Source organism: Pelophylax lessonae (genome assembly GCF_965119305.1).
Source record: "Pelophylax lessonae genome assembly, chromosome: 6".
NCBI classification, from domain to species: domain Eukaryota; kingdom Metazoa; phylum Chordata; class Amphibia; order Anura; family Ranidae; genus Pelophylax; species Pelophylax lessonae.
The window spans coordinates 321588869-321733047 of record NC_138773.1 but is presented as its reverse complement, the minus strand read 5'-3'; the positions used below and the strand labels follow the sequence as shown (position 1 = coordinate 321733047).

General features: G+C 45.5%; 2 protein-coding genes across 2 annotated transcripts in view; one reads left to right on the top strand and one right to left on the bottom strand.

Annotated features, from left to right (window-relative positions):
* Positions 1-25567: 25567 nt before the first annotated feature.
* On the top strand, positions 25568-77571 carry LOC309557824 (putative protein tag-53). The gene is made up of 8 exons (XM_082260591.1): positions 25568-25699; positions 44683-44938; positions 55154-55233; positions 63407-63485; positions 68313-68353; positions 68440-68560; positions 74728-74914; positions 76739-77571. The coding sequence occupies exons 2-8, from the start codon at positions 44755-44757 to the stop codon at positions 77343-77345; spliced, it is 1299 nt and encodes a 432-aa protein (XP_082116717.1). The 5' UTR covers positions 25568-25699; positions 44683-44754; the 3' UTR covers positions 77346-77571.
* A 20651-nt stretch (positions 77572-98222) lies between these two features.
* EPB41L5 (erythrocyte membrane protein band 4.1 like 5) overlaps positions 98223-144179 on the bottom strand; it is a 123571-nt gene continuing 77614 nt past the window's right edge. The window contains exons 11-26 of the mRNA XM_082262111.1: positions 143226-143295; positions 142932-143101; positions 139661-139767; positions 137485-137506; positions 137241-137289; positions 136318-136433; positions 125729-125889; positions 123706-123803; positions 122150-122278; positions 117957-118018; positions 117754-117846; positions 107058-107145; positions 102195-102287; positions 102039-102080; positions 98470-98603; positions 98223-98370 (exon numbers count right to left, since the gene is read on the bottom strand). Coding sequence (XP_082118237.1) covers positions 98313-98370; positions 98470-98603; positions 102039-102080; positions 102195-102287; positions 107058-107145; positions 117754-117846; positions 117957-118018; positions 122150-122278; positions 123706-123803; positions 125729-125889; positions 136318-136433; positions 137241-137289; positions 137485-137506; positions 139661-139767; positions 142932-143101; positions 143226-143295 — 1492 coding nt within the window. The 3' untranslated portion in view covers positions 98223-98312. The remainder of the gene's footprint in view (positions 98371-98469; positions 98604-102038; positions 102081-102194; positions 102288-107057; positions 107146-117753; positions 117847-117956; positions 118019-122149; positions 122279-123705; positions 123804-125728; positions 125890-136317; positions 136434-137240; positions 137290-137484; positions 137507-139660; positions 139768-142931; positions 143102-143225; positions 143296-144179) is intronic.

Below are 144179 nucleotides of genomic sequence, written 5' to 3'. Positions count from 1 at the left end.
GAGGACTCGAGGGCATACAATGCGATTAGAGGAGAAGCGTTTTAGCCTCAGGCAACGTGGGGGGTTCTTTACTGTTAGGGCTACAAGATTGTGGAATTCTCTACCACAAGAGGTGGTTTCTGCGGGTAGTATGGTGGCTTTCAAAAGACTCTTAGACGTACATCTCAAGGATCAGAACATTCAGGGGTATTAGAGATGATTACAGCCACACACACCTACACAGGTTGAACTGGATGGACTATTGTCTTTATTCAACCTCACCTACTATGTAACTATTTTTGGGTTTTTCTTTGAACCCCAAACTATTTTCCTGTCGGTTGTGGCTGAAAGCTTAGTTGGTCTAGCCGGCCGTGGTTTGGTTTCAAAAGAACCCCTCATTTTCTACTTCTTGATTAGAGTTTGGACACTGCTGATTGGCCTCTCAATTCCTTGGTTATCTTTTTATATCCCTTTCCTCTTTTATACAGTTCAATTACCTTTTACCCGCAGATCCTTTGACAATTCTTTTGCTTTCCCCATGATTCAGAATCCAGAAACATCAGTGCAGCACTGGATGAAAGAAGCAAGGGTCTGTCAGGAGCCCAGAAACTCAATGACCTTTTATACACACACACTAATTACAAGCAAGTGTCAACTTGTGTGCATGTTATCTGGCCAAAATCACCAGGGTATTTAAACTTTTGATTAGGGTCATTTGGGTAGTTTCTTTTGTCATTATGATTTAAAAAGAGTAAACACAGAGTTGGGGGAATGATTTTCGCAATTCTTGGATCAGCCTGTAACAGGTGTCAATATTTTAAAATTTGCTTTCTAACAAGATCATGCTGAGAATTGAACGTTGTGATGATCCTCAATAAATGTTGCTGATCATCAGTTTCTTTGGGCGTAGTTTTGAATAATAACGATGTCCGTGATTTAGCGAATGCCTTATTAAAGGCCTTACACAAGCAAGACTTAGAATATCCTCCCTCCAGAAGGCGTTTTTTTTAAGTCGACAGCAGTCCTTTTGAATTTGATGTCGTTGCTGCAGTTGCGTCGCAATCTGAGGTATTGGGAATAAGGGATAGAGCGAAGTAGTGGTTAGGGGTGAAAGCTGTCCGCTCGAAGTATAGTGTTGCCCGCGGAGGGCTTACAAAGAGGTCACTAACCAAGAGGCCTCCCAGTGCAACTTCTACTGTTGTATCCAAAAAAGTAGTTTTAGATTTATCAAAAGTCATAGTGAAGGTCAAATTATGGTTATTTGAGTTCATAGTGTTAAGGCAGTCAAGTAGTAATTCGATTGAACCATCCCATAACATGAAAATGCCATCTATATATCTTAAACACAACAAAATGTGTTTGGAAAATTTAGAAAATTCCTCAGATAACAAAAATTGTCATTCCCACTCCCCCAAGTACAGATTGGCAAAGGATGGGGCACAGCACGTCCCCATCGCCACTCCCTATACCTGGAGTAATGGTGGCCATACACGCACAGAATTTCGGCCGAAAATGGTCGTTTTAAGAAAGATCGTTCGAAAATCGGGCCGTTAGTGAACACAAGTTTACCAACGATTTCGATCGTGTGCCCGGCTAATGTTGATGGATCCATAGCGAAAACTTTTATCGTTTCTACAAAAGTTGTTACGTGTATGCTAAAATTGAAACGAAAATAATATTCTGACTCCTATTGTGCATGTTATCGAACGATCATTATGATCCTGAAAACGATTATGTAAAAGAGTTTATTCTGTAAGTAAGTGGCCAATTCGCTTTCGACTGACGAATAATCGTTCAGTCTGCAAACGGCCAAAATTCTGTGCGTGTATGGCCAGCATTAGTGGGAACCATCAAACGTGAAGATGTTAATAAACAAAATATTGAGGAAGTCGTGATGCGAAAGCATAAGATGCCACGCGTATAGGGAACGGAGACCTGGACGGACGAGCGGCGACCCACCAGCACGGCTCCCGACAGCTACTGTTTTTGGCGTGTACGGTCCGCACAAGCCCATTGTGCTGATTCATGTGAGTGCAATTCTACTTTGAATGTGAATCAATTAAAGGATAATAGCAGTGTACACTTAGATGCCTCATTATCTTTATTCACATATCATGTCCATGGGATGGTGAGAGATCGATCCAGGAAGTGGCATTTTTTATTGAGGATTCAATGCTGGTTTAATGCTTCAGTGAAGTGAGAGGCCATCTGGTGGCTAAACGGTGGTGGTGTCACTTGCACTTTTATATGGAAACATCTATCAAGCACTTTATTGGATTTTAAACCACGGTTATATTTATATTTTAGTGGACTCTTATGCACTTTACTTTGAATGCACTTTATGGACATTATATATTGCACCTAAGAGGAATATATATTGCACTGTAAGCAAGTCTATTGATTTATATGATGCACATTGTCACTTTATTTGTTTTTATAGCGCTGTATACATATTTGTCTATAGTTCATTTCTCCCGTTAGTGAAGGAGGTTCTATATAGCTGCTGTATTTTCTTTATGTGTCCCAAATTATTGGGTCTTAACACTATACCACTTTATATTTAATTGCGCTGATTTACCTTTTTGCACAATAAACAAAATAAACCTCAGCATCTTAAGGACAAACCCAAACAATTTTTTGGGATGCACATTACTCTGATCAAAAAAACTTTTGATAGCTCCCAATTCCTTGTCATGGGGGATAGAACAGTAAGGGAGCTTCTACATCAATTGTAGCCAAAATTGGGAAATCGTGATGCCTTCAATAGATTGCAGGAAATTAGATCTATTTTTGATGTAAGAGGGCAAGCTGACAACGAATGGTCTTAAAAAGCTGTCTATCAATTTACTCGCATTTTCAGATATATTCTCATTGCCTGAGATTATTGGTCTACCCAGAGGGTCAACCAATGATTTATGTATCTTGGGGAGAGCATAGAAAACCGGCGTACGAGGGTGTGTGGTGTTGAAAAAAGAGTGGGTTTGGGTAGAGATGAGCCCATCACAAAGACCAGCACTCACAAGGGAGTAAAAGTGTGCATTGGATCTCTCATTCTAAGATGATGATACAGTTTTATACCATTCCAGATTATTAAGAATCTTGAAACACATTTTTTTATAGTCTTTGCTATCCATTATAACAGTGTTGCCTCCCTTGTCAGCTGGTTTGATCGTGATGGATTCATCTCCAGCCAACTCACTCAAGGCCAATTTCTGTGTATGGGTAAGATTATGAGTGTTAGAAAAGCTGGAAGGGATAGTTTCAATCTCTTTCGTGAGGCATTGTATGAAGGCTGCCACATGATTATTTGAGTATACTGAGGGAAATTTTTGTGATTTTTTGTTAACCACTTAAGCCCCGGAGGATTTGGCTACTAAAAGACCAGGGGGTTTTTTGCGATTCTTTACTGCGTGACTTTAACGGACAATTGCGCGGTCGTGCGACGCTGTACCTAAACAAATTTGACGTCCTTTTTTTCCCACAAACAGAGCTTTCTTTTGGTGGTATTTGATCACCTGTGCGATTATTTGATCATGCGCTATAAACAAAAAAAGAGCGTCAATTTTGCAAAAATAACAATATTTTTCAAATTTTTTTATATGAAATTCCCCAAAAAAAAATGTAAAAATCTAAATTTTTTAACATTTTCGGCCAATTTGTTTTATGCTACATATGTTTGGTAAAAAAAAAATCGCAAAAAGCGTATTTTGATTGGTTTGCACAAAAGTTATCGCGTTTACTGACAAAGGGAAAGATTTTTGTCATTTTTGGTGTTTTTTTTTTTTAACGCGTAATGGCGGCGATCTGCAATTTTTTTTTCGGTACTGCGACATTGCGGCGGACAGATCGGACCCTTGACTGACATTTTTGACACTTTTGGGGTTACCAGTGACATTACTGCAGTAATCAGTGCAATACATATGCACTGTTACAGCAAAAATGACACTGGCAGGGAAGGGGTTAACTGTATTGGAGAGGGAGGGGTTAAGTGTGTCCTAGGGGCGTGATTCTAACTGTATAGGGACATGGCTCTTGGTGTAAAAAAAAAAAAAAGATCAACGGTCCTACATAGGACTTTCTCCCTTCACCGGAGCGATCGTAGTGTGACCGGCGGACATCGGGTCCGCCGGTCACACGCACTGACTTGTCAGTGAACGAGCCGCGGCTCTCAAGTCAGTGACAGGCGAGTGACGTACCCATAAGTCACTCTGCCTGGCCGGGGCTGACTGCCGCAGTATATAGTCGTGCGGCGGTCGGCAACCTGTTAAAGCGGAGTTTCGGCCACAGAATCTGTTTTTTTTTTTAAAAATACTTCCCAAATAGTGATCCACCACCCTTCATACATCCGCTAATCCGGTTTTACACAGTTTAATAAGTGATTTGCAATCATAAAATCTTACTTTAGAAATTGTTTGCTGAGCGCCGCCATCTTTGTTGTGGTCACCCGAAGCCGCAGTATGAAAATGTATGCCCTGCTTCCTGGTTCTTGCTGGATGGGGCAGATGAATGCAGCGTGAAATCTCGCGCATGCCCAGTACTATGCGATCGGCATAGTAAGGGTTTCCATAGGGACGCCTATCATTGCGTTATTTCCTGTTTGCAAGTAACGCGATGAGAGGAGCGGCCGGCCGCCTACGTCACTGCCCATTGCCTCCTGGGAGTGATGAGTAAGAGCTCCCAGGACGCATTGCAGGACAGGAAGTGACGGTGCGGGCCGCGGCCGCAGAGGGAGGAAGTGGAAGCAAGGTAAGTATATTTTGTTCTGAAACAAGGTAAGTAAAAAAAAAAAAATCGGGAATATCCAATTGTTTTTCAGGTGACACTAAGGAAGCGGATGGCACAAAATCTATTGTGACGATTTTGCGGCTGGAACTCCGCTTTAAGTTGGGACGGAGATTTTGAGTCAGGAAGAACCGGGCTAGATATGTCCGAGAGCAATTGCTCAAGGTCAGTCTGGTCAATGAGATCCCTAGTGTCTCCCTCCTCATATAGGAGGATGAGATCTCTCAGTGCCCTACATTCCTTTATAGTAAGTTGATCCAAATCAACATCAGGGATTGACATCATAAGTGACAATTGAAGAATCATTTTTCGTGCATTAAGGTGAAAGTCTTTGATTAGTGAAAATGTCTCTAAGTCCTGATGCGAGCAAAAGCTGAGACCAAGAGAAAGGACATAAAGTTGATCATGTGATAGCGTAAGAGAAGAAAGGTTCACCACCTTGTTGGGGAAGGAACGTTTCATCAAAGTGTCTACGAAGCCTTGAAGGGACGATTGTGATCTAAAGGGAGTGAAACTGCTTTTTTTTTTTTATTTTTAAAGCCCGTAGCGTGTGAAACACACTCAAAAGACTCCACCCGGTGCATAAAAAAGTGCACACACACAAAGTGAGAACACAAAAAAGCACAGGGTGTGCGACAACGTATGGTCTTCCCTCCGAAGAGGTAGGACCCGAAACCTCGATCCCCCGGGGCGCAAGACTCCTGACAGGGATTTAAGGTACTTGTGGTCAGTCGGTCGAAACCAAACTGACCCCGTTCTTCAGGGGGACTGCCGAAACAGCCCACCCCAAGTACTAAGTGGAGCTCCCACGAAGGGAGACCCCATGAGAGAGGGCGAACTAAGCCAAAAGGCCATATCCACCCCCTCCCAAGACTCAAGGCAGGGCCCGAGGACCCACACCCTCCAGTCGTGCAAATAAAAGAAAACAAAGGTGATAGTGCAGGTGACAAACTCCAAAGAAAAGGACAAACAAACAAAAAAGTGGGGAAGGGGAAGTGGGGAAAGTGCAATGGTGCCATGTGAGGAACCAAGGCAGGCCTTCCAGCCGGAATAAAAAATTCCTCTGGTGCAGTGGCGTACCAAGAGGGGGGGCGGGGGGGCGGCCCGCCCCGGGTGCCACGCACTGGGGGGTGTCAGCCGGTGTTGTGCCCTGCCCGGCGTGTTCCGTATCGCTGTGAAGGCAGCTCCTTCAGTCAGCGCTGCGGGGGGGGCGGAACGGCGGCGGGAATAAGGGGCGGAGCCGCGGCCGGAGAAGGGGAGGGGCCTCGGCGGGAAGAAGGGGCGGAGCCTCAGCCTCGGCAGGAAGAAGGTGAGTTCCGAAGTGTGTGTGCTGGATAGGAGGGGGACGGGGCAGCTGCATATGAGGAATTCATCTTTCCCTAGCTCCCTGTCCCCTTCAGTGCTCTCCACCTGCCTGGTTTTCCCTGCCCACCCCCCAAGTGCTACCTGTCCCCCCCCCCAGTGCTCTCCACCTGCCTGGTTTTCCCTGCCCATCCCTCAAGTGCTACCTGTCCCCCCCCCCAGTGCTGTCCACCTGCCTGGTTTTCCCTGCCCACCCCCCAAGTGCTACCTGTCCCCCCCCCAGTGCTCTCCACCTGCCTGGTTTTCCCTGCCCACCCCTCAAGTGCTACCGGTCCCCCCCCCAGTGCTCTCCACCTGCCTGGTTTTCCCTGCCCATCCCTCAAGTGCTACCTGTCCCCCCCCCCCCCAGTGCTCTCCACCTGCCTGGTTTTCTCTGCCCACCCCCCAAGTGCTACCTGTCCCCCCCCCCCAGTGCTCTCCACCTGCCTGGTTTTCCCTGCCCACCCCTCAAGTGCTACCTGTCCCCCCCCCCCAGTGCTCTCCACCTGCCTGGTTTTCTCTGCCCACCCCCCAAGTGCTACCTGTCCCCCCCCCCCCAGTGCTCTCCACCTGCCTGGTTTTCCCTGCCCATCCCTCAAGTGCTACCTGTCCCCCCCCCCCCCAGTGCTCTCCACCTGCCTGGTTTTCTCTGCCCACCCCCCAAGTGCTACCTGTCCCCCCCCCCCCAGTGCTCTCCACCTGCCTGGTTTTCCCTGCCCACCCCCCAAGTGCTACCTGTCCCACCCCCAGTGCTGTCCACCTGCCTGGTTTTCCCTGCCCACCCCTCAAGTGCTACCTGTCCCCCCCCCCCCAGTGCTCTCCACCTGCCTGGTTTTCCCTGCCCACCCCCCAAGTGCTACCTACCCCCCCCCCAGTGCTGTCCACCTGCCTGGTTTTCCCTGCCCACCCCTCAAGTGCTACCTGTCCCCCCCCCCCCCAGTGCTCTCCACCTGCCTGGTTTTCCCTGCCCACCCCCCAAGTGCTACCTGTCCCCCCCCCCCAGTGCTGTCCACCTGCCTGGTTTTCCCTGCCCACCCCTCAAGTGCTACCTGTCCCCCCCCCCCAGTGCTCTCCACCTGCCTGGTTTTCCCTGCCCATCCCTCAAGTGCTACCTGTCCCCCCCCCCCAGTGCTCTCCACCTGCCTGGTTTTCTCTGCCCACCCCCCAAGTGCTACCTGTCCCCCCCCCCAGTGCTGTCCACTTGCCTGGTTTTCCCTGCCCACCCCTCAAGTGCTACCTGTCCCCTCCCCCAATGCTCTCCACCTGCCTGGTTTTCCCTGCCCATCCCTCAAGTGCTACCTGTCCCCCCCCCCCAGTGCTCTCCACCTGCCTGGTTTTCCCTGCCCACCCCCCAAGTGCTACCTGTCCCCCCCCCCCCAGTGCTGTCCACCTGCCTGGTTTTCCCTGCCCACCCCTCAAGTGCTACCTGTCCCCCCCCCCCAGTGCTCTCCACCTGCCTGGTTTTCCCTGCCCATCCCTCAAGTGCTACCTGTCCCCCCCCCAGTGCTCTCCACCTGCCTGGTTTTCTCTGCCCACCCCCCAAGTGCTACCTGTCCCCCCCCCCCAGTGCTGTCCACTTGCCTGGTTTTCCCTGCCCACCCCTCAAGTGCTACCTGTCCCCCCCCCCCAGTGCTCTCCACCTGCCTGGTTTTCCCTGCCCACCCCCCAAGTGCTACCTGTCCCCCCCCCAGTGCTCTCCACCCCCTGGTTTTCCCTGCCTGCTCCCCAAGTGCTCCCTGTCCCCCCTCCAGTGCTCTCCACCCCCCTGGTTTTCCCTGCCCGCCCCCCAAGTGCTCCCTGTCCCCCCCCCCCCCGTGCTCTCCACCCCCTGCGCCTTCCAACCAACCCTGCAATGCTTTCCAAACCCCCTCTTAATTCTCTCCAGCCCCCCCCCCCCACCGTGCCCTTCAGCTCCTCCAGTGCTCTCTGCTTCCCCTGTGCTCTCTGGCCCCCCTAGTGCTCTTCTATCTTCTATCATGTCCTCAGTCTCTGACTAACTCCTGTATCATGTCTGCAGTCTCTGACCAACTCCTGTATCATGTCCTCAGTCTCTGACCATCTCCTGTATCATGTCTGCAGTCTCTGACCATCTCCTGTATCATGTCCTCAGTCTCTGACCATCTCCTGTATCATGTCCTCAGTCTCTGACCATCTCCTGTATCATGTCTGCAGTCTCTGAGCATCTCTTGTATTATGTCTGCAGTCTCTGACCATCTCCTGTATCATGTCCTCAGTTTCTGACCATCTCTTGTATCATGTCTGCAGTCTCTGAGCATCTTCTGTATCATGTCCTCAGTCTCTGACCATTTCCTGTATCATGTCTGCAGTCTCTGACCATCTCCTGTATCGTGTCCTCAGTCTCTGACCATCTCCTGTATCATGTCTGCAGTCTCTGACCATCTCTTGTATTATGTCTGCAGTCTCTGACCATCTCCTGTATCATGTCTGCAGTCTCTGACCATCTCCTGTATCATGTCCTCAGTCTCTTACCATCTCCTGTATCATGTCCTCAGTCTCTGACCATCTCCTGTATCATGACTGCAGTCTCTGAGCATCTCCTGTATCATGTCTGCAGTCTCTGAGCATCTCCTGTATCATGTCTGCAGTCTCTGACCATCTCCTGTATCATGTCCTCAGTCTCTTACCATCTCCTGTATCATGTCCTCAGTCTCTGACCATCTCCTGTATCATGACTGCAGTCTCTGAGCATCTCCTGTATCATGTCTGCAGTCTCTGAGCATCTCCTGTATCATGTCTGCAGTCTCTGAGCATCTCCTGTATCATGTCTGCAGTCTCTTACCATCTCCTGTATCATGTCCTCAGTCTCTTACCATCTCCTGTATCATGACTGCAGTCTCTGAGCATCTCCTGTATCATGTCTGCAGTCTCTGACCATCTCCTGTATCATGTCTGCAGTCTCTGACCATCTCCTGTATCATGTCCTCAGTCTCTGACCATCTCCTGTATCATGTCTGCAGTCTCTGACCATCTCTTGTATCATGTCTGCAGTCTCTGACCATCTCCTGTATCATGTCTGCAGTCTCTGAGCATCTTCTGTATCATGTCCTCAGTCTCTGACCATCTCCTGTATCATGTCCTCTGTTTCTGACCATCTCCTGTATCATGTCCTCAGTCTCTGACCATCTCCTGTATCATGTCCTCAGTCTCTGACCATCTCCTGTATCATGTCTGCAGTCTCTGACCATCTCCTGTATCATGACTGCAGTCTCTGACCATTTCCTGTATCATGTCTGCAGTCTCTGAGCATCTCCTGTATCATGTCTGCAGTCTCTGACCATCTCTTGTATCATGTCCGCAGTCTATGACCATCTCCTGTATCATGTCTGCAATCTCTGACCATCTCCTGTATCATGTCCTCAGTCTCTGACCATCTCCTGTATCATGTCTGCAGTCTCTGACCATCTCTTGTATCATGTCTGCAGTCTCTGACCATCTCCTGTATCATGTCTGCAGTCTCTGACCATCTCCTGTATTATGTCTGCAGTCTCTGACCATCTCCTGTATCAAGTCTGTAGTCTCTGACCATCTCCTGTACCACGTCTGCAGTCTCTGACCATCTCCTGTACCATGTCTGCAGTCTCTATCTATTTATGCTGAAGGTAGGACTGTGCAGGGGAGGCAGAGAGTGCAAAAGGAGGAACTGCGATTAGAGAGACGGGGGAGGGGGCAGACGGCAAGGGGCACTGTGATGGGGGGCTGTGAAATTTGTGCAATAAATATTCTTGAAAACATTACAAATTTCTGTGGGTGTTTTTACATTTTAAAGTTGGGGGGGGGGGGGGGGTGCCAGATATAGGATCCGCCCCGGGTGCCAAATGCTCTAGGTACGCCACTGCTCTGGTGCAAGCCAAAAGGCCTGTCCCAAGAGGCAGGTGTGAAAAAGTGACCGAGGTGCCGAAAAAACTCACAGCGAGTTGCCCCTCACCAGTGAGAAATTAAGGCACCCCTGGGCTGCCACCCCAGGGGCACATACACTACGGGCTTTTTCTATCTCAGCCCCCAGCCAGACCGAGTGTAGCCTATCCCCACCAGCAGACATCAGAACCTGGACAGCTTAGAGAGAGCTTACCTACAACTGGGGACAGGCCTTTTGCAAGGCCAGATCAAAACCCAGGAGAGAAAGCCCTCCCGTCGCCATCCTGTTCCTCAGCCCATTACATCCAGGAACAGTTCCACCGGCCCCCTGAACCGGCTTTCCTGCCCCCTTCAAACTGGTTAGGACAGTTCAACCCATCCGAATCAGAAGGCGGCGGGCCCCACATGCTTTCCCAGATGACCTGCTGGTGTAGAAACACGTGTAAGTGTAGCGCTTTGTGTGGAAGAATGCTTAGGTGTGGCTCCAGGTTTAAGTGGGGAGGCTCCCAACATTCCTCCCATGGAGACCTGAAAGGGGAAGTCAGAAGACCAAAATTACCTGTCCCACCTTGTGTAGTAGAGAGTAAGGAATCAAATTCTCTATTCTGTCATTTGTTCGATGAGGGACAAGGATGGTTAGAGCTAGTGATCGACCGATATAGTTTTTTTATTGCCCATACCGATACCGATATTTTGGTCATCGCATATCGGTATCGGCCGATACTGGCCGATATTTTCGGACATTTACATTTTTTTTTATTTTTTTATTTTTTTTTACAGGTACTCTTGTGGAGGGATCTGGGGGTCTAAAAGATCCCCAAACCCCTCCTCTGCACTTAAAAGCATTCAAAACGCCAAGTTTGGCTGTTTTGAATGCTGTAATTTTTTTTAAATTTGGCGGCGAGTACCCGGAAAGTGATGTCATGACATCATGTCAGGGACTTAGACGCCGCTGTGCAGCCAACGATCCATCTAGGCGAGTGCGCATGCGCGGGAGCGCGAGTGCATGTGCACGCAGACGTGCCGGCGCAGTGCGCGTGCGTCATGACGCACATTGTACCAACCCAGCCCCCTTTTAAGGACCGCTCACCCTGCCATCCGGTGCTGGATTATCGTCAGCTTCCTGTACCTTTGACCTGAGTTCTGTTCCTGCTTCCTTGTTGTGACCCGGCTTGCCTTCTGACCTGTTGATCTCGCACCTGTGTACCGACCCCCGGCTTGCTCCACGGACCTGTCTCTGCCTGTTTACTTGTGTACCGACCCCGGCTTGCTCCACGGACCTGCTTCTGCCTGATAACCTGTGTACCGACCCCGGCTTGCTCCACAGACCTGCTTCTGCCTGATAACCTGTGTACTGACCCCGGCTTGCTCCACAGACCTGCTTCTGCCTGATAACCTGTGTACCGACCCCGGCTTGCTCCACAGACCTGCTTCTGCCTGATAACCTGTGTACTGACCCCGGCTTGCTGTTACTTGGACTGACCACACGTGTATGACCCCCGGCCTGGCATTCACCACTGCACTGCTTGCTTCCACCGGAGCTTCACGGAAGGAACCCGGATATCCTTCTCAGCCATCCACCTGCACCCCACGAGCATCCAGTGCTACTTGGGTCGCGTCACCTCCTGTCTCACTTCCAGGGGTGATTCGCACCGAGCTGCAAGGGAAGCCCTCTCAGCACTTCGGCCTCCACCTAGTGATTTGACACATCACCTCCGGGTTTTTACATGGAGACCCGATCAGAGCCGAATGGGGCTTTGATCGGGTCTTCTCTTCGGCGGCTGTGCAGGTAGGATGCCCCGGTCTACCGGTGGGATGGGAGACTCGGGCGGCCGCGGAAGGTGGCGGGAGATCCCCTCCCGCTCCTTGTAATGACAGCCGAGCGGCTTCTCAGCCGCATCAGTTTTCATTACAAAACAGGCGAACGTCAGCTATGGATGCCGGTACCGGGGTGATGCCTCTAGCTGAAGGCATCACTCTGGTACAAACACTTTCCCGAAATATCTGCAATATCGGTAACCTCAGGGGCCGATTCCGATATATCGGGGAAAGTGCAGATCGGCCCTCGATATATCGGCTTTGCCGATAATCGGTCGATCTCTAGTTAGAGCACCTTTTACGAAAGGGTTGTTGGTTAGGTCCTGGGGTGGATACCTGAGTAGATGAAGAAAAGACACCATATTTATTAAATTGTTGTGAATTATGTTTTTGTGGCCATTTCTGATCTTGTGTAATCCATCTATAAGCCTTTGTATTGGCAAATGCCCGTCTATCTCTTTCAAACTTTTTATCTTATTTAATCAATATTTGTTTATTGAAGTTTTCCAGGTTCAGTTTTAGTTGTGCTGCATGTTTCACATATCTCTGATGGGTCTTCAAGGGACCCAGAGAGGACACCACTTTATAAATCTCCATATCAAGTTTGTCCATTTGTTGTTTATAATCTGTGATGAGTAAGGACATCATTTTTTTAATACATAAATTAAGGTTTTCTTCCCATTTTTCCCTAAACTCATCAGAGACATGGGGAACATTTGGAAAAATTTGAATTCTTAATCCCTTTGGGTTGTAACCCTCCTGAATCTTTCAAATGTGGCTGAATGCTTTAGGACTAGACTAAACATTGGACTGTATTTAACCACTTGCCTACAGTGCACATTCACCCCCTTCCTGCCCAGGTCAATTTTCAGCTTTCAGCGCTCTCACACTTTGAATGACAATTGCGTGGTCATGCTACACTGTACCCATATGAAATTTTTATCATTTTTTTCACACAAATAGAGGTTTCTATTAGTGGTATTTAATCACCTCTGGGTTTTTTATTTCTTACAAAAAAAAAAGAAAAAAGACAAAAACTTTTCTGTGAGTAAATTTGGAAATAAATAAATGTTTCTCCTTCACTGATGTGTGCTGATGAAGCTGCACTGATGGGCACTGATGAGGTGGCACTTATGGGCACTGATGAGGTGGCACTTATGGGCACTGATGAGGTGGCACTGATGAGGAGGTACTAATATGCCGCACTGATGAGCACTGATAGGTGGCACTGATAGGCGGCACTGATGAGCACTGATGGGAAGCACCATCAGTGCCCACACTCAGTGCCCATAGATGAGCAGGCACTGACGGGCACTGACTGGCAGCACTATGGGTACTGATTGTGGGCATTGATGGCGGGCACTGTGGGCACTGATGGTGGGCAGTTATGGCATTTTATTTCACTCTTGTGTAATCACTTCTCTGTGTCCCCTATGAGAAGGAGCCGCTGATCGGCTCTCCTTGCCTCACACACCGATAGTGTGAGCTGAGGAGAGCCGAATAACGGCACTTCCTCATTTACATGTGACCGGCTGTGATTGGACACAGCTGATCACATGGGTAAAGAGTCATGTCATTGACTCTTTACCGAGATCGGGATCGCGCCGTGTCCTAGCAACACGGAGTGGTCACGATCGCTGCTCCGCTCGCCCCCAGGGGGCACGCGAGAGAGGCTGTTCTGGTGCGTCGTCCCAGGATAATAGCTACACTGCTCTGCCGTCATTTGACGGCGGGCAGGTAGTAAGTGGTTAACCTGATGAAGGGCACCCTTGCCGGTATTGCTGCCAACTAGTTCCTTTTATCTGGGTTCTTCTCTCTGGGATGTTCTTGTTGCCTCTTCTTGTGTGTGAAGGGGGGGGGGGTCCATCGCCCCCAATATTTGTTTCCCATGCTTGGATGGATTCCCGGCACAATTTTGTCATTTTTGTAATTATATATATATATATATATATATATATATATATATATATATATATATATATATACAAAGTATATATATTGTGTGTATATATATATATATATATACAGTCAGGTCAATAAATATTGGGACATGGACACAATTCTAATCTTTTTGGCTCTATACACCACCACAATGGATTTGAAATGAAACAAACACAATGTGCTTTAACTGCAGACTTTCAGCTTTAATTTGAGGGTATTTACATCCAAATCAGATGAAAGGTGTAGGAATTACAGCAGTTTGTATATGTGCCTCCCACTTTTTAAGGGACCAAAAGTAATGGGACAATTGGCTGCTCAGCTGTTCCATGGCCAGGTGTGTGTTATTCCCTCATTATCCCATTTACAAGGAGCAGATAAAGGGTCCAGAGTTAACTTCAAGTGTGCTATTTGATTTGGAATCTGTTGCTGTCAACTCTCAATAGGAGATCCAAAGAGCTGTCACTATCAGTGAAGCAAGCCATCATTAGGCTGAAAAAAACAAACAAACCCATCAGAGAGATAGCAAAAACATTAGGTGTGGCCAAATCAACTGTTTGGAACATCCTTAAAAAGAGAGACTGCACTGGTGAGCTCAGCAACACCAAAAGACCCGGAAGACCACGGAAAACAACTGTGATGGATGACCGAAGAATTATTTCCCTGGTGAAGAAAACGCCCTTCACAACAGTTGGCCAGATCAAGATCACTCTCCAGGAGGTAGGTGTATGTGTGTCAAAGTCAATAATTAAGAGAAGACTTCACCAGAATACAGAGGGTTCACCACAAGATGTAAACCATTGGTGAGCCTCAAAAACAGGAAGGCCAGATTAGAGTTTGCCAAACAACATCTAAAAAAGCCTTCACAGTTCTGGAACAACATCCTATGGACAGATGAGACCAAGATCAACTTGTACCAGAGTGATGGGAAGAGAAGAGTATGGAGAAGGAAAGGAACTGCTCATGATCCAAAGCATACCACCTCATCAGTGAAGCATGGTGGTGGTAGTGTCATGGCCATGTATGGCTGCCAATGGAATTGGTTCTCTTGTATTTATTGATGATGTGACTGCTGACAAAAGCAGCAGGAGGAATTCTGAAGTGTTTCGGGCAATATTATCTGCTCATATTCAGCCAAATGCTTCAGAACTCATTGGACGGCGCTTCACAGTGCAGATGGACAATGACCCGAAGCATACTGCGAAAGCAACCAAAGAGTTTTTTAAGGGAAAGAAGTGGAATGTAATGCAATGGCCAAGTCAATCACCTGACCTGAATCCGATTGAGCATACATTTCACTTGCTGAAGACAAAACTGAAGGGAAAATGCCCCAAGAACAAGCAGGAACTGAAGACAGTTGCAGTAGAGGCCTGGCAGAGCATCACCAGGGATGAAACCCAGCGTCTGGTGATGTCTATACGTTCCAAACTTCAGGCCGTAATTGACTGCAAAGGATTTGCAACCAAGTATTAAAAAGTGAAAGTTTGATTTATGATTGTTAATTTGTCCCATTACTTTTGGTCCCTTAAAAAGTGGGAGGCACATATACAAACTGCTGTAATTCCTACACCGTTCACCTGATTTGGATGTAAAGACCCTCAAATTAAAGCTGAAAGTCTGCAGTTAAAGGTCATCTTGTTTGTTCCATTTCAAATCCATTGTGGTGGTGTATAGAGCCAAAAATATTAGAATTGTGTCGATGTCCCAATATTTATGGACCTGACTGTATATATGTATTTGAATATTGTGAAGAATACTTGGATAAGTTGAAACGAGTTGGGGTTTTGGACAAGAACCAATGGGACTGTACCCTGCTGTGCACTAACATTGTCAAGCCCATGCTGTGATGTGTTACATGGGTTTGATTGTTCATGTGGTTGTTATAACCATTTGTCATTTGAGTCCCTTTTTGTGGGGATGTTTTAACTCATGTCAATAATAAATTTATAACTTTTTATACAACATTGTTCCTATTAATTAGATGATCTTTGGCATCGCTCAAAGTCCCACCTCCTTCCCTTTTGGCCTATCTGGCAATTTTTGTCTATCACATTGCTATAATCTTTTTATATGGACTATAAACTGAAGGACTTATGAAATGGTTATGGAATAAATCATTAGAGTTTCCATTATTTCATATGGGGAAATTCGCTTTGATATGAGTGCTTTGGATTACATGAATAAGTGAGGAACTTTTTATACAACATTGTTCCTATTGATTACATGATTTTTGGCATCGCTCAAAGTCCCACCTCCTTCCCTTTTGGCCTATTTGGCAATTTTTGTCTATCACATTGCTATAATCTTTTTATATGGGCTATAAACTGAAGGACTTATGAAATGGTTATGGAATAAATCATTAGAGTTTCCATTATTTCATATGGGGAAATTCGCTTTGATATGAGTGCTTTGGATTACATGAATAAGTGAGGTATCAGCGCTGCTGGACTGTATAGTCTATACTAAGCGGTAAAGTGCTTTACAATAATATACAGACAAATTAAATAAATAAAGTAAAGTGCTTTCTGCAAAAGTCCTTATATCACAAAACTGATAATATATGACTACATAAAAGTCCTTTCTGTGCTTAAAAGTGCCAGTGCTAGAAATCCAAAATAAGTGAATCAGTCAGTGCTCCCCTCTTGTGTCCCCACTCACCGGAACAATTTGAAAAATAGGCACCTGGTGCTATGAAAGCACTATGGATAATATATGGAATCCTTTTCTTCCTCCTAGTTTAACTGGGTATATGTCATGTGCCAGTAGGTCTTATAATACTCGATGGGGTTATTGCTTCTCCTTATGACTCCCAATGGTAGGTTTCATAGAATTGAGAGAGAGGTTCTCATAGTGTAAAACTGCGTGCTTTATTAAACATGTAGATATAACACACTTACAAGTAAAGTTAAGCATAAAAAATCTCGTGGTGTCTCATGCGTTCCAACCACCGGTAGTGACGTCAGACGTTAGGCCCCTGCTTTACGCGTTTCGCCCCTCCCACTGGGCGTCATCCGAAGCTTGGGTATCCTTTGCACATCTGTTCTTTATACTAAAGTCTCCTCCTACTACGCTCAATCCAACCCACTGCACCCATTCATTATTGTAGTGTGGACGTCACTTCCACCGGAAGTGCCGTTAACTCCATCTTGGTACTCTCATATGGGTTATTTATACTTTATACACTTCCTATATACAATAGCTCACAAAAGTGAGTACACCTCTCACATTTTTGTAAATATTTTATTCTCTTTTCATGTGACAACACTGAAGAAATACACTTTGCTACTGTCAGGGGAAGTGGCGGCTTGTCAATAGGAGGCGCAGGGGCGCTGCCCCCCAAGGCTAGTCATCCGTACATCACCCAAAAAAAAAAAAAAATGTGTTCCTTTAAGTGTGCGCGGGGCGCCAGACACACTGCTGTCTATGGAGAGAGGTGGGGGTTTTGGTAGCATGTGATTTTTTTTCTGGGAAGCTAATTGGCGTCCTTTAGAATGTCCTCGGGGCGCAGAGCCATGCGTCCCGAACACTCCCACTGTATCACTGCCGTCCTGTGATTGGTCTGACGTCATAGGGCGGTGCTTGGGGGTCACTGTCTTCTTCCCTTGCCTGTCTGACCCTCCATGCGGACGGATGTTCACTTGCTACTCTGCTACTGCTGCTGCACAGGACTACAGACAGTGCTACAATAAGCTAGCCAGAGCCAGGAGGACAGCTTTGAGAGTGACTGATAGCGGGAGGGAGCCCAGTGACTTCAACTACTCTGCTGCTACTGACTGAACACAAAAGGTGAGTGGAAGCAAACCCCCATCACCACAGTGGCCAATCCAGGGGGGGGGGGGTATTGGGACAATTGAATCTGAAGGCTCTTTTTTAATGTTAGAGGGGGGGCTCTGTGGGGACCCTGGTGGGAGGGGGGGGTTCTGTGGGGATCCTGGTGGGAGGGGGGCTCTGTGGAGACCCTGATGTGAGGGGGGGGGCTCTGAGGGGACTCTGATGTGAGGGGGGGCTCTGTGGGGACCCTGATGTGAGAGGGGCTCTGTGGGGACCCTGATGTGAGGGGAGGGGGCTCTGTGGGAACCCTGATGTGAGGGGAGGGGGCTCTGTGGGAACCCTGATGTTGGGGGGTGGCTCTGTGGGGACCCTGATGTGAGGGGGGCTCTGTGGGGACCCTGATGTGAGGGGGGGCTCTGTGGGGACCCTGATGTGAGGGGGGCTCTGTGAGGACCCTGATGTGAGGGGGGGGGCTCTGTAGGGACCCTGATGTGAGGGGGACAGGACTCTGTTGGGACCCTGATGTGAAGGGGGACGGAACTCTGTGGGGACCCTGATGTGAGGGGGGACCGGACTCTGTGGGGACCCTGATGTGAGGTAGGGGGACTCTGTGGGGACCCCGATGTGAGGGGGGGACTCTGTGGGGACCCTGATGTAAGGTGGGGGGCTCTCTAAGGACCCTAATGTAACAAGGAGCAACTCTAGGGACCCAAATGTAAGGAGGAGGGCTCTGGGGACATTTTTTTTTACCATGTTTTTTGCCGTGAAGCAATGCCTATTACATTTTTTCTGTTTGCACCCCCCTAAAAAATTTTGAGCACCAGCCGCCACTGGGCAGGGAGGTTACCAGTGCGCCTCCAATGCGCATGCACGTAAGCAGAGGCACTTTCAAGTTAGCGTTCTCTCGTTATTGTTCTTACATTAGCGAATACGTGTGCGCATGCGCGCACGAATTACCATTGGCACCAAACGCCCTATTTAATGCAGCAGCCACACTGAATGTTTGCTGTTTGATCTTCAGCTTTCCTGTGTCTCCTGTGCCCATACCTGCTGTTTCCTGATCATCTGACCCAGCTTACCTTTGACCTTGATTTCCTGCTGCCTGCCCTGACCTCGGCTCGTCTTGATTACGCTTTTGCCTAACCCTGATCTGTTTATCCGCTATTGGACTTGGACCTGCTCTTCACCTGGCTGGGGAATCATGGGGACCGCAACCTGGTGCTAGCATTCAGCCAAATCCATCTCCACCATCAGGAGCCCTGGTGAATACCGGCTAGCACTTAGACTCCACACCTCAGGTGAACCTGTGTCTTCGCTAAAGTGTCCTGTCGGCATCCCCATCCCTGGATTTCGCATAGCATTCTGGGCTCTCTATCAGGTGAGAAATTCTTCTACACGTCAGGCTTTGCTACGATGATCCGGACAGCTACAATGTAAAGTAGTGTGTGTACAGCTTGTATAACAGTGTAAATTTGCTGTCCCCTCAAAATAACTCAACACACATCCATTAATGTCTGCTGGCAACAAAAGTGAGTACACCCCTAACTGAAAATGTCCAAATAGGGCCCAAAGTGTCAATTATTTGTATGGCCACCATTATTTTCCAGCACTGCCTTAACCCTCTTGGGCATGGAGCTCACCAGAGCTTCACAGGTTGCCACTGGAGTCCTCTTCCACTCCTCCATGACGACATCACGGAGCTGGTGGATTTTAGAGACCTTGCGCACCTCCACCTTCTGTTTGAGGATGCCCCACAGATGCTTAATAGGGTTTAGGTCTGGAGACATGCTTGGTCAGTCCATAACCTTTATCCTCAGCTTCTTTAGCAAGGCAGTGGTTGTCTTGGGGGTGTGTTTGGGGTCGTTATCATGTTGGAATACTGCCCTGCAGCCCAGTTTCCGACGGGAGGGGATCATGCTCTGCTTCAGTATGTCACAGTACATGTTGGCATTCATGGTTCCCTCAATGAACTGTAGCTCCCCAGTGCCGGCAGCACTCATGCAGCCCCAGACCATGACACTCCCACCACCATGCTTGACACTAGTCAAGACAAACTTGTCTTTGTACTCCTCACCTGGTTGCCGTCACACACGCTTGACACCATCTGTACCAAATAAGTTTATCTTGGTCTTCTTGGTATCTTGGTTCCAGTAATCCATGTGCTTAGTTTTCTGAAGACAAGCAGACAATTTGCAGGCTTTCTTGTGCATCATCTTTACAAGAGGCTTCCTTCTGGGATGACAGCCATGCAGACTAATTTGATGCAGTGTGCGGCGTATGGTCTGAGCACTGACAGGCTGACCTCCCACCCCTTCAACCTCTGCAGCAACGCTGGAAGCACTCATATGTCTATTTCCCAAAGACAACCTCTGGATATAATGCTGAGCACGTGCACTCACCTTCTTTGGTTGACCATGGCGAGGCCTGTTCTAAATGGAATCTGTCCTGGTAAACCGCTGTATGGTCTTGGCCACCACGCTGCAGCTCAGTTTCAGGGTCTTGTCAATCATCCTATAGCCTAGGCCATCTTTATCCACTTTACCACCGGAGGATTTTGCTGTCTTCCGTCCAGGCCACTTTTTGCGATTCGGCGCTGTGCGACTTTAACTGACAATTGCACGGTCGTGCGACACCGTACCCAAACGAAATTTACGTCCTTTTTTTCCCACAAACATAGCTTTCTTTTGGTGGTATTTGATCACCTGTACGATTTTTACTTTTTGCGCTATAAACAAAAAAAGAGCGTTTATTTTGAAAAAATAACAATATTTTTAACATTTTTTTATATGAAATTCCCCCCCCAAAAAAATGTAAAAACCAATTTTTTTTTAAAATTTTGGCCAATTTGTTTTCTGCTACCTATGTTTGGTAAAAAAAATCACAATAAGCGTATTTTGATTGGTTTGCGCAAAAGTTATTGCGTTTACTAACAAAGGGAAAGATTTCTGTAATTTTTGGTGTTTTTTTTTTAACGCGTAATGGCGGCGATCTGCGATTTTTTTTGCGGGACTGCGACATTGCGGCGGACAGATCGGACCCTTGACTGACATTTTTGACACTTTTGGGGGTACCAGTGACATTACTGCAGTAATCAGTGCTATATATATGCACTGTTACTGTAAAAATGACACTGGCAGGGAAGGGGTTAATTTTATTGGAGAGGGAGGGGTTAATGTATGCCTGGTGCTTACTGACGTGTGGGGGGGAGGGGACTGAGTGAGTCATGGACAGATCGGATGTCCAGCTATGCTGAACAGTCCGATCTGTCACTCCCTGGCGGGTGGATCTCCACACTAGATCCCCGACGATCGGGGCAGAGCAGCGGCGATCGCCGCTGCTCCTCCCCTGGCCCGACTCCCGCTGTGACTGAAAACAGCGGGAGCGAGCCTCCGGCGGCGCGCAAGCGCCGCCCAGAAGGGGGAGTGTCTGACGACGTAGTACTACGTCGTCAGACGATAACGAGCCACTCTGCCGCAGTAATATTACTGTGGGCGGTGGTAAAGTGGTTATAGAGCAACAATTCTTTTTTTAAGATCCTCAGAGAGTTCTTTGACATGAGGCGCCATGTTGAACTTCCAGTGACCAGTAGGAGAGAGTGAGAGTGATAACACCAAATTTAACACATTTTGATTGGTGTGCGCAAAAGTTATTGCGTTTACTAACCAAGGGAAAGATTTTTGTCATTTTTGTTGTTTTTTTTTTTAACGAGTAATGGCAGCGATCTGCAATTTTTTTTTGCGGGGACTGCGACATTGCGGCGGACAGATCGGACCCTTGACTGACATTTTTGACACTTTTGGGGTTACCAGTGACATTACTACAGTAATCAGTGCTATACATATGCACTGTTACTGCAAAATGACACTGGCAGGGAAGGGGTTAACTTTATTTGAGAGGGAGGGGTGGTGTGTGTCCCTAGGGGCGTGATGAGTGATGAGTGTAACAGCACAGATCATACGGTCCTGCTATGTAGGACCGTAGATCTGTGCTGCTACACACACAGCCACATCCAATCACAGTAAGAATCACGCCCCTAGGGACACACTTAACCCCTCCTTCTCAAATAAAGTTAACCCCTTCCCTGCCAGTGTCATTTTTACAGTAACAGTGCATATGTATAGCACTGATTACTGTAGTAATGTCACTGGTACCCCCAAAAGTGTCAAAAATGTCAGTCAAGGGTCCGATCTGTCCGCCGCAATGTCGCAGTCCCGCAAAAAAAAAAACGCAGATCGCCGCCATTACTTGTTAAAAAAAAAAACAATAAAAATGACAAAAATCTTTCCCTTAGTTAGTAAACGCAATAACTTTTGCGCAAACCAATCAAAATACGCTTTTTGCGATTTTTTTTTTTTTACCAAACATATGTAGCATAAAAGGAATTGGCCTAAAATGTTAAAAACTTTTGATTTTTACATTTTTTTTTTTTTTGGGGGAATTTCATATAAATAAAATGTGAAAAATATTGTTATTTTTGCAAAATTGTCGCTATTTTTTTGTTTATAGCGCATGATCAAAAAATCGCACAGGTGATCAAATACCACCAAAAGAAAGCTCTGCTTGTGGGAAAAAAATGACGTCAAACTCGTTTGGGTACAGCATCGCCTGACCGCGCAATTGTCCGTTAAATTCACGCAGTGCCGAATCGCAAAATAGGCCCTGGTCAGGAAGGGGGGTAAATTCTTCCGGGGCTTAAGTGGTTAAAGTTTTTTTTTTTTTAAAAAAACACGGTTGAAAAATTTCTGCGCAAACACCGTGTGATATAAAAAGTTGCAATGACATTTTATTCCCTAGGGTCTCTGCTAAAAAAAATATATAATGTTTGGGGGTTCCGAGTAATTTTTCTAGCAAAAAAATGATGATTTTTACATGTTGGAGTGGAGTGCCAGAAATCCCCAGTATGGAAGTGAATAATAATACCAATCTGTTAAAATTCTTAATACTTGATCCACAGTTATTCCCCAATAAATAAATAAAATTAAAAATAAAAAGATCGATAAATGAATAAATAAGCATCCTCATATTAGTAAATAATAAACATACAGATATACATAATACTTAAAAATCCTTAAAAGATGACCACTAAACATGACTATCAAAAATCATTAATAAAACAATTGATGCCAAGTTCTACATTCAACCCTGCAGGAGCCATGCTTTGAAGCTGATATATCCATTTTGTTTCATTTTGGGAGATAACCCTTTTCATATTAGTACCCCTTCAATGTCTTTCTGCTCTATCTATCCCACAAAAGAACAATTTACTAGGATCTTTATTATGGTATAATCTAAAATGGTTAGATAGACTATGTTGGTGGAAACCTTTTTAGATATTATTACCATGTTCTCGTAGCCTTACTCTAAGTTCTCTGGTGGTCCTACCCACGTATTTTTTTGTTGTTGTTGTTTTTTTTTTGTTTTGTTCTGAGATATATATATATATATATATATATATATATATATATATATATATATATTGTGAGGGATTAGCTCGGTGGCGGGTGTGGATGACCCCTTTTTGGGTTCATTACACAGGGAGATAGCTGAGAAGTGGTTGCAAACAACAGTGTAAGGTTTTATTCTTGCAATTTTCTTCACACAAGTGCAAGCATCAAAACATCAAAAATAAAATAAAACACAAAATAAATCCTTGCCACTGTGGGCGGCTACCTTCACACACAGGAACCTACCTACGGAGTCTCTCCCGAACCTACTGTTGGGCAGACTTTGCTGATCCTACAGCAAACCATCAATAGTCCATTTATTGATCTCTTCACATAGGAATAGTTCAATGTTTCTTCACATAGGAAACATTGATTGTTTTTTCTCTTGACATAGAAAACAATCCAAGACCTCACCTTGAGAAGTCTTCAGTCTTTTTATCCTTCTCAGCGCACATCGCTTTAGGATGCATTCATCTGACTGCTCTCCTATCCCCAGCTCACACAGCTTCAGGAGGCAGCCATCTGTAGACATCCTCTGGACAAATTATAGAGGCCTTAACTTCCTCATTCTGATCAGCTGAAGTCTGTTCAACGTCTTTAGACATTTCTGCTGGCTTCTGCAGCCGACACCCTATAGTAATTGGTGAATTGTCTAAACCAAGCAGAAGTGTATCTCCCATCTGTGACAACACTCACAGATTTACCCGACTTCCTGTCACTATATATATATACATATATATATATATATATATATATATATATATATATATACATATACACACACATATACATACATATATATATATATATATATATATATATATATATATATATATATATGCACCTTTTTCAATTTGCAGAGAGGCTGTACCATTCTGTCTATTGTGATACCGTGGCAGACCCAATACTATATATTTTTTCCTACCTAGAAATTTGAAGGTGGGTTTTTTTTTTGTCAAAATTCATGTGAACATAAAGTAGGGGATTCCAATGACTTTTACAATCTGACTGATAATTTGCCTTTTTGTCCACCATATCAGGTGGTGTGGGTCCCTTTTGTACCCCGTGTGGGTCAAGAACCTATCGGTTGCTGCTGTCCTGCTCTGGGGGTTGTTTCTCCATGGTGCGGTGTGTGGCCAAGGCTCAGCAATTTTGTTTTTAACAAAGTTATGCGTTTTCCTGCTTGGTGCACCTTCTATTGGTCAGTACAACCCTGTGATGTGACCCTACATGATGTCTTGAAAATGTGATCTATGATATATGATGTAAATATGTTGAACATGTAATTGAATTTTGTTCTCTTTCAAACAGACTTAAAGTAAACGGTAGCTTAATACCCCTGACGAAGAGATAAAACCCCCCAAAATTCTCGAAAACGCGTTGGGTTTGCTCCTGCTTGTTTCAGTCATTGGGTTGCTCCTGGTAACGAGTTACATAGAAAATGATTGTACCAACAAGTTTTATAGTGCATTGTTTTTAATATTTATGTACTTTGTATTTTGTGCAATAAAAATTGTTAAATTTTAATGATTTAGTTTTTTCATGCCCTGTAAAATCCCACCCCAGGGGGACAAACCAAACAATTTTTTACCCACGTATTGTAGTCCACACTCACATTCTAACAGATACGTGACGTGTGTGCTACTACACGCGATTAATTTGGAAATTTCATAAGTTGATGAGGTAATATTAGATTTAAAATGGGTTCTTTTATTACCTTCTTTTTTTACCGTTTCTACAAATACTGCATTTTCCACACTTAAAAAAAAATCCTACCTGGTCCAAAAAAGTGAACATTTTTTTGTGAGGATTTGGGATACTTTTGACAAAAGTTTGTATATAAATTGAGTTTTTTTTGGTAAAATCTTTTTGAAAATAGGATCTCTAAGTAGTATAGGCCAATGTGTTTTAAAGACTTTTTCTATTTCTATACTTTTATGTATTCATATATTTATTCATTTTGAGATATAAGGACTTTGGCACAAAACACTTTATTTTATTTATTTAATTTGTCTGTATATTATTGTAAAGCACTTTACTGCTTAGTATAGACTATACAGTCCAGCAGCGCTGATACCTCACTTATTCATCTTTTGAAGGACCGTTACTCTGTAATCAGCAGCAGCCATCAGTTCTTTTCACTTCACTATTTCACTCCTAAGGCGCGGGTGCACACATGTTTAGATATTTGCTTTGGATTACAAGCATGTTTCCGGAAAAAATCTATCTATCTATCTATCTATCTATCTATCTATCTATCTATCTATCTATCTATCTATCTATCTATCCATCAATCTATCTATCATCTATCCATCTATCTACCCATCTATCCATCCATCCATCCATCTCTGTCTATCTGTCTGTCCTTTCATCCATTGATCCATCTCATACTTTGGAAGAAATTACTGAGTTTCTCTCCTGTGCAGTATAACCAATTACAGATCCCACAAATCCAACCCCTGCCACACTTTGCCCATATCAAACATGGCCGCCCATACTACAAGCTGACACCGCCCCTTCCAGGCCATTGGTTGTTTATCTCTCGCCCCTTCTTCAGTAATGGAAGTGGCCTTATAGAGAGCGGCAGTGTGCTGTGTGGTCGCTAGGTGGAGCTGTGCTGTGTGTCTCATTCTCCGCTGTGTCGGCTCTCCGTCCGCTGTGTATAGCGGGGATCTTGGATCGGGGTGCGGCTGATCCCGGAGAGGGGGGGCTCTGACCGGACCCTGTGTGCGGTGCTCGGGGACTGTACGGTGAGTGGAGGAGGGAGGGAGGGGTGTTATTCTGCGGTCCCCCCGGGGGAGATCTACAAACTCCAGACACAGCTGTCCATTCCTGGGGACCCGGGAGGGGGCAAAACTGCGAGATGGGGGGGGGGGGGATTCTTTACAACCCCCCCCCCCCCCTTTCATCATCTTCTTCTATTATTTCTATGCTCGGCTCTATACTGTACAATGTCTGCTCTGTGAGTGTGTGTGTATATATATATAGTACTGATCACTGATATCAATGTATTTATTTATTATTATTATTGTCAAATATTTTACTTTATTCTCAATCTATGCTGACTCCTCTACATGCTTGTCCTATAGAGGAGATAACAGATACATCCGATTACATTGTAACAACTAATCCTAACATTGTATCTCTTCATTATATATTACATAGAACACCAAATCCTCTTCTAGATGTGAGCCAGTCACATCAATCCCTGTACCAGAGGAGCTTACACTCTAATGTCCCCCCCCCCCCCACAGTCACATCAGTCTCTGTACCAGAGGAGCTTACACTCTAATGTCCCCCCCCCCCCACAGTCACATCAATCCCTATACCAGAGGAGCTTACACTCTAATGTCCCCCCCCCAGTCACATCAGTCTCTGTACCAGAGGAGCTTACACTCTAATGTCCCCCCCCCCCACAGTCACATCAATCCCTGTACCAGAGGAGCTTACACTCTAATGTCCCCCCCCCCCACAGTCACATCAATCCCTGTACCAGAGGAGCTTACACTCTAATGTCCCCCCCCCCCCCACAGTCACATCAATCCCTGTACCAGAGGAGCTTACACTCTAATGTCCCCCCCCCCCACAGTCACATCAATCCCTGTACCAGAGGAGCTTACACTCTAATGTCCCCCCCCCCCCCACAGTCACATCAATCCCTGTACCAGAGGAGCTTACACTCTAATGTCCCCCACACAGTCACATCAATCCCTGTACCAGAGGAGCTTACACTCTAATGTCCCCCACACAGTCACATCAATCCCTGTACCAGAGGAGCTTACACTCTAATGTCCCCCCCCCCCCCCACAGTCACATCAATCCCTGTACCAGAGGAGCTTACACTCTAATGTCCCCCCCCCCCCCCACAGTCACATCAATCCCTGTACCAGAGGAGCTTGCACTCTAATGTCCCCCCCCCCCCACAGTCACATCAATCCCTGTACCAGAGGAGCTTACACTCTAATGTCCCCCCCCACAGTCACATCAATCCCTGTACCAGAGGAGCTTACACTCTAATGTCCCCCCCCCCACAGTCACATCAGTCTCTGTACCAGAGGAGCTTACACTCTAATGTCCCCCCCCCCCCACAGTCACATCAATCCCTGTACCAGAGGAGCTTACACTCTAATGTCCCCCCCCCCCCCACAGTCACATCAATCCCTGTACCAGAGGAGCTTACACTCTAATGTCCCCCCCCCACAGTCACATCAATCCCTGTACCAGAGGAGCTTACACTCTAATGTCCCCCCCCCACAGTCCCATCAATCCCTGTACCAGAGGAGCTTACACTCTAATGTCCCCCCCCCCCCCACAGTCACATCAATCCCTGTACCAGAGGAGCTTACACTCTAATGTCCCCCCCCCCCCACAGTCACATCAATCCCTGTACCAGAGGAGCTTACACTCTAATGTCCCCCCCCCCCCCACAGTCACATCAATCCCTGTACCAGAGGAGCTTACACTCTAATGTCCCCCACACAGTCACATCAATCCCTGTACCAGAGGAGCTTACACTCTAATGTCCCCCACACAGTCACATCAATCCCTGTACCAGAGGAGCTTACACTCTAATGTCCCCCCACAGTCACATCAGTCTCTGTACCAGAGGAGCTTACACTCTAATGTCCCCCCACAGTCACACACTATTATTATTATACATTTATATAGCTCTGACATATACCGCAGTGCTGTACAGAGATCCCTGAGCCAATCACATCATTCTCTGTACCAGAGGAGCTTACACTCTAATGTCCCCACAGAGTCGCAGACTATTATTAATAGTGCCGGTTCACACTTATGCGATGAGGGAAGGCTGCGAATTCGCAGCCTGTTCCCGCATCGCAAGCGCACCCCTGGCAGTTCACACTGCCATATGCGATACGCTGGGGGTGTCAATGAAATGTTAACGACACCCCCAGTTTGATCGCATATCGCAGTACGATCTTTACAGTTCGCACAGGATCAGATCGCACAAGTGTGAACCACTGTGCGATCCGATCCTGATGCGGCTGCAAAAAAGGGTCCTGGGCGTCTTTGGTGCGGTGCGAATTTAGCCATACAAAGTGTATGGCTGAACTCGCACCGCACAGCTGATCGCATGTAATGAAGGAGCAGTTCGCTCCGACATTACATGCGATCGCCGCAGCCGCACAAATGTGAACCGGCACTTATACATTTATATAGCTCTGACATATACCGCAGCGCTGTACAGAGATCACTGAGCCAGTCACATCAGTCTCTGTACCACAGGAGCTTACACTCTAATGTCCCCTCACAGTCACACACTATTATTATACATTTCTATAGCCCTGACATATACCGCAGTGCTGTACAGAGATCACTGAGCCAGTCACCAGTAAGTATATAGTACCGATCACTGCTATCAATTCATATATTACTATTTGTCAAATATTTTACTTTGTCTATTCTGACTCCTCAACATTCTTGTAATTGAACACCAAATCCTCTACTGGATGTGAGCCAGTCACATCAGTCTCTGCTTCAGATGAGCTTACACTCTAATGCCCCCTCCCCCCCTCATTTATATAGCTCTGACATATACCGCAGTGCTGTGCAAAGATCACTGAAGATCACTGAGCCAGTCACTTCAGTCTCTGCTTCAGAGGAGCTTACACTCTAATGTCCCCCCACAGTCACATCAGTCTCTTCTTCAGAGGAGCTTACACTCTAATGCCCCCCCCACCCCCATTTATATAGCTCTGACATATACCGCAGTGCTGTGCAAAGATCACTGAGCCAGTCACATCAGTCTCTGCTTCAGAGGAGCTTACACTCTAATGTCCCCCCACAGTCACACGCTATTATACATTTATATAGCTCTGACCTATACCGCAGTGCTGTACAGAGAACACTGAGCCAATCACATCAGTCTTTGTACCAGAGGAGCTTACACTCTAATGTCCCCTCACAGTCATACACTATAATTATTATACATTCATATACTGCAGTGCTGTACAGAGAACACCGGGCCAGTAATATCAGGATACGGCGCTGTTTGAAGTGGTTGGGGAGGGATTGGATTGGTTGATGACCTTTTTTTTGGGTTCCCAATTTTATTTACAAGGAAGTTTCCTGACCACTGCACTCCCCCCTCCCTATCTTTGCCTGGCTCAGCTCCTGTACTGGAATTCTATGTGGCTTAGTGGGTAGTCGTGATGTTTTGTACACATAAAGAATAAATAACATTCTCTAAGTACAGTGAATCATGTGCTGCGCTCTCGTAGTGTCCTCGGTGACGCTCCCATATACTAATAATCGTCTCTTTGTGAGGGTATCAGGTGTTGTCTTCAGGATTGTGCAATCCGTAGAGTATGTGGATGCCTCCGGGTTCTGTGACAAGCATTGTCCCCGCTGTCAATGTAGAATTTGTGTTCATTTTGTTACCTAATGATCAGTTTTTCAGTAGTCCGATGACCTGATTGGTGCTGGTCATTTTGCTGGCCATGTATTATATTGCAGTATGGCTGTGGGAGAGCTGTACTCCTAGGACATGTATTGACCCACATTGGATTAAATTAGAACAAAAGGCAAAATCTTATTATTTTATTTTGGAGTAAGTGAGAGTTATGACCCCCCCCCCCCTGTTTTTTTTTTTTTGCCATCTGTGTCCCATTGGGGAGATTTCCCTTCACTTCCTGTCCCATAGACACAACAGGAAGTTGTAAGAAATCCCTCCAATGTGAGGGAATCTCTGGGTATCACCTCTATTCCTATTTGGTGACAAATTGTTGGATTTTCTTTCACCTTTACCAATAAAGGTATCAGGACACAGAGTACCCATCATGCCCCGCACACCAGCTGAAGTTACAGCAGAATTAGAGCAGTGACATTATTATTATACAGGATTTATATAGCGCTAACAGTTTGTGCAGCACTTTAGAACATGAGGTCAAACAGTACAGTTACAATACAGGAGCAATCAGAGGTTGCTGCTCGATCCTTTCACACAATCCTTTCTTCAACTCCTGCAGCTCTGACAGTGCCATCTTTCATGTACTATGAAGTCAAGGACCTAGATACTCAGATAATATACAATATTGGTAGGGAGAGGGACAGAGGCTGGGGGATTAGTGGGGAAAAGGGCCAGAGAGAGGGGGGGGGGTAGAGGGACAGAGAGGAGGGGATCGGTGAGGAGAGGGACATAGAGAGGGGGGGGGAGGGAGAGAGAGAGAGAGAGAGAGAGGGGATAGGTGGGGAGAGTGACATAGAGGGGGGGGGGATAAGTGAGGAGTGGGACATAGAGGGGGGGGGGGTAGGGGAAGAGAGGGACATGGAGAGGGGGGAGGTAGGGGAAGAGAGGGACATAGAGAGGGAGGGGGGATAAGTGAGGAGAGGGACATAGAGGGGGGGGTAGGAGAAGAGAGGGATATAGAGAGGGGGGATAGGGGAGGAGAGGGACATAGAGAGGGGGGATAGGGGAGGAGAGGGACATAGAGAGGGAGGGGGGATAAGTGAGGAGAGGGACATAGAGAGGGGGGGGGTAGGATAAGAGAGGGACATAGAGAGGGGGGGATAGGGGAGGAGAGGGACATAGAGAGGGGGGGATAGGGGAGGAGAGGGACATAGAGAGGGAGGGGGGATTACTGAGGAGTGGGACATAGAGAGGGGGGGATAGGGGAAGAGAGGGACATAGAGAGGGGGGGAAAGGGGAGGAGAGGGACATAGAGAGGGAGGGGGGATAAGTGAGGAGTGGGACATAGAGAGGGGGGGTAGGGGAAGAGAGGGACATAGAGAGGGGGGGTAGGAGAAGAGAGGGACATAGAGAGGGGGGGATAGGGGAGGAGAGGGACATAGAGAGGGAGGGGGGATAAGTGAGGAGTGGGACATAGAGAGGGGGGGGTAGGGGAAGAGAGGGACATAGAGAGGGGGGGATAGGGGAAGAGAGGGACACAGAGAGGGGGGGGATAGGGGAGGAGAGGGACATAGAGAGGGATTAAAAAAGGGGGGGGGGATAGGCGAGGAGAGGGAATTAAAGGGGGGGGGGTGAGGAGAGGCACATAGAGAGGGGGGAATAAGTGAGGAGAGGGACATAGGGGGGAATAGGGGAGGAGAGGGATAAAAAAGGGGGGTATAGGTGAGGAGAAGGACATAGAGAGGGGGAATAAGTGAGGAGAGGAACATAGAGAGTGGGGGGGGGGTAGTTGAGGAGAGGGACATAGAGGGTGGGGAGAGGGACATATAGAGGGGGAATAGGTGTAGGGCAAGTTAGAGGTAGGGGGGAGGGGTGGTAAGGGGGGGATAGAAGAAGTCAGATAGGTGAGCAGTAGGGACTGAGGGTGAAGGGATAGATGGGTAGAAGGACATAGAGGGATCGAGGCTGGGGGGGTAAGTGGGGAGAGGGACCAAGAAAGGGGAGAGGGACAGAGAGTGGAGGGGTAGGTGAGGAGAGAGACCTTAAGGGGGGGGGGGATAGGTGGGGAGAGGAACAGAGGGCAGAGGAATAGGTGAGGGGAGGGATATGGGGTGAAGCTCAGAGTGGGGGAGGGGGAAGCAGTAGTTGTGCTGCAGTCTTCATGTGCTTTCAAGGAACAGAAGTACTTCTTTTCCACCCCTAGATGTCCCCAGTTTTTCGGTTGGTTGACAGCCACTATCCTTCAATCCACTTCTTCTGAGCCCGGGTTGTCGTGGACCCGCCCCCCCTTTATGATTGGACAGTGAAGAAGAAGCAGCACAGGAATGAGCTCATCTCTCTGGAGTGCTCTGGGTTTGTCCCAGAGACGGTGACTCTGCGATTCTCTCCCAGTTGTCAGTTACGTTTCCTAATTGCCGATCCAGAGAGATTTGTGACACAATCTGACTTTCGCAATCATTGCACAGATGGTCTCCATGTAACGGGGACACCGATCCTACTTTGTGGTTTTGGAGCCCTCAGAAATGATGGATTTTTATTGTGCTGCAAATTACACAATGTTCAGCGCAGCGCGCCAAATTTCCCTGTAGTTCATAAATGTTTGATGCTGGATGTTACTGTGTAGGAGAGAGAGTCAACACTGTACATCATCCCTGTGCTGAGTTCCTGGTCTGTACACCCGCTGTGCCCATTATGAGGGGTTCCCACCATCCCTGTGCTGAGTTCCCGGGTCTGTACACCTGCTGTGCCCATTATGAGGGGTTCTCACCATCCCTGTGCTGAGTTCCCGGGTCTGTACACGCGCTGTGCCCATTATGAGGGGTTCTCACCATCCCTGTGCTGAGTTCCCGGGTCTGTACACCTGCTGTGCCCATTATGAGGAGTTCCCTCCATCCCTGTGCTGCGTTCCTGGGTCTGTACACGCGCTGTGCCCATTATGGGGGGTTCCCACCATCCCTGTGCTGAGTTATGAAGTAGTAAATGATTCTCTGGTTTCTCGGTGATGAGATTTCTGCTTCTGACTCTTTTTTCTCCGCCTCTTATCAGAGACTAGCCACATTTCTGAATTCATTGCCAGGAGTGGTCAGAGAAGATTTTCTCCTTTGACAACCCCCTCCGCCACCCCTCACACACAGAGGGAAATTCACCATCACAGCTTGAATAACCAGAATGGGAAGTAAGCTAGCTGCCAGAATATTCCTGATTCTGCTCAGCCAGCCTTGTGACTCACACACCCCCTGTGTCCATAGTGACAGAAGTGACATCAATGTGTGTTTTTACCGGATTCCTGTGTCACTGGTTCTCTCATCAGATTATGAAAAAGCACACCAGAAGCAACTCAACACACAGCCATTAATGTCTAAACCGCTGGCAACAAAAGTGAGTACACCCCTAAGTGACAATGTCCAAATTGGGCCCAAAGTGTCAATATTGTGTGTGGCCACCATTATTTTCCAGCACTGCCTTAACCCTCTTGGACATGGAGTTCACCAGAGCTTCACAGGTTGCCACTGGAGTCCTCTTCCACTCCTCCATGATGACATCACAGAGCTGGTGGATGTTAGAGACCTTGCGCTCCTCCACCTTCAGTTTGAGGATGCCCCACAGATGCTCAATAGGGTTTAGGTCTGGAGAAATGCTTGGCCAGTCCATCACCTTTACTCTCAGCTTCTTTAGCAAGGCAGTGGCCGTCTTGGAGGTGTGTTTGGGGTTGTTATCATGTTGGAATACTGCCCTGCAGCCCAGTTTCCGACGGGAGGGGATCATGTTCTGCTTCAGTATGTCACAGTACATGTTGGCATTCATGGTTTCCTCAATGAACTGTAGCTCCCACACACGCTTGACACAGTCTGAACCAAATAAGTTTATCTTGGTCTCATCAGACCACAGGCCATGGTTCCAGTAATCCATGTCCTTAGTCTGCTTGTCTTCAGCAAACTGTGGGCTTTCTTGTGCATCATCTTTAGAAGAGGCTTCCTTCTGGGACGACAGCCATGCAGACCAATTTGATGCAGTGTGCGGCGTATGGTCTGAGCACTGACAGGCTGACCCCCCCACCCCTTCAACCTCTGCAGCAATGCTGGCAGCACTCATACGTCTATTTCCCAAAGACAACCTCTGGATATGACGCTGAGCACGTGCACTCAACTTCTTTGGTCGACCATGGCGAGGCCTGTTCTGAGTGGAATCTGTCCTGTTAAATCGCTGTATGGTCTTGGCCACCATGCTGCAGCTCAGTTTCAGGGTCTTAGCAATCTTCATATAGCCTAGGCCAGTGATGGCAAACCTTTTTGAGCCCGAGTGTCCAAACTGCAACAGGTGCAAGAGCAGCGTTCCAGAGGTCATGTGACTGCATCCAGAGGAGGGGGGAGGACAGAACTACGCTCACCCCACCATATGCCTGATCCCCGGGAGGAGATCACACATGGCTTGCTACAGTAATGGCCCCTTTAGGAGTCCCCGCCTTCCCCGGCAGGTGCAGCGCCCGGTCCCCTCTCATCTGTGCACTTTGCAATCCCCATCCTCCAGGGGCAGCAGTGACATCCAGCACTGCTCAGGGGTTGAGAGAGAGAGGGGTGCTCTGCCCCCTCCCCAGTCTCTCTCTGCAGGTAGGTCTGTGTATGATCATGTCTTATACCTTCCATGCCAGTCCCTGTGTGCCCTCTGCTCTGTTCCTTCTAGCGGCTCCCTTGTAGCCTGCGCCTCCCGCCCATCCTCATCTTCCGGGCCTCTAGTCAGCCTGTTCTCCTGGCCTCACTGTTGGTGTTTTAGCAGAGGGGAGGTTTGAGGAGATAAGGCTCTGGGGGGCCCTGGGATGCTGCGCCCGCTGCTTGCCTCTTCGGGGGTCAAGGAGGTAGTGAAGCTTTTTTTATCCCTCTTGGGCTCTCCGGCCTATCTCTTCCCCTACCCTGTCGAGGCTGCGGGACCGCCCACTCACCCACCTTGCGCAGATAGATTCTCATACCTCATCCACACCTCGCCCTTGCCGATGTTTGCTCCCCACGAACCTGGACTCTTCATGGATCTTTCTCTACCTGCGATCACCAGACTACTCAGGTGCCCACAGAGTGGGCTCTGCGTACCAACTGTGGCACGCGTGCCATAGGTTCGCCATGACTGGCCTAGGCCATCTTTATGTAGAGCAACAATTCTTTTTTTCAGATAAGAGTGTGTTTGTAATACTTAATTTATTATATATAAAATGGTACCGACATCCCTTGTAATCGTATTGTAAATCGTGGGAAAGAACCCAAGAAGAGGGAGGCAGGCCCAGGTGATAGAGCCTGTCTACCAAAAAGATAGAAGGAGGGATCCCTCCTAGAAACATATAGACCAGAGCAGGAGGGAAAGGAAAATATGAGGGCTATTGGGATTTTTAAGTGGTACCTTACTCTAGCAAGTAGAGTGACACATAAGTAAAGAACATAGATTAAAATATATAGATTTTATTAATCCAAACATTAAAACACCATACAAAAGAAAATATACAAATAACATCATTATAAAATACAGGAGTACATTGAGGAGTTCTCAGTATTTAGTACATCCGATATATCTACCGGAAAAAACCTGACCTGTTTCGCAGTCTAACTGCTTCTTCAGGGGTATATACTAATCCGTGCTGTAACGCTTGTTGTCCTGAGTATTCCTGTATAGCAATAATAGGATCAGTTAGCAATATTAATATCACAGTGAGGGTGACATTTCTGCAGAGAGGATGTGATGTCCCAGCACATCACCCAGGAAAGCCCAGAGGACCCCGGTGGACATGACAAGGGAGCGCCCAAACCATACGTCTCACCGACGGGTGTGGAAGCCAAAGCAAGATACACCGACAGTGTGTCAGAAGTAGATGGATGTGAATAGAAATTATTTATGATACAAATGCATAGGAAACTAGAGTCTTCAAGTGGAGGAAAGTTGCACCCAGAGAGGTCAGAAACAGCCAAACACCTGGAAAAGGCATGCTCTCCGGTAAATGGAACTTTCCAATTAGCAGAGTTTAGGGTATAGTTTACACATAATGGAGGGAACATAACCTAGTGCTGCATCAGAGCCCACAAGCCAAGGCTGACGAGAATCACATATAGCTCTGTTAACATATACTGGATTTCAAAGGGTGCTCTCTATTGTTTCTATGGATGTAAGGAGAATTGGAACTAAATATATGTGTAAAATGAGGGAGGAAGATAAGCCCCCTTCCAATTAACCACTGTCTCAATAAAAGGTGTAACATACCCGTTCAAAAGGTGTGTTTCAGGTATAGAGACTCAAGCCCATCTAGGATCCCCTGGATATCCCTAGGGAAACAGGCAAAGGGAAATATGGACCAAAGGGAGAAATTCCCAGCTGGTATTCAATAGGCTTGCATACAGTACCATAGAAGATCGAAGTAAAAAATGGTAAAAATGTATTGAAAAATAAGTGGGGTATATACACAGAGTATTTATACATGTACAAAGTAAGTTATGTACATGTAATGGTATGGTAGTAATTCTGAGTCTTACCTATTGGTGCAGCCACATGAGGATCGCTCCTGAAGAAGCAGTTAGACTGCGAAACATGTCAGATTATTTCCGGTAGATATATCAGATGTACTAAATACTGAGAACTCCTCAATGTACTCCTGTATTTTATAATAATGTTATTTGTATATTTTCTTTTGTATGGTGTTTTAATGTTTGGATTAATAAAATCTATATATTTTAATCTATGTTCTTTACTTATGTGTCATCTACTTGCTAGAGTAAGGTACCACTTAAAAATCCCAATAGCCCTCATATTTTCCTTTCCCTCCTGCTCTGGTCTATATGTTTCTAGGAGGGATCCCTCCTTCTATCTTTTTGGTAGACAGACTCGATCACCTGGGCCTGCCTCCCTCTTCTTGGGTTCTTTCCCACGATTTACAATACGATTACAAGGGATGTCGGTACCATTTTTATATATAATAAATTAAGTATTACAAACACACTCTTATCAGATATTTTAGGGTGGCTAACACACCCGAGGGCGCTGTTCACTTTCAAAGTGTTTGTTTTTGTCTATTTAAGTTGATACCGTTTTCACTAATAGTTAACTATATACTTGCGGTTGCAATTGTATACGGAAACATTTGCTATAGATGTAAATGTGTTGTATTTATAACCATTTTTCTCTCTCTTGTTTTGCTTCTTGTCTGCTTCCTCCGATCTGAGTAATTGAGACCACCGGCCATGGACCTACTAGGCAATGCTTGGACTGGTTTCATGTCAACTATACAATCCAACTGCAGCACGCGTACCAAAGTTGAGGAGGATCTTCAGGTCTTTTTGGGCAAAATCCAAGGTCTACTAAAATGCAAGTCTCATCTGTATTGGCACATAGAGTTTTTTCAAAAATACATTGATGAAGGGATCAACCCACAGGGATTAGGAATACACACCCTCCCTACCTTAAGGGATCCATCAGACAGTTTCAAAAAAGATTGGGAGGGCATCCTAAGTAATAGTAAGGATCTTATGAAACTCCTTGTCAACCAATACAGATTGGACATGGTGACATTAGATAAGGAAATTGAAAGAACAAACACCCAGTTTGAACACGTGTTTGAAACACCAACATTTGCTAATGGTTGGCAAGAAGTAAAGAATAGATTAGAAACATTAAATAAAGAAATCATTTCTAAAAAAACTTAAAATATAACAAAGATAAACAAGCTTTCACTGACGGATATGCATACAAGTGGACCAATAGGACACGTAAACAGGCACCTGACACTCAGGACAATACTGATGACAATTTGGAATCAGATTCCTCTCTCTCGAGTTCTGTTTCCCATACTTCACGTTCTAGACCCACGACCACACATACTCGCACCAAATCACAAAAGCGGGGTCGAGGCAGTACGGGCCCCTCCCCATCACAACCCACTAGTAATAAAAAAAAAGACCCAACACACAGGCACAATTTAAACCACAAACACAATTGGCCAATTTAACACCTATTCTTCAGAAGGTCTTAGCAAAGGGGACCAACCCCAGTGCTAATACTGATGTTTCTACACTTGCACAAACCGATGATGGTTTTTTAGTGCTACAGGGTGTTCAAACACCCAGGAACTCCAGACAAGGAAGTCTAGACACTTATGTCAAACCAGTAACCAACTGAACACAGAGACGAATACCCCCAATGATCTTAATATTGTAAATCTGACAGACCTTAATCTAACTGTGGCACAGAAAGAAGTGCTACAATTGGGCCTTGGATTCTGCCCCACTAGACCTCTCGATACTCCAGAAACTATAAAAGACTTGCATCTTTTTGCAAGAAACCTCACATTTACATTTATGTATGACGCAGATAGAAAGCAAAAACAAGTGGAAAGACAACTAGCGGAACAGACGAAACATTTCACAATGGCTGGAAGCAGAGCTTTAAGGGACTTAGTCCTCCTATATGAGGAAGGCAATCCTGAAATAGTCTCGGCTACAGATACCGATAACACACAGGTACTGCCCCCAGGAAGTCAGAGAATAGATATACCTGTTAAAACCTTCAAACCTAAATCTCAAAGGTTCCCTGACCTCAATACAAATTCCAACATATGGACATTTGTTCAGAGAGTCTCACAAGATTTGAAACGAACCACATGGCCTGACATACCTACCAATTTAACAAAAGAACAGTTGACAGCACTTCAGCAACTACAAAACAACACCGACATCATAATAAAACCATCCGATAAGGGTGGTAATATTGTGGTGATGTCACGACCCCAATACAAGACCATGTGTCTAGATGTACTAGCAAATCGAGAGTGGTATTGTCCAATCTCACATGAGTATATACAGGGATTTATTAATGAATATCGCCAACTATGCACAGAGGCATTTATTGAAGGCCTCATAGATAAAAATACACTTGATTATTTAAATGTAAAACACCCAAGGACAGACACTTTCTACACCTTGCCAAAGGTGCACAAAAATCTACAACGACCCCCCGGTAGACCCATCGTATCGGGCATTGGGTCACTCACCGAAAATGCAAGTAAGTACATAGATTCCTTTTTATTACCTCATGTTCTAGGTCTCCCCTCGTACATACGAGACACTACAGATCTCCTGAAACAATTGGAGGAGATTCAGGTTCCTCCAGATGCCCTGCTCGTTGCTATAGATATTGAGGCACTATACTCGAGTATCCCGCATGAGCAGGGCATCCGGATGGCTGAATCTTTTCTTAAAGAACAGGACCACCTTGTTGGCCCCTCATGGAGTTTGTTCTCAAACTCCTCAAATTTGTGTTGACCAGAAATTATTTTACATTTCTGGAGCAAGTTTTACAAATACAGGGGGTTGCGATGGGCACTTGCTGCGCACCTTCCTACGCCAACCTTTTTCTAGGTGGATGGGAGCGTGTGTTTTTTTCCAGTGAGGACTTGGATGAATGGATGCCTTTATATACTTATCTGGCATCGATTCATCAATGACCTCCTCATAATCTGGACTGGCACACGTCCCAACCTACTACGATTTATTGCTGCTCTGAATAACAACAATTACAATTTGAAGTTTACTTATACGATTGATAAAAGACAAATATCCTTTTTGGATCCTAAGATCAGCATCTTACCAAATGGTGAATTAGACATGGATTTGTACCGCAAACCCAGTGCGGGAAATACTATCCTTTGTGCAGCAAGTGCCCATCCCACCCCCCTGATTAAGAGCATTCCATATGCCCAATATTTGAGGCTTCGGAGCAATTGTTCAACCGATGCCAACTTCCAAACTCAGGCCAATCAGCTACAATCTCGCCTATTGGCCAGAGGGTATTCTAGGAGCCTATTAAGAAAGGCCTTCAATCGGCCAAGCTACGTCACAGAGCAGAACCACTCCCAAAACTAGTCAAGATACAGTAAGATTCGTTACTAGGTTCTCTTCACATGAAACTCTTTTACGTGATAGCTTGAAAAAACACTCGCCGATCTTGACCCAAGATTACACCCTAACTAAATATTTAATGTTCAATAGTTTTTATTAAAGATTTTACAAAAGAACCTATAAAAGTAGGAAATTAGAACAGCCAACAAGCCAAATAAAAAGGTTACGGCAACATTGTACAAACATGGCAATAATGTTCAAGAGTGTTCCATACATATGCACAGCGATCCCAATGTATAACATCTCTTGTCAAATAAATTGTTTCAAAGTGGTGACCGCCAACACTCCTCACATAACAGAACAGCATGGGAGAAAAGGAACTGTAAAGAGACCGTCCATAACGGTTTGGGTTGTCCCAATTAATCAAAGAACCAAGCTAATAGGATAGAGAAGAAAGAGGAAAGGGAAAAATGGAAAAAGAAAGGGAAACAAAAGAAAAAGAGAAAAAAAAGTAAGAGCCCCCCCGGTCCGAGCCCCAATGTAAACATAGCATGCCTCCCCACTGTCAGGGAGCCTGTAGATAAGCCACCCACGGGTTCCACACTTTCTCAAACTTTATCTCAGTGTCTCTACGAATACTAGTCAATTTTTCATTGACCATGATCCAGGATATTTTATTTTTAACCATCACAATATTGAGGACTGGCGACTTCCAGGAACGTGCTATGGTTATTTTGGCAGCTAAGAGGATAAAAAAAATGAGGGTACGCAGATGTCTAACTAAATATTTAAACCCTCAACCCAATCTAGTCTTCAGGAGGGCCACCTCCTCGAGAGACCACCTTTCCAAGAGCCACTATACTATACAAGAGGGATACCAGTCTGGGAGGAAAGGCACTTACCCTTGTGGGTCTTGTAATAAATGCCCTTGGGTCCAATCCTGGATGGGTGTTTACCTACCCAATGGAAAGTGGCACAACTCAAAACAGTTTGCGGACTGTATTACCCAAGGCCTAGTCTACTTGATGACCTGCATCTGCGGAGCGTTTTACGTTGGTAAGACCAAACGTAAACTCAGCCAACGAATAGGTGATCATACCTACTATTCGGAAGGAGGTACCATCCAAACCAGCGTGACTCGCCATATAGGCCTATACCACAGATACGACAACTCGGTTGTTTCATTTTTTGTCTTGGAGGTGATACTCCCAGACCACTGAGATGGGGACTGGGACAAACGCATACTCCAAAAGGAGACTCTCTGGATAGAGCTTTTAGAAGCTACCAAACCTCCGGGGATTAATGAAGCAGTATCTTAAAAACCCTTCCTAGGCAAATGACATCTTGACTTGATGTTAGCTTTCTAGCCATTGAGTTTGTTTCTCTATCCACTGGTCTGTATCTGTATGAATGTTTTATTACCAGGATACAAATAACTCATATGTGCGATGACATGCCAGTGGAAATGGCTGGTGGCCTCACCGATTGGATTCTTGGCGCAGACGGGATCAAAATATATATATGAGAAAAATATATTGAATACATATATAACGATGATCTGTTTCTACACTTATTTGTTGCTATGTCTATGTGTTTCCATCTATTTAGGTATTTTTTGCAACCTTTGTATATTTACTCCAGTATATTATTGCCATGTGGTTTGAGGGGCTCTTTCTCCTTACTGCCTCATATAACCATATGTTTATAAATATTTAAAATAATTCCAGGCTCTATGTATATGCATGAGCACCTGTAACAATGTTTAAACGATGTAAAATGGTTGTTTTCTATACAATCTTTGTACATTTGTTTCATAAGGTGTGTCTTATTGTTTAACCACTCTAGTACCGCTCACAGTAATACTACTGCGGCAGAGTGGCTCGTTCCCGTCCAGTCACGTAGTATTAACGTGACTGGACTCCTCCCCTTCTGGGCGGCGCCTGCGCGCCGCCGGAGGCTCGCTCCCGCTGTTTTCATTCACAGCGGGAGTCGGGCCAGGGGAGGAGCAGCGGCGATCGCCGCTGCTCTTACCCGATCGTCGGGGATCGAGTCTGTAAACACAGCGGGCGGATCTCCATAGTGACAGGGAGTGACAGATCGGACTGTTCAGCATAGCTGGACATCCGATCTGTCCATGAATCACATAGTCACCTCCCCCCCTACACGTCAGTAAGCACCAGGCATACATTAACCCCTCCCTCTCCAATAAAATTAACCCCTTCCCTGCCAGTGTCATTTTTACAGTAACAGTGCATATATACAGCACTGATTACTGCAGTAATGTCACTGGTACCCCCAAAAGTGTCAAAAATGTCAGTCAGGGGTCCGGTCTGTCCGCCGCAATGTCGCAGTCCCGCAAAAAAAATCGCAGATCGCCGCCATTACGCGTTAAAAAAAAAACACCAAAAATGACAGAAATCTTTCCATTTGTTAGTAAACGCAATAACTTTTGCGCAAACCAATCAAATTATGCTTATTGCGATTTTTTTTTACCAAACATATGTAGCATAAAACAAATTGGCCAAAAACTTTTAAAAAAATTGGTTTTTACATCTTTTTTGGGGGGAATTTCATATAAAAAAATGTGAAAAATATTGTTATTTTTTCAAAATAAACGCTCTTTTTTTGTTTATAGCGCAAAAAGTAAAAATCGCACAGGTGATCAAATACCACCAAAAGAAAGCTCTGTTTGTGGGAAAAAAAGGACGTAAATTTCGTTTGGGTACGGCGTCGCACGACCGCGCAATTGTCAGTTGAAGTCGCACAGCGCCGAATCGCAAAAAGTGGCCTGGACGGAAGACAGCAAAATCCTCCGGTTGTAAAGTGGTTAATCATTTTGACAAAATCTTCAAGTTTCATGTTCTATCCAGGCAATTTTCTGCAAGCTAGAAAGATTCCTATGATGTCTCCAGTGCACCACCTGGTGTGCCTTGATACCCTGGTTTGGCCGTGGGGGGTGCTAGCCCAGTATGTCCCAGACGGGTGTGTGGTTCCCGGACATTGCGACCAGTTCTCTGGCCGCTTTGTGGCTATGAGCGGTCGTCTCTTCGACCGCAACGTTACATAGCAGTGCACATGCCCCGCCCTAGGGGCGTGCTCAGTTGGGAACCTGACCCGGCGTGTGCGTCATTTCCGGCGCTTCGGACAATCCATTTCTGGCGCCGCTTGACGTCACACGCCGGGTTGAAGTGCAATTTAAACGGCAGCGTGCGGTGTTCAGCCACAATTGCAGGAGCGATCCTCATGTGGCTACACCACTAGGTAAGACTCAGAATTACTACCATACCATTACATGTACATAACTTACTTTGTACATGTATAAATACTCTGTGTATATACCCCACTTATTTTTCAATACATTTTTACCATTTTTTACTTAGATCTTCTATGGTACTATATGCAAGCCTATTGAATACCAGCTGGGAATTTCTCCTTTTGGTCCATATTTCCCTTTGCCTGTTTCCCTAGGGATATCCAGGGGATCCTACATGGGCTTGAGTCTATACCTGAAATACACCTTTTGAACCATTCTATCTTTTTGGTAGACAGGCTCTATCACCTGGGCCTGCCTCCCTCTTCTTGGGTTCTTTCCCACGATTTATAATTCTTTTTTTCAGATCCTCAGAGAGTTCTTTGCCATGAGGTGCCATATTGAACTTCCAGTGACCAGTATGAGAGAGTGAGAGCGATAACACCAAATTTAACACCTGCTCCCCATTCACACCTGAGACCTTGTAACACTAACGAGTCACATGACACCAGGGAGGGAAAATGGCTAATCGGGCCGCCTTTGGTACATTTTCACTTAGGGGTGTACTCACTTTTGTTGCCAGCGGTTTAGACATTAATGGCTGTGTGTTGAGTTATTTTGAGGGGACAGCAAATTTACACTGTTATACAAGCTGTACACTCACTACTTTACATTGTAGCAAAGTGTCATTTCTTCAGTGTTGTCACATGAAAAGATAGAATAAAATATTTACAAAAATGTGAGGGTAGTACTTACTTTTGTGAGATACTGTATATTGGGTGGAGTCAAACCTAAAGACTCAGGCAATCGCACACAATGCAGGTCAGTGATTTGTTTTTCCCATATATAAAGACTTGTGGAATGTTGTACAGCGACCATGTGGTCTTTTTCTATTTTTGGGTGTAACTGTGAATCCGGGACCTGGATCTTTAGACCAGTGGTGTCCAAACTGCAGCCCAGGGGCCAGATGCGGCCCTCTGCATGCTTTTATCTTGCCCTTGGGGCACTATTTCATCCACTGATGCCAACAAGGGGGCATAATGATGGGACTCGATTCCTCCAAATGACACCAATGGTGGGGCTCAATTTCTCCCAATGACGGGACACAATTCCTTCCAAATGACACCAATGATGGGGTACACTTCTTCCCAATGACTCCAATGGTAAGGCACAATTCCTTCCCAATTACACCAATGATGGGACACAATTCCTCCTAAAGACATTAACAAAGGGGACCAATGATTCTAATCATGGGGCACAATGACACCAGTGATGGGGCGCAATTTCTCCCAATGACACCAATGATGGGGTGCAATTTCTCCCAGTGACACCAATGATGGGGCGGAATGCCTCCACATGATGGGGCGCAATTCCTCCCAATGACACCAATGATGGGGCACAATTACTCCCAATGACACCAATGATGGGGCACAATTCCTCCCAATGACACCAATGATGGGGCACAATTCTACTCAGAGACGCCAATGGTGGGGCACAATTCCTCCCACTGACACCAATAATGGCAAACAATTCCTCCAAATGACATCAACAATGAGGCCCAATGACCCCAATGATGGTGCACAATTCTTTCCAATGACACCAGTGGTGGGCACAATTTCTCCCAATGATGCTAACAGTGTGGCTCAGTGACACCAATGATGGGGCACAATTCCTCCAAATGACACGAATGATGGGGCACAATTCCTCCAAATGGCACCGATGATGGGGCACAATTCCTCCAAATGACACCAATGGCAGGGCACAATTTTTCCTAATGACCCCAAAAATGGGACACCATTCCTCCCAATGACAACCAACAATTAGGCCCAATGACACCAATGATGGTGCACAATTCTTACCAATGACACCAGTAGTCGGCACAATTTCTCCCAATGACACCAATGATGGGGCACAATTCCTCCCAAAGACACTAACAAAGGGGACCAATGATTCTAATCATGGAATACAGTTCCTCCCAATGCTAACAACAATGGGACCCAATGACGGGGCACAATTCCTCCCAATAACACCAACAATGTAGACCAATGACCCCAATGATGGAACACAATTCCTACCACTGACACCAAAAATGGGGCATTGTTTTTTCCCACTGACATCGGGACCTTTTCTACTTCCAAATGCCACAGTCCGGCCCCCCTAAAGTCTGAGGGACCATAAACTTTGCTTCCTCTGATTTAGAGGATTTGTATTTTTTTTTTTTTCTGATGACTTTGTTGTCTTCTACAGAAATGTCGGCGCCATTGTGTGACAGACGGACCTCCTGCTGCGGGTCCTGACCCCCCCCCCCCCCCCTAGACCATGTTGGAGAAGAGGGCCAGTATGATCAATGAGAGTGCGGACTGTGCATGGGAGCCGCTATCCCGGCGGGAGAGAGTGCCCTGCGACCGCTTCAAACACGCCACCGCCGTTCACAACGGCTTCGTCTACATCCACGGTGGGCGGCAGGACTCCGTCCTCGGTGACTTCTGGAGGTACAACATAGGTGAGAGCACTTCCTTTATTCCATGAATTACGTCTGCCATGTTGGTTTTATTCTGTCATGAGGCTGGACACCTGTGTGATCAGGCTCTGACTAGACGTGCAGGTAGTTGCGTTCCAAATCAAAATTCGGACCCCTTTTTCGTATTTGGAAATTCGGATTTATCCAAATTTCTAAATGACAGTAGTATCAAATTTAAACGAACCCGAAATAACATTTCAGAAAAAAATTCAAATTGGTATCATTTGAATAAGTATACTAATTGAATAATTATCGAATAGAATTTAAATAAGGAGAGTCAGAGTCTTGAAGCCAGGTCTCAGTAATTGCAAGCAGGTTGAAGGAGTTTGTGATAAATAGGTCATGGACAGAGGTGAGTTTGTTGCAAACAGAGCGGGCATTCCACAGGGCGCAGGAGAAGGGGAGGTTGGCTCTAGGCAGAAGAGGAATAGAAACCAGATTGTGTGGCTTTCGGCTGGTGTCAGAGGATAGGGGGTGATGGGTAAATTATGCGGGTCCAGGATTTGGGGAATTCTCCAGAGGTTAGGAGCAGCAGAAGGATGAGGGAGGTGATATGGGGGTATGATTTATGAGGGGGGGACACATCTCGGTGTCCTGTAGGTTTTATTGGTGTGTGGGTTGGGTTCAGAATCGGCAGGAGTTGATGAGTGCAGTATAAGGCTCCTTTCACACTATGAGTCCGTCAAATGGACTCCGCTTTTCTAAGCGGGGGATCGATCCGCCGATCCCCCGCTGAGCAGGAGAATGACAGCTGTTACAGCCCCATAGATCTCTATGGGGGAATCTGATGGGAACGGACCTTCGGTCCGTTCTCATCCGATCCGCTGGACGGATGGAAAATAGGGTTTCCATCCGTCCAGATTTGATGGATCGGGTGTCAGCGGACATCTGATGCCCCATAGAGATGCATGGGGGGACTGTTCAGATCCGCCAAAAAAACAGACAGGTGGATCCGAATGGTCCGCCTGTGTGAAAGGGGCCTAAAGGTGAGGTTAGGACTGAGGGTGATATATAAAAAGCTGTGGGGCGGAGAAGAGGGGTAAAGGAGAGAAAGTTTTAGGAGAGAGAATTGTCGTGGAAATTAACAGGGCTTGGAGCATAGAAACCCGCTTCAGTGCGCTCAAAATGAATACGCACCAAACACTATTAATAGCTTGTACTGAAAAGTACAATTGTACCGCTCTTTTGTATAAAGGTTTCCAAGCGCTGGCAGCAAAGTAATTGAACAGACAAGCTTGCTGTAGTCAATTCGATGCTCTCTGGAGGGTCCCTCTGAATAACTAACTCCTCCACGACACATCAGGTTTATTTAACAAAAGGGAGTTACAGGGAGTGGCTTCAAGACCACCAATCACAGAACATGTATACATTCAAAAAACACAATAGAAACTGTGGAGTACATGCCGATGAATGGACACGAGCGAACAAAGGGCTCAACTGCCACAAGGGGCACATGGCTTTTCATTGTTCATTCATGTCAATCCATAAACATGGATCCATTACCTGTTAGTGGATCTTCATCAAACATGATTCACATATAAAGCGTATTTGATAGTGACCATTCTATTTGTTCCAGTTGATGAGGTTTTATCTGCATAAGATAATAGCAGCAGCCCCTCAGTCACACCGATCGAATGTGACTGTGTGATCAGGCTCTGACTAGACGTGCAGGTAGTTGCGTTCCAAATCAAAATTCGGACTCCTTTTTCGTATTTGTAACTTCAGATTTATCCAAATTTCTAAATGACAGTAGTATCAAATTTAAACGAACCCGAAATAACATTTCAGAAAAAAATTCAGGGAGTGGCTTCAAGACCACCAATCACAGAACATGTATACATTCAAAAAACACAATAGAAACTGTGACTAAAAGGTGCCATCTATTAATCTTGGTAAAATGATAAGAATTTCCATATCACAAACATATCTCCGCAGTACAGGGCCCCGAACTGCGGACATAGATCTGTGCGATGGACTATCTTTGCTACTAGTATTGTGCCATCTCCTCCAATGGAAGGTTTTCACTAACAAGTCTTTCCTGCAATGACTGTTAAAGCGATTATCGGTAAAACTCGACACTGGGAGACATTATGACTATTTAACTAAAGAAATGTCCACAACCAAAATTTCCACAACAGGATGCAAACATGAGAAGGAGAATTAGGGATTGCATATTACTATAGACTGAATGTGAGATGGTAGAGTTGTATAGAGACCCAGGTCACCTGTAGTCTGTTTGTTGGTTTGCAGTTGTATGCTTTGGATGTTCGCTTTGTGCATTCGCTGAAGTGCTGAGCCGAAATGTAATACTTAATCCACTATTAATATTTTATCCAAGATAGTAGTTGCCAATGCAATCCCTGCCTGTGCATCCCTTAGAAAGGGCTTAGATTTATACTGAGTTGGGTGGAGGTATTGCCAATTACTCAGTTAGGATTGCATAGGAGGGACAACATGGCTAACAGAATAAACTTCTCACACCAAAGACAGACTACAAGAATTAGCAATAGAGCAGAATGGCAGAGTAATAAAGATAAGGACAGCTCATAATTTAGGTATAGACAAGAGAAAACAAAATAAACATCAGTGTTCTATGGACAGAGGTAAAGATTTTGAAAGCAGCATAGATTACCATTGAGCAAATTAGAAACAAGGATTCTATTGCAGTTAAAGGTGGATTTTGAAAGCCGCATAGATTACCATTGAGCAAATAATAATTATTTATAATTTTATTACCTTTTATTTTATTAACTGACCGCCGCACGACTATTTACTGCGGCAGTCAGCCCTATACAGGCAAAACGACGTAGGGCTACGTCGCTCGCCCACGAGCCTCTAGAGGGCGACCGCCCCGCTCGTTCACTAACATCCCCGCGCGAGTGACCGGCGGCTCCGATGTCCGCCGGCCACTCGCGATCTCCCGCTGGAGAGGGAGAAAGGCAGGCGGCTGATGTAAACAAAGCCGTCTGTCATTCTCCCTGATGTAACTGCAGAGATCATACGATCCTGCTATGTAGGATCGTATGTCTCTGTGGTTACATCACTAGCCACGCCCCTTTACAGTTAGAATCACGCCCCTAGGGATACATTTAACCCACTGATCACCAATAAAATTAACCCCTTCCCTGCCAGTGCCATTTTTACAGTAACAGTGTATATTTATAGCACTGATTACTGTAGTAATGTCACTGGTACCCCCAAAAGTGTAAAAAATGTCAAGTCAAGGGTCCGATCTGTCCGCCGCAATGTCGCAGTCCCGCTAATAATCGCAGATCACCGCCATTACTAGTAAAAAAAAAAAAACAATAAAAATGACAAATCTTTCCCGTAGTTAGTAGACGCAATAACTTTTGCGCAAACCAATCAAAATACGCTTATTGCGATTTTTTTTTTTTTTTTTTACCAAAAATATGTAGCAGAAAACAAATTGGCCTAAAATGTTAAAAAAAATTAGATTTTTACATTTTTTTTTTTTTTTGGGGGGAATTTCATATAAAAAATGTGAAAAATAAATGGATTTTTGTAAAATCTTACCGTAAAATCCTTTTCTCTTAGCTCATTGACAGACGTAGTCCTCGGTGATACACCACCTTCGGGTTATGTTGCCTCCACAGGAGCAGGACTAGACAGGAAATTAAAAAGCTCGGGCCACACCCTAGGGGCAGTCCCAGAGGGTATATCCTCTCTCTCTCTGCCTCAGCAAATCAGTTATGTGAAAAAGCAGTCTTTAGAGATTTTAACCCAACTCAAAAAACAGAGGGGCGGGGACTACGTCTGTCAATGAGCTAAGAGAAAAGGATTTTACGGTAAGATTTTACAAAAATCCATTTTTCTCTAGCGCTCATTGACAGACGTAGTCCTCGGTGATACAGCACCTTCGGGACGTCCCAGAGCAGTATCACAACTGAGGGGTGGGAAAATGAAAACAAATCCCAATCTAGAAGGCCCAACCGGTGCCAACTAGAAGTTTACAATGCTCATCCTTAATGATGAGACTCAACAAAAAAGAGAAAAAATTTTTTTTTTTTTTTTTTTTTTTTTTCCAAACAGAAAAAAACCCTCGAGGTAGACCACCGGTCTCCTCAAATTGCGGCCTGCAAAACCTTGCGGCCAAATGAGGCATCCGCCGATGCCGTCACATCAATTTTATAGAATTTTGTAAAGGTATGTACCGACGACCAGGTGGCCGCCTTACATACCTGGACCACTGACGCCTGATGGCGAAAGGCCCAGGAAGTACTGAGCGCTCGAGTGGAGTGCGCCCTAAAAGGGAACGGAGGACTCTGACCCTTAATAGAATAAGCCTGTACCACCGTTTGTCTAATCCATTTGGCAATGGTCGCGGCAGATGCAGGCAAACCCTTTCTGGGGCCATCCGTGATCACAAAAAGTGAATCCGTCTTACGGAATGATTCCGTAGCTTTCAGGTATACCCTGATTGCCCGAACCACATCTAAGGAATGCAACGCATGTTCCCGATGATGCTTGGGCTGAGGACACAAGGAAGGTAGTACAATATCTTCATTCAGATGAAAATGTGAAACCACCTTAGGAAGAAAGGATGGCTTAGGATGAAGTACTACCTTATCCCTATGAATCACTAGGTATGGGGACTGGCATGATAATGCAGCCAGTTCTGACACCCTGCGAGCAGAAGTAATAGCCACCAAGAAGGCCACCTTCTGGGATAAAGTAAGCAAGGGAATCTCCCTGATGTTTTCAAAGGGAGGTTTCTGTAGAACCGACAAAACCAAATTAAGATCCCAGGGCGGTAAGGGCGCGCGGACTGGAGGAGCCAGGTGCCGCACCCCCTGGATGAAATTCCGCACCAAGGACTTGGTAGCTAAAGGTTTCTGAAAGAAGATTGCTAATGCTGAAACTTGACCCTTGATGGTGCTCAAGGCTAGCTTCTGCTCAACCCCTTGTTGCAAAAAGGCCAATATTCGAGTCACCGAATAGGTACGTGGAGGAAATCCTAAAGATTCGCACCACGCAATATAATTCTTCCATGTGTGATAATAGACTTTGCTGGAAGTCGCTTTCCTTGCTTTAATAAGGGTAGGAATGACTGAAGTAGACAAACCTCTGTCCTTCAGTACTTGGGTCTCAATGGCCAGGCCATTAAACCCAGCGACTGTAAAGCATGATGGTAAATTGGTCCTTGAGACTACAGACACTCCCTGAGACGAAGTTCCCACGGAACGTCTGCGACTAGCATGTCCAAGTCGGCCAGGCCGGCTTGACGAGGCCAGCCTAGAATTTCTAGGACCACTGGCGCTGATTGGATCTGAACCAGGCGTCCCTAGAGCTATCTGGCCCCGACCATCCGAGAAAGTCTGGTCGTTTTCTGTTCCCACACATTTATCAGATACCTGATTGTTATCAGGAAGGGTGATCTTTTCTGGTTGAACCTCAGGGACCGAAGTCACCCGACTAGAGGCTACTTGGCCTATCTGGTCAACCAGATCCGATTCCTGTGAGGTATAGGGACTAATCTTAGGAAAAGGTAAAGGAAAAGATCTATTCAGGGAACGGTAACTACCGCTTCCTGTAGTACTTAAATGTTGGAAGGGAAGAATCGCACCGGTAGTAGTGGTTGATGCTCGATCTAATGTCCTGAATACCGGTGAAAACGTCCCCCCACCCTGAAACCGGGTGGGGGCGCACCTTCAGGCTGTGTACTCCTTTGCTTCGGGTTTGGCTGGGTTGGTCCTCTGCTTGTCCGACCAGCCTTTCTTGAACCCTCCTGGAGGAGTCTTGCCTTTCCCGCTAGTACCGGCCGGGCGCCCTTTATGGGCGGTAAAGAAAGGTCCTCGCTTGTTGCGAGGTCCCTTAGCTTTAGCAGCCTGTGGCAAAAAAGTGCTCTTGCCCCCAGTGGCATCCTTAATGATTTCATCTAGGTTGGCCCCAAATAGACGATTCCCCTGAAAAGGGAGATTTGTCAAGGTCTTCTTGGAACCTAGGTCAGCTGACCAGCATTTTAACCACAGCACACGTCTGAGGATCACTGCTAACTTAGATGCATGCCCTAATAAGGGAGTAGTGTCCAAGGCTGCGTCACAGATAAACTGTAGCCCTTGTATAATCTGTTCCATCAAATCAGATGTCTCCTGGGGAATATCTTTTCCCCTAAGGTCTTGGCGTACCATTTTCGCCCATTCCGTAAGTGTCTGGGAAACTAGACCAATAACAATTACTGGTCTAAATGCTGACCCTATCAGAGAGAAGATGGTGCGGGACTCTGCTTCCATCTTTCGATCCACCGGATCCTTAAAGGACGAAGTGTCCTCCACTGGGATAACCGTGGCTTTATTCAGCCTGGAAATAGGCGGATCCACCACTGGTGGTACCGTCCATTTTTTAATGATGGATTCCTCAAACGGATAGCGTCTAGCAATACGCTTGGAAATAGTAAAGGTACGTTTAGAATGCTCCCATTCTCCTTTAATCTGATTACCGAAATTTGGGTACAGGAAAAACCTTCACCGTTTTGATGGGCTTATTAGTACCAAAAGGAATCTCTGTTTCAGTTGCCCCTGCCGGTAAAGCCTCAAGCTTTAAGGTTTCCTGCACTGCCACAACTAGTGCGTCCACCAATGCTTCTTCCTGAATTATAGCAGGAGAAGAAGCGTCCTCCTCACTGTCTGAGGGGGCTTTACCTGGGATAACAGCCCTTGCAGAGGGACCTGCAACTGCAGTGACCATCTCTGAATCTGAGTCAGAGGTGTCAGATAGTATAGGGGTAGGCGGGGGTCGCTTCCTTGACCCCCGTCCCTGACAGGCCGCCTCCACCCGAGCCACCATAGACTCCAAAATTGCTGTAAATGACTCTACACTCTGTGCACCGGCGGGTCCCGTGGCCCCCTCGAGGGAAACAGGTGGGGGAATATGTGTGGCAGGGTCCATGATAATTCCAGTCACTTTCTGGATAATATAATTCAAAAATAAAAAACTTTTTTTTTTTTTTTTTTCAGACCCCCAGCGCCACAAAAAGCCCCTTAGTGTTACCTGCTAGGGATCCCTATCGATCGAGAGAGAGAGAGAGAGATAGACCCCCAGGCTCACCACTTGATGCTCAGAGTTTAACTGCAACAGGTTACAGCGCTGTCTTGACAAACAGGAAGTCTTTTGGCTGGCTGCCCAGGAAGAAAGGAGGCGGCTCCGCCCCTCTGCACGCCTTCCGGCGCCTCCCCAAGCTCCACGAGGTGTTTGGATCACCTCAAACATGGCCGCCCCCATGCTGGTTGTGGCAGTGCAGACACGAGGCTACGCCAAAATGGCGGCTCGTACGATCCAGCAAAAAAAAAAAAAAAAAAAAATGGCGGCGGCCTGTACTGAATAGCGGTGTGCTGCAGGGCACACAACACTCTCTCTGCATGGGGATTTGGCGTGGTTGGCGGTACCGGCCCTGGCGGACCGCATGGCCATTCGGGAGGCCTGCTAATAGCTGGAGATCTGATTAGGAAGGCAGTCTACATGTCCGTGGCTTCTGACTGGTAGGTAGCTTATTTTTATCACCGTAAGATTCCCAGAATGCCACAGATTACATCTTTTTAACATATATACAATTAGATTGTTAGCTCCCAAACCAAGCCTCCTGGCTTTTTGCACATAAAATCACACTCAAAGTAGGAGGATCTGTGTCATTTATAGGATAGAGAGGGACTCTATCTTACCATACAGAGAGGGGCCCGCGTTCACCACAAGACCCGTCAGGGGAAAAGGGGGAACATACTACTCACCATACCGGAACCAGGCGGGCACCAACTCCTGACAGTACCCCTCTCCACCGGGGCGGGAGGGCTGTCGACCGATATGGACGCCGTGACTCATGGTCTTTGGCGTTTCAGCGAGACGTTTAACTCGCGGGGTCAGTCCTTTAATGGGACTTTGTCGCGGCCGACCCAGCGCGGAGCTATGGCCTGCACGCGCTCGTAGGCTGAACTGGGGTGACCACCGGATCTCAACATCCAGCCCGTCGCCCAGTTCAGCTTTCTTGCTTGAAGATCTCACAGGAACACTGGAGAAAAAAAGCTGTCTAAAAAATCCTTTAAGAAAAAATTCTTGCCAGGACCTAAGATCCCAGCAAGGTATCTAGGTCCTTACTCCTAACTAGACAGAAAATAACTGATTTGCTGAGGCAGAGAGAGAGAGGATATACCCTCTGGGACTGCCCCTAGGGTGTGGCCCGAGCTTTTTAATTTCCTGTCTAGTCCTGCTCCTGTGGAGGCAACATAACCCGAAGGTGGTGTATCACCGAGGACTACGTCTGTCAATGAGCGCTAGAGAAATTATTTTTTGAAAATTGTCGCTCTTTTTTTGTTTTATAGCGCAAAAAGTAAAAATGGCACAGGTGATCAAATACCACCAACAGAAAGCTCTGTTTGTGGGGGGAAAAAGGACGTTCATTTAATTTGGGTACAGTGTCTCACGACCGCGCAATTGTCCGTTAAAGTCATGCAGTGCCGAATCGCAACATAGGCCCTGGTCTTTGAGCAGCCAAATCCTCCGGGGCTTAAGTGGTTAAAATAGAATTATTATAATTATAGAATAATAATAATCTTCTAAAATTCGAATCTCAAGTACAATAAATAAGAATATAAAAAAAAAAAGAATAGAATATAACCTTCTTCCAAAATTCGAATTTCGGATAGAAAAAAATGGAATAGAATAAAAAAAATAGAAAAAAACAATAGAATAGAATGAATAATAACAATTTCCCAAAATTTTAAAAGAATAGAAAATTAAAGAATAGAAAAGAACAAAATGCAATATAACCATCTTCTGAAATTCAAATTTCAAATAGAATAAATTCTTAGAGAAGAGAATAGAATAGGAAATTAAAGAATAGAAAATAAAGTATTAGAATAGCAAATGTAGAAAGGTTTCGTGGCCTGATGTGGGTCTGCCATTAGTACCGCAATCTTCTCCAGCCCACGTGAGCTCCCCAGGTGTGACAACTGAAGCAGGGACAACTCCAGCATCTTTGTTTGTGGTTTTTATTATAAGTTAAAGGGGATGGGAGAAGGGAATGAGTGGGATACTCCTTTCAGCTCGGACTAATTACAATTGGGACTTTGATACTGAAAATGCCTGTTGGCGCTTCCTTGACGCCAGCCAACGCTCACGAACACTGAGTACACACTGCAACTTGATAGAAGTGCTGAATCCTCGACTGAAAGTCCAGAAGATCCAGGACTGTGAAACTGTAGAACTCCTGACACTGTTATGCTGTACAATTCACTGAATACTGTCCCCCCGCTTCGGCCAGCTTGAGGTAGTATGGAGTAGAACTCTGCAAATCTGTACTTGCAACTGACACACTCTATACAATTCAGGGCCCAGATGCCCCCTTGACTGTAACTCTTCAGGGTCCTCAACCTAGGTACCCCCTTTGCAGCTAGCTGACACTGGATCCCAGAACCTCTTCCGGAGTGGTCCCCTCTGACTCTAGGCAGACCCCCAGGGGCAAACCTCAGTACTCACGTGTGTGTATGTGTGTGTGTATGTGTGTGTGTGTATATATGTGTGTATATATATATATATATATATATATATATATATATATACATACATACATACATACATACATACATACATACATACATACATACATACATACATACATACATACATACATGTATATATATGTGTGTGTGTGTATGTATGTGTATATATATATATATATATATATATATATATATATATATATATATATATATATATATATATATATATAATATATACACACACATTGGCTCCCACAGACTTGCCGGCTGGTTGGCAAGTGGTTAAGGACATAGAGCAGGGCTCAGGAGCGAGCATGCATGAGTGCTCCCATGGCATGCACTCAGTGGGGGGGGGGGGGGGTGATGTAGCACTTCAAATAAATTAGAAAATAAAATGATCTGAGGATGATATGCTGGATCATGCTTCACCTTATTTAGACAATATGAACTAAAGTATAAATTAATAAGTTAAAAAAAAAAAAAAAAAAAGATGAAACAAGTATGATGAGCTCCAGAGGCTGAGTGGAGTAAAGCACTGATTTTTGCTTTTTATTTAGTGTGGAGCTCTCAGTGGAGAGTCAGCTCCTGGTTTCATGTTTGATCCCATGTTGGGTACACAGAGAGTTGCTCTCAGCAGACAGACCCCCCTTCCTCCATGTGTCTCACTCATTCCGCTCTTTATTTTTAGCCTTGAACCAGTGGGAGCAGCTCCCGAGCGGCCGGCAGGCTCCAGAGAAGCTGGAAGGACATACCATGGTGGCTTATCAGGTGAGCCGGTTACTTGTGAAATTTCCCATTTCTAACAATAGCAAGGCATTTCCCCTGTAAAGAACAATCAAAGTGAACCTGTCAGTATCTTTACAACGCTGCATGAAAAAATTCCGGACGTGTCACCAATATACAGCAACTTGATCATTGTTCAGAATAGCTCCGCCTTTTATCAATCAAAAGTCACCCTGGAGCTCCAGTCAGTGACTTTGTCTAGGCTGAGATGATGCCATCAGTCTGCTGCAGGCAGGATGAAGCATTTGCTGTCTCCCCTCCGGCGATCAGACTGCAATATTGTACCTTTTGTAACAGGTTGCTAGATCTAGGTCAGAGGCTGCTGCAAGGGGCTGATCTGTAAGAAACAGGGGGGGGGGGGGGGGCAGTGGTGTATTTTGGTTTTGTGCTGCCCTAGGCAAGACTAAAATTGAGCGCCCCCTCCTATGTAAATTTTCCCCACTCCTTCCTTTTTAACGGATGTGACTCCCTTTAACGGATGTGACTCCCTCCAAGATTTAAGGACTACAAGTCCCAGCATGAACCCCTGAGATCTCACGAGAGCGGGGGTGGGAGGGAGAGAGAGAGGGGGGATGAGAGGGAGAGAGAGAGGGGGGATGAGAGGGAGAGAGAGAGGGGGGATGAGAGGGAGAGAGAGGGGGGGATGAGAGAGAGAGAGAGAGAGAGAGAGGGGGGATGGGAAAGAGAGAGAGAGAGAGGGGGGATGAGAGGGAGAGAGAGGGGGGGATGAGAGAGAGAGAGGGGGGATGGGAAAGAGAGAGAGAGGGAGGATGAGAGGGAGAGAGAGGGGGGGATGAGAGAGAGAGAGAGGGAGGATGGGAAAGAGAGAGAGAGGGGGAATGAGAGGGAAGAGGGGGTAAGATAGAGAGGAGGGGGGTTTGAAAGGCAGCTCTAGCAACCACTGGCCAAAAAAAAAGATTCTCCGGTGGAGGGGGGGGGGGGGGACTTTTTTGCTGCCCCCCTGCAAAGTGCTGCCCTAGGCCTGGGCCTTGTTGGCCTAGGCCAAAATACAGCACTGGGGGGGGGGGGGGGGCTGAGCTAGCATAAAGTAGATGGTGACCCTGCATGATGCCAGAACAAAAATGATTCTACTTTAATAGCATCATTTTTTGTTTTTCCTATTAACCACATTATCTCTCACCCCTGTAACCCCCTTTGGAGCAGAGCAATGTTTACAGAGCAATGTTTACATTACTGCTCAGCACCTGTTTATTTGGTATAACTTTTTCATTACAGAAGACACTTAGTCCCGGTTCACACACATATGCGATGCGGGAACCCTGCAAATCCACTGCGGGTTCCTGCATTGCATTCAACTCGCAGGCAGTTCACCTCTGCCATATGTGAATCCCTTCTCCAGATTTCCGATCTCTGCATTGAAAGGGGGCACGCTGGCATCTCTGCATTGAAAGGGGGCACGCTGGCATCTCTGCATTGAAAGGGGGCACGCTGGCATCTCTGCATTGAAAGGGGGCACGCTGGTTTCTGTGCTTTGAAAGGGGGCACGCTGGTCTCTCTGCATTGAAAGGGGGCACGCTGGTTTCTGTGCATTGAAAGGGGGCACGCTGGTTTCTGTGCATTGAAAGGGGGCACGCTGGTTTCTGTGCATTGAAAGGGGGCACGCTGGTTTCTGTGCATTGAAAGGGGGCACGCTGGTCTCTGTGCATTGAAAGGGGGCACGCTGGTCTCTGTGCATTGAAAGGGGGCACGCTGGTCTCTGTGCATTGAAAGGGGGCACGCTATGCCTTAATTACTGAAGGCCCCTTTCACACTTTTGTGACCTCAAAGTCACGCAATTTTTTACAGCGTTTTTTTGCCGAAAAAGCAATGCCTATTACATTTTTCTGTTTGCGCCCCCCCCCCCAAAAAAAAATTTTGAGCACCAGCCGCGACTGCTCTGGAGTGGCTTTAATGCTGACTTTGCCAAGTTCAGAATCCAACCCAGACGTTCTAGGAACTGTACTGTCTGGAGGACATTTTGGCTTAGAGCCGAAGCCAATCAATCTAGAAGTAATAGATCATCCAGATATCCTATTATAGATCTCCCTCGGGACCTAAGAACAGCCAATACTGGAGCTAGGATCTTTTTGAATGCTCTTTGAGCTGTGGCTAACCGGAAGGGCAGGTCCAGAAACTGAAAGTGACGGTTTTCCACTGCAAGCAGTAAACACTTTTGATGAGCCTGGAGTATAGGCACATGAAGATATGCAGCCTTGATGCCTATGGATCCTAAAAATTCCTATCCCTGTAGGGAGGCCATGACTAAACGGATTGACTCCATCCTGAAAGTACGAACGTTCAGAAACTGGTTTAGAGCTTTGAGATCCAGAATAGGTCTCACATCCCCGCTTGGTTTGGGGATTATGAACAGATTTGAGTAAAAACCCCTGAACCTTTAGTTCTCCGGAACCTCCCTTATCACTCTTGGGGCCCTCAGCAGTCAATGCAGGTCGCTCCGGGTCGCCCCAAAGAAGCTCCGAACCCTTTTTCTAAGTCGGAGCGACTTGTGTCGCTCCTATTAGAACGGGTCCACAGCTTCTCTATGGCAGGCGACCAGGTCGCCTGACAGGTCGCCCCAGTGTGAACGGGGTCTGATTCTCTATCTCCCGTCTGATCAATGTTTATAAACAATGTTACTTTGTATCTCTCTATCTCCTGTCTGATCAATGTTTGTAAACAATGTTACTTTGTATCTCTCTATCTCCTGTCTGATCAATGTTTGTAAACAATGTTACTTTGTATCTCTCTATCTCCTGTCTGATCAATGTTTGTAAACAATGTTACTTTGTATCTCTCTATCTCCTGTCTGATCAATATTTAGAAAAAATTTTACTTTGTTTCCCTATTTCCTGTCTGCTTAATGTTTATAAAAAAATGTTACTTGTTACTTTTTATTTCTCTATCTCCAGTCTAAACAATGTTTGTTTGAGTCAGGAGTTTCATTCTCTTTTTTAACGCAGTAACCCCCGTGTTAATTTAACCGGTTCCCGACCGCCCGCCGCCTTTTTACTGCAGCAGTGTGGCTCTCCTGCATGAACCGATGTTGACCTACATCAGTCGCGTGCCTGCAGCTAGGGGGCGAGTGCGCGGCGCCAGCGGCGCGCTTCCCCCCCCCCCCCCCTCGGCTGCGGGGACTCTGATGCACGGGGCAGGCGGCTCCGATTGCCGCCTGACACCCGCGATCGCTTCCCGCTGAGAGAGAACGGTCAGCTGTTGTAAACACATCTGACCGTTCTTCTCCCTGGAATGATCACAGAGCGCCTGTGATCCTTCTATATAGGATCGCAGGTCTCTATGATCATTTCACAAGCCACGCCCCCCACAGTTAGAATCACTCCTCTAGGCTCACATTTAACTCCTTGATCACCCACAGTGTTAACCTCTTCCCTGCCAGTATCATTAGTACAGTAACAGTGCATATCAGTGCATTTTAGCACTGATTACTGTAGTAATGACACTGGTCCCCCCCAAAAGTGTCAAATTACAGTTAGGGGTCTGATCTGTTCGCCGCAATGTCGCAGTCCCGCAAAAAAAATGCAGATCGCCGCCATTACTAGTAAAAAAATTAAAAAAACAATAAAAATGACATACATCTTTCCCGTAGTTTGTAAATGCAATAACTTTTAGCGCAAACCAATCAAAATACACTTATTGTAATTTTTTAGTTTTTTTGTCAAACATATGTAGCAGAAAACAATTTGGCCTAAAATGTTAAAAAAAACAAAATTAGATTTTTACATTAATTTTTTTTTTGGGAAGGTTGTTTTTTTTTTTGGGGGGGGGGGGTGTTATAAAAGTTATAAAAATGTTTTCAGTATTGTTGTTTTTTTTTTTTTGTTTATAGCGCAAAAAAATAAAAATCGCACAGGTGAGCAAATACCACCAAAAGAAAGCTCTGTTTGTGGGGAAAAAAGGACGTAAATTTTATTTGGGTACAGCGTTGCACGACCGCGCAATTGTCAGTTAAAATAACGCAGTGCCGAATCGCAAAATATGGCCTGGTCATTAGGGGGAAAATCTTCCGGTCCAGAAGTGGTTAAGAGCTAAGAATTGCGAGTAGTGGGGGGGGGGGGGGGGGGGGGTAATGCCACAGAGGGGCAGAAGGACCGGATATACTGCATTCACTCTGTGCACTTTAATTAAATTATTTTGGCATTTGTAGCACATGTGGTGTCTTCATCTTATTATTTATTTGTGTATTCTTATACACAGTGCTGAATGTTTAACTTCATGCCATTGTTTGGGAAACTTGAAACCAAATGTCTTGTGATGGAATGAAGTTTATCAAGTAGTTAGAATACTTACTTACATCTGCTGGATATATATACAGTGCTATATATACAGTGTGTGTGTGTATATAGATATTACACAAGAGCCTTATTGGAAGTTTTCATACTGTGTATTGAAATATTGCCCACTCAGAGATATCACAAAAGACAACTAAATATCCCTAATAATAAAAAACATATACAAGAAATATATACTTTTTTTTTTTTTTTCTGAGACGTACAAACATTTTTTTGTTGTTTTGGTATTTTTTCTTTCATTCTTTAATATTTTTATTTTCCAATACATTTATTTTTTTAATATTTTATTTTAAAACCTTTTTGTATGTATTTTCTGTACATATTTTGTTATGGATATTCAGTTGTCTCTTGGGATATATAATAAATATTTTTTTCCTCAGTATAAAGACTGGATAAACCTGGGTACACATTGTGTGTGTGTGTGTGTGTGTGTGTGTGTGTGTGTGTGTGTGTGTGTGTGTGTGTGTGTGTGTGTGTGTGTGTGTGTGTGTGTGTGTGTGTGTGTGTGTGTGTGTGTGTGTGTGTGTGTGTGTGTGTGTGTGTGTGTGTGTGTGTGTGTGTGTGTGTGTGTAATATATTTTTTTTTTTTTTTTTAGCACAGATCTTTTATGGGCAGAGGGCAGGCCCGGACTGGCCATAGCGACAATTTTGAAAAAAATAAAAACAATATTTTTCACATTCTGCTATATGGCATTCTCAAAAAAAAAAAAAAAAATTAAAAATCTAAATTTAACATTTTAGGTCAATTTGTTTTCGGCTACATATTTTTGGTAAAGAAAATCACAATAAGCGTATTTTGATTGGTTTGCGCAAAAGTTATCGCGTCTACTAACTACGGGAATGATTTATCATTTTTATTGTGTTTTTGTTTTTTTTTGTTACTAGTAATGGAGGCGATCTGTGATTTTTAGCGGGGACTGAGACATTGTGATGGACAGATCGGACATTTTTGACACTTTTGGGGGACCAGTGACATTACTATAGTAATCAGTGCTAAAAATATGCACTGTTACTGTAATAATGACACTGGCAGGGAAGGGGTTAACCCTATGGGTGATCAATGGGTTAAATGTGAGCCTAGGGGAGTGATTCTAACTGTGGGGGGGGGGGGGGCTTGTGAAATGACCATAGAGACCTAGGATCACAGGTCTCTAGGATCACAGGTCTCTATCTAGAAGGATCACAGGTGCTCTGTGATCCTTTTCAGGGAGAAGAACGGTCGGCTGTGTTTACAATAGCTGACCGTTCTTCTCTCTCAGCGGGGAGCGATCGCGAGTGTCAGGCAGCAATCCGAGCCGGCTTCCCTGCTGCCAAGTGGGAGCGGGAGCGTGCGGGCTGCAGTACGCGCTCGCCCCCTAGTTTCCCACGCGCAACTGACGTAGCCCTAGTTTGCGCAGGAGAGCCACCCTGCCGCAGTAAATAGGCGGCGGGTGGTCGGGAAGTGGTTAAGTCACATGCCATTACTTTTATTGTATGTAGTTGTTGGTGTTATTACAATAAAACCTTGGATTGCGAGCATAATTTGTTCCAGAAACATGCTTGTAATCCAAAGCACTCTGCTATAGAACATTACTCTCCCCCCCCCCCCCCCCCCCCAAAAAAAAATGAAAAATTAAATTTTTTTTAGGCCAATTTGTTTTCTACTACATATTTTTGGTAAAAAAAAAAAAAAAAAATCCCAATAAGCGTATTTTGATTGGTTTGCACAAAAGTTATTGCGTCTACAAACTACGGGAAAGATTTATGTCATTTTTATTTATTTATTTTTACTAGTAATGGCGGCGATCAGCAATTTTTAGCGGGATTGCGGCTGACAGATCGGACCATTGACTGACATTTTTGACACTTTTAGGGGGACCAGTGACATTACTACAGTAATCAGTGCTAAAAATATGAACGGTTACTGTAATAATGACACTGGCAGGGAAGGGGTTAACACCAGGGGTGATCAAAGGGTTACGTGTGAGCCTAGGGGGTGCTTTTTAACTGTGTGGGGGATGGACTTGTGAAATTAACACAGAGACCTGTGATCCTATATAGAAGGATATATGGATATATGTTTACAACATCTGACCTTTCTTCTCTCTCAGCGGGGAGCGATCGCGGGTGTCAGGCGGCAATCACGGCCACCAACCCCATGGATCGGCATCCCTGCTACCAAGTGGGGGCAGGCGCGCGCCCCAAGGACCGTTCCCGTGAACAGACGTGTAGCCCATACGTCGATTCTCGCAGCCGAGCCAGCCTGCCGCAGTATATCTGCGATGGGCGGTCGGCAATCGGTTAATGAAGGTTCAACATTGAGCAACTCACAGATTGATGATTTAAAAGAGGCTCATCTAAAGTACGCAGGCATCCGGGGTAAAGGGGTCCACAAAGACCGTCCTCCGCACCGCCGGCTCTCACTGCTATCAGTCTGCAATCGTGTTCAGTAGGACTACCCTGCAGTAGAGCGATCTGAAAGTGAGGCTTGAAGTGCTTGTGGGGTGTGGAAGGGATGCAGCCGATGGCGGTGAGGAGGACGGTTTATGTGGACAGCTTTACCCCGGATGCGTGCATAGATGTGCCTGTTTTACCCACTTTACCACCGGAGGATTTTGCTGTCTTACGTCTGGGCCACTTTTTGCGATTCGGCACTGTGCGACTTTAACTGACAATTGCGCGGTCGTGCGACGCCGTACCCAAACAAAATTTACGTCCTTTTTTTCCCACAAACAGAGGTTTCTTTTGCTGGTATTTGATCACCTGTGCGATTTTTACTTTTTGCGCTATAAACAAAAAAAGAGCGTAAATTTTGAAATAATAATAATATTTTTCACATTTTTTATATATGAAATTCCCCCAAAAAAATGTAAAAATCTAAATTTTTTTAAAATTTTTGGCCAATTTGTTTTCTGCTACATATGTTTGGTAAAAAAAATCACAATAAGCGTATTTTGATTGGTTTGCGCAAAAGTTATTGCGTTTACTAACTAAGGGAAAGATTTCTGTCATTTTTGGTGTTTTTTTTTATTAACGAGTAATGGCGGCGATCTGCAAATTTTTTTTTTTTTTTTTTTTTTTTGCGGGACTGCGACATTGCGGCGGACAGATCGGACCCTTGACTGACATTTTTGACACTTTTGGGGTTACCAGTGACATTACTACAGTAATCAGTGCTATAAATATGCACTGTTACTGTAAAAATGACACTGGCAGGGAAGGGGTTAACTTTATTGGAGAGGGAGGGATTAATGTATGCCTGGTGCTTACTAACGTGTGTGGGGGGAGGTGACTGTGTGACACAGGGACAGATCGGATGTTCAGCTATGCTGAACCCTGCAATCTGTCACTGTTTGTCACTTAGGAGATCCGCCCGCTCTGTTTACACAAGTGGGCGGATCTCCAGACTCGATTCCCCGTCGATCGGGGAAGAGCATCGGCGATTGCCACTGCTCCTCCCCTGGCCCGACTCCTGCTGTGACTGAATACAGCGGGAGCGAGCCTCCGGCGGTGGGTGAGCGCCGCCCACAAGGGGAGGAGTCCAGCAACGTAGGTCTACGTCGCTGAATGGGAATGAGCCACTGTGCCGCAGTAGAGGCTCAGTGAGCGGGGCTAAAGTGGTTAATCATCAACCGTGTGAGTTGCTAAATATTGTACTTTCATTAAATGTAACCATATTGCTACACTTTGAGGCGCCCTCTTCTTTTATACTCAGTTGTGACATGATGCTACTTGTATATCAAGACAAAAATGTTTTTAAAAAAAATTTGCTTGTCTTGCAAAATGCTCTCAAACCAAGTTACTCCCAATCCACGGTTTTACTGTATTTTTATTATTGCGTTTGATTAAATAATATTTCTTTTCCCTTGTAGGATGTCCTGTATGTGTTTGGTGGAATGATGGATTTTGCAGCAAACAGAGAGAACACCCCACTCTGGATGTACACTGTGGGTGAGTCCCATCGGGGTATTATTCTCCTCTGACATGCGGGGGTCATCTCTAGTATAGGTTTCAATATCATTTACTAATTGTGTGATCCTCCTGGGAACAGATAACATCGATTGTTTATGTGTAGAGCCAATGCTGGAATACAAAGAAAAGAACACAGTATCTGACAAAAGTAAGTACACCCCTCACATTTTTGTAAATATTTTATTCTATCTTTTCATGTGACAGCACTGAAGAAATGACACTTTGCTACAATGTAAAGTAGTGAGTGTACAGCTTGTATAACAGTGTAAATTTACTGTCCCCTCAAAATAACTCAACACACAGCCATTAATGTCTAAACCGCTGGCAACAAAAGTGAGTACACCCCTAAGGGAAAATGTCCAAATTGGGCCCAAAGTGTCAATATTTTGTGTGGCCGCCATTATTTTCCAGCACTGCCTTAACCCTCTTGGGCATGGAGTTCACCAGAGCTTCACAGGTTGTCACTGGAGTCCTCTTCCACTCCTCCATGATGACATCACAGAGCTGGTGGATGTTAGAGACCTTGTGCTCCTCCACCTTCCGTTTTGAGGATGCCCCACAGATGCTCAATAGGGTTTAGGTCTGGAGACATGCTTGGCCAATCCATCACCTTTACCCTCAGCTTCTTTAGCAAGGCAGTGGTCGTCTTGGAGGTGTGTTTGGGGTCGTTATCATGTTGGAATACTGCCCTGCAGCCCAGTCTCCAAAGGGAGGGGATCATGCTCTGCTTCAGTATGTCACAGTACATGTTGGCATTCATGGTTCCCTCAATGAACTGTAGCTCCCCAGTGCCGGCAGCACTCATGCAGCCCCAGACTATGACACTCCCACCACCATGCTTGACTGTAGACAAGACACACTTTGTACTCCTCACCTGGTTGCCACCACACACACTTGACACCATCTAAACCAAATAAGTTTATCTTGGTCTCATCAGACCACAGGAGATGGTTCCAGTAATCCATGTCTTCAGCAAACTGTTTATGGCTTTCTTGTGCATCATCTTTAGAAGACATCTTAGAGACATCGGGGGCATAAAGGTGGGACAAGTGGAGCATAAGGTATTTGCCTTTGCAGATGATATCCTGCTTTACATAAGTAATCCGAGGATCACTTTGCCCAACATAATTAAAATAATGAAACAATATGGAGAACTATCCAATTTAAAAATTAATCAAAAAAAATCAGAAATATTAAATATTAATATCCCTAAACAAGAAGAGGAGATGTTAAAAAAAGAATTTCAGTTCAACTGGAGAAAAGATGAGATTAAATATTTAGGGATAAAATTAACCCCAACTCCAGAAAAACTCTACAAAACAAATTTTCTAGAACTTCTGAATGAAGTAAGATCAGAATTAAATAGATTATCCCCGAGAATCTTTTCCTGGATAGGGAGAATAAATACGATAAAAATGATAATCCTGCCCAAAATTATATATAAATTCCAGATGATTCCGATTTCATTACCTCAAGTATTTTTTAAAACACTGAAAAGATTAATATCCCGCTTTATTTGGAAATATAAAAAGCCAAGGGTAAAGTACACTACACTATGTAAAGGTAAGGGACAAGGGGGACTAGCCCTACCCTACTTTAAAAATTATTATTTTGCAGCAATACTCACAAGGGTGATAGAATGGACAAAAAAAAAATGATAGAAATTGGGTGGTAATAGAAAGCACGATGAGTGGTACACACCTAGCAAAAGTTATATGGATACCTGAGAGGTTTAGAAATCTGGACACTAACACGCATATAATCAAAAGAAAATTGGAAACACAATTCACCACTGATCCCGTTACAGGGCACAAAATTTTTTGCACCAGGGGAAGAGAAGGAATTAGGTAAATGGATAGAAGAAGGAGAAGCACAATTAGGGGATATAGTAGAGGAGGGGAAAATTATAACCTTGGCGGAGCTGAAACAAAGGAAAGAAAATTGGAAGATAAATGAGTGGAGGTATATCCAACTAAAGCACTTCACATTGTCACTACCGCAGCCATTGAGAGATATAAACGACCTCCGCCCTTTTGAGCAATTATGTCTTAAGGATAAGATAATAAATAATATTTCGAATGTGTATAAAATACTGTTAACAATAACAAAAGAGAGAGGAATATCATTAAAAGAAAAATGGGAAAGAGACCTCGGCCCGTGTAGTAACAACAAACAGTGGGATAAGAGCCTTCAATTAGTACATAAATCTGCGATAGACACCAACACGGAGGAGATGAACTATAAATTGATCACAAGGTGGTACAACACTCCTGATAAGATGGGAAGAATTCAGGTGGAGAGTTCAAGACTTTGCTGGAGGGGATGTCAGATGGTAGGGACTATAGCCCATATATGGTGGGAGTGCCCAAAAATTAAAGTATTCTGGAGTGAAGTTATAGAATTAATAAGTAAAATTACTAAAATAGATATTCCCTTGGATCCTTGGAAATGCATGTTTCATGGAACCCATATGTCAGTGAAGCAATATAAAAAAACATTACTCCCTCACTTATTAAACTCAGCTAAGAGCTTGATTCCCTTTAATTGGCAAAAAGAAGAGGCCCCCTCCAGGAAAGATTGGCTGTTAAAAGTAGAGAAAATAAGAAAGTTGGAGCAGCTGAGGACCTGGGAGGAGGAGGAACAGGGGAATGAAGAGGAGATTTGGGATGAGTGGCAAGAGTTTAAGGACACAAGGGAATACAGAGAAATAATAGGAGTCGAATGATAAGAAGAGACGGGGGGGGGGGGGAGGGATAAGGAAGGGAGGGGGGAAAAAAAAAAAAAGAGGCTTCCTTCTGGGACGACAGCCATGCAGACCAATTTGATGCAGTGTGCGGCGTATGGTCTGAGCACTGACAGGCTGACCCCCCCACCCCTTCAACCTCTGCAGCAATGCTGGCAGCACTCGTATGTCTATTTCCCAAAGACAACCTCTGGATATGACGCTGAGCACGTGCACTCAAACTTCTTTGGTCGACCATGGTGAGGACTGTTCTGAGTGGAACCTGTCCTGTTAAACTGCTGTATGGTCTTGGCCACCGTGCTGCAGCTCAGTTTCAGGGTCTTGGCAATCTTCCTATAGCCTAGGCCATCTTTATGTAGAGCAACACTTCTTTTTTTTTTCAGATCCTCAGAGAGTTCTTTGCCATGAGGTGCCATGTTGAACTGCTAGTGACCAGTATGAGAATCAAATTTAACACACCTGTTCCCCATTCACACCTGAGACCTTGTAACACTAACAAGTCACATGACACCGGGGAGGGAAAATGGCTAATTGGGCCCAATTTGGACATTGTCACTTAGGGGTGTACTCACTTTTGTTGCCGGCGGTTTAGACATTAATCTCTGTGTGTTGAGTTATTTTGAGGGGACAGCAAATTTACACTGTTATACAAGCTGTACACTCACTACTTTACATTGTAGCAAAGTGTCATTTCTTCAGTGTTGTCACATGAAAAGATAGAATAAAATATTTACAAAAATGTGAGGGGTGTACTGACTTTTGTGAGATACTGTATACAGTGTTTGAAGAGCAAAAAAAAAAACACATAAAAAATCTCATCATAAACACTCACGTTTCTGGTGAATTCCATTGAAGTCTATTACATGCAAAACGTGGGGAAAAAAGTCCCTGACCTTTTCCACAAATGCTGCAAAACTCATAGGTGTGAACGTGTACCATAGGAAACCATGTTAAATGGACTGTAGTGTGTTTCTGCAAACTGCAAAACGCACTAAAAAAAATGCATAGGTGTAAACGTAGGGTAAGTGGTGGATTGGGACTATATTCTAGCAATTTGCCATACTTTACATGTCATCTTAGTGCTTCATTAAATATGAACTATTGATCGACCGATATCGTTTTTTTACCGCCGATGCCAATATTTTGGTCATCAGATATCGGTATTGGCCGATATTTTCGGACATTAAAAAATTTTTATTTTTATTTTTTTTTTTAATGTCTACAGGCACTGTGGTGGAGGAATCTGGGGATCCAAAAGACCCCAAACCCCTCCTCTACACTTTAAAAGCATTCAAAACGCCAAGTTTGGCTGTTTGGAATGCTGTAAGTGTTTTTTAATTTGGCGCCGCCAGTACCCGGAAGTGATGTCATGTCATCACTTCCGGGTACTCAGCGGCACCGAATTCAAAGAAATGGAGACCCAGTCAGGTGGCAGCTGTGCAGATGGGAGACCCGGTTAGACGGCGGCGGTGAAGGTAGGATGCCCGGGTCTCCCGGTGGGACGGGAGACCCAGGTGAGCTGCGGAAGGCGGTGGGAGGGGGAGGGGGACATTCTCTTCCACTCCTTGTAATGACAGCCGAGTGGCTTCTCAGCCGCATCGATGGTCATTACAAGACAGCTGACCGTTGGCTATGGACGCCGGTAGCAGGGTGATGCCTCTAGCTGCAGGCATTACTCAGGTACAAGCACTTTCCTGGAATATCGGTAAATCAAAAGGCCGATTCCGATATATTGGGCAAAGTGCATATCGGCTTTGCCGATAATCGGTCGATCACTAATATGAACTGATCTTTGCTGCAATATAGCACATCTGAATTGTGTTTATTGGTTGTGGATAATGATAAATTGTGGCATCTCTATAGAAATGAGAAGTCTGTATTGGTAAAAGTCTCTTGTCTCTTACTTTTGGAAATATTTGATTCTAATTGGTCACTAAAAGTGACACGACTCCGGGCGTACAGTCACATGTTCCAGCAGGATCCTTCTTGTAACATTTTATGATACATTGTTGCTGTGACTTCCTATCTGCCCAGGTATAAGAGAACAATGTTTTATTTTTCAGACGGCAGGAAGTGGTATGAATTCCGGTCTCCGAGCAGTCAGGTAATTCTTCTTCTTTTTCTGTTTAATTAGGGAATAGATCCGCCCGTGGTTTTCTTTGTAATTAAAATGTCATCTGTGTGTTTCAGGAGAGCCGGCCGTGCAACAGGAAGGGGCACAGCGCCGTAGTGTACCGGGCCGCCATGTTCATCTATGGGGGATATTTCGATATCGAGGGTGCTGTGGAGGAATTCTGGGTGTTTTATTTTGGTAATTATCGTTTACAGTTGTACATTGAAATGAAACCGTATGTGCGCAAATACCTCTGGCCTCAGATGGGGGACATTGGAGGCACTTTACCAAAACTGGAGCGGCAGTGCATAGTAAGCATTCAGACTCCATCTTCAGTTTAATCAGTTATGGGTGCTCAACCTGTGGCCCTCCAGCTGTTGCAGAACTACAAGTCCCATCATGCATCTGTCTTTGGGAGTCATGCTTGTAACTGTCAGCCCTGCAGTGCCTTATGGGACTTGTAGTTCCGCAACAGCTGGAGAGCCACGGGTTGAGCAGCTACTATGATGAAGCTTTTGAAATTGAAAGAAAGCAGCCGATTGGAGCAGTTGAGCATGGCAACCAGATTCTGGTTGCTCCAGTCTTAGTAAATTCCCCATAATCTATATCCTTAGGGTGCCAGGATAGGGGGGAGCAGCAGTGGAGATTGAGGGGTCACGGGTTGCAATGGTGACTCCCTTCATGCTCCAGAGAACCCGTGCAACCTCCCCGTCACATCCGGTTTTATATCGGGACTGGAGCAGCAGCGGCAGCATTTACTGGAACCAATCCCCTGTATTTTTCCCCTGCACCTGCTGAATACTGGCAGGAGGAAGAGTAGGAGAAGCTGGCTTTCAGGGACTGCAGGGGGAAAATACAGGGGATTGGGGGGGGGCAGCAGTGGTGGAGATTGAGGGGTCACAGGCTGCAATGGTGACTCTGCTTATGCTCCAGAGAATCCATGCAGCCTGCCCATCACATTCAGTTTAACATCGGGACAGGGGCAGCAGCGGGAGCATTTACTGGAACCAATCCCCTGTATTTTTCCCTGGCAGCCGCTGAATACTGGAAGGAGGAAGAGTAGGAGAAACTGGCTTTCAGGGACTGCAGGGGGAAAATACAGGGTTTTTGGGGGGGGGGGGCGGTGCAGTGGTGGAGATTGAGGGGTCACAGGTTGCAATGGTGTCTCCGCTTATGTTCCAGAGGACCTGTGCAGCCTCCCTGTCACATTCGGTTTTACATTGGGACAGGAGAAGTGGCGGGAGCATTTACTGGAACCAATCCCCTGTATTTTCCCCTGCAGCTGCTGAATACTGGCAGGAGGGAGAGTAGGAGAAGCCGGCTTTCAGCGGCTGCAGAGGGAAAATACAGGGGATTGGTTCCAGTAAATGCTGCCGCTGCTCCTTTCCCAATGTAAAACTGAATGTGACAGCGAGTCTGCATGGGTTCCCTGGAAAAGATAGGGGATCGGTTCCAGTATATGCCGCCCTTCCTATACAGGTTCAGCTTCCTTCTGTTCTGTTGCGCAGGCCCCCTGTTTGGTTCCCCTCCCCACTTCCCTCAGGGCAGCCAGCTTCCTCTCCAGCTGGCTGCTGGGGATATTTCAGGATGGATAGCAGGAACGGGGCTGGTAAATATGTAATTTACTGCCCCTTCCTTTTCTGAATAAACACAGTGGGTGATCAGTACCAATCACTCCTGTGTCCATTCATAACTGAAGCATAGTAAGCGGTGTTTACTATGCTTCAGTTTATGCATGAACAGAGAGACAATACAGAGCTCTTCCTATTCATTCATTCTGTGCAGCTGAGGCTGCAGAGATGGAGATTGAGGACTGTGTCCTTAATCTTCTTTTCTTGTCTCAAAAGTGAGACCTCAGGGGGTCTGTGTAGACACTTGGTATTTCAGCAAAGCTCCCTAACAGGACTACTAAAAAATAAAATGGTAAAGTAATTTTATGAAAAAAAAAAAATTATATATATATATATATATAAAAAAGAAACCTACTGTCATCATCCACTACTGACCCCGTCCTGTGCCCTACTAACACCATCCATCAGTAGTCAGAGCAGAAGACAGAGGGTGGGGTGCAGAAAAAAGTCGCCCTTTCTGTGTAAACAGAAATCCTTGCAGCAGCCCAGGTTGGTTCCAAGGTGTCCTTCACACAGCCATGACTAAGGATTAAAGTCCGAAACGCGTAGGCTGTTTTACAGCTTTGTACAGGTTTACTGAATATAGAAATACTATTTTGGATGTCACCCTGAGCGCCGACCACCCCTTTACTTACTCTGGTCATTCACACAGTGTAGGAGATCCTGTGGTCATGGTGGTCACCATTGAGCCTGCCTATGGCTGGATCTCTGCCTCAGGGTAATAATGTTAATGCTAGCAACTTCTCTTTTTTGTTTCCTTTGGTCTGTTAAATACATAGTTACATAGTAGGTGAGGTTGAATAAAGACAATAGTCCATCCAGTTCAACATGTGTAGGTGTGTGTGGATGCAATCATCTCTCATACCCCTGAATGTTCTGATCTTGGAGATGTATGTCCAAGAGTCTTTTAAAAGTAGCCATACTCCCCGCAGTTACTACCATTTGTGGAAGCGAGTTCCACAATCCTATTGCCTTTACTGTAAAAAAACATTTTCGTAGCCTCAGGTTAAATCGCTTCTCCTCTAATCGCATTGTATGGCCTCGTGTCCTCTTGCATTCCTTGCGACTGAATAGCTTTTTTTTCTATGCTGAGATCACCATTGAGGTATTTGTAAATCGCTATCATGTCCCCTCTCAGGCGTCTCTTCTCCAGGGAGAATAAATTGAGCGCTTGTAAATGCCCCTCATAATTTAGGTCCTCCAATCCCCTAATTAGTTTAGTTGCTCTTCTCTGGACCCTCTCCAGCTCCAGCACATCCCTCCTGAGGACTGGTGACCAGAACTGGACAGAATACTCCAGATGTGGTCGGACCAGAGTTTTATAAAGTGGAAGGATTATAGTCTTATCTCTGGAATAAATCCCCTTCCTTATGCATGCCAATATTCTGCCAGCTTTGGTAGCTGCAGCTTGACATTGCATGCTATTGCTTAGTCTATCTTCTACTAAGACTCCCAGATCTTTCACCATTCTTGATTCCCCCCCAAAGCATATTTTGCGTTTATGTTTTTAGTCCCCAAGTGCAAAACCTTACACTTCTCTACATTAAACCTCATTTGCCATGTCGTTGCCCACTCTGTTATTTTGTTCAGGTCATTCTGTAAGATTTCTGCATCACAATGTGAAGTTATTGCCCTGCCCAATTTTGTATCATCTGCAAAAACTGAGATTGAGCTGCTGACCCCGTCCTCAATGCTGTTTATGAATAAATAATAATTGGTCCCAGGACTGAGCATTGGGGGACCCCACTTACCACTCCAGACCAGTCTGAGTACGCGTTATTTATTACCACCCATTGGACATGCCCCTTTAACTAAATTTCTATCCAAGAGCAAATCTTGAGGTCTAAGCCTGCCGACCTTATTTTGTAAATTAATCATTTGTAGGGGACTGTATCGAATGCCTTAGCAAAATCCAGGTACACCACATCTACAGGCCTCCCCCCTATCTACCTCACAGCTCAGTTCCTTGTAGAATGTTAACAGATTGGTCTGACAAGGACGCCCTTTTGAAAACCCGTGCTGATTACTGCTGATGATACTGTTGACTTTAGCAAATTCTTGGATATAGTCCCTTATTATCCCTTCCAGTAATTTACATACTATCGACGTCAGGCTGACCGGCCTATAACTAAACATATTTTGTTATATCCGTATGCAAATAAAACCTGCTGAGCAAACTTGTGATAAGTTCCTGTGTTCTCTGCCAGTGCTGCACTCTTATCACTTACATAGTTCTTAAATCTTTATTTATTCTGCCTGTATGTTGCCTTCCCTGGGTTCTCCTTTCTCGTATAATCCAGCTGCTAATGAGATTTTTAATAGAACCTTTACCATTTTCCTCACATACCTTACTTTTATTCCCAGTGATGTCATCACTGGGACTGTGTGCTTCTCTATGCAATGCAGGCAGATCAACGCTGGTTGGAGGAGCCAACAGTGTGCTGTACATAGCTTCCTCATAACATCACAGAACTCTGCCTCTGTGGGCTGGCTCCTAGGAGGAGCCTATGCAAATATCAAGTTGCTGAGGACGCCTGTCGCATGCACCTCCATGATTGAATGAACTGAAATCCAATGAATAAAAAGGGGTGGGCCAGTCAGGCTGGAGAGGAAAGAGCTAGATGGCACTGGATGTCTTCCAGCCAGGAAATGAGGCGGGCTCTATTTAACTTGCTGCAGCTTCTAATGCACATTGTGAGAAGCTCAGTGTGCAGTGAAATCAGAGGAGGCCATTTTAGTCCAGGAGAGGAGCCTGCAGGTCATATTTAACACTTGGTACGATATTTGAGGATCTTTAGCTAGTCTAACCCTCTCCAGCTCCATGTATTGGGGTTCTCTCAATGAATTGAGGTCTTCTCCATGGTATGGTTCTTTCCATGTATTGGGTTCTCTTCCAGTTTGGGGCTTTCTCCTCAAATCAAGGTCTTCGTATTTTTGTTCTTTCTATATATTGGGTTCCCTCCATGAATCAAGGTCTTCTCCATGTTTGGCTATCTCCAGGTATTGAGGTTCTCACCTTGAATTGAGGTCTTCTCCATGTATAGGTTCTATATATTGGGTTCTCTTTATAATTTGAGGTCTTTTTTTTTGTGGGGCCCAAAGCAGCTGTCCCTTGAGCCCGCACTGCCTGCAAATAGTTAATAAGTGGTTTTGGGAGGGCCCAAGAAAATATTTGCCCAGGGTCCAATCAATATTAAAGACGGCCCTGTGTATTGGGGTTCTCTCCATGAATTGAGGTCTTCTCCATGGTATGGTTCTTTCCATGTATTGGGTTCTCTTCCAGTTTGGGGCTTTCTCCTCAAATCAAGGTCTTCATGTTTTTGTTCTTTCTATATATTGGGTTCCCTCCATGAATCAATATTGGGTTCTCTTTATAATTAGATGTCTTTTCCATGTATTGGGGTTCTCTTTATAAATCAAGGTCTTCTCCATGTCCTAGTTCTTTCTAGGTATTCAGTTTCTCTTTATGAATCAAGGTCTTCTCCATGTATTGGTTCTTTCTATGTATTGGGTTTTCACCATGGAGAGAACCCAGTACATAGCACCTATACATGGGGAAAACCCCATACATAGAATCTATACATGGAGAAGACCTCAATACATGTATAGGTTCTATGTACTGGGTTCTCTCCATGTATCAAGGTCTTTTCCATGTATAGGTTCTATGTATTGGGTTCTCTCTATAATCTTAGGTCTTTTCCATGTATTGAGGTTCTCTCCATTAAGCAAGGTCTTCTCCATGTCCTAGTTCTTTCTAGGTATTAGGTTACCCTTTATGAATCAAGGTCTTCTCCGTGTATCGGTTCTTTCTATGTATTGGGCTCTCACCATGGAGAGAACCCAGTACATAGCACCTATACATGGGGAAATGAACTATAGACAAATATGTATACAGCGCTATATAAATATGATGCACATTGTCACTTTATTTGATTTTATATAGCGCTGTATACCTATTTGTCTATAGTTTATTTCTCCCATTAGTGAAGGAGGTTCTATATAGCTGCTGTATTTTCTTTGTGTCCCAAATGATTGGGTCTTAACACTATACCACTTTATATTTAATTGCGCTGATTTACCTTTTTGCACTATACATGGGGAAAACCCAATACATAGAAAGAACCAATACATGGAGAAGACCTTGATTCATAAAGAGTAACCTAATACCTAGAAATTACTAAGACATGGAGAAGACCTTGCTTTATGGAGAGAACCTTGATACATGGAGAGACCCCAGTACATAGAACCTATACATGTATCGAGATCTTCTCCATGTATAGGTTCTATGTATTGGGTTCTCGCTATAATTCAAGGTCTTTTCCACGTATTTGGGTTCTCTCCATTAATACACGTCTTCTCCATGTCTTGGTTCTTTCTAGGTATTGGGGATCTCCCCATGAATTGAGGTCTTCTTCATGTTTTGGTTCTATGTATTGTGGTTCTCTCCATGTTTTGGTTCTTTCTGTGTATTGGGTTCTCTCCAAGATTCAAGGTCTTCTCCATGGTTTTGTTCTTTCTATGTATTGGGTTCTTTCCTTGAATCGAAATTGTCTCCATGTATTAGTTCTGTCTCTGTATTGGGGTTCCCTTCATTTATTGGGGTTCTCTCCGTGTACTGGGTTCTCTTCCAGTATGGGGTCTATTCAGGTTTTGCAGTGCGCTGTGGCGGATGATATAAAGTTACCATCATACAATAACGAGACTTCTTACAATCTGTGCTGTCCTCTCCTCCAGACACCCAGAAATGGTCAGCGCTCAGTCCACGCACACGGGGCCTCGGTCCAGGACCTCGCCATGGCCACTCCAGTGCCACACATAACTCTGCAATGTACCTGTTCGGGGGATTAAAGAATATGGCTGAACAAAATGACTTCTGGAGGTTTGACTTCCGCCGACACAACTGGTCCAACATCAAAACCAGGTACATCAGACGTTTCCATGTCCTATCTGTACATCCTCTCTGTTACATATCTGAGTAGGCCTGACCCAGGAGCTTATCTCCCACAGTGCAGCAGGAGCTTTTTAATGTGATTTATAACACCTAGATGGCGCTTCCCTTCTATACTGGGTTCACAAACACTTCGTTCCTATTCAAATTGCATGTGATTCTTTGCGATTTGCACCTATTAATTTTGTATTGATGCAGATCACACTCCAAAGTATTGATACTCAGTATTGGTGAGTACTTGACCTAAAGTATTGTTCGTATTCGCACTAAAAAACGAAATCTGTTCAACAAAAGTTAGAAAGATTTTATCCTGAGGACACCATATACACAAGGATAAAAGTAGGAAGGGTTAAGCTAAGGAACCTAAGTGGTCATCACAGAGCCCTGACCTCAACCCTATTGCACAGCTTTATACTGACACAGTTTGACCAGTTTGGTGTAGAGGAACGAAAGTGCCCTGCACAGAGTCCTTACCTCAACCCTACTGAACACCTTTGGAATGAACTAGAACGAGCCAAGTCTTCTCAAAAAAACATCTCCATAAAGACATGGTTCGAGGAGTTTGGTGTGGAGGAACCCTAAGTGGTCATCACAGAGCCCTGAGCTCAACCCTACTGATTGCCTTTGGGGTGAATTGGAATGGCTATGGTGAGCCGGGCCTTTTCATCCAACATCAGAACCTGACCTAACAAATGGGCACAAATTGCCACAGACACTCCCAAAAAAGCCTTCCCAGAAAAGTGAAGGATGTTATAGCCACAAAGGAGGGCAGTTCCATATTAATCGCCATAGGGGGAAACTTCATATCAATTTGGGGTACAACAAGCGCATATGGGGGTGTGATGGTCAGGTATCAAACCTTGAGACAAGGGATACCATGGGTATCAACCCCCCCAGAGGGTTTTTTGGCAGCAAATATAAAACAAGTGTTGAAATGGAGAAAAGTCAAAAGTTTCTAAAAAGTATTACTTTATTCAACAGGCATTATCAAAAGTGACAAAGTGATTAAATAAATATTTAAAACAACCCCTTGGCGGGGAGGTACCTTATGAACTCCGGTTACAGACATATATTGGTGACAGCATATTGTATCGCATAATGATAATCCCAAAGGTGAAAAACAGCACCCCAAACACCATATGGTGGGAGGACGACAACCCCAACGCGTTTCTACCTAATACAGGTCTTCTTCAGGGGGACTGTGATATCATAGGAGTGAAATCAGCTGGAACCCAAAGAGCACATTGAGTAAATTAGGGCATCCTCAGAAGCCAGAAAGGCATACCCTTCCTACCTCAGAAGCCAGAAAGGCATACCCTTCCTACCACGAAGGGCAGAGTGGAAGTAGAGGTCTGCAATAAGTCACCAGACAGAATGGCCGCCAAAAAGGGCACAAACCACCCGTGTACAGTCGCTGCAAGCCTACTTGTGATAATGACTTCCAGAATGGGAGGATCCTCCAATATATGTCTGTAACCAGAGCTCATAACGTACCTCCCCGCCAAGGGGTTGTTTTAAATATTTATTCACTTTTGATAATGCCTGTTGAATAAAGTAATAATTTTTAGAAACTTTTGACTTTTCTCCATTTCAACACTTATTTTATATTTGCTGCCAAAAAACCCTCTGGGGGTTGATACCCATGGTATCCCTTGTCTCTAGTAGTATTGGGTGAGCAGCCTCTCCACTGCCAGTGTTGTATTCTTACAGGTATCAAACCTTTGGCCACATAGTCTTCACCTTAAATTTTCTGCTGTTTTTAAATTTATAACTGAGTTTTCTGTTTTATTTGTCCAGCTCTGGTCCCCCAAAACTAGTAGGCCATGCATCAGCTGTCCACCAAGGCTGCCTATGGGTCATTGGTGGAGGACTACCATCTCGCAGCCCCACCAGTAACCTGTGGAAATACGACTTCACCTCCCGCTCCTGGAAGAGGATATCCCGTGGAAAGGAATGCAATGACTGCGCCAGGATCTACCACTGTGTCGTCCCGTTGGATTGGCGCTCCCGGCCGGGATCGGGAAGCTCAGATTCTGGATTTGACAAGAGCTCAGAAGGCGAGCAACCTGACAAACTCCATTCATTTCACTCTTGGGGCACCAACAAAGTGTCCACCATTCCTACCTCGGATAATATAGAGATGAAACCTCTTAAAGATAGTTCGCCCAGCCCTTTGTTCTGCTCCTGTTCCTCGTCCGCTGATCTCACAGATGAGCACCATCTCCTCACCACCTATGAAAATGAATGTTTCTCCTATTCCGGGGAGGAAACTGATGCAGATTATTGCCAGATGGGCTCAGAGAGCCAGACTCTGCCAGCAAAGGAGAATGTTTTCCTGGTCATAGGTGGGAGACCTTTATCGAGACACTGTGAGATCTCTGTATCACATATCCAGCTGGAATAGCAGCAGCCGCCGCAGCCCGCATCCTCCAGCTTTTTGATTTTGGCTGCCAGGACATGCTGGAACTTGTAGCTGGAAAATCACAGAATGCAAAAATGTTTTAAAAGCTAAAAGCATCGCCCCTTTTTCTGCTGTTACAATGCATCTTGATCACACTCATCACTCCACTTCTCAGAGCTACATTGTATCTTTTTTTAAACCTGAACTTCAGCCCTCCGTTCAGTCATGCCCAGTTGTACCGACTCCTCCCCTTCAACTGAAATGGTTTCTTCCGATTTCACTGCACATTGTGTCTAATAGGTTTAGTGCCTCTAGCGCCATCTAGTGGACAGAATGCGCTATATTCCTAAAATACCCAAAGTAGGAAGAAGATACCACATTACGGCCACTAGATGGGGATGACAATCAAAGGAAATAAAACATATTAGACACAACACTAGGACTATTCTTGACAGCTGTGTGAATGTCTCAAACTACTTTTTATTTATTTTTTTTCCTTTCATAAATAGACTCCCCCTTTAGTATGTAATGCTTTTCAGGTGAAAAGGGATCACATTATTATTTTTCTTAGATTTCCCTTTCCTGCATTCTTTTCCTATCTTTCTGTGCTGTGCACGTCCTTTGTATGTGTGACTACAGCAGAACATGTGTGTTGGCAAGGCTGCTTGTCCCCAATGGGGACTACAATGTGACATCAAGAGCACAGATAGGGACAGGAATAAAGTGTTGTCACCATCAAACAAGAAGTGTCTGAACAAGGAGCTCCGGAGATTATTTTAATGAAAGCTTCAGATTTAAGGAGATTGAATATTTTTGAAATGACATGAACATGTTCTAATGCTTTGATCTACAGGGAATGTGTGTGTGTGTGTGTGTATATATATATATATATATATAATCATGAACACTGAGGTTCACCCGTGACTGGAACGATAGCAGTGAAGGATTAGCGAGGAATGTCTGGTATGTCAGGAATACAATGTTATCAACTCATAAGACAAATACTAAAGTGTGAATTATAGGACTTTCTTGTAGCAGTTTGCCGTCTCCTAGGACAGATCTCAGTCCTCTGGGAGGTGACGGAAGATTACTAGGTAACCTAACCTCACCTGCGTCCTCTGCAATGACACCCAACCTCACCTGCGTCTTTCCTGTCCTCTGCAATGACACCCAACCCCATTTGCGTCCCTCCCATCCTCTGCAACGGCACCCAAACCCAGCTGTGTTCTCTGTAATGACACCCTGCATCCTTCCTCTCCTCTGCAATGACACCCAACCTCACCTGCGTCCTTCCCATCCTCTGCAACGGTGCCCAACATCAATTGCGTCCTCTGCAATGACACCCAACCGCATCTGCATCCTTCCTGTCCTCTGCAACAACACCCAACCTTCCCAATGTCCTCTGCAATAATGACACCCAACCTCCCCTGCGTCTTTCCTGTCCTCTTCAATGTCACCCAACCACATCTGTGTCCTCTGCAGTAACGCCACCCAACCTCATCTACGTCCCTCCCATCCTCTGCACCTGCACCCAACCTCATCTGCGTCCCTCCCATCCTCTGCACCTGCACCCAACCTCACCTGCGTCCCTCCCTCCCATCCTCTGCAACTGCACCCAACCTCATCTGCATCCTTTCCATCCTCTGCAACTGCACCCAACCTCCCCTGCGTCCTCTGCAACAACATCCAACCTCACCTGTATCCTGCCTGTCCTCTGCAATGTCGCCAAACCTCCCCTGCAGTAACGACACCCAACCTCCTCTGCAGTAACGACACCCAACCTCCCCTGCGTCCTCTGCAGTAACGACACCCAACCTCCCCTGCGTCCCCTGCAGTAACGACAACCAACCTACCCTGCGTCCTCTGCAGTGACGACACCCAACCTCCCCTGCAGTAACGACACCCAACCTCCCCAGCATCTTCTGCAGTAACGGCACCCAACCTCCCCTGTGTCCTCTGCAGTACAGACACCCAACCTCCCCAGCGTATTTTGCAGTACAGACACCCAACCTCCCCAGCGTATTTTGCAGTACAGACACCCAACCTCCCCAGCGTATTTTGCAGTACAGACACCCAACCTCCCCAGCGTATTTTGCAGTACAGACACCCAACCTCCCCAGCGTCCTCTGCAGTAATGACACCCAACCTCTCCAGCATCTTCTGCAGTAACGGCACCCAACCTCCCCAGCATCTTCTGCAGTAACGGCACCCAACCTCCCCTGCGTCCTCTGCAGTACAGACACCCAACCTCCCCAGCGTATTTTGCAGTACAGACACCCAACCTCTCCAGCGTCCTCTGCAGTAACGACACCCAACCTCCCCAGCGTATTTTGCAGTACAGACACCCAACCTCTCCAGCATCCTCTGCAGTAACGACATCCAACCTCCCCAGCGTCCTCTGCAGTAACGACACCCAACCTCCCCTGCGTCCTCTGCAGTAACGGCACCCAACCTCCCCAGCGTACTCTGCAGTACAGACAGGGCCACTGATAGGGGGGGACCACCAGCCCTCTTGTAGGGGGCCCCAGCACACAGGGGGGGCCACACAGAGAGGGGGATTAGTGATGGACAACAAATACAGAAATCTTCTTCCAGCACCTGAATCTGATCTGTCCCTCTCCCTGCTATCAGCTTTTATCTGTTGAGAAAGAGACAGTCATCCCTCACTAATCCCCCTCCCTGTGTGGGCCCCCCTCCCAGCACTTATCTCTGCTCAGGAGTTTATTTGTAAATTGTAACTTTGTTTCTCTCTCTCTGTCTTTCTGATCTCTGAGCTCCAACTGCCCAGCCTGTATATTTTTCTCATCTCATCTTCTTTTTTATTTAACATAGTTTTTTTTTTTTTTTAGATTTAGCAGGAATTATGCGAGTTATGTTATATTTGTGTCTGCTAATAGTGATTTTGTTGTAATTTTAGCTAAATATATCTTTAATATTTTCTTGGGGGGAGGGGGCCCTGCCAGGTAGTCTGTACGGGGCCCCGCAATTTCTAACGGCAGCCCTCAGTACAGACACCCAACCTCCCCAGCTTCCTCTGCACTGACACCCATATCCTTACCTGTATCCTTCCTGTCTGCACTATATTTTATTAAACATCAATGCTGTCAGTTTGGGTGACACTTGGAGGGTTTATAATTCATACAAAATATGATCTATATTAATTTAAAGAAAAAATAATAAGAGTTTGGTTAGAGTACGGCCGGGGTTATAACCCTTGGCAGGTTTTTGTTTGCTGTCTGTATCCCTTTGCAAAGATGTTTTTTTGACTTCTAGGCACCCATTTACCTGTCTGAACTTTTATTACCCTTCTTCCCTCTCATAACTTTCCTTCCTCTAATTCTGGTCTTCTGTGTGTCCCTCCAACATGTCTATATCCTATGGCAGGGCGTCACTTTTTTAACCCCTTGTATATCAAGGTATGTTTATAAACGTTCTGGTATTAAAGGGTTAAAACTAGCTCAGGGCTGCAGCCACAAGCTTAGTATTGTGTTTTTTTTTTTTTTTTAATATATTATATATATTTTAAGCCAGCAATCTGCCTTCATGTAAAAGTGATCTTAACCAGTCATTTTTTACAGTACCAGAAAGGTGCTCCCCCCCCCAAGTCGTGGTGATTCCCAGGCTAATTCTATCCTCTTCAATAAATGAACCTGGAAGTGCCCTGTTTTAGGTCGATTCCAGGTTCACAGCTTTTACATCCTGCATACTCTAGCTGGGAAAGCAGCTAATCATGCACTATCTATGCTTAATTAGCTGCAGTGGGGGGGGGGGGGGGGCAGAATGGACATTTGGGTGCTATGCAGTGACAGCTGGTGCTCCATCGTTTGAGGGGGGCCGCAGACGGACCTGGCCACGGACAGCCCCCCCCCCCCCCCCCATCACTCCAGAGTCCAGTCCACACCAAACCCCCCAGGTGCCAGTTCACTTACCTTGTTCCTCTGGACTAACAGGCGGCAACAGCTTCCTCCTCAGTCTCCTCCATGTCCCCTCTCGGCGGCCGTCCCCTCCATCCTCCTCCATCAATAGGATGCCTTCTCCTTTGGCCCATTGGGAAACAGGTCTCAGGACCCGCTTCCTGATTGCCCGGGAGGAGAATCAGTGTGGCAATAGCAAATATTCATTCACTATTGTCACAGAACTGGGTGGGCTCAGCGCGCAGTGCTCGGCGCCCTGAGCCCACCCTTTTTTTGAAGCCTATTAGATCCTCTGGCTCTAATCACGTGCTTCAAAAAAAAAAATACACCCTCATTGGAATCCATGCATCCGGCACCCTGCATGTAGATTAGGGGGCTGGACGCATGGATTGGGGGGGGGGGGGGGGGGGGCGACGGGCCGCCACTGGTGCTATGGTGCCCAAATAAACCATAAGTAACAGTTTTTAAAAGCTTTTTGTAGGGTATATTTTTTTTGGTTAGAGATAAAAGATGAAGGTGTGCTGAGTAAATTAATACCCAAAGCTTAACCCCTTGCTGACAGGGCATTTTTCTGACATTTTTTGCTTACAAGTTAAAATCAGTATTTTTTGGTAGACAATTACTTAGAACCCCCAAAACATTTTATATATATATATATATATATATATATATATATTTTTTTTTTTTTTAGCAGAGTCCCAAGAGCACAGGTGTCAAACTGGTGACCCTCCAGCTGTTGCGGAAGTCCCATGAGGCATTGCAAGACAAGCATGACTCCCACAGGCAGAGGCATGATGGGACTTGTAGTTCCTGGAACAGCTGGAGGACCGCCAGTTTGACACCCCTGTGGGCCTAGAGCAGTGATGGAGTACCTTGGCACCCCAGATGTTTTGGAACTACATTTCCCATGATGCTCATGCACTCTGCAGTGTAGTTGAGCATCATGGGAAATGTAGTTCCAAAACATCTGGAGGTGACAAGGTTGGCCATCACTGGCCTAGAGCAGTGGTCCTCAACTCCGGTCCTCAGGGCCCACTAACAGGCCAGATTTTAAGTATAGCCTTAGGGAGATGCAGACTGGAGTACTGCAATCACTGAGCAGCAAATTAGATGTATTTCAGTTATCTTGAAAACCTGGCCTGTTAGTGGGCCCTGAGGACCAGGGTTGAGGACCACTGGCCTAGAGCATAAAATTACAGATGCTGAAATTTTTTGTCACGTGTTTTTTTTTTTTTTTTTTTTTGTACAGCGTTTTTTTTAAACGCAATTTTTTGGGGAAAAACACACTTTAATTAAAAAAAAAAAAAAAAAAAAACCATATACCCCAATTTTTTTTGTAGAATATGAAAAATGATGTTAAGCCGAGTAAAAAGATACCCAACATGTCATGTTGATAAATTGTGTGCTAGGGAAAAGGCACCAAACTACAGTAAAATCTCCATCGTTGACGCTTTCAAAATTTCTACAGGTTACCAGTTTAGAGTTAGAGAGAAGCTTTGGTGCTAGAATTATTGCTCTCACTCGTACAACCTGCACGGTGATACCTCACATGTGGTGCAAACACTGTTTTACATATGTGGGAACGACCTACATATGCGTTCATTACTATGCACGAGCACAGGGGTGCTTTAAACTTTTTTTTTTTTTTTTTTTATTAAATATATATATATATATATATATATATATATATATATAATATACAATTTTTATTATTATATTTTTTATATATATATAAAAAATATATATTTTTTTTATTAATTATATATTTTTTTAATTTTTACACTGTCGCTTAACAAAAATAAATACAATTTTGATCACTTTTATTATTATCGTAAGGAATATAAACATCCCTTGAGATAATACAGCATGACAGGTCCTCTTTATGGAGAGATCTGGGGTCTGAAATACCCCAAATCTCTTCCTACTGTTAAAATGTATATATTTATTTTTTATCTTTTGCTTAACCACTTCTGGACTGGAAGATTTTTTTTTTTCCCCTTAATGACCCGGCCATATTTTGTGATTCGGCACTCCGTTATTTTAACGGACAATTGCGCGGTCGTGCGACGTTGTACCCAGAAAAATTGATGTCCTTTTTTTCCCACAAATAGAGCTTTCTTTTGGTGGTATTTGATCACCTGTGCGATTTACAATCACTTTAAATATCAAAATGTAGGGTTTCCCATAACTCTGACCTGCAGATAATGGCACCAGGCGGACCGCGGCGGACCTCCAAAGACAGCAATAAAAACCTGAACGGAGTTCTAACCCTTCCACACTCCATCTAAAGCTGAAAAAAAAAAATTAGTAAATTTAACAAAATCTGATTTTTACAGTATTTTAAACTATTTAATGTCTGGTAACAGCCTTGTATGTAATCCAAGCAGACAGGTTTACAGAGTATTAGAACAAATAGTCGATATTTTTCTATGGCGGAATAATTATTTTTTCTTGTACAGAAGCGTTTACATGTTTGATAAAGCATTCTATGAAGACCGAAATTATTACAAATGTGCCATTAATAAAGAAAACATTTAATGTGAAATCTGTCTCATGGCGGCTTTGTTACATTGAGGCTGCATTTGCATTGTTGCGTTGTGAAGGTGCGCATCACACCAGGTACGGTATTGTGCATCATAAAAAAAAAACCTCAAGATCTGCCGCGGCTCATAGCGTACTTGTGCTTAATCGTCCTACTGACGCGTTTCGTCCAATAGGATTTCTTCAGAGGCGTGGCTTCATAACACAAGGACACCCATATACAAATAAAAGCGGAAGTTACATCCTCTGCATTGTTGGGTCTGATGTCTCATCTTCCTCTTGACAATACCCCCCAGATTCTCTATGGGGTTTAGGTCAGGCGAGTTTGCTGGCCAATCAAGCACAGTGATAGCATGATCATGTGACCAGGTATTGGTACGTTTGGCAGTGTGGGCAGTGCCAAGTCCTGCTGGAAAATTAAATCAGCATCTCCAAAAAGCTGGTCAGCAGAGGAAAGCATGAAGGAAATTTCACACTGGACCTCCTGCAACTTGGATTCTGTGCCTCTCCACTCCTCCTCCAGACTCTGGGACCTTGATTTTTCATATTAAATGCAAGTTTTACTTTCATCATAAAAATGGATTTTTGTAAAATCTTACCGTAAAATCCTTTTCTCTTAAGCTCATTGACAGACGTAGTCCTCCTTGATTAATATCAACTCGGGTTATACTGCCCTCTACAGGAGTAGGACTAGACAGGAAAGAAAACGTTCTGGCCACACCCTAGGGGCAGTCCCAGAGGGTATATCCTCTCACTTCCTGCTACAGCAAATCAGTTATGTCACAAAGCAGTGTTTAGAGAATTTAACCCAACCCAACTCAAAAACAGAGGGGCGGGTACTACGTCTGTCAATGAGCTTAAGAGAAAAGGATTTTACGGTAAGATTTTACAAAAATCCATTTTTCTCTGTCGCTCATTGACAGACGTAGTCCTCCTTGATTAATATCAACGCGGGATGTCCCAAAGCAGTGCCACAAATGAGGGGTGGGAAAATGGAAATCAAAATCCAATCTAGAAGGCCCAACCGGTGCCAACTAGAAGTTTAAAAGGCTCATCAAACAAAAGATGAGACTCAACAGAAATTCCAACGGAAAAAAACCCTCGAGGTAGACCACCGGTCTCCTCAAATTGCGGCATGCAAAACCTTGCGGCCAAATGAGGCATCCACCGATGCCATCACATCAATTTTATAAAATTTTGTAAAGGTATGCACCGACTACCAGGTAGCCGCCTTGCACACTTGGACCACTGACGCCTGATGGCGGTAGGCCCAGGAAGTACTGAGCGCTCGAGTGGAGTGCGCCTTAACAAGGAACGGAGGATTCCGACCCTTAATAGAATAAGCCTGTACCACCGACTGTCTAATCCATTTGGAGATAGTCGCGGCAGATGCAGGCAACCCCTTTCTAGGGCCATCCGTGATCACAAAAGTGAATCCATCTTACGGAACGATTCCGTAGTCTTCAGGTATACCCTGATTGCCCGAACCACATCCAAGGAATGCAACGCACATTCCCGAGGATGACTGGACTTAGGACACACGGAAGGTAGCACAATATCTTCATTCAGATGAAAGTCTGAAAACCACCTTAGGAAGAAAGGATGGCTTCGGATGAAGAACTACCTTCTCCCTATGAATCCCCAGATATGGGGAATGACACAATAATGCAGCCAGTTCTGACACCCTGCGTGCAGAAGTGATAGCCACCAAGAAGGCCACCTTCTGGGATAAATAAGCAAGGGAATCTCCCTGATATTTTCAAAGGGAGGTTTCTGAAGAACCGACAAACACCAAATTAAGATCCCAGGGTGGTAAGGGCGCGCGCACTGGCGAAGCCAAGTGCTGCACCTCCTGGATGAAATTCCGCACCAAGGAATGAGTAGCCAGCGACTTCTGGAAGAAGATTGCTAACGCTGAAACCTGACCCTTGATAGTGCTCAAGGATAGTTTCTGCTCGACCCCCTTTTGCAGAAAAAACCAAGATTCGGGTCACCGAATAGGTACGTGGGGGAAAACTCCTACGATTCACACCACGCAATATAAGCCTTCCATGTGCGATAGACTTTTCTGGAAGTCGCTTTCCTTGCTTTAATTAGAGTAGGAAAAACTGAAGCTGACAATCCCCTGTCCTTCAGTACCTGGGTCTCAATGGCCAGGCCGTTAAAGCCAGCGACTGTAAAGCACGATGGAAGATCGGTCCTTGAGACCGCAGATCCTCCCTGAGAAGAAGTCTCCAAGGAGCGTCCGTGACTAGTCTTGCCCAAGTCGGCGTACCCGGCTTGACGAGGCTAGCCCGGAATTACCGGGATAACTGGAGTTCCCTCCACCTCTATCCTGCGGAGAAATCTCAGCAGTAACTTGAGAAGGGGGAAGACATACAGTAGCTGATACTTCCCCTACGGGGCGCTCAGCGCGTCTGCTGCGTCCGCTAGAGGATCGCGGGCGCGAGCCCTGTTGAGCCAACCTGCCAACAGATCCATCTCCGGGACAGCTGGAGAAATACTTCTGGATGAAGAGACTATTCCTCTTGATCCAGAATCTGACGGCTGAAATAATCTGTCTGTCCACCCCCGTGATAACTATCGCGGAGAGAACTGGAACAACTGTTCCCCCAATAGGAATGTTGGCCACTTCTATGGCCGCCAGGGCACTCTTGGTGCCCCCTGGTGATCGACATAAGTCATGACTGAGGCATAGTCCGATTGGATCCGAACCGGGCTGTCCTGGAGCTGCTCGGTCCAGTAAATCAGACAAAGTCTGATCGCTCTCAGTTCCAACACATTTATCGGTGACCTGGAATTTATCAGAAGAAATGACATGCCCTGGCTGAGCATCGGAGACCGAAGCCACCAGACCAGAGCCTCCCTGGTCCGCTCGCTCAATCGGATCCGATTGTCCAGGGAATCGGGATTCCGATTCCATATGAGAAGAATCTCCTCTTTGGAGAATTCGGGTATGAGACTGGGCAAACGGTACTGCCTCTAAAGAGGCGACCATCAATCCCAGCCAGTTGACGGACAGCAACATCCGAATCATTGACTGAATCTTCTGGAGTTTCTCCGCATGGAGAAACACTCTTGCCAAGGATGTATCCAAAATTAGGCCCAGATAGTTCAGTCTCCTGGTGGGAATCAGGGATGATCTTTGGGAAAAGCAACGAAAACGCTGATGTCCTGCGAAGATGGGGATATGAGGATAGGCATCCTAAATGTCTATGGACGCCAGGAAATCCCCCTGATGCAGGGAGGCCACCACTGTATGGATGGACTCCATCTCTTCCAAGACCAGAATTGGACGCACCTAGCCCTTTTTCCTGGGCATTGTGAACAGGTTCGACTAGAACTCCTCCAAGGAATGGGAACTACCACTGCTTCTTGCATCAAGCTGTTTCCCGCAAAGCTTTTTAAGCGACCCGGGGATGTCGAATATTGGAAGGGAAGAATCGCACCGGTGGAAGTGATCGAAACTCGATCTTGTATCCCGACCATATGACCTTGCGAACCCCTTTATCCGGGATTCTGGAAAGCCCTGGATCCGGAAACCGGTGAAGACGTCCCCCCACCCTAGAGATGGGTGAGGTCCATTCTGTCAATCCCACGGGATAACAGTGGCTTTATTTAGTCTGGAAATCGGTGAGTCCACTATTGGTGGTACCGTCCATCTTTGTAATGAGGGATTCCTCAAAATGATAGCGCCTAGCAATGCGTTTGGAAATAGCAGAGGCTCGTTTACGGACGACCCCATTTGAGCAAGGGAAACCCTTCATAATTTTGGTAGGCTTGCTAGTACCAAAGAAGGAACATGAGTCTCCGCTACCTCTGCCCGTGTAACCTCAAGATTTAAGGTTTCCCGGACAAACACAACTGGTGCTTCCACCAACGCTTCTTGTGCTATGGCGGAGGCAGACGCGTCCTCCTCACTGTCTGAGGAGACCGTACCCGAGACAACAACCCCAGAAAAAGGGGCTGCAATGACCAGCTCAGAATCCATATCTGAAGTATCAGATGACATAGGGGTAGGCGGGGGTCACTCTTCTTGACCCCCGTCCCTGACAGGCTACCTCCACCCGGGATACCAAAGACTCCAAAACTGCTGATAATGCATCATCACAAATGGGGTACTGGAGGGTCCTGCGGCCACCCCGAGGGGATCAGGTGGGGATACATGTGTGGCAGGGTTCATGTAACAAGACACTTGCCAGCAAACACAAAAATATTAATTGCAAGAAAACTTTTTTTTTTTTTGTTTAAACTTAGTCCCCCAGCGCAATAGCGCCCCTCAGTATACCTGCTTGGACCCCTCAGAAAGAAAGAGAGAGAGACCCCAAGCTCACCTGAGGCACAGAAGTTTCTATCAACTTGCTTCCAGCACTGTGTTACAGACAGGAAGGAAGTCTTTGGCTTGCTTTCCCTGGGCCAAGGAGGCGGCTCCGCCCCTTTACATGCCTTCCGGCGCCTCCCCATAGCTCCTCGAGGTGTTTGGTCACCTCAAACATGGCCGCCCCCATGCTGGAGACACGAGGCTACGCCAATATGGTGGCCTCGTGCGATCTGCAAAATAATGGCGGCGGCCTGTGTAGGATAGCGGCGGCTAGCAGCGGCCTGCGGGAAGTATGTATTCGGCCTGGTGGGAGTGCCTCGGCCCCACAAACTTCACCCTCTGGTGGTATAGGACCCTGGCGGGCCACATGCGGTCCGTGGGCCGTCGGGAGGCTGTGCAGCCTGTGGAAGTGACCGGTTGCTGGAGGAATGGCGATCTGGACTGCAGTAACTCAGGCACCTGTGTACACACTCTGACAGGTAGGATACCTTCTACTTCAATAGTAATACCCTTTTGTACTGCCACTGACTTCAGTCCCCTTACAGTCTTACAATGACTTTAGATTGTCAGCTCCCAAACCAAGCCTTCTGGTTACTATTCACAAACAATCACACTCAAATTGGGGGATCTGTGACCTGTTATAGGATAGAGGGGAGACCCATTCTACCATCCCAGAGAGGGGCCCGCGTCCACCACAAACCCGACAGGGGGAGAGGGGGAACATACTACTCACCATACTGGAACCAGGCGGGCACCAACTCCTGACAGAACCCCTCTCCACCGGGGTGGGGGGGCTGTCGACCAATACGGACGCCGTGACTCAGTTGGTCATTGGCGTCCAGGCGAGACGTTTAACTCGCAGGGTCAGTCCCTGTCCACTGGGACTATGTCGCGGCCGACCCAGCGCGGAGCTATGGCCTGCACGCGCTCGTAGGCTGAACTGGGGTGACGACTGGATCTCAACATCCAGCCCGTCGCCCAGTTCCAGCTTTCTTGCTTGAAGATCTCACAGGAACACTGGAGAAAAAAGCTGTCTAAAAAAAAATCTAAGAAAAAAATCCTGCCAGGACCGAAGATCCTAGCAAGGCATCTAGGTCCTTACTCCTGACTAGACAGAAAAAAACTGGATTTGCTGTAGCAGGAAGTGAGAGGAAATACCCTCTGGGACTGCCCCTAGGGTGTGGCCAGAACGTTTTCTTTCCTGTCTAGTCCTACTCCTGCAGAGGGCAGTATAACCCGAGTTGATATTAATCAAGGAGGACTACGTCTGTCAATGAGCGACAGAGAAAAGAGGATTTGGAGTTTCACTTTTTAAATTGAATTACTGAAATAAATCTTTTAGATTTTTGATGATATTCTAATTTTTCTGAGCTGCACCTGTGTTTCCCGTGCTCCTCAGCACCATCTTGTGACCATAATGCAGTATTTTACTAGATTTGTTCAGGAGAGAAAATAGCCTAAAGAACATTTGTTTTTGAGTTTATACCAGTGTTAATTTTGGCAGCAAATTTCAATTTAGTTTTAGTCTTAGTCTTAGGACTAAAATGGCATTTTAGTTTTAGTCCTATTTTAGTCTTCTGCAAGTGTTTTAGTTTTAGTCGTATTTAGTCGACTAAAACTCCAGTATATTTTAGTCGACTAAAACGCCCTACATTTTAGTCGACTAAAACTCATTTTAGTCATCTATAATCAAGTGGGTGTAGTTCAATTGTAATTTGTAATGCATTATTTAAGCATTTCTCTACAATTTCCAAACTCATTATATACTACTGCTGGTCCTGGAGTGAAAAATCTAATATGTTATTATTTATGCTTTGAGCATGCACCAGTGTTAATTTTTGGCAGCAAATTTCAATTTAGTTTTAGTTATAGTCTTTTGACTAAAATGCCATTTTAGTTTTAGTCGTATTTTAGTCATCTGAATTGTGTTAGTCGACGAAGACGTTTTAGTCGGTTTTAGTCGACGAAATTAACACTGGTTTATACTCATATTCCTCTAAAGCCATACAGGCGAAAATAGGCACCAAAAAGAAACTTTTTTTTTTTATGCTCGATTTTTTTATTTTTATGCTTGATTTTTTTTTATGCTCGATTTTTATTTCATTTTTATGCTTGTTTTTTTTTTTTATGTTTGATTTTTTTATTTTTATGCTTGATTTTTTTTATGCTCCATTTTTATGCTTGATTTTTTTTTTTTTTTTGCTTGATTTTTATTTTATTTTTATGCTTGATTTTTTTTTTTTTTGCTTGATTTTTTTTTTTTTCCCCAGCTACTAGATGGGTGTATTTTAATTTTATTACGCACATGTGCGTGATGCCCAAACACCAAAATCTGCACGGACAGCAACAAAAAAAATCCAGAGACAGAGCCGGAACAGAGATTTCATTTTCGTATATTTAGGAAAAGTATCAGAAAACAGAATTCAACAATATTGGAATGCGTTTCCATACAAACCAAAGTCGTTCTCAGGCGACTAGTCAAACTTTAGCGCAAACATAAACCCCACCCCCTGCTGCTAAAAAAACATGTTGGAAAAAGTGTAGTGATACAATCTCCAAAAATAAATTATAATTGTGTCTACAGTAAAAGCTTTACATATCAAAAACGTAAAAATGACAGTTAGTGGTCTAGAGAGGATAAAAGTAAAAAAAAAAAAAAAAAACCACCACATGGAGATATAAGGGAGAGGGGATCGCAGACATTGTCAGCCAATCACAATCGTAGGACTGATTCAAATTGGTATCAAAAGCAGCAGCCAGCGTTTTAAAGCCCAACTCCAGCTGAAACCTTTATTTTATTTTAGTAGGGATTTCTGCTCCCGTATTGCAGGGATTTTCTCTCATCTGTGAAGGCAGGAAGTGATGGGAAATTTCTCCAACCGAGATATAGAAAAATCAACAAGTGCCAAACGTTCTCCGGATACATTTAATTCTGGACAGTGACCTCAAACCAATGGGGAAGCAGTATTCCAATGCGCAGAGGCATAACTAGAACCTTCAGGGCCCCGGTGCAAGAAACCATAAAGGGCCCCCCCGAACTCCTGGCCTGGGGCCCTTCCCTTCAAGCCTGGGGCTCTTCCCACTGATCCTGGGGCCCTTTACTCTCGTTGAGGGGCCCTTTATTACGGTCCCGCAGTGGGACCCTTTCACAAGTTCTGCAGTGGGCCCCCTTCCTGCCATATTGGGGCCTCCCCAAGGTGGTGGAATGCCAGGGCTCGGTTGCAAGTGTGACCTTTGCGATCCTGGAAGTTCACCCACTGGTGTCAGTAGTTTCTATTTTTTGGTATTTTAATTGTATTATTTTTTATCATTTTAATTTTATTATTTTTTTTACAATGTCACTGACTATGACTCTGTCCATTTAGAAAAGGGAGGAGCTGGTAAATTACATATTTACCGACCCCTTCCTGGTTCTCTATTGTGACACATCCCCTGCAGCAGCCGGCAGGAGAGGGGAGGGGGCAGCACAGTGGGGGGGGGGGGGGGGCAGGGGAGCACAGAGGGGCCCAGAGACAGCAGAAGACAAGTGAACTGGATAGGAGGAGTGGCAGGGGCAGCATACAGAGGAACCAATCTCCTCCATTTTCCTTCTGCAGCTACAGGAGTAAAAAGGAGGACAGTGATTTCTCTACATGCTGCCCCCGCCGCCCCTCCTATCCAGGTGTACAGGGGAGCCGCACAAACCTCCTGGAGCATGGGGCCCGGTTGCAATTGCAACCCCTGTAGTTACGCCCCTGGGATCTCTGCTCCCGTATTGTGGAGATTTTCTCTCATCTGTCAAGGCAGGAAGTGATGGGAAATTTTTCCAACCGAGATATAGAAAAATGAACAAGTGCCAAACGTTCTCTGGATATATTTAATTCTTGACCGTGACCTCACAACCAATGGGCAAACAGTATTCCAAAGTGTTTCTGGGGACCAAGAAATTCGGGAACACCACACAGCTATCAAGCCTTCTAGGTTTACATTCAAGATCCCCCATGTAGGACATTCAAACCCATTGCACTTTGACCACCATTTACCGACCCTGAAGAAGGGCGATTCCTTGGACCCACGAAACGCGTCAAGTTTTCCCACCACTTGCAATTTCACAATAAGGAATTAAAGCTATATGAAGTTCTGAACCGATGGTTTGGCACTTTGTTTAATTTGTTCATTTTACCGACCAAAGTGGGGTGGGTGCTCATCCTGTAAGACCAACGTGCCCCCCCCCCCCCCCCGCCATGTTGTTGAGCATCCAGACAACAGATAGACAAAAACCATCATTAGAAGCCCTTGCTGTCGCTGCCTCCCCTTCCCCCCAGGCCTTTAAGAGAATCTAAATGCCAGGAGGCAGAGGTGGGGTTTCTGACCATGTGACCACTGATTGGCTGTCACAGCAGTCACATGATCGGAAGCTCCCAATCACAAGTATGCATTGGGCACTGCCCATGGGAGCACTCAGTAAACGTGCTCTCAGCACAGAAAAGGCGTTCCCAATGGACTCTGTGTTGTACGCTCAGCCAGTGGGAACAGGTTATCCAGCTTTATCAGGTAGCCAAGCTTCAAGTCCTGCATCTCTATTGTATTATTTCTCATAAATAAAAAAAAAAAAAAAAAATAATAATTTTAGCACAGCAGAGAATGGTTAGAACTTGGAGAATGTATCTAAGCCTTCCTAATCCAGTGACAATCTCATCACTTCTTGTCCTCGTGTCACAGGGACAGGAAGGACAGGAAAATCTCCCCAATGGGGGTCACAGACATTTACAATACAGATAAAATTATACCATTGGTTTACAGAACTAAAGATGTAATTTCCTGCTTGTGTGATTGGCTCACTGATTTCCCCAGAAGTTTACCCTAAGATACAAATCACATTTTAGACATCCTCTGCAATAGGAATTTCAGCTTTGAAGGATTACTTTTAAAAGGGATGCAGACCCTGCAGCTTTCCTCAGCTTTAAAGGGTTAATTACTTTTAAAAAGGGATGCAGACCCTGCAGCTTTCCTCATTAGAACATTGAGACTGCAGCAGGTGATTATAATGCACCAGACCTGGAATCAGTCAGCAAAGGACGTGTTGAAACAAATAATTATTTCTTCAGAGCAACAAAAAGGTAGAAATCTGCTACAAAGTTTATTAAAGGGATTGTAAAGGCAGAAGGTGCATTCTATGCATTAAGATTAAAAAAAAAAAAAAACCTGTGTGCAGCAGCCCCCCCCCCCACGCAGCCCCCCTAATACTCACCTGAGTCAGTCACTATCTAGCAATGTTGCATGAGTGTCCAAGCTGCCCAGGCCCTCATTGGCTGAGAGAGCAGCGTGGCACAATTGGCTCCCACTGCTGTCAATCAAAATCATTCAAGCCAATCAGGAGAAAGAGGGGGCGGGCCGAGTCACAGATCCATGTCTGAATGGACACACAGAGCTGCCACTCCGCTCGGGTGTCCCCATAGCAAGCTGCTTGCTGTGGGGGCACTCAACAGGAGGGAGGGGCCATGAGCAGTGAAAAGGGACCTGAGAAGGGGAGGAGGTGCAGCTCCTTGTATCCATTCAGACTCGGAGCTGCCATTTGGCCCCACCCCTCTCTCTCCTCGAAGTTTGATTGACAGCAGCGAGAGCCAACAGCACCACTGCTGGGCCTCAGCCAATCAGGAGAGAGTATCCTGGATGGCTGAGGCACTTGTGAACATTGCTGGATAGAGAGGGGGCTCAGGTAAGTATTAGGGCAGCTGCTGCACACAGGTTTTTTCATCTTAATGCATAGAATACACCTACTGCCTTTACAACCACTATTTACCCCAATAACAGTCTGAGAATGCAGATAAAGCTTACAGGAAAGGATACCAAAATTCTGGATCCGGGGAAGGAAAGCAGAATGGGACACATTTATTCTCAGTTCACACCTATGCATTTTGCAGTGCACTTGTAGATTTGCAGAAACGCACTGGAGTCCATTTAACATTAGTCCCTATGGGTCACGTTCACATCTATACAGTTTCCACCAGTGCGTTTTTTTGGAAAGGTGCAGGGACTTTTTTTTACATGGAGCATGGTGCATTTTTGGCTCCATAGACTTCCATGGAATCGCAACATAAATGCATGAACATGCGTTTTTAGTGATTTCCCAGCAGGACAACAGAAACTTCCTCCTAGCAACATTAACACATCCCAAAAACGCAAATCGCATTGAAAATGTACGAAAAACACATAATTCCAAAACACGCTGGAAAATGGGCAGGGGAGGGGGGCAGCACAGTGAGGGGGGGGGGGAGCAGCACAGTGAGGGGGGGGGGAAGCAGCACAGTGAGGGGGGGGGGGGGAAACAGCACAGTGAGGGGGGGGGGGGAGCAGCACAGTGAGGGGGGGGGAGCAGCACAGTGAGGGGGGGGGGGGAGCAGCACAGTGAGGGGGGGGGAGCAGCACAGTGAGGGGGGGGGGAGCAGCACAGTGAGGGGGGGGGGAGCAGCACAGTGAGGGGGGGGGGGTCCAGGGGAGCACACAGGGACCCAGAGAAAGCAGAACACAAGTGAACTGGATAGGAGGAGTGGTGGGGGCAGCCTTCAGCGGAACCAATCCCCTCCATTTTCCTCCTGCAGCTACAGGAGGAAAATGGAGGACAGTGATTTCTCTACATGCTGCCCCCGCCGCCCCTCCTATCCAGGTGTACAGGGGAGCTACACAGTCAGGCCCCCTGGAGAATGGGGCCCGGTTGCAAATGCAACCCCTGCAACCCCTATAGTTACGCTCCTGATTAATACTAGACAACAGTGTGTGTTGAATCCTTTATAGAAAGGTCACGGCTCCTTTCCTTCTACAGGAAAAGGATTACAGATGTCATGGAATGAAATCCTTGCCGGAACGTCCGAACATGGAAATGTCCCCACCATGCAGCCATGTTGCGGGAAATGAAGGGATTCCGCTGATAACACAAGACCACAGTTGGATGCGTTCCTCACCAACGACTGCCACTCCTGGCTGCATGTTGGGGATTCATTAACCACTTGCAGACACCGTCTGCCGCATATATACTGTAACAAGGCGGCCCCGGCGTACACCTACGGGATTTAGTGCATGAGATTTCAGGGGTGCCAGAGCGTTGCTCTCGCTGTGATTGGACACAGCGGGAGTCAATCAGCGGGTCTGGCGGCCATCGCCCACCGATCGTTTGGCAGAATGACAAAACGGTGGTCTGCCTACGTAAACAAGGCCGCTGTTCTGTCAGGGAGGAAGAGAGATCTTTTGTTTCAGGTAGGCTGAAAACACAGATCTCTCTCTTCCTCTACTGCATCCACTCCCCCCACAGTTAGAAAGCACTCCCTAGAAGCACTTAACCCCTTGACTTCCCCTTTGGATCAGTGACAGGGCTGGGGGGGGGGGGGTTAGTGGCAGTGCTGTGGGGGGGTCATTGGCAGTGCTCAGGGGGGGGGGGGGTCAGTGGCAGTGCTCAGGGGGGGGGCTGTCAGTGGCAGTGCCGAGGGAGGGGTCAGTGGCAGTGCTTGGGGGGGGGGGGGGGTCGGTGGCAGTGCTTGGGGGGGGGGGGGGTCAGTGGCAGTGCTGAGGGGGGGTCAGTGGCGGTGATGAAAGGGGTCAATACTCACTGACTGCCCCTTTGTATCAGTGACAGGGCTGGGGGGGGGGCGGGCAGTGGCAGTGCTGAGGGGAAAGGGGGAGGTCAGTGGCAGTGCTGTGGGGGGGGGGGGTCAGTGGCAGTGCTGTGGGGGGGTCAATACTCACTGTATCTCAGGCTTCATTACGTCTCCGGTTCCATGATGTCTAGCAGTGGTGACACTTCGGCTGAAATCCAAAGACCGGGTCTCCTGCAGCCCCTCCCACTTCACAGGCCTCATGGATCTCAGCTGACCTCTAGTTTTCGCCCCCCCGGCCATGAACTAAATTGGCGGCCACGGACTCCAGGGACAGCCCACTGAGCCCAGTGGCTGCATCTGCTTTGGGTCCCACATGCAGCCCGGAGGCCCCCCCAGGCAAGTGCAAGGTGTGCCCTATGGCCAGTCCGGGCCTGCATATGAGCAGGCGTGTAACACAGTTTCACTTCGTTATCCTCAAACTTTCCTCCATCTTCCCAATCTCAAATCCCCTGCTCACAATTCCACACTTTGCTATAACCTTTAGGCCCCACTTCTTTGGTACTGGATAAGGTGGTAGCAGTAGTAATGCCGGGTAAGCTACATCCAATGAAAATACTTATAGAGAACTGGTCATGGAAGCCATATAGGCTTCAATGGCTGGTTAGAAGTCCACAGGCTGTTATTTATTTTATTTTTTTCCATTCACAACTTCAAGACGACTTCACTTTCTACATGCTTTTTCTGGGCTAGGGAACCAGGACCTGCTGAAGCCAGATAATTAGCATTTTTCAGGAAGCTCTTGGCAGCAGCAGTCTCTGTATTTCTATTATAACCTTTAATATGCGCATAACCTATCCTCACCATTCTTGTTCCATTAGGAGGAACCCATAGAGATGTTCACAACCATTGCTGGCTGTCTGCAGTCCTAGGGGTGTCCAGGTCTTTACCCCCACTTGTCGCCAATGAAACTAATTCAAAATGTCCTCTGGCTTTGGCTGCAAGATTGGCAGGAAATTAAAATTTCAGAAGGAGAGGTCTTACATGACGGCTCCATGATTTCACCATGAAAACGAAGTATGGGACTTTCGATCTACCTCCTTGGGTGTAGTACAGACAAAAACAAACTGTTGATATATAAAATTACAACATTTTATTTGACATATAAAAAAGGTTAAAAACATATACATAGATTAGCCATTTAAAGTAATTCGTATCCTTGCCTTGAGAACAGTTTATCATGACGACGCGTTTCACAGGCAGTCCCACTTCATCAGGGCCTGGGATCTTACTAAAAGGTGCTGTAAGCATATACATAAATTGTTTGGTCTCCCCATGGACCTGGCAGGCTTTCACCACCAATCAGACCCCTTGATTATCACTCAACACCCAAAAGTGGGGGTTAAACATCTTACCAGAACTTCCTAGATAAGGGAACACCATCTTTAGCACATGCTAGACCCTTTTGGAAGACGCCTAATACAGCAGAAGCAGCATTATAAACCCTGGTTAATTCATCAATACTAATTCCCTCCAATCTTTTGTGAACATACAAGAATATTTCCCTCATCTAGGACGTTCTGGCAAGACAAATGACCCCACCTTTGGATGTGGGGCACTAATCAAGGATTCAGATTGGTCTCCCCACGGACCTGGCAGGCTTTCACCACCAAACACTTTGCAAGGCCCAAGGCCCTGATGAAGCAGGACTGCCCGTGAAACACGTCAGCCTGATAAATGGATCTCAAGACCAGAATACAAATTACCTTGGATGGCTAATGTATGTGTTTTTAACCTTTTTTATATATTATAATTTAATATATAAAACAGTTTGTTTTTGTCTGTACTACTTCCAAAGTCCCATACGTTCTTCATTTTTATATACATTACCTCAGGGATGGGTTAAGAATTTAAAATGCCCCATCCCCCACACTCAAAACAATCCATCGTTTCACCAGTAAAGGTTTCCTTTTACATAGACCAACAAATGGAATACTGATATGGGCAAGTTACACCCTCTCACAATACTAACAAGGGCAAGCCACGCCCCTTACACTAATTGCAATCACTGTATTGGCTGCATTTAAGTAACTGTCGGTTTTAAGAAAAAAATAAAAATTAAAACATATGTTCTACAGGACAGGATGAAATTAAAAATGTCACGGAATATAAAATCCCTAAAAACAACTGTAACAAGATAACAGTCAGGTAAGCCCCTGCCGCCGGGACACATTAAGTTGTATAAACCGCCATTTCTTCTCCAAAAAGACCGCAGGATCCCATCGTCCCGGAGCAGCACACATTGCTGACAACACCGCACTGGACCACAATGTCTGGAGATCAGGAGAATAAAGAGGTCCATTACCATTATATCACACAGATCCCAGAGCGGCTCACAGTGGAATGGTAATAAAAAATCCTTCAAAACTCCGGAAACCAAAAAGGAGGATGGGACACGGAAAATTCCAGTGTATTGCTTTAAGAAAAAAAAAAAAAACACGAGGTTGTCAGTCGATTGGCCAATCAGTGGCTTCTCCAAGCATCCTCCTTGATGACATCCCCCAGATTTTGTTTATCTGGTTCCACTCCAAGTCACATTATAATAGGAGATTCCATCTCCTCCCAATTACAGCTCAGTGGTGAGTAGACATCGTGGTCTGGGCGGTTCTTCAGTACCCATCATGCTGTGGAGAAAATACAAATAAAATTAATGAGCTTTACTAATGAAATTTGGTTGGATAAGAGAAATTCCCAAAAAAGCAGTCGATGTGGTGACGTCTGACCTTGTGGTTGCGGTGGGTGGAGGTGAAATGTTCGGAGACTCTACTGTGGCAGGTAATTGATCTATTGCGTTATTCAGGACTTTAGCGGGAAGGTTGGTATCTCCTGTGAGGTGTCCATTAGATACAAGTGCACTCTGTAGAATGGGAGGATAGAGAGGGGTCAAATACAGACCATACAAAGACGTTAAACTGAATCAGAGTGGTACCAGTCAAGCCTAGATTAGTCATTCACAAACAGGGTTCCATAAAACCATAGGTTTCCTCCAGAGGTTGCTAGGAGTTCTTTGCATTGCGGCTGATTGACCTCCCATCCAATAGTGAATGCTTAGTTCCACGTCCAAGGCAACTTCAAAGAGACAATGGCATGACACCAATGATCCTTTTAGCTTTCGGTAAGGGTGGCATTACATGTAACCTCCAATGTAAAGGGCATTCTCCCCACTGACCTCCATTGAAAAATAGCATTTTAGCCATGGATCACCAATGTAAACGTCATTCTCCCCAAGGTAAGGGGCAATCTAGCCATGGATCACCAATGTAAACGTCATTCTCCCCAAGGTAAGGGGCAATCTAGCCATGGATCACCAATGTAAACGTCATTCTCCCCAAGGTAAGGGGCAATCTAGCCATGGATCCCCAAGGTAAGGGGCGTTCTCCCCTCTGACCTCCAAGGTAAGGGGCGTTCTCCCCTCTGACCTCCAAGGTAAGGGGCGTTCTTCCCTCTGACCTCCAAGGTAAGGGGCGTTCTCCCCTCTGACCTCCAAGGTAAGGGGCGTTCTCCCCTCTGACCTCCAAGGTAAGGGGCGTTCTCCCCTCTGACCTCCAAGGTAAGGGGCGTTCTCCCCTCTGACCTCCAAGGTAAGGGGCGTTCTTCCCTCTGACCTCCAAGGTAAGGGGCGTTCTTCCCTCTGACCTCCAAGGTAAGGGGCGTTCTTCCCTCTGACCTCCAAGGTAAGGGGCGTTCTTCCCTCTGACCTCCAAGGTAAGGGGCGTTCTTCCCTCTGACCTCCAAGGTAAGGGGCGTTCTTCCCTCTGACCTCCAAGGTAAGGGGCGTTCTTCCCTCTGACCTCCAAGGTAAGGGGCGTTCTTCCCTCTGACCTCCAAGGTAAGGGGCGTTCTTCCCTCTGACCTCCAAGGTAAGGGGCGTTCTTCCCTCTGACCTCCAAGGTAAGGGGCGTTCTTCCCTCTGACCTCCAAGGTAAGGGGCGTTCTTCCCTCTGACCTCCAAGGTAAGGGGCGTTCTTCCCTCTGACCTCCAAGGTAAGGGGCGTTCTTCCCTCTGACCTCCAAGGTAAGGGGCGTTCTTCCCTCTGACCTCCAAGGTAAGGGGCGTTCTTCCCTCTGACCTCCAAGGTAAGGGGCGTTCTTCCCTCTGACCTCCAAGGTAAGGGGCGTTCTTCCCTCTGACCTCCAAGGTAAGGGGCGTTCTTCCCTCTGACCTCCAAGGTAAGGGGCGTTCTTCCCTCTGACCTCCAAGGTAAGGGGCGTTCTTCCCTCTGACCTCCAAGGTAAGGGGCGTTCTTCCCTCTGACCTCCAAGGTAAGGGGCGTTCTTCCCTCTGACCTCCAAGGTAAGGGGCGTTCTTCCCTCTGACCTCCAAGGTAAGGGGCGTGCTTCCCTCTGACCTCCAAGGTAAGGGGCGTGCTTCCCTCTAACCTCCAAGGTAAGGGGCGTGCTTCCCTCTAACCTCCAAGGTAAGGGGCGTGCTTCCCTCTGACCTCCAAGGTAAGGGGCGTTCTTCCCTCTGACCTCCAATGTAAGGGGCGTCCTTCCCTCTGACCTCCAATGTAAGGGGCGTCCCTCCCTCTGACCTCCAATTTAAGGGGCGTCCTTCCCTCTGACCTCCAATTTAAGGGGCGTCCTTCCCTCTGACCTCCAATGTAAGGGGCGTCCTTCCCTCTGACCTCCAATGTAAGGGGCGTGCTTCCCTCTGACCGCCAATGTAAGGGGCGTGCTTCCCTCTGACCGCCAATGTAAGGGACATTCTTCCCACTGATCACCAATGTAAGGAGTATTAGTCCCATGGACCACCAGTGTAAGGGTTGCTCTTCCCACTGACCAGCAATAAGTTGGTTTTAGCTGTGGTTCCTGAGATCTAAAACTATTTCAAGGAATCCTCTGGGGTAAAACGGTTAAGAAGGGCTGGCATAGAAGGAAGCAAAAATACTTCTGGAAGATTCCAAAAGGGGTGGACAACTGATTATTATAGAGAAGAGGGATAGAGGGTTTGGCATGGCTCAGCTTATAAAATGCTTCTAACTTTCTTTGCTGTTTTTTGTCCCAGTCGCTTTGTTCTGGTAAACAGGTCATTATAGCAGAACTCCAGGATCCAGTGCCTTTTTCACATATAGCTCTGTCCCCAAGTGCATTAAAAATGCAGTACAATTTTTCTCCTAATCCATCTTACTTTTTATGTCGTCGGACATAAATTTCACAGCCAATAGTTGTAGTCTTCTTTGGTGCCTTGAAGGGGATCCATAAAGCAGCCAAAAAGAACTACATTTCACATGATACATTGGGAATGTGGTGGATTTGTGGCCGATGAGGGACAATGCAGTCCTACCAAGATCACAGCTGCCAAATCAATGTCTGTGCAGCAAAGTTGGGGTGCTGTGCAGATTGTGCCCACCCTGGAAGGATCGTTAGGGAAAGCGGTCACCGTTCCCTACACACAACTATACAGAGGAGCAGAGGCGTAACTAGAACCTTCAGGGCCCCGGTGCAAGAAACCAGGAAGGGCCCCCCGGACCCCTGGCCGGGGCCCTTCCCTTCAAGCCTGGGGCTCTTCCCACTGATCCTGAACCCTTTACTCTCGTTTTGGGGCCCTTTATTATGGTCCCGCAGCAGGACCCTTTCACAAGTTCTGCAGTGGGCCCCCTTCCTGCCATCTTTGGGCCCCACAGTGGTGGAATGCCAGGGCCCAGTCGTAAGTGTGACCTTTGTGATCCTGGAAGTTCACCCACTGGTGTCAGTAGTTTTTATTTTTTGGTATTTTAATTGTATTATTTTTCATCATTTCATTTTATTTTTTTACAATGTCACTGACTATGACTCTGTCCATTCAGAAAAGGAAGGAGCTGGTAAATTACATATTTACTTACCCCTTCCTGGTTCTCTATTGACACACATCCCCTGCAGCAGCTGGCAGGAGAAGGAAGGGAGCACAGTGGGGGGAGGGGGATCAGGGGAGCACACAGGGGCCCAGAGACAGCAGAACACAAGTGAACTGGATAGAAGGAGTGGCGGGGGCAGCATACAGAGGAACCAATCTCCTCCATTTTCCTCCTGCAGCTACAGGAGGAGATTGGTTCCTCTGTATGCTGACACCACCCACTCCTCCTATCCCGGTGTACAGGGGAGCTGCACAGGCCCCCTGGAGCATGGGGCCCGGTTGCGATTGCAACCCCTGCAACCGCTGTAGTTACGCCCCTGCAGAGGAGGAAACCCAACCAGGATCCGTTCTCTATAGGGAGACATTTGTAGCTGCCAGTTCCACAACATAGAGGAGGCCCTCCACAGACAGAGGGAAACGCTTGGGTGAAAAAGCTGCTCTTTATATTGCACTTACTGGTACGTTCCAGCGGGGTGTGATGGTTGAGTACAATGGAACCTGCCAAGAGAACAGAGGAGGTCAGCGGTCAGCTCATCTGTAAGGAGTCAAATATTTTAAGACTCCTTTAGTGGAATTCTATAGAATTATAGACATAGAACTCGGCTCAGTTACCGGAGGGGAGGAGGGGGCTGGAACCTTGTCCGTGAGGTCAATGAGATTCTCAGTGAGCAGAGCCAGAAGGTTATCCAAATCTTCAGTGGGGCTCTACCAAAAAGGGACAACAGACAAAATTAATCACTTTGTAATTAAAATGTATAAATTTGTATAAATATTTTAACAGCCAATGCTGAAATTCAAAGTGATCTGAAGAGAAAAGAACTAAAAATATGGGCTATCCTCTTAGTTTTCACAGGACACATACAGTGACATGCGAAAGTATTCGGCCACCTTGAACTTTGCGACCTTTTGCCACATTTCAGGCTTCAAACATAAAGATATAAAACTGTAATTTTTTGTGAAGAATCAACAAGTGGGACACAATCATGAAGTGGAACGAAATTTATTGGATATTTCAAACTTTGTTAAATAAAAAAACTGAAAAATTGGGCATGCAAAATTATTCAGCCCCTTTACTTTCAGTGCAGCAAACTCTCTCCAGAAGTTCAGTGAGGATCTCTGAATGATCCAATGTTGATCTAAATGACTAATGATGATAAATAGAATCCACCTGTGTGTAATCAAGTCTCCGTATAAATGCACCTGCACTGTGATAGTCTCAGAGGTCCATTAAAGCGCAGAGAGCATCATGAAGAACAAGGAACACACCAGGCAGGTCCGAGATACTGTTGTGGAGAAGTTTAAAGCCGGATTTGGATACAAAAAGATTTCCCAAGCTTTAAACATCCCAAGGAGTACTGTGAAAGCGATAATATTGAAATGGAAGGAGTATCAGTCCACTGAAAATCTACGAAGACCTGGCCGTCCCTCTAAACTTTCAGCTCATACAAGGAGAAGACTGATCAGAGATGCAGCCAAGAGGCCCATGATCACTCTGGATGAACTGCAGAGATCTACAGCTGAGGTGGGAGACTCTGTCCATAGGACAACAATCAGTCGTATACTGCACAAATCTGGCCTTTATGGAAGAGTGGCAAGAAGAAAGCCATTTCTTAAAGATATCCATAAAAAGTGTCGTTTAAAGTTTGCCACAAGCCACCTGGGAGACACCAAACATGTGGAAGAAGGTGCTCTGGTCAGATGAAACCAAAATCAAACTTTTTGGCAACAATGTAAAACGTTATGTTTGGCGTAAAAGCAACACAGCTCATCACGACATCGTGGCAGCATCATGGTTTGGGCCTGCTTTTCTTCAGCAGGGACAGGGAAGATGGTTAAAATTGATGGGAAGATGGATGGAGCCAAATACAGGACCATTCTGGAAGAAAACCTGATGGAGTCTGCAAAAGACCTGAGACTGGGACGGAGATTTGTCTTCCAACAAGACAATGATCCAAAACATAAAGCAAAATCTACAATGGAATGGTTCACAAATAAACATATCCAGGTGTTAGAATGGCCAAGTCAAAGTCCAGACCTGAATCCAATCGAGAATCTGTGGAAAGAACTGAAAACTGCTGTTCACAAACGCTCTCCATCCAACCTCACTGAGCTCGAGCTGTTTTGCAAGGAGGAATGGGCAAAAATTTCAGTCTCTCGATGTGCAAAACTGATAGAGACATTCCCCAAGCGACTTACAGCTGTAATCGCAGCAAAAGGTGGCGCTACAAAGTATTAACTTAAGGGGGCTGAATAATTTTGCACGCCCAATTTTTCAGTTTTTTTATTTGTTAAAAAAGTTTGAAATATCCAATAAATTTCCTTCCACTTCATGATTGTGTCCCACTTGTTGATTCTTCACAAAAAATTACAGTTTTATATCTTTATGTTTGAAGCCTGAAATGTGGCAAAAGGTTGAAAGTTCAAGGGGGCCGAATACTTTCGCAAAGCACTGTAGGTCAGTCTTACTAAACCAACTACAAGCTAATGAAATATGACCCATTTTATTTTCCTCTTCTAAATGGTGTTATTTCTGTCTCAGTCCTGTACAGGAGCAGCTTTCTGCGAATCCAGACAGGTGCTGCAGTTTATTATTAGCGCTCACACATTGCAGAGATCACAGGAATTTGTCTACTCAGCAAGTAAAGAAGAGAGGAGCTTCACAGTCTGCTGAGCTCCTAGAGCAGGGATCCTCAAACTACGGCCCTCCAGCTGTTGCAGAACTACACGTCCCATGAGGCATTGTAAAACTCTGAGATTCACCGACATGACTAGGCATGATGGGAATTGTAGTTCCTGAACAACTGGAGGGCCATAGTTTGAAGACCCCTGTCCTAGAGAAAGTGCTCATTTCTATAAACTGCAGACCCTTCCATACACTAATGTACACTACAGAAGGACTGCACACTCTACAGACCCTTCCATTCCAGTACACAACAATGTCCACACACTACAGTGTGCTACAGAAGGTCCATATACTCTACAAACAGACCCTTCCATAGAATACAATTTGATGCAAAAGGTCCACACACTACAATCTATACATACAGTATAATGTCCACACACACTACAAACCCCTCCATACACTACAGTATGATAGAAAATGGCTCCACACATTCTACAGACCACACACACATCACAATTCGTTACAAAAGGGCCACACCCTGAAGACCCTTCCATACACTACAATATGAAACCATGTCCACACACTCTACAGATCCCTCCATACACTACCCTAAAGAAAGTCCACACACTCTACAGATCCTTCCATACACTACCCTAAAGAAAGTCCACATACTCTACAGATCCTTCCATACACTACCCTAAAGAAAGTCCACATACTCTACAGATCCCTCCATACACTACAATACCCTAAAGAAAGTCGGCAGCAGCACAAGGAGTATATTTATATACTCTTGCAGATACAACTGGTCCTTTTAGGCCAACCATATTGCTGATGCGGTCCTCGATGGAATGGAGTTTTGACACCCCTGCACCACAGCATACTACAGAAGAGTCCACACACTTTTCAGACCCTTCTATACACTACGAAACAGAAGGGCCACATTCTACAGACCCCTCCATACACTACAGAAGCTCCACACACACTTCAGACCCTTCTATACACTACAACAATATACATACAGTATAATGTCCACACACTCTACAAACCCCTCTATATACTACAGTACGATACAAAAAAGGTGCACGCACGCGCACACACACACACACACACACACACACACACACACACCACAATTCATTTTAGAAGGGCCACACACTGTACAGATCCCTCCATACATTACACTACATAATGTACACATACTTTGGAGACCCTTCCATACACTACAATACCCTACAGTAAGTCCACACACTCTACAGACCCTTCCATACACTGCAATATGATACATAATGTCCACACACTCTACAATGCCCTCCATACACTACGCTACAGAAGGTCCATGTCCTCTACAATGCCCTCCATACACAACGCTACAGAAGGTCCATGTCCTCTACAAACCCCTCCATACACAACGCTACAGAAGGTCCACATACTCTACAGACCCCTCCATACACAACGCTACAGAAGGTCCATGTCCTCTACAAACCCCTCCATACACAACGCTACAGAAGGTCCATGTCCTCTACAAACCCCTCCATACACAACGCTACAGAAGGTCCATGTCCTCTACAAACCCCTCCATACACAATGCTACAGAAGATCCACATACTCTACAGACCCTTCCATACACTACAGAATGTCCGCACACTATACAGACCCTTCCCATACCCCACTATACCCTACAGATGGTCTACACACTCTACAGACCCCTCTATCTAGTACTTTGCAGAACATCCATACAGTCCACAGACCCTTCCATACTCTACTAATACGCTACAGAAAATCCACACTCTTCAAACCCTTCTATACTTTACAATATGCAACAGACAGGCCACAATTTACAGACCCCTCCAAACACTACAGTATACTACAGAAGGTTCACAGCCTCTACAGACCCTTCCATAATATTACAGTACTCTACAGAATGTCCACACACTCCGCAGACCCATCCATACAAATGTGAGAGCCTACAGAAGGTCCACATACTCTACAGACCCCTCTATACACTAGAATATTCTACAGAATTGCCACACACATACAATGGGCCATGCTGCAGATTATCCACACACTCTATGGACATTGCCATAATCTACATATCATCCACGCACTCTGCAGACCACTTCATACCCTCCACTTTACTGCAGAAGATCCACGCACTCTTCAGCAGCGGTCCTCAAGCTACGGCTCATGGGCCGGTTACAGCGCCATAGGTATTGTAATCAGACCTCTTCAATGAGAAGGTAATTATTTTTTATTTTTTTTTACACTAACCATGCCCTACTGACACAGGAACATGTTAATCAACTGACCACCAATGCAGAAGTACTTCTTGCTCTCTCATAGTTACATAGTAGGGGAGGTTGAATAAAGACAATAGTCCATCCAGTTCAACCTGTGTAGGTGTGTGTGGCTGTAATCATCTCACATAGCCCTGAATGTTCTGATCCTTGAGATGTACGTCTAAGAGTCTTTTGAAAGCCACCATACTTCCCGCAGAAACCACCTCTTGTGGTAGAGAATTCCACAATCTTGTAGCCCTAACAGTAAAGAACCCCCCACATTGCCTGAGGTTAAAACGCTTCTCCTCTCTCATTAGGGGAAATTCCGACTTTCACTTGCCTCTAATGCAGGGGCATAATTATTACTTCTACTGATAACGGTCTGGTCCCTAGTGTATGCTGGCCCTATGGTTGTGCGGTTTGGGGCCCCCTATTTTACAAGGCCCTCCCAGGCACTACCGATCACACATACTGGATAGCATTTGCTTCCTAATACACTCTGGCTTGGGGAATTCCTCTTTATGCATCCCATAAAAAGTTAAAACCAGAAATACAAAAATCACTCGCTCCACCCACTTTTACGGCCAATGCATCTTCTGATGCCACGGATGGAGTTGATGAGTTTTCAAGTTTAGGTTCTTTGAATTCCTGGCTCCCAAAGTTTCTGGAGAAGAAAAAAAAAACAATTATTCCAGCTGTTGCAGGAACAAAAACCTGAACAGAACACAATGAGGCTGGTACAGAAGTATTTGGGGTGCATCAGGAGACCAGGACACCCCAGATTCTTCTGATGCTAAAGACTAATTTCTCTGCTTTTTTTTTTGTAAATGTATTACTAGTAGAATTTGGGAGGGGTTCTGGGAGTGATGCCGGATACTCCAAAATGAAACATGTTGCTAACGGAGGACACTTTTGGGGGACCATGCAGCAAAGTGTAGAGTAGGTGATAGGAGACTGAAGTAGTCCACGTTTTACGGCTGGGGACCAAGAAAAATTCAGCACCATTGAAGAGTCTCTACTCATGGGGTCCAAGAACATTCACAGTCCATGTTGTTGGGACTTTTAAGGTGCAAATAAACATATATGTAATAATGGAGAAAAAATTATTTTTGGTAAAAACAAATTGTACACATTTTATTGAAGAAATTCATGGGCAATTCTCTGCATGTGAATCAGTCCTGATTTGACTTTGTCTATACATTTGTGAAGTTACTCCATTTAAAAAGGTAATTAGGGATTTATTTATCCCAATGTTTGCCTCAAATATAACAAAATCTACTATTTGCATATTCTTTCTTATATATTATTCTTCTTTTTCAGTTTTTAAAAAGAACCATTTGAAAAATCCTTTTCTTTTTCTAAAAAGATATTTCTTAAGAGATATATACCATATCGATTTGATATCTTTGCAAAGTTTGGTACACAGTATCCCCTTGTTGATTCAACCTTCAACCATTGGATTTAAGGGTAAATATATTTGAGATATATATATATATATATATAGATATATATATATATATATATATATATATATATATATATATATATATATACACATACATATACATATATACATACATATACATACACATATATATATATATATATATATATATATATATATATATATATATATATATATATATATATATATACACACACACATATACATACATATATACACACTTTGATATATTTTTTTGGTTTTAGTATAGGCAGTATAAAACAAATAAAAAAAAATAATTTCCAATGTATCAATACTAGATTCCTACATTCAGGCTTGGCTCTTCCCTCCTCTATGGTGTGTCGCATGCATAGTGGGTGGTCCCAGTCTTGATTTCCCTGTCTTAAGGCAATTGTCATCTACGATCTCTTCCATGAGGGGGCATAATTCGGTTATTTGAGGTATGTTTTGAGCTTGTCTCATGATCAATAATTGAGTTTCATGGTTTATACATATTGTGACTGTTGTAACTCAATACAGTTGCTGTTTAATCTAGATGTACATATGCAATATTCTCATATATATTTTTCATTACATATAGAAAAAATTACTTGTCAAAGATGTTCGTTAGTCTCCTGAAGAAGCCACTACAAGATGGCGAAACATGTTGAGCAGACATAATCAAGTTTTTTTCTTTTTATGTGTTTTTAATAGAAAAATTGTTTGTTATTTCTTCAATAAAATGTGTAAAATTTGTTTTTACCAAAAATGATTTTTTCTCCATTATTACATATATGTTTATTTGCACCTTAAAAGTCCCAACAACAAACCTTCTTTTTGATTACTATTAGCGCCGGTTCACACTACCGCAACGCTACTTCCCGGGGCGACCTCCGAGATCGCGGTGCGAGCAGCGCGCCGCGACCTCGGAGCAGCCGCCACGGACTTCATAACATTGAAGTCTATGGCGGTCGCCTCCGGGTCGCCCCAAAGAAGCTCTGGACCCTTTTTCTAGGTCGGAGCGACTTGTGTCGCTCCTATTAGAACGGGTCCGCAGCTTCCCTATGGGAGGCGACCTGCGGCGACCTGTGAGGCAACCAGGTCGCCTCTCAGGTCGCCCTAGTGTGAACCGAGGCTCAAGGGATGTGGTGCTTTTGAATCAATTCTCCGGCAATATACAAATTAGAATTCACAGTCCATGGATGCAGCCCCAAGAAAGCTGTCCAGTGTCCATTCCATGAGTGTCCCAGGGAGAGCAGCCCCTGGAGCTCTCAGATCCATTCCCATTCAGGGGAAGCCCCTCTACCCTGGGCACCAGCCTAATTAACCACTTCAGTTTTGGAAGGTTTTACCCCCTTCGTGACCAGGCCATTTTTTTGCAGTTTGGCACTGTGCTACTTTAACTAGTGGTTGAGCATGCAACACTGTACCCAAACACCATTATATCTTTTTTTCTCACAAAGAGCTTTCCTTTAGTGGTATTTGATCGCCTTTTATTTTTTGCAATATAAAACAAAAGAAAAAAAAAATCCCAAAAAATATTTTTTTACTTTCTGCTATAAAACATAACCAATTTAAAAAAAAAAAAAAAAAAAAAAAAAAAAAATTTATATTTATTTATATATATATATAATATATATATATATATATATATATATATATATATATATATATATATATACATATACACACACATACACACATTTCTTCACAGATCTTGACCAAAGTGTGTTCTAATACAGGTCTTTGGTAAAACAAAAATCCCAGTAAGTGTACATTTATTGGTTAGTGTGAAGGTTATACAATCTACAAACTATGGCATATATACTGGAATTCTATTTTATTTTTTTTATACTATTAATGGACATGATCAGCAACTTATAATGGGACTGTGATAGGGCTCTTTCACACGGTCCGCCTCCGCAGGCGGATCCGTGTTGCTCAGCAGGGATCGATCCGCGATCCCCGCTGAGCCAGGCGGATGACAGCTCCGTCTCCGCTTGCAGAGCGGAGAGGGAGGTGTCTCAGCACCCGCTGCCCTCTATGGGGGATCGGATGAGAGCGGATCGCTTGTCCGCTCTCATCAGATCCGCTCCGATTACTAAACGGATGGAAAAATAGGGTTTCCATCCGTCCAGATTTCACGGACAGGATCGGATGCGGATGGCAGCGGGTGTCAGCGGAGGTGTCTCCGCTGACACCCGCTGCCCCATAGAGCTGCATGGAGGATCCGATCAGATCCACCTAAAAAACTGACAGGCGGATCTGATCGGACCGCCCGTGTGAAAGAGCCCATAGTGTGGTGGGCAATCTGACACTGACACTGGGGGGGGGTGGTACCAACTAACTGCCAATGACCTCACCAGTGACATTAACCACTTCTGGCCTGTGACCAGGCCATTTTTTGCGATTCAGCACTGCGTTATTTTAACGGACAATTGCGCAGTCGTGCGATGCTGCACCCTAATACAATTTATGTCCTTTTTTCCCCACCAATAAGGGCTTTCTTTTGGTGGCATTTGTTCATCTATGCGATTTTTATTTATTGCGCTATAAATAAAAAAGTGAACGAATTCTGAAAACAAAAATATTTTTCACTTTCTGCTATATATTATTCCCAGGAAAAAAAAAAATTAAAAAATCAAAAATGTTCTCATCCTTTTAGGCGAATTTGTATTCCGCTACATATTTTTGGTAAAAAAAAAAATCCCAATAAGCGTATTTTGATTGGTTTGTGCAAAACTTATCGCGTCTACAAACTAGGGGAAGATGTCATTTTTAATTAATTAATTTATTTTACTAGTAATGGAGGTGATCTGCGATTTTTAGTGGGACTGCGACATTGTGGCGGACAGATCGGACCCCTAACTGACACTTTTGGGGGGGACCAGTGACATTACTACAGTAATCAGTGCTAAAAATATGCACTGTCACTGTAATAATGACACTGGCAGGGAAGGGGTTAACCAAGGAGCGATCAAGGGGTTAAGTATGAGCCTAGGTGGTGTTTTATAACTGTATGGGGAAGGGACTTGTGAAATTAACATAGAGACATGTGATCCTATATAGAAGGATCACAGGCGCTTTGTGACAATTTCAGAATGAAGAACGGTCGGCTGCATTTACAACAGCAGACCGTCCTCCTCTCTCAGCTGGGATCGATCGCGGGTGTCCAGGCCCCGTGGACCAGCATCCCCTCTACCTAGTGAGGGAGGCGCGTGCTTGCCCCCAGGAGAACTCCCGTGAACCACCGTACACCTGAGCCAGCCTGCCACAGTATATCTGCGGCGGGCGGTCGGCAAGTGGTTAAAGCAGAGTTCCGACCTATTTTTCAACTTTACCGATTCCTGGAGTGCTCGCTATGCTCATGAACAATTGGGCAGTTTCAATTTTTTTTCGGGGGTCCCTTATCTTATTTTCAGGGCATTTTTGATTGTACTTCCACCCTTCATCCCCCCCCCCCCACGGCCACCGACATCACTTCCGCCTTGCATTGCGTCCTGGGAGCTGTTTGTCATCACTCCCAGGAGGCAATGGGCAGTGACGTGGGCGGCCGGCCGCTCCTCTCCTCTCCTCTATGCCGATTGCATAGTACAGCGCATGCGCGAGATTGCCAGGTGTATTCTGGGTAGCCAGAATGAACTGGAATCAGGAAGAAGGACACAGCAGATTACACTGTGGCTTCAGATGCCCACATCCAAGATGGCCATGCTCAGACAGAGTTTTTGACTAAAATCCAATACTGTACAACTTGTAAGTATGAGAATAGCGGTTCTGTAAAGGGCGATGGATTATTATTATTATAGGGGTATTTTTAGTTAAAAAAATGTATTTGAGGCCGGAACTCTGCTTTAACCACTTACCGCAAAGTGACGTACCCGTACGTCGGCTGACTTTGCGTGGCTGTACCAGGGTGATGCTTCTAGCTAGAGGCATCATCCCGGTACCCTTGTTTAGAGCCGGCGGTCGGCTTCGATCGGGTCTCCGATGACGTAACCCGGAGGCGGCGTCCATGATGTCACGTCCGGGTTACTCGGCTGCTAAAGGCGGCAGATTCAAAAAGCGAGTGTATTCAAAAATGCCGTTTTCGGCGTTTTGAATACATAGAAGTGTAGTGGAGGGGTTTGGGGTCCCCCCAATCCCTCCATAAAGAGTACCTGTCACTGCATATTGCTGTCACAAGGGACGTTTTACATTGCTTGTGACATCAATAAAAATGATCAGATTTTTTATTATTTATTTTTTTTTTTAAAAAACCTGTGTTAAAATTAAAAAAACAAGAATTAAATATAAATAGGGAAAAAAAAAATGTTAGCCACCCCCGTTAGCTTGCTCACAAAAGAAAACGTATATGGAAGTCGAGCTGCGGATGAAATCACTGTTCAAACCACACATGTGAGGTATCGCCGCAATCGCCAGAGCGTGAGCAATAATTTAAAAAAAAAAAAAAAAAAAAAAAAAAAAAAAAAAAAAAAAAAGGAGCTACACTCTTAACTCTAAACTGGTAACCGTTAAAAAAACTTTGCCTATGGAGATTTCTATTGACCGTAGTTTGTCGCCATTCCACGGGTGTGCGCAATTTTAAACCGTAACATGTTGGGTATCTATTTACTCCACGTGATATCTTTCACAATATACAAAAAAAAAAAATGTGCTAACTTTACTGTTTAGTTTTTTTTTTAAATGCAGTGAAATGCGATTTTTCCCACAAAAATGGCGTTTGAAAGACCGCTGCGCAAATACCGCGTGACAAAAAATATTACAATGACCGCCATTTTTTTCTCCAGAGCCTTTGCTAAAAAAAAAAAAAAATTATATATATATATATATATATATATATACATATATATATATATATATATATATATATATACACATATATATATATATATATATATATATATATATATATATATATATATATATATATATATATATATACACACACACATACATACATATACAATATATTATATATATATATACACACACACATACATACATATACAATATATTATATATATATATACACACATATATATATATATATATATATATATATATATATATATATATATATATATATATATATATAGTTTGGGGATTCCAAGTAATTTTCTAGCAAAAAATACTGATTTTAGCTTGTAAACAAAGTGTAAAAAATGTGCCTGGGGCTTAAGTGGTTAATGTAGTGATCCAACTGTACACTGTCTCGGTACCAATGACACCAGCTGGGAATGGGGGTTCACATCCAGGGTGTTCCTCATCCCGAGAAACCGGGAGATTGCACTCTCTATTTAGAGCCCAATGTTGATTGTGAAGACAGCTCTGGGCTGCGATTAGACACCACCAATCAGCAGGTTCTGGTCATAAATCATTGGCTGGGACTTGCTGACCGGCTCCCACAGAGTACAATCACAGCGGGTGTCAGGTGGAAGGGGGTTGCGCATGCATGCCCCCTAAATCTGGAAATAGGCAGCAACATACGGGTATGCCGCTTTGCCTAGTGCGGGCTGCTCTTTTGCAGTATATTGTGGCCAGACGGTCCGCAACCGAAACCCATCCACCACCTGGGCACACCTCCTCAGGGATTGGATAGGTCCAGCTAAATATTCAGGCCAGGGATTTGAATCCTCTTGCCCTAATCTCCAGAAGCTTCTCCTTAAATCAGGGGGAAGGTAATCAAACTCTCAGCCTGTGGAGCCTTTCTTCTCTCTGAAATGAACACAGAGCTCCTGTGATCTTCCTATATAGGATCACAGACCTCGGTGTTGATTCCACAAGTTCCATACAGTTAGAAAACACTCCCCTAGGCTCACACTTAACCCTTTCCTCGGCCCTGGGTTAACCCCTTCTCTGCCAGTGTCATTATTACAGTGACCGTGCATATTTTTAGTACTGATTACTGTAGTAATGTCACTGGTCCCCCCAAAAGTGTAAAAAATGTCAGTTAGGGGTCCGATTTGTCCACCGCAATGTCGCAGTCCCGCTAAAAATCAAAGATTGGAGCCATTACTAGTAAAAAAAAAAAAAAAAAAAAAAAAAAAGACAAATCTTTCCCCTAGCTTTTAGATGGGATAACTTGCTCAAACCAGTCAAAATACACTTATTGCGATTTTTTTTATACCAAAAATATGTAGCAGAAAACAAAATTGGCCTAAAAAGGATGAAAAAAATTTGATTTTCAAATTTTTTTTGGGGAATGTCCTATAGCAGAATGTGAAAAAATACATAATTTTTTTTTCACAATTGTCGCTTTTTTTTTTTTTGTTTATAGCGCAATTGTTTATTTACTAGAAAAAAAAAAAAAAGACAAATCTTTCCCCTAGCTTGTAGATGGGATAACTTGCTCAAACCAGTCAAAATACGCTTATTGCGATTTTTTTATACCAAAAATATGTAGCAGAAAACAAAATTGGCCTAAAAAGGATGAAAAAAATTTGATTTTCAAAATTTTTTTGGGGGGGGGGGGGGGGGGGGGAATGTCCTATAGCAGAATGTGAGAAATATTGTTTGTTTTTTCAGAATTGGCGCTCTTTTTTTTTTTTTTGTTTATAGCGCCAAAAAAAAAAAAAAACCAGAGGTGATACCACCAAAAGAAAGCTCTATTTGTGAGGACATCAATTTTATTTGGGTACAGCGTCGCACGACCGCGCAATTGTCGGTTAAAGTAATGCAGTCCCGAATCGCAAAAAAAATGGCCTGGTCATTAAGGGGGAAAATCCTTCCGGTCCAGAAGTGGTAAAAAATAAATAAATACATTTTCATGCAACTTTTTTTTGTTGTTAGGGGAGGACAGGTTCCCTTTAGGATGACAAAAATGCAACATTTGAAGCAAAGGACTTTGGTAAACCACTCAGACATTTGCACAGATTATCAACAAATCACAAAAATGTATCAAAGTAACAATCAGCCTGCAATCCTCCCGGTGACAACGCCTGTAAAACACATTTCTGGAAGTTTTATCATTTTACTGCCAGTAACTATGTGTGCCTCAGGTGATGGAAAAAGGGACAATAAACCGGTTATGTCACCTCCATAGGTCACTTGGGGTCATCCTGTGTTACGTGTCAGATTGGGGAAGAATGAGTTCAGACTTTGCCCGTACAGAACGAAGTCTGGAAAGTCTTATGACACAAGGGTAGAAAACATTGCTTAGTGTGTGAGGGGGAACCGATGGCAATGTGTTGACAGTTCGCTACAGGAAGATTTATCCCCCCCCCCCCTCCCTTCATGACCAGGCCCATTTTTTTTTTTTTGCGATACGGCACTGCGTTACTTTGGCAATTGCGCGGTCATGCAGCGCTGTACACAAAAATTGATGTCCTTTGTTTCTCCACACATGGCGCTTTCTTTTGGTGGTATTTGATCACCTCTGCAGATTTTGCCTTTTGTGCTATAAACAAAAAAAGACAATTTTGAAAAAAAAAAACCTTTTGTTTCTGCTGTAAAACCGATCCAAAAAAAAAAAAAAAAGGAAAAAAAAAAAATTAATTTTTTCATCAGTTTAGGCCAATATGCATTTTGCTACATATTGTGGTTTTTATTGTTTGCGCTATAAACAGGAAACAAGCAACAATTTTGAAAACAATAAATAAATAAAATTAAGTTTAACTTTCTGCTATAAAACATATCCAATAAATAAAAATCGATTTTCTTTATCAGTTTAGGCCAACATGTATTCTGCTACATATTTTTGTTAAATAAAATCCCAGTAAGCTATTGATTTGTTTGCGCAAAAGTTATCCCGTCTACAAACTAGGAGATATTTTAATGGAATTTTTTATTTATTTTTTACTAGTAATGGCAGCGATCAGCAATTTTTAGCGGGACTGCGACATTGCGGCGGACAAATCGGACACTGACACTTTTTGGGGACCAGTGATACCAAAACAGTAATCCGTGCTCAAAATATACACTGTCACTGTACTAATGACACTGGTTTAACAGCAGGGGCGATCAAAGGGTTAAAAGTGTTCCCTGGGAGTGCTTTCTAACTGTGGGGAAGGTGCTGTGACTCGGGGAAGACAGAGATCCGTGTTCCTGCTTAGCAGACACACAAGATCTCCATCTTCCCCCTCCCACAGAACACCGCTCTGCCTCAGCCTGGGAACGATTGCAGGGTGGCGGTCAACAGAGTCCACCTGACCTGCTGATAGGCTCCTGCTGTGTCCAATCACAGCGGGAGCAGGTCGCCAGCGGTGCGTGGCTCTAGACTCAGTGCGTGAAATCACGTACAGGTACGGGATTTGGCGCAGGAGGGCCGCCCTGCTGCAGTATTTGTGCGTGGGGCGGCCCAGAAGAGGTTAAAGTGGTTGTAAACCCTTCTATATACCCAGTGAAGTGATTGGCCTCAGGTGACACACAGATGAAACAAATCCTCCTACATAAATTGTACCGGTTTATCTGCAGCACTCTCTTCTCTATATCTGTTTAAAGTGCCGAATTTATAAAGCTTGTCTGAGCAGCCTGAAAAAAAAGGGGGCGGGGATCTGAAGTTGCACTCAGTGAGGAGAGCTCTGAGAGCCGATTGGAGGGAAGGGACACACCTCCCTTCACACAGCACACAGGAACAGAGCTAAGGTTGTCAATCTGCTGGAGGTCCCTCCCGTGTCACCATTTTTCTATTGGTGTCAGGAAAACTTGTCAGAAGTGATTAATGCTGATAGAGGAAGGAGGCGGCAGACAAAAATTACACTTAGTACTCTGGATTGAGACAAGTACACACTGTAGAGGGATATGATTGTTCATAGTTCAAGTGTGAGGTTTACAACCACTTCAACCACCTCCCACCCGCCATATTGATAAATGATGGTGGGCAGGTTGCTCTTTTGTTCTGGAATGACACCATACAAGTTGTCCCACTCTCACTGTGGTGGTGCGCAATGATCAGCAGTGCGCTGTGTCCTCAGCAATGACGCAGATCTTTACCCATGTGATCAGCTGTGTCCAATCACAGCTGATCACATGTAGAACAAGGAAATGCCGCAAGCAAGGAAATGCCATTGTGAAGAGAGGAGAGCCAATCAGCTGCATTTCAGCTCAGGGGAGACCTGTACAGATAACCCATCAGCGCAGCCTCACCAGCGCCCCCTCAGCACCCACCAGCGCCCCCTCATCAGCACCATTGTGAGAGGAGGAGAGCCAATCAGCTGCATTTCAGCTCAGGGGAGACCTGTACTGAGAACCATCAGCGCCCACAAGCGCAGCCTCATCAGCGCCCACCAGCGCAGCCTCATCAGCGCCCACCAGCGCAGCCTCATCAGCGCCCACCAGCGCAGCCTCATCAGCGCCATTGTGAGAGGAGGAGAGCCAATCAGCTGCATTTCAGCTCAGGGGAGACCTGTACAGATAACCATCAGCGCTGCCTCATCAGCGCCCACCAGCGCAGCCTCATCAGCGCCCACCAGCGCAGCCTCATCAGCGACCACCAGCGCAGCCTCATCAGCGACCACCAGCGCAGCCTCATCAGCGACCACCAGAGCAGCCTCATCAGCGCCATTGTAAGAGGAGGAGAGCCAATCAGCTGCATCAGCTGCCTGTCCATTTCCATCTGACTGTCATCCGATCCCCTGGATGGATGGGGAACAGATCCCCATCCGACTATTTTTAGCAAACAAGATCGGATCAGATGCCGGTGGGTGTCAGCGAACACATGTCCGCTGACATATGCTGCTCCATAGAGAGCAATGGAGGGTCCAATCGAGTCCGCCGGCTAAAATGAAAGGCAGACCCGATCAGTTGGTTAGTGTGAAAGAGGCCTTAGGCAGCAGGCAATGTAATCAGTACTCAAAGACTGCCCTCTTGATTGAACTAAATGGTACTTACGTAAGGAACAGACACTGCGCAGGAGGCGGGGTCTCTCTGAGGTTTGGAAATTCCTGTGGCTGGACAAGATTATTCAGCTTCACAGTTACACCTCTGAAAAAAAGTAAAAAAATAAAATTGGTGATTATTCTAGTCCTTAGAAAAAAATTCCCCCTGTAGGGTGAACACAGAGAGGAACACAATGGGATTTTGAGGGCACTGACCTGGGAGATGGATCTTCAATGATCAGATTCTGGTTACTGATCCCCAAATCATCTCTAGTGATCTGCAACACAAACATAAGGAGGACATGTTGTTTTCTCTCTGTGGGTTGAACTAAACGGACTGGTGTCTTTTTAAAAGCACAATAGCTATTCTTCCCACTGACCACCAAGGTAAAGAGCATTCTTCCCACTGGCCGCCAAGCCAAGGAGCATTCTTCCCACTGGTCGCCAAGCTAAGGAGCATTCTTCCCACTGGCCGCCAAGCTAAGGAGCATTCTTCCCACTGGCCGCCAAGCTAAGGAGCATTCTTCCCACTGGCCGCCAAGCTAAGGAGCATTCTTCCCACTGGCCACCAAGCTAAGGAGCATTCTTCCCACTGGCCACCAAGCCAAGGAGCATTCTTCCCACTGGCCACCAAGCCAAGGAGCATTCTTCCCACTGCCCGCCAAGCCAAGGAGCATTCTTCCCACTGGCCACCAAGCTAAGGAGCATTCTTCCCACTGACCACCAAGCCAAGGAGCATTCTTCCCACTGGCCACCAAGCCAAGGAGCATTCTTCCCACTGGCCACCAAGCCAAGGAGCATTCTTCCCACTGGCCACCAAGCCAAGGAGCATTCTTCCCACTGGCCACCAAGCTAAGGAGCATTCTTCCCACTGGCCACCAAGCTAAGGAGCATTCTTCCCACTGGCCACCAAGCTAAGGAGCATTCTTCCCACTGGCCATCAAGGTAAGGAGCATTCCTCCCACTGGCCACCAAGGTAAGGAGCATTCCTCCCACTGGCCACCAAGGTAAGGAGCATTCCTCCCACTGGCCACCAAGGTAAGGAGCATTCCTCCCACTGGCCACCAAGGTAAGGAGCATTCTTCCCACTGGCCACCAAGCTACATAGTTACATAGTTAGCGAGGCTGAAAAAAGACACGAGTCCATCCAGTTCAACCTATGATGTGTGTGCGTGTTTGCTTTTAGCCGTACATTGTATACCCCTGTATGTTGTGGTCTTTAAGGTGTCCATCTAACAGTTTTTTGAAACTATCAATGCTCCCTGCTGATACGACTGCTTGTGGAAGAGAATTCCACATCCTTACCGCTCTTACAGTGAAGAACCCCTTACGCACTTTAAGGTTAAACCGCCTTTCCTCTAGTTTTAGTGAGTGGCCACGTGTCTTATTGTATCTCCTTTCTCTGAATAGTTTGTTCCTTATGCACGGGTCGCCAGTACAGTATTTGTACATTGATATCATATCCCCCCTCAATCGTCTCTTCTCCAGAGAGAATAAGTTCAGGGCTTGTAGTCTTTCTTCATAGCTGATGTCCTCCATCCCCCTAATTATTTTTGTTGCCCTTCTCTGGACTTTCTCCAGTTCCAGCACATCCTTTCTGAGGACCGGTGCCCAGAACTGGACAGCATACTCCAGATGTGGCCGGACCAGAGTCTTGTAGAGCGGGAGAATAATCTCTTTATTTCTGGAGTGAATCCCCTTTTTTATACATCCCAGTATTCTGTTGGCTTTGCTTGCTGCGGCCTGGCATTGCATGCCACTGCCAAGCCTGTTGTCTACCAGTACCCCTAAGTCCTTTTCCATCCTAGACTCACCCAGAGGTTCCCCCCCTAGCGAGTAGCTTGCTTTCTGGTTTCTGGCCCCCAAGTGCATTACTTTACATTTTTCAACATTAAATCTCATCTGCCATGTAGTTGCCCACTCCGTTATTTTGTTCAGGTCCGCTTGCAAGGTTTCCACATCCTGCATAGAAGATATTGGCATGCCTAATTTAGTATCATCCGCAAATACTGAGATTGTACTAGATATCCCCTCCTCTAGATCATTTATGAATAAATTAAACAGGATTGGTCCCAGGACAGAACCCTGGGGGACCCCACTTTCCACACCCGCCCAATCCGAGTACTCCCCATTAATCACCACCCTCTGTACTCTCCCCTGGAGCCAGTTCTCTATCCAGGTACTCACCTTATGGTCCATACCTATCTTCCTTAGTTTGTACAGTAATCGTTTGTGGGGAACCGTGTCGAAGGCCTTTGCAAAGTCCAGATACACCACATCCACAGGCTTACCTTTATCTAGGTGGCAGCTCACTTCATCATAGAAGGTTAATAGATTGGTTTGGCACGAACGATTTTTCATGAATCCGTCCTGATTAATACTTATAATACCGTTTTCATTACTAAAGTCTTGTATGTGGTCCCTTAACATCCCCTCCAATATTCTGCAGACTACAGATGTTAGGCTGATCGGCCTATAGTTACCCGGGATACATCTCGGCCCCTTTTTAAATATTGGTACCACGTTGGCTTTTTTCCAATCAGCTGGCACCATACCCGTCTGTAAACTATCCTTAAAGATCAAGAATAATGGTCTGGCAATCACCTGGCTGAGCTCTTTAAGAACCCTCGGGTGCAAGCCATCCGGTCCCGGGGATTTATTTATGTTAAGCTTCTCTAGTTTAGCTCTAAATCTATCTTCTGTTAGCCATGGCGGCACTTCCTGAGGTGTATTATTTAGTTCGGCCTTAAAAGCTGGGTTCGTGTAGACCCCCGATTCCTTTGTGAAGACTGAAGAAAAGAAATTATTTAACACTTCCGCCTTTTCTCTGTCCTCAGTGGCCATTTTTCCTTTATCATCTTTTATGGGGCCAATGTGTTCTGGCCTCGCTTTCTTACTGTTTATATACTTAAAGAACTTCTTGGGGTTCTTTTTACTCTCCTCTGCTATATGTCTCTCGTGTTCTATTTTAGCCGCCCTGATTTCATCTTTACATTTCTTATTACACTCTTTATAATGCTTAAATGCTGCCACTGACCCCTCAGTCTTGTATTTTTTGAAGGCCTTTTCTTTAGCTCTAATATACATTTTTATGTTGGAGTTTAGCCACCCAGAGTTTAGTTTTGTTCTTTTAAATTTATTTCCCAGTGGAATGCACTGGCCCACCCCCTTGTTAAGTATGCTCTTGAAGCACTCCCATTTTTCCTCCGTGTTCTTTGTTCCCAGGGTTCTATCCCATTTGATATTTTCTAGCAGCGAGCACAGTTTAGGGAAATTGGCTCTTTTGAAATTCAGCGTCTTAATATTACCCTTGTGTTTCCTATTACTGTAATTAATACTGAAACCAATTGACCTATGGTCACTGCTCCCTAAGTTTTCCCGTATTTCTATATCCGTGAGCAGGTCTGTATTGTTGGTAATCAGTAGGTCAAGTACCGCATTGTTTCTTGTCGGTGCATTCACCATCTGACCCATGAAATTGTCCTGCAAAATATTTAGGAACTGCCTAGCCTTGGCTGAGTGCGCGGTTCCTTCTGCCCAGTCTATATCCGGATAATTAAAGTCCCCCATTATAATGACATTTCCCATCCTTGCTGCCAATCCTATCTGTAACATGAGGTCCGCCTCCCCCTCCTCACTCTGGTTGGGGGGCCTATAGCATACGCCCAATATTACCTTCCCCACCGTGCCTTCCCTTTGAAGCTCTACCCATAGGGATTCTGCCTCGTCCATAGCTCCATTATTAATATCATCCCTCATATTTACCTGTATACTGTTCTTAATATACAACATACCCCTCCCCCTTTTTTACCTTCTCTATCCCTGCGATAAAGGGAATACCCCTGAATGGTCGCCATCCAATCATGAGAGCTGTCGAACCAAGTCTCAGTTATCCCCACAAAATCTAAGTCCTCCTCAAACATCAGCAGCTCCAGCTCTCCCATCTTGTTGGCCAGGCTTCTGGCATTGGTATACAAGCCTCGTAATTTAGATCGGTTACATTTATCCTCATTTGATGTTTTTAGGCTGCTCTCTTGATTTTTCCCCGTACCCACCCTGGGTTTAGGAGCTCCGAACACCCTACCGCTAGTGCCCCCATTTCTGCCCTCTGAAACTTGCTTTCCACTGGCTAATTCTACATCTGTACCCTCCCCCCCATTCCCTAGTTTAAAAGCCCCAAGCTAAGGAGCATTGTCCCCATTTACTGTTCCATTAAAGTACACTGAGCTGCATCTATAGTACATATTAGCAGGGATTCCCTGAACCTGGAAGGTCATTTCATGAGTTCCTTTGTGTCAAAAGTTTGAGAAGGGCTGCTCTATAGACTTTGTAAATAGGCCAACTGTGCTGTAAATACACAATGTTACAAGTTCACTTTAAGTGACATTTTCCACAAGCCAAACACTCACCTTGTGTTCAGCATCAGCCTGGGCTTTTAGAATATTGCTCTTCATGTCAGTGGGCAGCCAGATTGGGGTGGATACTGGAGCCTCAATCTTATTATTGAGACATTTCTCCACCAGCTTCACTGAGTCCTCCTACAAAACACAAGACCATGGATCAGACTGTGCTAATACATGAGAGAACAGAGGGGGGGGGGGGGGGGGGGTGAAAGAATGGACTCGCCAGCCTGTGGATGGAACAGAAAATTTCCAAAGTTCTAGACTCATTGGCTAGGTAAGGGAAGAGTAAACGAAGGGGTAAAGGAAAGGATTGGGGACCTGGCATGGTCGTGTTGGCTCTTTAGGTCTTTGGCTGCTTTTAATAAAGATTGAGATTTGATCTAGGGAAAGACTGAGGACCATCACCTTTACCTACTGCATAAGAAACAAACAGATGACCAGACTTATCAGGAAATGGTCATTGAACCAGTTATAACTTTTTGAAATTTCATTGAAACGTACCTCAGTTTGATGGAATGGGCGGGATCACTTATCTAGGTATTACAGTTTATATGTTCAGCTAGCAATGAAAATGGTCATTGGTTTCGATTGATATCCATCATTCCTGCTGGATTTTTATTACACTGATGATCTAATAGGAGGATCTGAAAATAATCCATGGTGGGTGGGAGAAGTCAAAACCCAAAATAGAATGGAAATTGGGAACTATGGCCTATGTAAAAACTAAGGGTGCTACCCAAGGCTCCGACAAGTCCTCATTTTCTGTCAGCTGCTGGGAGTGCAGGCAGGGACCGAGATCATCCCAACTCCACGGATATTGATATGAAGAAAGAAAGTCCCAAAAGCCGCACATCACAAAAAAAGTGTGTGGAAAGTGAAAAAAAGCCTCAGCCCACGCTCCATCCAGGCCACACTTCCAATGGGTTTCGCCTCCATGATTAGGCCCTCATGGGTGGGGTGAATTATGTTGGGGTGTGGCCTGGATGAAGCCTGGGCTGAGGCGGTATTCACTTTCCATACACAGGGTTTTCTTGTGATGTGCGGCTGTTGGAAATTTAGGTCAGCAGGGATCTCACCAATGGCTTCCCTGAGAAGGGTGAAAAACCAGCCTATCAGAACATAGAAGTGGAACATCAGGTTTAGTTGAACCGGCCCCATAAAGGTTACCAACACAGGATTGGGTCAACTGGTACGAATAGTAGGTCAAGAAGTGATGCAACATGGTGCAGCATAGTAGTGAGCAGAGACAAAAAGGTACCGAATGGCCTCATTGCCACAGTGACCTGGAAGAATATTTAGTGAGAGCCAGCAAATCCCTTTTCTCTAGATCTCATTGGATTTTAACAAATTACAAAAAAAAAAAAAGTTTCGGCTTTACAAGAGCTTGGACAAAGTAGTGTGAAATTGGGAAAAAAAAAAAAAAAAAAAAAGCCTTCCACGTGGGGCAGAAACACGTCAGGTGAGGAGAACGTGTCCACGCTACCCCTCCGCAGTCTATGTCTGCTTTACTATCCCAGTGAGATAGATCTTGCTGTAACTTCGAACAGTGGGAGGCGCTGTACCTGTTTGCCTATGTTGACATTGAGGTTATATCTTGGTGCAGGAAGGGCCCCGTTATTGGCTTCCATGTTGTTCAACTTGACAGTCACGTCTTCAGACACTGGAAAATAACGGCAATCATAAGCTATGACATCAACCAAAGAATTTTAATGGTTTCAGCCTGTAAAGTGTTTATTGCAGTCTCTAACACCCCCCCCCCCCCCCCCTCATCCCACACAATTATCTGTCATCACCAGACAGTGCTGGATTATGGTTTGTTTGTATATGCCAGGAATTTGTCCTTTGTACCTCTGAAATTACTCTGGAACTCTGACCCCATCCCAAATACACATCTCCTGTTCTCATTATGGACTATAAAGGAGGCTATCAGGCTGTCACCAATTCTGAGCTTAGAGTGGACGTGTGGCCAGGAGATGGACCTTTAATGATAAACAATCCTAAACAGTATTAAAATAAATCATAAGATATCTAACTAGAGGTTTCAAGGAACAAGACATCCTCAAATATTAAGGTAGAATCTCTGAAGTTATCTAAACAGTTACCTAAATTGTTCTCTGCAGAGCTCAGATCCCCTCCCATGCTGCCCCTGCTCAGCTCTGACTCTCCCCCCCCCCCATGCTACCACTGCGCAGCTCAGGTTCACCCCCCCATGCTGCCCCTGAGCAGCTCAGATCCCCCCCCCCATGCTGCCCCTGCGCAGCTCAGATCCCCCCCCCATGCTGCCCCTGAGCAGCTCAGATCCCCCCCCCATGCTGCCCCTGAGCAGCTCAGATCCCCCCCCCCCATGCTGCCCCTGAGCAGCTCAGATCCCCCCCCCATGCTGCCCCTGAGCAGCTCAGATCCCCCCCCCCCATGCTGCCCCTGAGCAGCTCAGATCCCCCCCCCCCATGCTGCCCCTGAGCAGCTCAGACCCCCCCCCCATGCTGCCCCTGCTCAGATCCCCCTGCTACTCCCATCCACCAGTGACCCAGCACCTCAGCCCCCAGCAGTGACACAGCAGCTCAGTTCACCCTCCTTTCCCCCTTCCAAAAGAAACTCAGCTATTCCCACTCAGAAGCTTACCTGCACCTGTACCTACTTCCAGCACTGACTCAGCAGCTCAGATCCTCCTACTCCCCCCTCACAGCAGTAACTCTGCCCCAGTTTCACCTTCCCAGACGTGGACTCAGCAGCTCACTTCCCCCTGCTTCTAGCACTGACTCAGCAGCTCAACTCCACTGCTCTCCCAGCCCCCAGCAGTAACTCCCCCTGATCTTTCCTCCAACAGTAACTTAGCAGCTCAGCGCCCCCTGCAAGAAGTGACATAACAGCTCTGTTTACCCCTCCCAGCAGTGATTCAGCAGTTCAGCTCCCTCTGCTGTTGAGCCACTGCCGTGAGCGGGGAGCTGAGCTGCAGAGCAATTAAATTGAACCACTTCAGTGCTTTTGTGAATTTGCTCCACAGTACCTGCAGCTACAGAGATCAATGAGGGCATGTTTGGTATTTGGCCAACCATACCCTACACAATCTCCTTCTGATTGATCACCAACTATGTAGTCCAAGGGCCTTCCTGACTTCAAGGAGATGTACAGCAAAAGCTCATTTGGCTTTACATCTCTTATGGGTGGCAGGAGTGAAGTCCTCCCTCCGATGTCACAGAAGTCAGTCCAGGCACGGCGTCATCGTAAGCACGGAGTTAGGATCCACCAGGTGCCTAGATTGACACCCGGCTCCTGCCCCTCCACAGCCCAGTGCTCCAGTGAGTGAGGAGGGGGCATATATATATATATATATATATGTGTGTATATATGTGAGAAACTGAGCCCCGAAATGTGTTGCCACTCTAAAATTTTTTTTTTTTTTTTTTTTTTTGTTATGGTTGTTTAACAAAGACTTGATGGATTTACATTAAATCATTTTTATTGTTATACAGAATTTGTATAACATTTATATAGATGTATGGTGCCCTCATCCTTTTCATGTTCCAGTCTCGGATCCCCCCTCCCCCCAAATCACTGTAAGAGCAGCACAGAGTGATCACTGACCTGGCAGGATGTCCACTTGTTCCGCAGGCTTCTCCTCTAAGCAGGGGTTGGAGAAGGTCAGACCTCCCAACTCCAGGCCAGGTGCGGGACCCATCGGCAGAGCCAACACTTCATCCAGGCTACTCTCCAGCAGTTCTTGGCTGTCAATTAATCCTACAAAGCTGTGGAGGGGCAGTGGAGAAAACCGAGTGACTGGCTGCAGTGAGGAAGAGGAGCAAGCTTTCGGCTGTGCTGACCTGCAATGCGCTGCCTCTTCTATAACCCCTCTGGGGGCGCCAATTTCTGCAGCGCTCTGCGTGCTGGTGGTGCATTGGTGGCGGATAACCTTACAGAAGCAAAACTATTCCAAAACTACTCACCGTTCCATATCTCCAGAAATACACAGGAAGCTCTGGCCAAGCATGGTCTTCAGGACTGTTACTGGTTACACCTTGTTTCCTTATATCAACATGTTTCACTCCTTTGTATGTATGACTGTTACTAGAGGGATCCATTCTGCCTTCAGGATTACTCATTTAGCGTTATAGAGAATGTAAGGGGAGAGGAGAGTTCTTGGGGAAGGAGCAGAGTCCTCCAGCAGAGCAGAGTACTTCAGGAGAGGAGAGCTAAAGGAAGGAGCAGAGTCCTCCAGTAAAGCAGAGTATTTCAGGAGAGGAGAGTTGGATAGAGGAAGGAGCAGAGCATTTCAGTAGAGGAGAGTAATAGGTACTGCGCTCTGCTGGAGGACTCCTTCCTTTTTTAGCTCTCCTCTCCTAAAATACTCTGCTCCTTCCGCTATCCTACTCTCCTTTCTTGAAATACTCAGCTTTGCTGGACGACTCTGCTCCTTCTATCCAACCCTACCCTCCTGAAATACTCTACTTTACTGGAGGACACTGCTCCTTCCTTTAGCTCTCCTCTCCTAAAGTACTCTGCTCTGCTGGAGGACTCTGCTCCTTCTATAACTCTCCTCCTCTCCTGGAATACTTTGCCCCTTCCTTTATCTAACTTTCCTTTCTTGAAATCCTATGCTTTGCTGGAGGACTCTGCTCCTTCCTTTTTTAGCTCTCCTCTCCTGAACTACTCTGTTCCTTCTATAAACTCTCCTTCTCTCCTGGAATACTCTGCTCCTTTATCGAACTCTCCTTTCTTGATATACTCGGCTTTGCTCAAGGACTCTGCCACTTCCTCTATCCTGAAATTCTCTGTTTTACTGGAGGACTATGCTCTTTCCTCTGTCCAACTCTCCTCTCCTTAGGTACTCTGCTTCTTCGAAGGAAAGGAGAGGAGAGTTGGATAGCGGAAAGAGCAGAGTCCTCCAGTAAAGCAGAGAATTTCAGGATAGAGGAAGGAGCAGAGTCCTTGAGCAAAGCAGAGTATTTCAAGAAAAGAGAGTTTGATAAAGGAGCAGAGTATTCCAGGAGAGAAGGAGAGTTTATAGAAGGAGCAGAGTACTTCAGGAGAGGACAGCTAAAAAAGAAAGGAGCAGAGTCCTCCAGCAAAGCACAGTATTTCAAGAAAGGAAAGTTAGATGAAGGAGCAGAGTATTCCAGGAGAGGAGGAGAGTTATAGAAGGGGCAGAGTCCTCCAGCAGAGCAGAGTACTTCAGGAGAGGAGAGCTAAAGGAAGGCGCAGATCCCTCCAGTAAAGTAGAGTATTTCAGGAGGGGAGAGTTGGAAAGAAATAGCAGAGTGAAATAGAGTCATCCAGCAAAGCAGAGTATTTCAGGATAGGAGAGTTAGATAGAGGAAGGAGAAGAGTATCCCAGGAGAGGAGGAGAGTTCTAGAAGGAGCAGAGTCCTCCAGGAGAGGAGAGCTAAAGGAAGGAGCAGAGGATTTCAAGAAAGTAGAGTAAGACAGTGGAAGGAGCAGAAAATATCAATATCAGGAGAGGAGAGTTATAGAAGGAGCAGAGTTCTCCACCAGAGCAGAGTACCTAAGGAGAGGAGAGTTGGATAGAGGAAAGAGCAGAGTCCTCCAGCACTGCAAAGTATTTCAGGAGGGGAGAGTTCAAGAGGAAGGATCAGAGTCCTCTGGCAGTGCAGAGTATTTCAGGAGAGGAGAGTCCTATAGGAGGTAGGAGCAGAGTCCTATAGGAGGAAGGAGCAGAGTCCTATAGGAGGAAGGAGCAGAGTCCTATAGGAGGAAGGAGCAGAGTCCTATAGGAGGAAGGAGCAGAGTCCTATAGGAGGAAGGAGCAGAGTCCTCCAGCAGTGCAGAGTATTTCAGGAGAGAAGAGTTCTAGAAGGAGCAGAGTCCTCCAGCATTGGGTTGTGGTGTTTCAGGGGTGTGATTGGCCAAACGTTACTTAAATCCGTTCATAAGACTGCACATTTGTGCACCAATAAAGCCCTGGTCTGTGCACATTATGCTGAAGAAAAAGCATATTTTCATCTCTGCTGCCCCTCCAGCTCCCCTCCCCCATCTATTCTTTAAAAAAAAATTCTGCCAGGGCTCTCAGGGTGCAGCAACATTCGCTCGCAGGCATGCACAGAACAGGAAGCCACAACTTCAGAGGGAGATTCCAGAACACGTTATACCGAGTTTCTGATATTTATATTTGCAGTTTCCTTGTTTAACTTTCCGACTTTATTCAACACACACAATGATCCTATTAATGATACATTGTATTTATTAAAAACAGAACAGGTTTGTTTGCAGGATGGCAGTATGTATCTAAATACGTAACATTTAGAAGAGCTCAACAAACAAGTAACTCAGCAGAGGAAATCTGGGGGGGGAGATTTTTCTTCTGCGTAAGTATTCACACCTTAGAAGTAACACTTTTCAAAAGTAACTGAAGACGACTATCACATTCAACATAATACAGCTATACAGCATTAAAAAACGTTGAGCGTCGCAGACCATAGAGATGAAATGACAATTGCTTGTAATCACAAGTTACAGGACAGATCTGACGTGTATGGCAGAGGCGTAACTAGAGCCTTCGGGGCCCCGGTGCAAGAAAACATGACCCCTTCCCTTCAAGCCTGGGGCTCTTCCCACTGATCCTGGGGCCCTTTACTCTCATTGCGGGGCCCTTTATTACGGTCCTGCAGGGGAAACTTTCACAAGTTCTGCAGCGGGCCCCCTTCCTGCCATCTTGGGGCCTCCCCACGGTGGTGGAATGGAATGCCAGGGTGACCTTTGCGATCCTGGAATCAAATATGGTCATAGTTTGAAAAACTTGATGTGGAGGAACTCAAGTGTCCTGCACAAAGCCTTAAACTCAACCATATTGAATGAATTGGGATGAATTGGAATGACACTGGTGAGCCAGGATTTCTCATCCAACAAACATGATAAAATCTGGTCTAGGTTTGGTGTGGTGGAATCTGGAGTGTCCTGCACGGAGGCCTGACCTCAACCCTACTGAGCAGCTCCATAAAAAAATATAGTTTGACCAGTTTGGTGTGGAGGAACTTAAGTCCTTCAGAGTCCTGACCTCAAACCTACTAAATACATTTGGGAAGAAACGGAATGCTGATGGTGAGCGAGGTCTAATCATCCAACATCAGTACCTGACCTCACAAACAGCACAGATTCCAAGAAATATGGTAAGATCTTATCAAGGCTTGACTAATTTGGGTTGGAGGAACCCAAGTATCCCGCACAGAGCCCAAACCTCAAACCTAATGAACAGCTCTATAAAGACTTGGCTTGACCACTTTGGTGTTGAGGAACGAGTGCCCTACACAAAGTCCTGACCTTAACTCTAATGAACACCTTTCAGAAGAACTGGAATGCCACTGGTGTGCCAGGACTTCTCATCAAGCAAACATGATAAAATCTTGTCATGGTTTGACTGTTTAGTGTGGCCGAACCATAAGGCGCTTTTCCACTGCATGGAACCGAACGGTACGGCTCTTAAAAACAGTACCACCTCGATTGTGGTTCCAAGAGGTACCATACCCCACAATCCTTTGCATGCAGTCACTACTAGCCACTGATTGGTCCGAGAATCGTTGTTATCCAACCCACATCCCACCCACTTAACTTTAGTACTACTTTAGTGGAAAAGCAAACCATACCGTACCGAACCGTTCCAACACCGTACCATGCGGTACCAGCAGTAGAAAAGGAAACTGGGCCAAGCAGGGCCGAGTAGAGCCGAGCCGGTACTTGCAGTGGAAAAGTGCCAATAGTGTCCTGCATAGAGGCCTGACCTCAACCCTACTGAACAGCTCTAAAGACATGATTTGACCACTTTGGTGTGAAGGAAATGGAGTAGCCTAAACAAAGTCCTGACCTCAACCTTGATGAACACCTTTGGGATGAATTGGAGTGCCAATGGCGAGCCAGGTCTTCTCATCCAACAAACATGGTAAAATCTTGTCATAAATTTAACCAGTTTGATGTGAAGGAACTCAAGTGTCCTGCACAGAGCCCTGACCTCAACCCTACTGAACACCTTTGGGATAAATTGCAATGCCAATGGAGAGCCAGGTCTTCTCATCCATCATTAGTACTTGACCTCACCAATGTTATGAATTCCAACAAACATGCTAAAATCTTGCCATGGTTTGACCAGTTTGGTGTGGTTGTAGTGTTGCAATGCCTACACAGTTGGAGATTTTCCTTGGTTGTAAAATGGGCTATTGTATAGGGATGATGGTTCTTAAAGCAAACCTAAGTCACCCTGATGCATTAGATGGTTTCTATTTGGTTTAGTGTTTTGGAAGGTAATTTAAAGACGTCCATGAAAGATCCATCCCAGATAACCATTGTATCAAGCATAGCATCAAACCTCAGAAGATGGTGACAGTGACAGATTTTTTGGGGGGCACCCATGTTGACCTGTAACAGTTTTAAAGCTTACAATAAAGAATTAGAACAAAGTCCCAACATAGTGATCCTGTGAGATCTACAAGTCTGTTATACTATCCTTGTCCAGTGACGTCACTTTGATGGCGTCAGGCATTTGGTGGTTCATCTTGAGAAAGTCTTTGGCAATCCAGGTTCACTGGAGAGCTATAGCTCAGTCATGGTAGCTCTGACAGGCAGGCCCCGCAACTCGATCGGCTGCCCGGCATTCTTTGCGTTCTGCTGATAAACAAAGTGAGTGTAGCTCCTGTCTGCCAACAGCGACGAGGAAGAGGCTTGGGACTTCCAGTGGTTCCCACCTTCATTCCCGGAGGTCCTGCGTTTTTAAAGAGCAATGGCAATGAGGTACAGAGATCAGAAGAGGAACGTTATTAAATCGAGGGAGAGCAGAGCGAAGCGCCCCATCACCTGCAAGCAGTGAACAGCCAGAGGAAGGGAAGGCAAGAGGAGGAAGAGGCAGCAATCACCGCTTGATCATCTCAGGAAGATTCGTTAAGGAGATTGGATGATTTTTCCCATCAGTAGGCACATAAAATGGTCTTAAGCCCCGTACACACGTACCGATCGTCGGCCGAACGATCGGCCGTCTTGTCTGTTGAAAAGTGCAAAAGACTGCACACGAATTTTGTCGGCCAACAACAGCCGACTGCAGAAGTGATGTCATGTGATGGTTAACTTTCCTTGTCTTTTCTTCTCTGAGCATGCTCAGTCTTGCAAATCTGCTGTCTGTCGGCCGAAATCTGTACTGACTGGCGAACAATCGGCCGTTCTGGTGTTGGCAAACAAAAATTTTAATGCTTGCACGACAGATTCTGTTCGGCTGAAAATGCGCTGTCGGAAGCATCATACTAACAAGCCTACAATCAGCCGATCGGTCGTCGGCCGAATCTTTACGGCCGACAATCGGTACGTGTGTACGGGGCTTTAAAGAGAAAAATCAACAAGGACGGCGCAGGATTTAAAGAAGTCAAGATTAACCCTTTCATGAACATGGATCATTGAAGCATAGACAACTAAACCAAAAAAATTCAGCAGCTTCATATGCAGTGAACGCCATTTATATTTTTCTACCTAAATCATTTTTACATGGTTTCTAAATGACATTAAGTTTTTGTGAATGACGGGAGGGATAGGTGGATAGAAACTGAATCCATCAGAAATTAAATGTAAATCGAATAAATTCCATAATAGGAAATAAAGTGTGTTTAAAGGTGCAGAGAATATATTTGCAAGTGTATACACCAATAACCGCTCGAAAAAAATTACACATATGGCTCAAAATTATAAATATAAACCAAAAAGCACATCAATAAAGTGACAAAGTGAAGTCACTACAGTACTTCTAAAATTATCCAAGTGACATCCGTGCACAGATGTCACTTGGATAATTTTTTAAGTACTGTTCGTTTTTAAAAATATTTTTTCTTGCTCAAATAATTTTTTGTCTAATTATTCACTTTTTGCACAGAAGTCACTAGTTTTATGTGCTTTTTGGTTTAGATTTATAATTTTTAGATGTGCTTTTTGGTTTAGATTTATAATTTCCAGCCATATTCTTTGTAATTTCTTGGAGTTCTTATTGGTGTATACACTTGCAAATATATTCTCTGCACCTTTAAACAATTTCCCATTACAGAATTTATCAGATTTAGCTTAAAGTCTGATAGGTTCACATCCTACTTGCCCTCAGACAGCGCCACCTATCCCTTCCTTTATTCATTCATGTCTGCACACCCCTCTGGGGTTATATGTGAGGTAGGCTGCAGCCTGTGATAAATATCATAGCGCAGTATTTATATACATTATGTTTTTATTTAGCACATTTTATGTCAGACAGATGCCCTACTCTGGTATTTAATTTGAGGCTGATTAATGTACATTTTTCCACTGTAATTGCATCAGACAATTGCAGTAATAAAACACTGCCACACTGCCCTCTTTAGGCAATAGTGGCATCTGCAGGTTAAAGAAGCTTGGGGCAAACCTCCAGCCTGCAAGTGATCACATGATGGGGGGGAACCACACTGACTGAGCATTAGCTCATACTGGAGCTGTCAGAAACGGCAGTCTCACAACTAGAAGCATGCACCTGTGCACACTCTTAGTTTTCAAACTGGGGGGGAGGGTCCAGGATTTTCTCTTCCTTGGCATAGGGATCAATTCCTGGAAACATATTAATCCAGATATTGCAACTGTCAGAAATAAGCTATCCATATGAAGGGGGGGGGGGGGGGGGAATAGTCACAGGATGGATTCCTGGCCCCATCAGCTCAGAATTGAGTGCTCTTGCTCATTCAAAACTTGCACACGTACAGTGCACCCTCTACTTCCATCACAGCAGCTGATTTCATCGTCATCTAACAGACTACACTGTGCATGTGCAGGTGTCAAACAAGCCTGAGCAGGGACGTACATCCACCAGCAGGTTGTGGGGGGGGGGGGAGGCTGTGCAAGGCCTGCTTTTTAATATACCAAAGAAGCTGGAATGCATAGGCCATTTATTTAGGAAGGTGATGTAAAGGTGAACTAATCTATTAAAGAATATCTAAACCCAACATTTCATATTCCTGATATGTGGCTGCCATACCAAGTGCTTGTATGAAATGACAAAAGGTATCTTCTTTGTGTGTAATCCCTGGTGATCCTGCCAGTCTCTCTGCGTTCCTTTTAAATGCTGACTACACTAGGCAAGAGCACAGCGTGGTCAGTTTTCTGCCTGTGCTGGGAATTCGACCTGCTCTCCTCCAATGATCAGACTGGTGCTGACAGCCCCCCCCCAAAAGAGACATTTACTGGGAAAACCAGCTTGCTCCTGTGAGCGCCTTATGCAGTTGAGAACAGATTCTATACACGTTTTGCCTTTCATTTCTATCTTAAATATGTAAGGGTCTAATTTGAATTGTTTTTTATTTTTACAAGGTGAGGTTTTTACATACATCTTAAATAAAGATTCTATGAGGAGTCTATAAAGGAGAGATGAAGATTTGTGATTGTGAGATAAATCAGTTTAAAAAATAAATAAATAAATAAATAAATAAATAAAAAATAAAAAAATAAAAAAGGGATTGCAACTTTTAAACATAAAAAAATTGCAATTCCCATCCATGAGATTATTTAATTTGTGAATATTATTATTATTATTATTATTATTATATAATATTCTGTGACCTCTATGGGTCTTTGTGAATTGATCCTCGGGTCCCATCCTAGTGTGAATTACACAGCAGTAAGGAATTCTAAAAACTATTAAAATGCAAAAAAACAAAAAATTGATAGTTCAGATCTCTCAAATACTCTGGTTGTCTTGAGGTTTAAGATTCGATACAAAAAGGCCCCATTAACAAGACCCCCCCCCCCCCCCCCCCCCCAATCACAGACCAGCCAAGCAGAGATCAGATAAGAAGCCACAATTGAGACATTTATTTTTTCAGCTAAGATTTGGAGATGAAATCACATGATCATTTTACAGGATGGATCACCAGCAATCGCAGCGAGAGATCCATAAGTACAGCATTGGATAAGACCAGCCAAGCTCCGCCCACCACCACTGCCACCACCAAGCACGCATCAGCAGCGCAGACTACAACCATGGAAGAGGTTTGCATGATCCGATCAATTGATTGGAGGTTTGATTATTGATACAGGAAAGCAGTGCAGCACAAAGACAGACAACAAAAAGTTCAACAATTCTGAAGAAGAGGACTCTATATATGATGAATACATTTTTGTTTACATGACAAAACATGCATTTGTCATGCATTAAGCGTAACAAAATGCACATTTTAGAAACACGCAAAGCTCTGCATTAAAAAAAAAAGTTACATGAGCTACTTTGCAGCAAAGGGCAACCCATTGAAATGAACAATCTGCTCTATGTGTATGGTGCAAAACCGCAGCACAATTTTATGCCTGTTTACAAAATGCAAAGTGTAAATGCAGCCTAAGAATGAGGTTTCTGGAGGGAGCTGGGTGCAACTGTGGGGGGATGGGGTCTCTAGAGGGGGGCTTGGGGGGGGGTTTGCAGGGGCAATGTGAGACTAGAGGGCACTTCAGGGATGAGGACTCTTCAGCAAGCTTGAGGAGATTTGGCGGTCACTGTGGGCTCTTTGAGGGCCTGGAGGTTGAGGGACATTGCAGGCCAGTATACTTAGAAGGTTATGTTGGCACCACTATGTGAAGCTTCGAAGCACTGTGTGGGGAATGTAGGCCACCACGGGAGCCTGGGGGGGTTGGCACTATGGGACACTAGGAGGCGCTGTGGGAGGTTGAGAGCCACTATAGGAGGTTGGGTTGGCACAATGGGAGTTGGGAGGTTGAGGGCCACTGCAATAAAGCTTAGGGGGTTTGGTTGGCACTGTGGGAGGTTAAGAGAAGTATGGGTTCTGCACTCAGAACCGAGCGATCAAACACCGCTGATTGCTCGGTTCTGGCAGCAGCTCTCAGCTCTGCCTCCTCCTTGCTCATTGGAGCGCTGGGCTGTGGAGGGGCCAGCTCAGGCTCTCAGTGGCTCGTTGAGAGCCTGAGCCGGGTGTCGGTCCAGGCATCTGAGGGATCCTTACTCCGTGGTGGTGATGACGCGGTGCCTGGACCAACATCTGTGACGTCAGCAGAGAGTGGACTTCAGACGCTCTCTGCTGAAAACGGGTAACAGGAGTGCAGAATGATCTGCACTCCTGTGATCCATAGGAGATGTACAGCCAAACAAGCTTTGGCTGTACATCTCCTTTAAGGGGAACCGTAGGCCACTATAGGAGGTTGGGTTGGCACTATGGGACACTAGGAGGTGCTATGGGAGGTTGGGAGCACTGCAGGCACATATGGGAGGTTGAGTTGGCACTATGGGAGCTGGGAATAAAGTGGGAGGTTGAGGAGCACTGTAGGCCACTATGGGAGGTTGGGTTGGCACTGTGGGACACTAGGAGGTGCTATGGGAGGTTGGGGGGCAATGCAGACAGCTATGGGAGCTGGGAATAAAGTGGGGGGTTGAGGAGCACTGTAGGCCACTATGGGAGGTTGGGTTGGCACTATGGGAAGCTGGAAGATCTTGAGAGAGGTTGCAGGGCACTGCAGGCCACTATGGGAAGCTGGAAGGCATTGCGAGAGGTTACAGGCCACTATGGGAGCTCGAGGTACTGTGAGAGGTTGCAGGGCACTGCAGGCCACTATGGGAAGCTGGAAGGCATTGTGAGAGGTTACAGGCCACTATGGGAGCTCGAGGTACTGTGAGAGGTTGCAGGGCACTGCAGGCCACTATGGGAAGCTGGAAGGCATTGTGAGAGGTTACAGGCCACTATGGGAGCTCAAGGTACTGTGAGGTTGCAGGGCACTATGGGAAGCTGGAAAGCATTGTGAGAGGTTACAGGCCACTATGGGAGCTCAAGGTACTGTGAGAGGTTGCAGGCCACTATGGGAAGCTGGAAAGCATTGTGAGAGGTTACAGGCCACTATGAGAGCTGGGAGGTAATGTGAGAGGTTGCAGGGCACTGCAGGCCACTATGGGAAGCTGGAAGGCATTGTGAGAGTTTACAGGCCACTATGGGAACTAGACGGTAATGTGAGAGGTTGCGGGGCACTGCAGGCCACTGTACGAGATTGAGTTGGCACTGTGGGAGCTGGGAAGTGCTGTGGGAGTTTAGGGGGGGATCTACAGCTGGCTAGAGGCCCAGGAGAAGGCAGGCTGCGGCCTGGCAGAGGGCCACAGCCCCATATTTAAGAAGCACTGCTCTATAGAACTCAATCAATGAGTGACTGCAGAAATCTGTAGAGAGAAATAGCCAAAGACAAACCATTTCTTGTCACTGTGAGTGGTGCCGGGACTCCTCTTCAGGTTCTCGATCTCTACAAGCACCGGTTCTGTAGGGAGGGCAGTGACTACCGGCAGGGAAGGCCTTACAGGCCACACCTGGGGGAGGTCAATTAGAGAAAGCCGAGTTTACATACAATTGCAATAAAACCATTTTCACCAATATTGATTTTTTCAGGCTGCACTTTTACGACCCTCGTATTTCTACAAACTTGCTGGTATATTTTCCTATCTGATGCACGTCTTGCATTTGATGCATAGATTCTCCCCCTAGTGGACACCTGCATATCAGGCAGCACAGTCAGAAGTCCTTCTGATAAAATTTAAATTTGCTACAAGGGGGACTTTTGTTTGCAATCATCCACCGTACACATATATGTGGCAGCACAGCAGTGGGTTCAGTGTCAGGCTGTCACATATGCATGGAGCCAGCATTCCTGTTCTGTGCTAAATTGCGAGCCCTGTAACTGCACTATAACTGACAGCTCCCAGTCATCATTTACAACTGGGAACCAGCAGGATGAACTCCACATCATATGACAGTCCATGACAGTAATCACATGATTGGGAAGCCCCAATGTACAAGAAGTTTGGCAGGTGGAACAACTCTGCAATTTTTTTTTTTTTTTTATGAATTCCCCTCCAGGTATTTTTCTGTACTTGAGGCACATGAAAAGGAATTAAATATGTAGACATGTCAATGTACTGCAGGGATGTACTTTAAGATCTGAGTTAGCCGACATCACCCATCCTTATACAATCGTGTAGCAGTATATCCCTGGCCTAGTGATTTTTATTTATTTTTTGCACTTTTACATCTAAAGCTTTCAGTGGCTACATGACAACACAGAAATGGATACACTCGGACTACAGTAGTAACATTGTATCACCAGATAGGTGTCATACCTGCTGTGATCCATTGTTCTGAATGGCAGGATCATTCCTTAAGGCAGTGCTGGGGAAAAAAAAAAAAAAAAAAAAAAAAAAAAAAGTTAAAAAAGCAGACTAGCCAATAAAAAGGGGGGCTTCCACGCTTCGCCTAGCACAGGATCTGGCTAGGCTCATTCACAATAAAGTCCCACCCTCCAACTCTGGCTGACCAAAGTGATTCTCTACCCACTCCAACCCAATATATAGGACTTTCACTTACTTGGTTAGATCAGGTCTTCCTCCTGGTCCGATATATATGAAAGAAAAAAGGAAAAAAGAAAAAAGAAAAAAAAGAAAACAAAGGAAAAAAAAAAAAGAAAAGAAAGAAGAACAGTTAATTGTTGTCATATTGGTGGATGAAACCGAATTATAGGAAACGTCTTTACCATGTCAGAGATATTGGTAATCTAGAGCAGCCTCTCTCAGCCTTTTAATCCCATGAAATTGTCAAGTCTCAGGAAACCCTTGCTAAAAATTACTATCTACAGCTCACGATACATTAGCATGATCAATAAATTGTAATTGTGTCGTAAAACCCGTGCTTGATGTAACCATGGGATAAAAAAAAAAAAAAAAAAAGATGTTTTTTTTTTTAATATATATCGTTTTTTTTTTTTTACATGAAAAAAAAAAAAATAAACAAAATTTTATTTTACAGTTTTTTAAAATTTAAGGTTTAATAATTTAAAATTTGTGATATTTTTACAGGAAAGGGAAACCTGCAGCGCTGCAGGAGGGGGAAAGCACAGTGAAAGAGGTGAACACAGGAATGGGGGGGGGTCAGAAACAGGCACAACAGGGACACAACAGGGAATGGGGGGGGGGGGGGGGAGATCAGTGTCGGAGAAGGAATTACAGAAATTATGTCCTGTGTCTCCCTGCAGCAGGTGAAAACTGGCAGGAGGGGGAGAAACTGGCGTTCAGCTTCTGCTGTGAGCTGCACAGGGCTTCCTTCTGTATTTGTCCCCTCCATCCAACCGCACTGATTCCCCATGCTGTTGGGGCCCCTCTGTGTGCCCGGGCCCCCTACAGGAGGACTTGTGCCCCCCCCCCCTTATCAGCGGTCCTGATGTGCTTGACTGGAGAGTGTCCTCTTACATTGGTGGTCATTATAAAAGTGTCCCCTAAATCAATATCCAAAGGAGAAGGTCCTCCCTTACATTGGTGGTCATCAGCAGAGAAGGGTCTCTCCCCCTTACATTGGTGGTCATCAGCAGAGAAGGGTCTCTCCCCCTTACATTGGTGGTCATCAGCAGAGAAGGGTCTCTCCCCCTTACATTGGTGGTCAGCAGAGAAGGGTCTCTCCCCCTTACATTGGTGGTCAGCAGAGAAGGGTCTTCCCCTTACATTGGTGGTCAGCAGAGAAGGGTCTCCCCCCTTACATTGATGGTCAGCAGAGAAGGGTCTTCCCCTTACATTAGTGGTTAGCAGAGAAGGGTCTTCCCCTTACATTGTTGGTCAGCAGAGAAGGGTCTTCCCCTTACATTGGTGGTCAGCAGAGAAGGGTCTCCCCCCTTACATTGATGGTCAGCAGAGAAGGGTCTTCCCCTTACATTAGTGGTTAGCAGAGAAGGGTCTTCCCCTTACATTGGTGGTTAGCAGAGAAGGTCCTCCCTTACCTTGATGGCCAGTAGAAAAAAGGCCTCTTATATTGGTTGCCAGCATAGAAAAAGGCCCCAATTACATTGGGGGACAGCAAAGAAAGGCCTCCATTCCCCTTTGGTACCAGCAAAAATGGACCTCCTAAAATTTCTTGCCAGTGGCACAGGGGACTGTCCTCTTACTGACAATTGGATGAAGAATGTATTTTAGGTTAGTCATTGAACCCCAAGTAAGATTTGGAGGAACCCTGGTTGACAAAGGCTGAGCTACAAGGACATTAGTGTGAGACCACCAGTAGGTACACTGATTTTTATTTTCACATTTAGGATTCATTGGAGGATGCCTGAAGGCTTCTATTACTATACCATTGAATTAAAATAGTATTTTGGACACTGGCCATCGTTAAGGAGCCATTACTCCTTCATATATTAGTTTAAAAAAAGAAATAAAAGCTTTCATCCTTTCCTATCCTGGTCACTAAAGCCTAATACACACATGCAGAATGTCAGGCGGACTGTGTGTAGTGCAGCTGGACCGTTCAGCCAGCTTCTGTCGAAGGGTCATGACTAAAAAGGTCTTCTGATCAGCTCCCAATCAGCACTAGGTTGGGACTTGGTTGAACTTTAAAAAACTAGTAGTGCGTACTAGGCTAAACACTTCACGTCCCTTATGATTGTCAAAAAGGAACAGTAATGGGGGAAAACACCCTCCCTTTTGGGGCCACAAAACACACCACACCTACTCTTGGTTGGATTTCAGCATTACTTTTGAAGGACAAAAGAAAATGATCCCACCTCTATTCATCAGAGTTCTCCTGGAGTAGCGTTTGCTGGGTCTGCGTTCGAAGGACGCCGATCTTCGCGGTTTGCTGGACTTTGTGGTCTGGTATTCCGTCTTCCCGCTATGAAGAGATGCAGAATAGTTAAAAACTAGATGCACAAAGTTAAAGTTTATCTAATGATTTTTCAGTGAATTGTTAGAGGTCGATATATATATATATATATTTTTTTTTTTTTTTTTTTTTTTCTGCGGTCTCTGTCCTGCTTTAGAGAGACTCTTTGGTTCCCGTCTTGGAGACAACAGGAACCTAGAGAAATCCCCTTAGACTGTTGTCACCGAAACTGGTGTCCCCATTGGAAGATTCCTGCTCTCTGTTCCAATGCAAATTATAGAAATATGAATTTCCTAATAATTCTGGACCTAATATCTGACCACCAGGATAAATGGAAAGGGTGAATCTGCCCAGTGGAGAGGACATTAAATGGCAAAAGAGACACTTATCACATCTCAGACCCGAACCATAACCTGTCGTATCCACTAAAAAATACTGGATATGGATGCCAAGCTGCATCCACAGAAAATTTAACATGACAGACAATCATCTGGTCAGCGCATTCAATGGGATGAGTGTCAATCAGGGCTGGGACAAGGGGGGGGTGGGCAGGAGGGGTGGCTGACTTGGGCACTGTGGTATTATATGAGGTTGGGGGAATTTGGGGGGTGGAAGGGGGCAAGTATTGTTCTAAAATGGGAAATTCGGAGGTGGGGAGTGCTAAGAGTAGTGATTTAGGGGGATTTGTTTTTTTGGGGGGGGGGATGGGAGAAGAGCGTGCTAGAAGGGGGAATTTGGGGGACATGTGTGCTAGAAGGGGGAATGTTGTGCTCGAAGGGGAAATTTGTGCTGAGAAGGGGGATTTGAAGTGGGGGGGGAAGAGCTGTACTAGGAGGTTGAATTCCAGGAGTAGTAGATTTATGCTAGGAGGGGATGAATTATCTTTTTTGGGGGGGGGGGGGGATTTCAGTAGGGTGGCAGATTTGTACTGGGAAGAGGTATATTTTAGTGATCGACACCGATATTTTGGTCATCGCATATCGGTATCGGACGATATTTTTGGACATTTAAATTTTTTTTTTTTTAAACACAGGTACTCTTGAGGAGGGATTTGGGGGTCTAAGACCCCAAACCCCTCCTCTGCACCTAAAAGCATTCAAAACGCCAAGTTTGGCTGTTTTGAATTCGTCATTGTTTTGAATCTGGCACCGAGTACCCAGAAGTGATGTCATGACATCGCTTCCGGGTTTTTACATGGAGACCCGATCAGAGCCAAATGCGGCTTTGATCGGGTCTTCGGCGGCCGTGCAGGTAGGATGTCTGGGTCTCCTGGTGGGACGGGAGACCCAGGCGAGCCGCAGAAGGCGGAGGGAGGGGGGGGGGGATGTCCCCTCCCGCTCCTTGTAATGACAGCCAAGCGGCTTCTCGGCCACATCGGTTGTCATTACAAGACACCCGATCGTCGGCTATGGATGCCGGTACCGGGGTGATGCCTCTAGCTGCAGGCATCACTCCTGTACAAGCAATTTCCCGAAATATCGGTAATATCGTTAACCTCAGGGGCCGATTCATTGGGGAAAGTGCAGATTAGCCCTCGATATATCGGCTTCGCCGAGAATAACCCCAGCAATTCCGTAAGAAAGGAGGGAGGGACACTACTCACCACACCATGGCACCAGGCGGGCGCTACTTGCAGCAGACCCCCGTACCATCTTGCAATGGGGGTACTGCGGCCTGAGGTACACTGTGACTAGGATAGCGACTGCTGTCGTGACCAGGGCTAATCGATCCGGTTTCACACGCTGGCCAGCCCCTGTCCAGTGGGGCTTTGTTGCGGCCAACCTAGCCCAGAGCTAATAGCTGGGTCACGCTCGCAGGCCAGACTGGGAAGGCCATTAGGGACCTAGGATATCCAGTGAATCGCCCAGTCTGGCTGATAATTGTAGTTCACACAGGAACCAGGGGCGTAACTACAGGGGTTGCAATTGCAACTGGGCCCCATGCTCCAGAGGGCCCGTGTGGCTCCCCTGTAAACCTGGATAGGAGGGGAAGTGGGGACAGCATGTAAAAAAATCACTGTCCTTTTTCCTCCTGTAGCTGCAGGAGGAAAATGGAGGAGATTGGTTCCTCTGTATGCTGCCCCCGCCACTCCCCCTATCCAGTTCACGTGTGTTCTGCTGTCTCTGGGCCCCTGCGTGCTGCCCTGGTCCCCCCCACTGTGCTCCCTCCCCTCTCCTGCCGGCTGCTGCAGGGGATGTGTCACAATAGAGAACCAGGAAGGGGTCGGTAAATATGTAATTTACCAGCTCCTTCCTTTTCTGAATGGACAGAGTCATAGTCAGTCACATTGTAAAAAAAAAATAAATAAATAAAATGATAAAAAATAATTAAAAAACCAAAAAAATAAAAACTACCGACACCAGTGGGTGAACTTCCAGGATCGCAAAGGTCACACTTGCAACCGGGCCCTGGAATTCCACCACCGTGGGGAGGCCCCAAGATGGCAGGAAGGGGGCCCACTTGTAAAAAAAAAAGAGTCCAGCTGTGGGACCGTAATAAAGGGCCCCGCAACGAGAGTAAAGGGCCCCAGGATCAGTGGGAAGAGCCCCAGGCTTGAAGGGAAAAGGCCCTGGCCAGGGGTCCGGGGGCCCTTCATGGTTTCTTGCACCGGGGCCCTGAAGGTTCTAGTTATGCCTCTCACAGGAGCAGTTGATTGTAGTTCGCACAGGAACAAATATAAATAAAAGTAAAAAAATTCCATTTATAAAAAGGAAAAAATGCCAGGACCGCAGATCCCAGCAGAGAGCCAGGTCCTTACTCCTGACTAGGCAGAAAAAACTGAAGTCCTATAGCAGGAAGTGATATTCTACCCTCTGGGACTGCCTCAGGGGCGTAACCACAAAGGTTTCCTCCTAGTCCCACTCCTAGCAAGAGAAGCATAAACCCCAATGGTCTAAGAAGACATGGAGCCGTGTCCGCCAGTGAACGAATGAGAAATGAGGATTTTTACATGTAGGAGAGAAGTGTCAGAATTGGCCTGGGTGGCAAGTGGTTAAATGTGGCGGCTCTATACAGTGCTATAGATTTATGGATGATTAGACCTCTCTAGATTCTCCCGTACATCAGAGCAGCAATACCCTTACAGGGGTAAAGCTTCATTAGTATTTGAGCTCCATTCCCAATCCCCCCACCATGTGCACCCCGCCTTCCAATGTCACCCCCCCCCCCTTTACCTGTATCTGAACCGAGAGCCCAGCCTGATGAAGCTCGAGCGGCTGGAACCCTTGTGGACCGGTCCTCGGAGGCGGAAGAAGGCGTGGTGCTCCACAGCGCACTTCCACAGGTGCTTACAGGCCTTCGGATGGTCCATCTTAAACACAAAGGTGTGTTCCTGCTCCTTGCCCTGTAGGGCAAAAAAAAAAAAAAAAAATCAAAAAATTATTTTCCCCCCAGATTACACCAGAAACGGGAATTCCCATCACCTCCACACAGACACCCAAGATGTGAAGAGCACCTGCCTCTCTCACCTGATCGTCATCCTCAACCACCACCAGTGTCAGTTTAGTCTTCCTAAAGTCCAGACGAGTGATCTTTGGCCTGGAAGGTAAAAAAAAAAAAAAAAAAAAAAAAAGGTAAAACATTAGGACACAGGAGATGGAATCAGTTGCATGCACCGTGTTCGTTCTGTGCTTGCTTCTCTTGGTGTTTACAGCAGAATGCATTATTTTACGGCCCTCTTTTTTTTGGTTTGGATATGCAAGAGTCATCACAAAACTTAATGAGGATCTGCAGCCGGAGGCCTGGTTCACACCCTTTTGCTCGTTTTCCATACGAATTGGCCGCCATGGCTGCGTGTCCCGCAGAAAAAGGTGCATGCATTTTATTTTTCAAAACATGGCCATCAGGTAAATTAGATGGTCATTTGGACAATGCAATTTTCCTGCAGTTCCTGCACCTGCAAACACTCTGCATGCATTTTTACATGTGTGGAGGTGTCATTCAGAATAAATGGCAGCCCCGCTTGTTTTCTCACAGGAGAGCGGTTTCATGGTGGGTGGTTGGGGAAGCGGGAATCGCTGTGATACCCGCACCTACAACCACCCGCATAGATGTGAACTGAGCCAAAAAAAAAAAAAAAAAAAAAGTCAGCTACAAATACTGTAGCTGCTGACTTTAATAAAAAGGATACTTGCCTTTCCAAAGATCCAGCACTGTCCTCATCCAGTCCGGTGTTTGGGTCCCCGGCGCCAGCATGTTTTCTAAGGGAAGCCGGCTGTGACTTCTTGTGACTATACAGCTGGCTTCCTGCTGTGAGTGCGTCAGCAGCGCTGCGATTTCTGAATGGCCCCGCAGTCTTTTGGGACCTGTAAAGTGTGTCCCAGAATGTTGCAGGCGGGGGGGGGGGGGGTATAAGCACTTCCACTCCGAGGGCCTTGGAGGTCAGAACAGAAGTTTGAATGGGTACCTGCAGTAACTAGGTA

Coding starts and splice junctions, on each gene's coding strand:
- LOC309557824 (XM_082260591.1), top strand. CDS start 44,755: ATGTTGGAGAAGAGGGCCAGTATGATCAATGAGAGTGCGGACTGTGCA. Junction 68,561..74,727: donor ATTCTGGGTGTTTTATTTTG/GTAATTATCGTT, acceptor CCTCTCCTCCAG/ACACCCAGAAATGGTCAGCG. Junction 74,915..76,738: donor TGGTCCAACATCAAAACCAG/GTACATCAGACG, acceptor TTATTTGTCCAG/CTCTGGTCCCCCAAAACTAG.